The sequence below is a fragment of the Vidua macroura genome, chromosome 1 (genome assembly GCF_024509145.1).
Source record: "Vidua macroura isolate BioBank_ID:100142 chromosome 1, ASM2450914v1, whole genome shotgun sequence".
Classification (NCBI taxonomy): domain Eukaryota; kingdom Metazoa; phylum Chordata; class Aves; order Passeriformes; family Viduidae; genus Vidua; species Vidua macroura.
Genome location: NC_071571.1, coordinates 84,631,980 through 84,776,158, shown reverse-complemented (window position 1 = coordinate 84,776,158; position 144,179 = coordinate 84,631,980). Strand labels below are relative to the sequence as shown.

The window sequence follows — 144,179 nt, the reverse complement described above, 5'->3', positions numbered from 1 at the left end:
AGTAGGCCCTCCATACAGGTATTTAGAGCTATTTGAGATGCCTTAAGCTATCTGAGATAATTCCCTATGACACAGGACTCACAGGGGACACATAATGTTCAGAAGCAGCAGCTGGAAGTGATGGTCTAGAGTGCCTCCAGGGTATTGCATGCCCAGATTTGCCATGTAAATTCCACATTATCTGTTTGTATGGGAGTAAAATCTAAATTTCCCTCAAATAATCTGTAATTATTGAAAATCTTGAATCTAGCACTTCAGCTTGAACAATGGTGGTATCCAAGCTCTTTGTGCAAAAATTCCGTCTAGTGAGATACCCGGTAGATTCTTACCTTAACACTTACAAGCAAGAGTTCCTAACATCTTACTCTTTCTTATAAACACTCCTGTATAAATGCAATAGAACTAAATCACAATATGAAGTCATTATACCTCTTTTGGTTATTGCTATAATAAAATAGGCCTCTCAGATCTCACTCACAGTATTTAAAGCTCGCAACTGGTGTCCACCTCAAATTCTCTTCCAAATGTAACACATTTGTGCCCTTCTACATCCTTTTTGCCTTTGTGATCCTATTTGCCAATATGAACAAGCTATGGTAAAAATGTCTCAGGCACAATCCTGTGTCAGTAAAGTCATACACTCCCTTGAGTTGTGAAAGAATAAACCTAAGATTACTTGTGAAGACAAAACAAAGTGCTTTAATGCAGCACGACAGCATTCTGCGTTTCATTTCACACCCATCTCCCTTAGCCTTCAAAGCAGGATAGGGAACAACCATTAAAAATGGGTTTAGGGTTCCTGAAAAGATAAAAACATCAAATGGCAGCTCCCCCAAATATTTTGAATCATGTTGAACTGGAAAACTTTCTTTCTACAATTTCAAACAATTCTATTCTTCTTTCAAAAATTTTAGTCCTCCTTTGTAGTACGGGGTAATATTTTTCAGATGCAATAAAGCATTTAAAGACAGCAATAAAATCTCATTGGGAAAATGCCAAAGTAGGATATTTCAACACACAGTTGCCTCCACAACCCGCTGAATGAGTCAAACTGGTGAACCACTAAACAGGTATGTATGGTAGACAAGCTGTCAGCTTCTGAAGAAAGAATACTTTGTGAGAAAGCTCTACAGCCGCTCTTGGAAATGACTGTGCAAGGTGCAAGACAGCAGAGGGTCCTGTTCCCAGCCAATTGTGGCCTGTGAGGTTTCTGATAACTTGAATTTCCAAGGGATGCATGCACATAGACAGTTAGGAAATGACTACACTGAAGAAATATGCGAAGTCACTACAGATATATTGATGTGATAGTAACATTTTGCTCAATGTGCTTGAGAAACCATGAATAAAGGGTAATTTCAGAGAATATCTTTGTACAAGAACTGCAGGACTTGAAACACTTAGGACTTTGTCTTCCTAGCAATTGCATGTTTGCCATTTCAATCAAGTGCTTTTGATCAGATCCTGTTGTCTTCCTCACACACACAACTACTCTGGCACTGGACAGGTCACTTCAGCCTTGTCAGTCTGTACCTGTCAAAAACCAGTATTGTAACCTGTTTTACCAGTGTTCTGGCAATGCATTAGTTGATGTTTCAAAAGTGCTACTATGCAACTATCACTTCGTGAGAATGCACATGCATTGTGTAAGCACTGCCCTCTACTGTGGATTAGGAGTGCTGAGGAATGAGTAGAAAGTTTTGAAAAGCTGATGACTGGAATATTTTTTACTTGATTGAGGAGGCAGAAGCTTTTACTGTGGAACAAGAAAACATAATCACTGTCCTAACTGCTTTTGTCAAATGTCAAGGGGCAGATTTCAATAGGCACTGCAGTTAATCATGAAGTTGTTATGTTATAACACCAAAGACACACTAAAGAGAAAAGCACATGTCAGATATAGGAAATAAACCTGGATTGATGTGAACTGTTGCTGCATATGCTGGAATGCACTAAATGTGCTACACTATTACTACATTAAGTTCTATCAGCTCACTGAAGGTGTAAGGGAGCTCCAACAATACCAGGGAGAAGAGTTATTTGTGCCTGTCAGACCAGAGCCCAACCCCTGAATGCTACAGAGGAAATCCCCATCACCAAAGCGTGGGAGGCTTTTTTCCACTGACCCTTAAAACACCTGCAGAATCTAAAATACCACATAGAGCATAACCTTGTTTCAGTAGCTGATTGGGGATGAAGTCAACAGAGGAAAAAAGCTGGTGGCTAGAAGTGGAGTTATACAAAATAAAATATGCATATAAATATTTTAAGAAGAAAAGAACAGCGGATGATTATGTTGGAAACCCATATGATCCAATAAAAGCAGTTTCTCTACAGTTTTCAAAATTGTTGAATTCAAAATGCACTTCTAAATAAGAAAGACAGTATTTCAAAGTAGTTGTTAATAACAAGAAACAATTATTTGGGTCATTACTTATTTTCACTTTTTATAACATGACACCTCTCAAAAATGCTCAGAGAATTTATCAGTCTGAGCCTTCCTGGAAGTCACTGTAGCTCTGCTGCAAAATTTCCTCTGAAAGCACAATGTTTTTCCAGTATTTGGACTGTCCTCCTCGTCCTTGGTACGTATGTGGGTTGGAGCAGCAGTTAGACACAGGAGATCAGATTGTGGTGTTTGTGGCCAGATTTTCGCAGGAGCTTAGCGATCAACGTGCACCCAGAATGTGAGCTCTTTCAGAATTCTGGTTTTCATGTGTGGTTGCTGAGCTATTTTTGAAAGCCTGGTTAGCTGCACAGAACATACTCATTTAGCACTCAGTTGCTTATTTAACTAATATATGGATAGTTATGTGACATATGTAGCCAAATGCTGTATTAATCTTCCACAAAAAAATGAAAATTATAAGGAAATTATGAACAATCAAACTACTAAGAAACAAAGCAAAACATAACCAAGGAAAACAGACACAATCAATTCAGAGTTTAAAGTCTTGTAAAAGAAATCCTAGAGGTCTCAGTTCTACAAAATATGTGAACAGAATTTCAATCCTATCCCTGTTCAGGATATCTTGCTAAGCAGATACCTTTAACCCACTGATTCCAATGGAATTTACACTTAAGGGTTATGAAAAAACAAGAATGCAAATACAAGAGAGTTTAGAGTTGACAAACAAGTAGAGAAGGTAGGGAAAAAAAATGAAGGAAAAAAAAAGTATGCACAAAAAAATGGTGCACTTCAATATACCACAAAAGCCACTTGAGCCACAGGGCAACTGTTATCCAATATACCTAAGAAATCACACAAGCAACATACATTGAAAATACAAAAAAGTATCAGTGTATTCAACTTAGAACCTTGTTCATTAGTGGGATAAAAAGATAAGTTTCAAGCCTACACCACATGTGTTCTGACAATGTAGCCCACTCAGTGAAGCACTGAGCTGTAAAATGGAATTATAAGTTTTATAAAAAGTTTTATGAGCTCTCTTGGTGAAAGAGGACTGCATCAGAGAGAGATTTTCAGAATGCTCTTCCACAACAGCTTCCTAATTTTTTGACTGTTACTTAAAAAAAAAAAAAAATATTTCTTGTTACCCTTGGCAAAGAAATGGTAGAAGATTCCAGCTTTTAGGCATACATTGCAGCATATCTGGGGATGAAAAAGAGCAACAAGTTCATTCTAAAGCAAATTCAGGACTGCATATACAAACCATAGATATTAAGAATGATGCTACATTCCTGGGCTGGAACAGACCTCAAGAGACTATGCCAGTCATGATTTTCCCCAAAGACAGGTTTTAATGAAAGCCTGGAAGAGAAGGAGAAAAACTGAATTATGATCCAGGATTTTTGGTCACATGCAAAGATGAAGAGTCTGACTCAAATAGCACATCCATAGCTCTCTTTGGGCAATTTTCTCTGATCATTCTAGACTGCCACCAGATTACCCACACAGTTATTAATAAGTTCATACTCATAAATTTAGCACTTCAAGATGAATCGCCATGTTTATGACATGGCTTTTTACATGTGCTGAAAGCTCCCACAGTTATTCCATATCTGAACCACTGAGAAAAGCTGGATTACACATGATTGTGATTCCTAAATTTTCATTTTTACTTCAGCTTAATTTTTAAGAAGTATGACCATCACTTTTTCCTAATTAATATTATATGAGACCAAGTTTGAGCAAAAAAACTATTTTAAAAGCCTAAATATGAGAGTTCAGTTAAAAAAATAGCACATGCTTGGGCTCAGGATATGTGAAGTTTCATTCCTAACTGTGCTACAGAATCCCAATGGGAATTTGGTGAATGACCTTATCACGTTGCACCTGGATTTACACCTGCAAGACTTCCAAGTTGTATGGTAAGGACTTCAGAATATTATCTAAAGTACTGCATATATGCACAGCAGCTCTTCACAGCACTGATCTTGTATTAGGGGCTTTTAGGCTCAACTACAGCACAGGTCAAGACTTTTATCTTTCTTCTAATTCCTTAAGAAAAAAGAAGAAAAACAGAAGATGGTTTCCTGTTCTGCCAAAAGGAAGAGAGGGTGGGTGCAAGGCTAACATAAAAAAACATGCCCAGGTTCACCACTCTTCCTGTTTGTCTCTGCAGCTACATGACAGATGACTCTTAGTTACTTTCAGCTCTGCTAATAATTTGAATGGCAACCACTTTCTTGCATGGTTTGGGGAAGAACAGTGTCTCACTCTGGAGTAATGCCCAGGCACTGATGCTGTTGCCCAAGTGCTGCAAGCAGGAAGTGCTGCTGCTACTCTGTGAGAGTGAAAGTGACTATTTACTAAGAGAGCTTTATACTTTATACTTACAAATCATATTTAGACTTCTCAATCCAAAGTATATATCTGACTTTTCAAGGATTTTGGTTGAGTTTAACGGCCTTTACACAACTTTCCAAAACTACTGGTGAACACACAAAATGAGAAAAACAAATTATAAGCAAAGTTTTATGCCTTCTGACTTCTTTCTTCTGCTCAAAATCATAGCAATCTTGATGTCTGACAGTCATGGATGGACAATAAGTGTGAAAAATTAATAAAATTTTACACATGGAATTGAGTTTTTCAGAACTTAGTTTTTGTGAACTTTGAGATGTCAGAATCTTTTAAATCTCAGAGATCTTGGTCTCCCTGTTGCCAGAAATCAATGAAATCCATATCCTCACTCACTAAAGAAACAGAAAAATGAGATGCAGCATTCCAGCGAAGGCAAAACAGAATCACTTGCTCACACTTACAAACCTTCCATGATACCATGTGATGCAAATAGTCCCAGATAGGATGTCTGCCTGCAGCAGAGTGCACACATCTGCTTCTCTTCTTCAAAGTTCGACCATAACAGCAGTACAACCTAGCAGAACTAAGGGTTAACGACTCTGTAACTTCACTGCAACCCAGACATCTCTGTTTAGTGCTACATTGTATTCTTTTTGTGCTGTATTTTGAAAGCACAGTCATTTCTCAATAATCATTTTAAACTCTTTTTGTCATAATTCAAGCAGAATTGTTAGATGCAGGCTCTGAGAAACCAGATGACTTGTGCAGAAGGTGAGATAAAATAACCAGAAGGGTGCATTATGTCATAAAAGCTTGGTATTAATAGTTTGCAGTAATATGGATGAAATATGATGACCTTACAATAATTAGCATCTCACTTTAACTGTGAACCTGCTGCTGTGTGAAGAATGATGTGCTGTTCTCCACACAGGTAACAGCATCTGATGCACTGCAAAAGGATATATATTCACCCCGAAATAGATGTAAGAAACATAAATGAACAGATCTAAGTTGTAGCTCAAAAATTCCAGCTACACACGAGGCAGTTCCCAACAACCAGGAGTGTTTAGCACATGATCTGACCGTGAGTAATACCTGGCATCAAGTCTTTTCTTGAGGGAGGGGAGGGCAATACTTCTACAGCTTCTGACCCTCTGCTTTACCCAGGGAAGTATCCTTTCTGCACTTTTCTCACTAATGTGAACTGGGGAAGACCATTTCAAGGACATACAGGAAAGGCTGATGCAAACAGAAATTCTGTTTAAATAAAAAAAAAACCAGTCTAGTTCCTCTTTTGTTTTACTATTTTAATTCTTATCATTAAGCTATTACTTTTACCATTTTCCTTTCTCAAAAGTTTGCAAATAAGCACTTAATATCAGCTCAAGCTACCAAAGACAGGTTTAGGAATGGCTTAAAGTGAAAATCTTCAAAGTTAATGATCTAGCTAAAAGTGTAGTTTTCTAATAGCATTCAGGGAGCTTTTGCACACTCAAAGGCCATCTAGTGACTAAAGTGAACAATCACACACTTTTGACATGGCAATATTCAAATCATATTACTCATCAAACATGTAACAGACCATTAATATTAAAGAACGGGAAACATTTGAAGTATGAAAGTTTGGTATAATTTGAAAATAAACGTTTCCATTCTTTTCATCCAAGATCAGATTTTTAACAGTTTTTTCCCTTTTCCCAAGTAACAAGAATGCAAGAGGCAGTGTCAAAATCATGCTAAGAAGTGAAACATAGTGTGTAGTGCTTGTGCAGTGAGGTTTGGAAATCTGAACATGGTTAAATGGGACTAAGTCTACACCAGCACTATCTTCAAAATTTACTGCACCAACACAGCAGATAAAAAGTAAATCAAAGACATGTACATTATTCATAAGACAGCTGGTGGAGGCAGCTGAACCATACACTGCATGCTCCAAAATTCTAGTTATTTATTAAAATGGTCCACAAGAAAAAAACAGAGAGATGAACAGCCCTGTGTGCTTGGCATATCCCAAGATGAAAACAATCATCTGCTGAACTTGCAGCACATAACAAATGACAGCTCTAATACATATGTTCAGAGAGGCCTGGGGAAAAATGGAAATGAGATAGAAATGTTTCACCTCTCGTCCTTTTGGCTATTCTTGTGATCAGACTGGGATACTCTTACAAAGTGGACATAACAGATTCTGAGTTCTAGTTTACAGGTAAAAATTTGGAGATACTCACAAGCAAAGGAGACTCAGCATACATTCTCCTCTAGCACCAGAAAATGCCTTAAGATTAAATAACAAAGTCCAGCTACAATTCTTGTTTCAGAAAATGAGAGAGAGACTGCTTGGGCTTAATCAAAAATGAAAAAAGTTGAAACAACCCAGGGACGCTGTACTTACATATACAAAGGGATATGACAGGTTTGAGAGCTTTGGCTTACACTTTTAAATACAAAATGGATAATTTTTTTTTTTTTTCACCAGACAGAATATTCTGATAGAATGTTTATGAGGTCCCAAAAGACAGGTGGTGACAAGCCAAAGTTTTGCTCTTGGAATAATGCAGTGCTCATTTGAATTTGGTAAAAGACTGTGGCAAATTATTAGTTTGGCATATATGCTAAATGAACCAGCTCAGCAGGCAGAATCTTATCTTTTAACCTCTTCTGATACTAGGACTTCAGTAAATTTCATAGGACAGTACAAGCAAGTTTTCTTTAAAATTTAACTACTTCCCTTCAAACAACACTTATTTCATTGAGTTCTTGAGAACACAGGAAAATTTAACATCAGGTCTGAATTTCTCTCTTGGTCTGTTCCTGCAAGCAGCTCTCACTGTCCACAACTATATTGATTTGAAAAATCGTCATTCAAGAAACCATTATAGCATTATCTATCTATCTATCTATCTATCTATCTATCTATCTATCTATCTATCTATCTACCTATGCTTTTCTTCCACCTTGTTGAGGTACCTGTCTCCCCCACTGCATGCCTGACTCTGCCCAGAAACTCACCTATCCATTGAGTTTGCCTGAGCAAACCTTGTGGCTCATAGTCTGGAAGGGAGACATATTCTTATTTTTCTATCATACTTTGACCAACTTTTTTTCTTTGTCTCGACTTAGCTCCTATTTGACCCCTTTTAAGACTTCTGTGACCTTTTCCTGGACTCATCTAAAATGATTCACTCTGAGATAGATTTGAATAGGTGAAATACAGAGTAAATAAAAGATGCCAATGCAGAAGTGATAGTTTTGGACAGACAGCAAAAACCCCCTTGAGTTTATGCGTGGGTATGATTACCATGGTGTTTTCATAGATGTCATGTCTTAATGCAAACATCAGATGTATGAAATCATGACAATCATTCCCTTTACATGTTTCTTCTGTTCTGCTTTTTATATTTAACTCTCTCACAGGAGAAACACGCAGAAAATATTTTTGATATGGTTATTAACGGAATATATGAACTTCTCTAGTTACAGAATGATGCTGAATTTATTATTCTGAGATAATTAACTGTCCACAGACTTCGTACAAGGACTGTTCAGACAATTCCAATATTCATAAAACCTGAAATTTACAAATCACCAGATCTCTGCAGAGAGGTAAAAGATCTTGTTTGAAATCTGTTCCAGAAGCCTCCGACAACCTAAAATCATAATTACATGCTTCTTGTGTACAACATTAGCTAATTAATCTGACTTAATAGATTTTTCAGGCAGCAATCAAAACCTGAATTTTAGTTTATTAAAGATAAGAATTGTTACAGTTAAAAATCATAAGTAAACTAACAATGTGAGATTTGTTAAGGTAGAGCATCATTCTTATGAACCAATTTTTCATCAATATCCTTGTACTCTGTTTTGACATTCTGCATGCATGTTGCATGTCTTCTGTATCAATTTACAAGGAGGGCCAGGGAAAAAATATGAAATGTGAAATGATATGAGGCAGTTACTGGCATGTGGTGGTAGCCTTTAATGCGCACTTGAAACTATTTTTACTTGAAAATATTTTTGTGCGTTTATGTGTATGACCTACACAAAATTTAGGCTCCCTTTCATTAGCAAACCTAAAAACGATTAGAAAGAAATTGTTCACTGACTTGGTGAACATTGGTGACTTAATATCAGCTCAAGCTACCAAAGACAGGTTTAGGAATGGCTTAAAGTGAAAATTTGCAAAGTTAATGATCTAGCTAAAAGTGTAGTTTTCTAATAGCATTCAGGGAGCTTTTGCACACTCAAAGGCCATCTAGTGACTAAAGTGAACAATCACACACTTTTGACATGGCAATATTCAAATCATATTACTCATCAAACATGTAACAGACCATTAATATTAAAGAACGGGAAACATTTGAAGTATGAAAGTTTGGTATAATTTGAAAATAAACGTTTCCATTCTTTTCATCCAAGATCAGAATTATTTTAGGTTTGGGATTGTATCTTCTTTTTGTGAAATAGTGGGAAACAGGATCATCCAACATCTCCCTGTTGATTTTGGAGGCTGTATTTTGGAAGAAAACATATTATCCCAAGGAACTCCTTTGTAAGCTCTAGATCAACAAGTTTTAAAAAAAGTAGAGAAAAAGTTCCCATATAATCATTAATGAATTACACTGGTAGATACATAATAAGGACTATGTGATGTAGATGTAGAAAGTAACAAAAGTAGACTTCTTTTTTTTAATGGGAAATGAAAAGCCTGGGATTATATGCTGCTTGCTGGGAAACAAGTAGTTATTGCACAGTTTCACAGGATTATCTTCTTTTAAATGGTCTCACTCACTAAGTGAAAGATGTAGCTTCTCCTCCAATAAGCTTACAGTGGTGAAGGGATTTATTTTGTCTGAACTTGAATAATTAGTTAAGTGAGAGGAGACATAAGTAGAGACTGGACACCAGGCACATCATGCCCCTGACAGGTGCTGAAGACAGATGTACATCATGCCCTTTTGGAAACTACAGTTTCTCTTCACTGTCTACAGGGGAAGTGGAGATGAAAGGCACAAATTGGATACAACCTTCTAGATAACTAAATTAATGAGATTAATCCTATGCTAAATACCATTAAACAGCAGAAATTCTGATTGCTAGAAAATTTTTTGTAGTCTTATATGTTCTGCTACCTAAAGGTAGTAGAAGCATTTTTGCTTCTTTAGTAGCAAAAAGAAGATAAAAAAATGAAGTAAAACAAAAGCAAAAACTGTTTTAAAACTAAATGATAGCTCACTGTTAGTATTTGACTTGTAGGCACTGTGCATTGTTTTCGACCCCTTATATTTTAAAATTAGGAGTACTAACTTTAGTGGGCCTAGCAACAGTTAATGACAAATAAAATATTTTCAAATAACTCTTCCAGATTCCTTCATTTAATTCTTTGGTTAATTACTCTATTTCTCTTTATATACAGAAGATAAAGATAACCTATTAACATGATTTCTTGCCTCTCTTTTAGTATTTTGAAAGAAAAGGCTACAAATTACTCCCTGAATACTACTTGTAACTAAGCATAAACCCTACCAGTTTATATTGGAGAGGACATGCATGGGGAAAAAAAGTAACAGAAAAAAACCCTAGAGTTGTTGAATTAACAATGAAATCATTCTGCTATTGGGCAAGGAAAAGCAAATGCAAAGTGAAATACTTAACTGTAGCCATGATAAATAATCTAACCCTTAGGGAAAACACAGTTGTTTTATTCAATGGCAATCGGCTTTAAAGATATTGTTTCAAGTTTTTTACATTATTTCCAGATGGCCTATTAGCTTATTAGGCAGTATGCTATTACACAATTCATTGTTTTATGGGTATTTAATAGCACAGATATTTTTGAATATGCTGTAGACCATTTTTCACAGAATCACAAAATAATCTGACTTGGAAGGATCCTCAGGGATCATCGAGTCCAATTCCTGGCCGTGTACAGGACCATAACCAAGAGTCACACCATACACCTGAGAACATTGTCCAAATACTTCTTGAACTCTCTCAGGCTTGGTGCTGTGACCACTTCCCTGGGGAGCCTGTTCCACTGCCCAGCCATGCTCTGGGTGAAGAACCTTTGTCTAATATCCAACCTAAACCTCCCCTGACACACCTTCAGGCCATTCCCTCAGGTCCTGTCACTGGTCACCACAGAGAAGAGATCAGTGCCTGCCCCTTGCCTTCCTCTCATGAGGAAGTTGTAACTGCAGTGAGGTCTCCCTTCAGTCTGCTCTCCTTCAGGCTGAACAGACCAAGTGACCTCAGCTTCTCCTCATACAGCTTCCCCTCTAGACTCTTCACCATCCTTGTTGTCCTCCTTTGGACACTCTCTAATAGTTTAATGTCTTTTTTATATTGTTTTTTTATATTGTTGCTCCCAAAACTGCCCCCAGCACTCAAGGGGGGGTCACCTCTGTGCAGAGCAGAGCAGAGCAGAGCAGAGCAGAACAATCCTCTCCCTTGCTAGGCTGGCAATGCTGTGCCTGATGCAGCCCAGGACACTCCTGACCCTCCTGGCTGCCAGGGCACTGCTGACTCATGGTCAACTTGCCATCAAACAGGACCCCCAGTTTCCTTTCCATGGCACAGCTTTCCAGCATCTCATTCCCCAGTCTGTTCATACAACCAGAGTGCAGATTCCATCACTTTCCCTTGTTGAACTTAATTTGGCTGGTCATTGTTCAGACATCTAATTTGTCAAGGTCTGAATGTCTGCAAATAGTTCATTTGTTGTTTTTCAAGTTGCACATTTCTTTACACTTTACTTTTTTTTTGCTTCTGATTAAACTTTCTTCTTTCTATTTCTACAGGCAGTCAAAACTTTTAACTTATTAAGTACCTAAGTACTGTTGAAGGTAATTTTCTATCAATATTTGAAATGGAAAAGAGGCTGGAATCCTATCTTGAGATACCTCTCAGTCAATGTGATGATTACTTCTCCAGAGTAATGATTACTGTGGAGAAAATGCTTACTGCTTCAGCAGAGGAACCACTGGGAAAGGAACTCTTCCTATATAAAGGCCACAGGGAAATTAATATAATGTGACCACAACTATTTCAGGAAGTTCTGCATGAAATTCTCCAACCGAGCCTCTTAAAGATACAGTAGAAGGAAGATAAGATCTTCTCATGGATAAATAATTGGTTAGAAGATCACAGATAGAAGGAAGGGATAAATAAGCAGTTTTCCAGGTGGGTAGAGACCACTGGTAGAGAGACCTCCAGACAGCCATTTTGGGCCTAGGACATTTTTGCCTAACATATTCACAAATTAGCTGTAAGTAGGGAGCTGGAATGTTAAGTGATGTGCTCAAAAAGCAAATGTATATATTCATGAAGAGAAATCTGTGAATCCATGACTATTAAAACACACAGTGTCCTCGTTATGAATCCCTGATCAACAAATCATCACATGATTGGAAAATATTTGGAGGAAGGATGATGACTTTACTAACTATCCAGAGTCTTGGCTGAAATGCTGGACTACACTGGCTTTTGGAGAAATTCAAATATCTAGTAGCAGCACAAGTAAACTATTTATTACCTTAAAAAAAGATTACTACCAAGTCTATAAGTTAACTCTATAGTTTTTCCATTTCTCATTTCCCAACTTTGGAGAAAACTGTCTTCAGATGTGTTAGCTTCCAGAAGGGGCAAGAAATCATCTCTGCTCTTCATCAGATTTGTCAGATAACCTGGTTCATTCTGCAATCCCCAAAACCTCTGTCTTAAGACCTACAAAATAGAATAATATTTACAAACTGGGCAGGGGGACTTCATCACCAGGTCCCCAGTACAACACCTGTATGGTCAAATTCTGAGCTCGTCCTCCTCCTAATCACTGCAAAGAAAACTTGAGACCACAGAGACAAAGGGTAGAAAATTCTGTTGTCATATGAGTGAGAGGAGGGGACTCCACAGGCAAACACTCTTGAGGTCTGGTCTTCTAGCACGGAGCACCTCCCCTGTATGGACTGAGAATATATGGAGAATAGTTTCTCAGCTGTTGTCCTTTCTCTGATTCTTCAGTCTTAGAACAACCTTCTTCATCAGCTTCTCACATTTGCATTGCTATTACAGAGCTTCAGAGTTTGCTTTGCTCAGTAGTTGCAAAAGACTGCTAGAAAAGTTCAAAGTTGTGGACTGCCAAAGCCACAGTGCTACATCTTCTCACAATAACTCCTGTCTGCTGCAGACGTTTTATATACCACAGCTCATCTGTCTCAAAGGCTGCTTCTCTCTCTTTTTTTATGTTCATCCCAGACACAGTGGAGAAAGTGACTGTAGAATTTGCTTACAAAATGCCTGACTGATTTATCTTTCAGCACAACTTCCCCAAATGACTTAGCTGTGGAATGTCTTGGGACCGGTATCTAGAAAGGTTAGCAACTTAGATCACATGCCTGGGGACTGGTAGTTGGGCTCTGAATCATACAGCTAAAATCTGCAATTTGTTTATGCAGTCTCATTAAAAATAGTACCTAAAAACTCATCTACTTTTTATATCAATATTTACACATTTGAAGTTAATACCTCAGCATCACAGAAAAACTTGTAAATGCATACTAGGTTTGGAAGATCACTTAGACCACTTCCTTAAGAAATTTATGCTGCAATATATCTGTTTCAAGGTTTATCCCTGAGTTCAGTTTGACTTTTCCTGACAACTTCAGCAGGGTCAGCATTTTAGTCTAATAGTGAACTTTCCTGAACAAAGTAACATCAGAAAGCCACCAGACAGTTTCTATCAGCTTCCTAGAACTTCTGGCCATTTCAGAGCACTTTCTTGACTGTAACCCAGATTACTGACTTGATGTCGTTCAGTTTCAGATTTTGTCTGTGTTCATTTCAGGTGTGTCTTTATGTGTCAGAGTATGTCTCTCTCTACCTGCTTTTCTTTGCACTGGAAAAATTACTGGGCAGATAAAATTGCTTATCTCAAATCTTCTTTCCCCTTGACTTTTCCAGAGGCTTGCAGAAAAAAAACCCCAGCTGAACCTTTCTGACTGATGTCTGCGGTCTAATTTTCATATGTAAATGAAGAAAACAGTAAATGAAAAATAAGAGTGAAAATGACATGGTATGGGCAAGAAAAAAAAAAAGAAAATTATGTAGTTTATTTTTTATCCCTTGTGGTTTCCTTACAGTTCTTTTATATGGCTGCAGTAAGCAAGAAGTGATTTAAAATGCAAAGCTTGAAGACAGAAACCGGGAACCAAAACCACTGCCAGAATTTATGGTACTTAGAGACTTTTTGATGACAATAACATACATAAAGTATTGTTAACTGTGCAGTAACTGCACTCTTTCATAGCAAAATGGAACTAGGAGTTTATTTACATTTTGCTACCATGTTCTAAGAAATGCCTCCCCTCATCTATGAGCATGTAGCATGAGATACCACAAAATTTTGTTCTAGCTATAATGAGCATTTCTTGATGAAAGTCCCTGAAATTAACTTTAAATATATTGCTTATTGTTAATTATGTCCATCCTTATAAGTCCTGGGCAAGTATTTTTGCTTTCCACAATTTTTATCAGAAAATTCTGAAACCATCAAGCCAATTTTACTTTATGTTATAAGGAATGAATTTCCATTTTTGTGCTACAATCACTACAAAATAATCAGACTCAAATTTATCTGTAAGACACTGATATAAAATAAGAGGGTAATGTGGTACTTTGACCAATATGTGATAGCAATCTTCAAAAACTTCTGTTCTCTGATCAGCCAGACACTGGAACAGGTCTCTAAATGTGCTGCACTGCAACTTGTCAGGAAATACTAAAGTACACAGAAATATTCAGGGGGTTTCCTAACTTTGGAGTGATTTGGTTTTCTTAGCTTGCATTAAAGTAGGTGTTCATTAGAACTATGGAAATAACTTCACATTTTACATAAACAGATTTTTTAAAAAAACCAATAATTACCTTCGGAGTTGTTTGGGGTTTTTTTAGCAATAGAATTCTCATTAGAATTTGCTGACTGGTACCTCTTTGCTACAGCAGGAACAATGAATCATATAAACACTCTACTGCAGTTGTTATATTTACTTCAAATGTCCAGGACAAATGTATTTTACAAGATTGTTCCTTTAGGATATGGGGGAATGGAGTTCAGAAACTCTATTTATTTGTTAAGCACCACCAGTTTCTTCAATGATTAATAAAATAGTTTACTTTACCTCTGAGTCATACCCTGGACTTCCCCCTTCTGTCCTGGCTGGTTTCCTCCAGGAGGTCTCCCATGGTCAGGCTGGGCTCTCTCACCTGTGGTGGGAATGCTGCTGAGGTTTCCTATCGCTGCAGTCTGCCAGGGATTCAATAGCTCTTCCAACACTGGGCAGCTGTTCAGCATCTGCTGCTGGACTCACAAAACCTGAGCAGGGATCATCTATTAAAGGCACAACATCCTGGTGTGGAAATAAAGGCTAATTTACCCCTACTGGAGGGGCAATAGATAGAATTTAAGGAAATAATTACTGTTCTCTCTTCAAAGCTGGCAAAACTGTGATTGCTTTCAAGACCCCTCATAACAGACATACACATCTTTTTCAACAGACTTGGATACCATTGATGATCATCTTGTAAATTGGTTCAACTGGCAAAGCAGTTGAGGACTTTCCAAAGGCACTTTCTTGCCTTTCAGATCCGTCAGAAAAGAGTAATTCTCTTCTATTTTCCTTGTGTGCAGAAAACTTAAAAGATGCAACTTGATCCTGTTTCTCCAAGATTCTGAAGTCCCAGCCAATAAATCACAGTAAAAGCAGAGACCGTTCTCCAGAAAAAAATAGTGAATAGAAGAGCATGGCAGTGTTCAAATACTGAATTCTTTCCTGAAAAGAGTTTTATCAAGTATGGCACAGAAAGGATATGGCCATTGCATGCTCAGTTTTTTTCTGTTGTTTGGTAATGATGGAAAACACCTCTTAATGAAACTTCTCCTGGTGTTAAACTTAGTTCATGCCTACCACTGTAATGTAGTCCTTCAAGAGGACACACACAACAAATTGTAGTGACATCTGAGAATGTTTTATATGCAGTGTGGGCACTGTAAGGCTAAGCCAACACACTGAAAACACTGAACTTTGATACATAGTGTGTTCAGTTTCTATCATAACTCTACAGTTATCTGAGTGAAAAAAAAAACTTCCAAAATTTGACTTCTACCAGTAACAAGCCTTTAAAATGCCATACTGGGGTCTGCATTTACTGACTCTCAGTAATTTCCATATTAAATACAATCAGTTTCACGCTAGAAATTACATTCAGTGGTGCAGATTGACTTTTTCCTCCCTACCTTCTTACCTCCTCCTGGAAAGCTTTAGAAAGAGATGACAGGAGAGGTAAAGACATGGGACCTAGGTAAGGCACAGGATGGAATACATCACAAGGATGACTCTTGTTTTGTTGCATGCATCTTGTAGAATGAAAAGCCATTTAACCTGTCTTGGATTTTATTGACAGGGATTCTATCCTGTTTATCCCAGTAAGTGAATTTGCCAAGGAAGGCTGAATTATTTCTGTTGTCAACATTGTGAAGTGATCCATGCCTAAAGAAGCACATGGATGAATTGGTTTTGTGTCTAAGCTAGTCCTCTCTGCTATGTCTGCATTTTACTTTTCTTCAGGATTCCTGTGGATCATTCTTGATTCTTTGACATAAACAACTGTTTTCATTCTCTGGAAAAGTAACAATATACCAAATATTCCAATAAAATGATATTTTTTCCGTCAGACATTGTTTGCTCCCTACAGAATTCCTCGTGTCTCTCCCCTCTTTTTCTTCCCTCCGTCTTTCAGAAAACCCCTTCTCTACTGCAGCACAGACTGTAAATACTCGAATGCCTCAGGAGCATGCAAATGCCCACTTGAGTTGTCTTTTTGTAGTAGTGCAACGAAGATGGAGCAGCAGAACTATGGATGCCCACGACAGTGTCTGGTTTAGCACTTCAGTTCTTTGGCTCTGCAAACAGAACTTCCTTGGTTTCTACTTTTTTTAAGGAAGAGCTGCAGGGAGCACAGTTCCTTGCGCCTCTGGCCGGGCGCAGTCGGCGCTGCCGCAAGCCTGACTGCTTCAGATGAGCTGCCCCTGGAGCGGGCACGGGTTGGGATACGGTAACTAAACCCAGCGGCGGGACGGTTTTGGATGGCGCCCCGGCGGCAGCAGCAGCAGATGTTTCCCCGGGGTTTGAGGATGTGAAAGTCTCGCCTGCTCCCCTCCCCTGTTTTCGGCCAGAGGTGAAGCGCAGAGCTGGGCGCTGCGGCCGGGAAAGCCCCACGGACGCCTCCGCCCGGGCAGCTCCAGGGCAGGGAAGGACGATGTGCCCGCCCTGAGGTGCCTGGCGGGGCGCGGGGCCACCTCCCGGGCCACCTCCTGCTCCTTCACCTTCTCCTCCTCTTCCTCCTGCCCACCCTCTTTGCAGCATGGCAGCTGTAAGTTGGTGTTGCTGTCTGGGACATGCTGTTCCATAATACAGGAGCTTTCCCCTGTGGGTTTTGTTTTACACCTGCCGGCGCTTTACCCATCTATGCTCACCCAGCGGGATTGAACCTCCTTTCCATGTACGAATTTGCAGATGGATGCCGGAAAGCTAAAGGATTATCTGAGTTGATTCCTTTCCCACACAAAAATGAGCAGAGTGCTGCAGAGACGGGTGTTTCCCCTTCCCATGTGCCAAAGAAGTTGCATGCCAGGGTGGGGGTAATAGTCTCTGCTTCCTAGTGAGGTTTTGAAATTGGAACATAGTAAATTGCTTCAGCTTTCTGGTAGCATTAAACTAGGTTATTTAATTAATGTACATAGATGCTGGATCTTCTTATTCTACGGTCTGGTTGTGATCACAGATGAAATTCAAAGTTCTACTTTCTGACAAAAGGGGAGTATGCAGTATTTTAGTACATAGTCACTAAAACACCAGAGTATTTATTCTGCCTTTGGTTTGAGTAGGCATAAAAGACTTTGTCTGCTCCAGAAAAGACACTTCCATTTGATTGCACTGGAGTGTTATTTGTACAATCTGCGTCTCAGATTGATGTAAAGAACATGAGACTATTAATTTTGGTTTGTTTATTTGTTGGAGGTTTTTTTTTTTTTTTTTTTTTTTTTTTTTTTTTTGATTTTGTTTGTTTTGGGGTTCCCCCCCCTCCCTTTTTTTTTTTTTTTTTTTTTTTGATTTTGTTTGTTTTGGGGTTCCCCCCCCTCCCTTTTTTTTTTTTTTTTTAAACTTACTAATGTTGACAGTTTTGGCATTATATTTTACTCTAACTGATTAATTAAACTTTTTGAGGACAATGTGGAGCATGTTTCTTGAAGTGTCTTAATTACATTTGCATTTTCTGAGCCATCTAAAGGAAGTTTTGGTCTTACTGAACAGATACAGCATTTTTAACTATGGCATGTTATATGATAAAGAAGATTCTTTTTTGAACTTAGGAAACACATGAGTGGTGTAGCTGTCAGAAAGAAAATATAAAGATCCATTTGCAAAACATAATACAGTTTATAACTTGCAGACTTTTTGTCTAAAGGGTCATACTTAAATATTTGAGACAGATTGGAAACTCAAATTATTTCCCCTGTATGACTGTAAAACTACAAGTAATAGATATAGTAATATTTCTGCACAGCACTTACCATGAATAGGCAGTTTAGAAATGCCAGCTGTCATTAAAATACTTGTATCTAGAAAACCAATCTTCACTATTAGCATGCTTGAGAAAAATAATTTAAGTAAATATAATTGCTATTTATATAATCTTTTGGTACAGAAATCTCTTTACAAAAAATATCCCAAATAGAATTACTTCAAAAAAACTTTTAGCAGTCACCATGACTTAAATATTTTCCTATCACTTTGTAGAATTTTCATTTCTAAATAAATGAATTGAAACAGTGCCAACTTAACATGATAATATAATAATACAGCAATTTATTAATTAATAAATTGACTGTTTAATTATTTAAGGCTCATTCTAAATTGTTTCCTGCCAATGCAAGGTTCAGACTAAATTTAATTTTCTGAGAAATTATTGTGAAGATACTTGATTTTGCAGCTCTTATGCTGATTTTAAGGCTGAAAGATTCAGAAAAAAAAATTTATGAAATAATAGGATGTACTTGATGTGAAACTTTAAGGGGGTGAATGGCATTTCCTTTCAAATCAATGGGCATAGGAATAATGTTAATTTGGTCTGCTATATCCTGGTTCCTCCTTTGGACAAGAAGTGGAAAGAGACCCCTCTTTACCTGAGGCTGTTGTAACTTCCTCCCCAGGGTGGAGCAGGAAGGTTTGTTTTCCTGTGTGGGAACAATCCACCTGCTATTTCTCATCTTGAATTGAGACTCTTCTCCAATATGCAGAGCCCCTTAGAAATATAAGAGCTCAATTTCTCCATGTTTAAGTAGTGTCTGTACTGCTGCCCAAGTAGATTTACACTTGAATTTAACTCACTTCAGGCTCTTTTGGCCTGTTTCCATGTCATAAATTAGTAGCAAAGCTGTTGAATTAACTCAGTCTGACTTTAAAGTTGAGCAAGGAGTCCTCAAACAACTGATATTTTATAAGTCAAATGTTCCCTTTGAGGGCATGGTCATATAAAACTGGGAGGTTTGAATTACCCTGGGCTTGGGGGTGAATTGCCCCAAACTTCTATGTGTCTGATCACTATGTAAACTGTGTTTCTTCATTTGTGATCTTCTGCAAAAGGAACTGTTGTTTATACTTTGTATAATGCCTGCAGAAGTACAAGCCAATGAGGAATCAGACCCTATGCATTTCTAGTGTATTTGGCTGATTAAAAAAATTTAATTAGGGAGTTAATTCAGAAATGCATTTATTTTTTCTCAGAGAGTACTGAAACAAAGGATTTTCCTGCTGCTTCTTAAGGATGGGTTCAGACAGAAGAGATGGAATAATATATTTAATGACTTTAAAATGTGGTTAAAGCAGTTCCCTTGTACTTCATTTTCTGTGGCTCTCTCTGTGGGACTTACTGACTTCTTGATACTTTATTTTTTCCCATGAAATGGGAGTCTTTAACCTGGTCACATGTACTCTTTAAACAGAGAGAAGGAATGGGAAAATCATTTCTACTAAACACTGCTGCAGCAAGTACCATTTCAATTCCAAAGGAATTCCAGTAAGAAATCTAAAAAAAACTTCTGAAAAATTTTTGAAATACTGTCTCAAATGTGAGGAAATGAGTGCTTGAGAGTTGAAATTCATCTGTGGACAGGAAGATTTGCAGAGTGAAATAGCTGCTATGCAAGTGAAATGTATACGCACATGAAAGAGCATTTATATTGACTTTCCCCCAGTATAGCCTACCATAAGTTCTACAGTATCTTCCTTTGTAACTGTATTGCTTTCACTTTTTCTGGTTCTTTTTAAATAAACAGTTCAAGAGCTCCATCTTTGGGTTTAAGGTGTTATTGTAAAAAAAAAAAAAAATTCTTTTTGCATTAAGTAGTTCCTAAACCTCCTACAAATTATGTAATGTACATCTTCTCATACCTTATCAGTTTGCAGTGCTTAACATTTCTAGATACATTTATACCATTGCATTTTGATAAACTTTGAATACTCTCTTTTTAATATCATTGTTTTCAGTTTTTCTTTTGTTAACTTACTTGGTTTTGGTGGATTATGTTTTTCCCTTTCAATTATGATACATGAATCAATTTGACAGTTCATATAATATTTATGGACCATGACAGAAAATAATGGCAGATGGATTTTTAAAACAGGCTGTTTTTCAGGTAGGCTTTATTACTTGTTAGAAATTAGTAGGCTTTTATTAAAATGAGAACATATGCTGATTTTTGTCAATGGGGAATCTGTTCAAGTTCTTTTGGGAGCAGAATTTTAATGAAACATTAATTTTGTTTCTGCCATTGCAGCAGAGTTCTAAAAGACATAAATATTACAGTGAAAAAAATTGAATCTATTTTATTTTTCAATAAAAAGCCTCTAATTATTCCATGAAGTCTTTGGGGAAAACAAAGTTATCTGAAAAAATTTTGCTCCTTAAAGTTGTGAAAGTAGTGAAAGTGGAACATAACAAAAAAAAAATATTGTGAAGTAAATTAAACTTAATCACAGAAATCCACCACCTATGAGATACTCTTATCAGTATCTTCTGTCTCTTTTTTTGTCTTTCCTTCTCAAGTTAAGTTTAATTTCTTCCTACTTTCTAGGTATCTTCAGTGGCATACTCTGCTGACATTCTGACATGACAAGTATAGGCAAGGCAGTCGTTTAACTTACCCTGATTGTCTTGTCCTTAGAGCCAGAGAATTTGCCTTGCTTCTGTTTTCCATAACAACACTGTAGAGAACTACAATTGCAATTTTTGTAATATAAGGGATGACTTAATGATTACCCATTATTACTTTAATTACTGTTTAAATAAAGATAAATCAAACTCAATTTGTGATTTGACCTCATATTTCTTCTTGTCCCCAGAAAATATCTCAATCTGTAACCAGTTCATGTGACTATTGTTGCTTTTAGTTTTTGACTACTGAATCTAAGTTAGCAACAAGCACTGATCTGGTGTCATTTAGCTATTTAGCCTGCCTTCTTAAAATAACTGCTACTGATGATATGTTCAGTATTTCATTGTTGCCTTTTGTATTTGAGAGATTCTCCTCCATTTTTATTTATTTTCTTTCCCAGATTTCTCCAAACGAATTAGAAATCACAATGCCTTAACTCCCTGTAACTAACATTCTTTCTAAGCAGAAGGTGGAGACAAAGAACACAAAATGCTGAGAGGCTGAAAGCTGTCCTTATCTTTCTGCTGGTTCCAGTTCTGCACCTCAGGAAACTGTCAGAGAACCCCAGATCTGGCTTGTACTAGAATGCCACCTGCACTAAATGAGAGATTTCTTCCAGAAGCCTTGAACATGTTGCAAATCTCTGCAATCTTTATGAAATGTTTTTAATTCCTATTTAAAATAAACACAAATTACAGCAGAAATAAAATACCTTATATTTCATCATATGAAAAAATTAAGAAGGTCACAGTCTTGACAGAACCCAAGATCATTGCTTCATTGAGGATTGATGTATTTATGGATTGACCTGCTGACTGGGGGCATTGTAACAAGGCAGCTGAATTTTATGCACATTTTGGACAGTGCTTATTCCCCTTTTCCTCATTATGGACAGCCTTAATTTAAAATGTGACAGGTCTTTTTCGAAACATGAATATATTTAAAACTAAATTTAAACTTAAGTGTTATTTAGAATAAGGGTGTTTTTCTGATATTAGGTCTTTGGCATTGTTTTTTGTTGCTGCAATGAGTCATGGTTGCAAAGATATTGAGCAGATATTAACTGGATATCCATTGAAGAAAACAACTATTAAAGAGTGTAGATTAACCTAAAGTATGATGATTGGTTTTTTCTTATAAATTAAGTAGTTGTATTAACATCATTGCTCTGTCTTCCAAGTTCAACTCTTAAAGAGTTTTTAAGTGTGGCACCAAGACAAAACAACTTAAAAATAGTGGGATATGTTTTATTTCCACTGTTTTTCTTTAAATATAAAGTCATAAGTTCAGTGAAAATATTTTTAAAAGAAAAGGCTCTTCATTATCAAATCCCCTGTTACTGAATGGTTTTAAATAATTTTAAGTGTTTTGATTGATTACAATTCTGGACTGACTGATGTATGCTTATTAGGTCATCCCCCAGAATTTTTAAATTTTTTAAATATTTCTTTGGATTCTTGCTCATAATTTTCATGAAACCAAGATAATTATTTTCTGTGATTGTTGTAATAATAACAACATTCTCTCTATTCTTCCACTTGTCTGTAGGACTGTTTACTTCAAAATATTACTTTCTTCTACTGTAGGTATTCCAACTTCACCTAATTTGTTATGTTCACAGAACTTGAAGCTTGAAGTTTATGTTATATTCTTAAAAAAAAAAATAGGAAGAGGTAAGAAAGTATTGCTTTCTAAGTTGCATGTTTCTAACTTCAGAATACAAAGTTACCACTTTATTTTCTCATTAAAAAATACAATTACTGGAAAATCTGAGAGTTAAATTTTTCTCTAAAGGTGAAACAATTCTGGAAAATAATTTAAAGATTTCTTTTATTAGTTTATAATATTATTTGATGTTCAATAATGGCTCTAAGTGGTATAAAAGTTCATATTATTAGTGTTTTTTTTTCTCTCTTCTGACTCTAATACCTGTAAACACAAATACTACTTGAATGGCTCAGTGAAATTCAAAAGATAAAAGGTAAGATTTAAATGTTTTATTTCAACTCTGTTTCCAAATAATTTAATTTCTTAAGAAAGAATATTTTCACTATATCTGGGAGAGGACATTGTGAGTATACTAAGCTTGGCTCCAGTGTTCTTTTGAGATGCAGGGCAACATCTTTATTTTAAGGTGTGTTTTAATTTTTTCCCCACACAAATTTGGTTAAATACAATCCTGCATTTTTTAAATCCTGCAGTTTTAAAATGCCTGATATTAATGTTCTTTTTTTGGAACATCATCTAATCTAAGATAATATTTTTATGATGGAGAAAATATGAACAAATAAGAACAATAGCAAAGAACTTCAGTTAAAGAGAAGGCCATTATTTTGAAAGGAAAAAGAAAAGATGCAGATATTTTTTCAGCCTTCATTTTCTATCAGATGCCCTTCTGTATTCTATGATACATGCTTACAAAACTTTCATGGAAATTTACAGTGATATGATAGAATTTACCACCTTGAAAGGCTATGATGATGATGGCATGATAATTTTGTTACTTATGGATGCATAGGGCTTTTTTCCCATTGCTCCAAGAGAGAACAAAGTGACTTTGAGGAAATAAAAAAAATGTGAAGAGAGAAACATGTGCAACATATAAAATTTTGCCCCAGTAAACTACTAATAAACCTGCTGGTTAGTAAACTTTGAGAAATAGTATTAAAGATTTACATTGGAAAATGACTAATCATATTGGCAAATGCATTAACATGTAGAATTCCTAGCAGTTTTCATGGTTCAAGTTTAAAAACGGAAACCTGTAAAAGGCATTTGTTTCCATTATATAGTATTGTGCAACTGGAAATGTATAGTATGCTGCTTTCTGCATTATACAGTACAGTAAAAAATCTGACTACTAGCTAGGATGGCCTACTGATCTTAAGAATATTAAAATTCCTTTTCAGAAAGATGCCTCTAATGATGTCATTGTCTGAACCATCTAGTATGGCACAAAAACTTCATATCATTGTTTCTACATGGAGTTATGTTGGGTTACTTGTATATTTGCTATTTTTCTCAAATAATAAGGATTGCTTAGTGATCATGACTGGCTCATCAACAATATCTTTTGAAGTCTGAGCAGGGAACCCAAGTTTTGCTTTTTTGTTTCCTTCTATGTATGTCTCAATTACCCTTTAGTGTAATTTCATTTTTTACAAAAAATAAGAAGAATATTATGATTAAATTATAAGCCTGTTAAATCTCTTATTAATTTTACAATTTAGACTGTGAACAATTAATCCTTTTACAAGGCAAATCCTATCCTATTTACTTTCCCCTTAGTCTGTACTAGCATCTATCAGAACTCTGTCCTTGGTCTGATATTTTCCTATTACACAATCTGAAATACTATTTATATCATAGTGGTTCTTCATTCTTAATCCTCTACATGCCAACCTTCATGGTAGAGCATCTCTCATTTATGTGATTTTTATCTAATACTGCCCTGTGTTCTTGCTCTCAATGTGATGATGGACTTTGCCCTCTGAATTTTTAGCATTCTTTGCCTCAAAATGGTTTTGTTTATATTTAAGGCTGTGGGCGATGTCCTTGTAGTTTAAGCTGCTAATCTCCCTTTGGATGTATATATTCAGGTTATCTGAGTGCCCTGCACTGTAACTGATATATTTTGATGCCCAGTCTGTGATGCATGACAGACACAGTCAGGAGTGTTGTCATGTATCTAAGTACTGAACCTAATCTGATCTGACAGAAGAAAACCTCTGATTCACAATTAACAAAAATTGCCCATTTCACTCCTCTGGCTTCTGTTTACTCGAACTGCAGTTTCATCTGTGTAGGACAGAAAACCATGGAGACCTCAGACTTCTTCCAGTTGACAGGGTTAAATCCCTTAGGGCAGATTGCTTGAGTATTATCCCAAGTTGCTATGCCGACCTTGGTTCAGTAGCAAAAAAAAACTATGGTGGCAGGGATTCTTGGCTCTGTGGCAACTTCAGGTGTACTGCAGTCAGCAGCAGGAGGGCAAAAACCATTTCAGTAAGAGAAGAAATTTTATGATTCCCTGATTTAACTTTGTATAGGGATAAGTTAGGTTTGGGAAAAAGTATTTTTGAAAAATGGTAATTAAAGGACTTCAGCCACCACAACTTGGTAAATACCATGGAGACACTTCTTATTTTAGAGCTGTGATACTTTTTTTTTATTATTCAAAGAAAATGTAAACAGACAAAAAGCTATTTAAACTTTCTAGCTCATTAAATATTTGCTGTGTAAAAAGAAGAATTTGATAATTTGGCCTTCTTTAACAATGGGTATAATCCTCTCTACACAGTAAAAAAATATCTGGGTTTTTGTGTGACTACTGAATCTTCTAATCCCTGTCATAGCAAGTCTCCATTACAGTGAGAAATTAGGATTCATAAACTTTGCTTGATACATCATTTCATTTTCAGTGTGGTAGTAGGAAAGAAAAACTGGAAATGATGAATTATGAATCAAGTTTTAGGAAAGACTAATAAAATTCCTCTTCTTGGGATGCTTTAAAATAAATAAATGCAATTGTTTAAGCATAACATCTGTAGGAAGAGAGCCTATCCTTCATTGCACTATCTGTCAGAGTTAGAACAACCAAATTCTCTTTCAGGCACATTAGCTCTTGACACATACACTCCCTAAGAAGGTGTTTTGCGCCCCAAAAGTCTTTCTAGGTACATGTATTCAAATATCATGACTACAGTAAAAGCCCAGAAAGTGCAATAAACACTTTCCTTTCTGTAGCATTAAAACCCAGTTGTTTTTTGAACAAGCAGCTTTGTTCACAGATTGTTCCAATCCATGTATAGAGTTATGAAAAATTAAATACTGCACGAAAGTTAATTTAAAGTCACTACAACTTTAAAATTAGCAAACCATTTTTCTTCAGCTGGCATAGTGGCTCTTTTGTTCTGAGATCTGGAAATTGTACTTTCAAGTTTTTGAGCAGCTGTTGGGCTGGCTGAGAATAAGAGGTTTTTAAAATATACTTTGAATGGAGGAAAAAACTCTTCAAAATAATTGTTTCTTAAGTTCAGGATCTTAGAGTTTTACTGCATTAACCAGAATTTTTGATGTTCTAAGCAGCCCAATAGAACAAAGAAAAAGATAATGTTTCAGTTTTTATTTCCAAATGCAAACATTGGAATAGGCCTGTACCAATTGAGAGAAAATGAACATAGGAATTTAGATTTACAGGAAACTAACTGCTTTTCATACACACCACCCCCTAATATATGCATAGAAGGAATATATGTGTGGTAAGATTGTGACTGTCTTTTCATACTGAAAAAAAAGAGCATCCTAAAATTTTGTAAAACAAAGCAACAGAATAACTGAGAAATTAAATACTTGCAGTCAGCCTCTCAAGTACAAGCTAAATCCCAGAAATTCTAAAACCTTCAATCGGTATATAAAACAGTTCTTATGTGGATAAGAAACAAAAGAGAATCAGAGAAAATATGAAACAGCTTATAGTAGATGGGTCTATCTGTATAATAATTTTATCCTTATAAATGGTACATGAGTTATTTCCTGATAAGTCTGTCAGAGTCCTACAAAACACAGTGTGTTTCATTCCTAAGAAGCTTTTCAGTTAACTCAAGTTTATTATATCTGTACATATATATGTACAGATATATATATATATATACACATGTAATATATATTAATTATTTAAATTTAAGCAGGCACAGTAGTTTAATCTCAATTTGCTTTGGATCGAGAGCTGTTTCTCAATGTCTGAAAATTCTAATTCTGAAAAGCCCATCAGCATGATTCTGTTGTCATTTAATTTTGTTCTTATTGTATAATTTCAAAATACAGAAGTTGATCTACTGTAAAACTGGTCTGAATAAGATATGGGGTGAAAGGATGGGGAGTAACTTCATTTTTACACTGAAAGAACTGGAAGAAGAATAAATCTGTTGGTTTTAAATTAAGTAAACAGAGAAACTAAAAAGAGGAACATTAGCTTTAAATAAAATTATACAAAGTTAAGGGATTCATAAACCTTGCTTGATACATCATTCATACTTTTTCAGTGGGATTTAGAATCCATAACATAGTTCTCACAGAAACAGCTCTGCTTTGCATCTTTCTAATTCCGGAGAGTCCTGGAAAATGGTCTAGCTCCCTCTCTTATCATTAATTTAAAAGGAATTTCAGTTTTAAAAAATGTCAATTTCCACCAGCTCCAGGGAATCTCTGAATTTGCTTTTGGTCCATGGTGCATGTGAAAAGCGTCCTGTGTAATAGAGACATATTCACAGAATCACAGAACAATCTGAGTTGGAAGGGACCCACAAGGACCATCAAGTCCAGCTGCTGGCCCTGCACAGGACCATCCACAAGAATCACACTGTGTGCCTGAGAGCATTGTCCAAATGTTAGTTGAGCTCTGTCATGCCCAGTGCTGTGACCACTTCTCTGGGGGGCCTGTTCCAGTGCCTGACCATTCTCCAGGTGAAGAACCTTTGCCTGACATCTACAGCAAATGAGAGGCTACATGTAACCCCAAAATTCACAAGACAAGTTTACCTAAGAGAACTGCCAGAGATCCATTTCTAGTTTTGTTTTTCTGTCTCTTACAGTAGCATATAAAGGATTGCTAAGGGGAAAATGTAACAACAGACCAAAAATGGAATAAAGTTTTCATGGTGCTGACTCTTGTTCTTGGCAGTCTGCAGTTTAGAGACACCTTGAACCAAAGTCTGTGACATTAGTCTCTGACATTACTTTTATAATTTTTAACTGTTTTTAAAAACAAAACTCCAACAAAAACAACAACAAAACAACAACAAAAAAGCCAACCAAACAAAAACCCAAACAAACCAAACTAACAAAACAAACCTCCCACCATTCAAGTATGTATAATACTAAACATCAGTGGGTTTGGTTTGCTTTAGACTTGTTTACTTTTCAATGGGTACCCCTCTTTTCTATAGCACAATAAGTGTTGAAAAATTGTTTCCTTAACTCCCTTCCTCATTTAGTTTTACAGTTAACAGCATCACAGAATCTCAGAATAAGCTCAGCTGGAACTGACCCTCAAGGATCATCAAGTCCAACTCCTGGTTCTGCACAGCACGATCCCCAAGAGTCATGCCATGTTCCTGAGAGCATTGTCCAAATGCTTCTTGAACTCTGTCAGGCTGGTGTGGCAGCCACTGCCCTGGGCAGCCTGTTCCAGTGCCCAACCACCCTCTGGGTGAAGAACTTTTCTCCAATATCCAGCCTAAAGCTCCCCAGTCTCAACTTCAGGCCATTCCCTCAGGTCCTGTCACTGGTCACCGCAGAGAAGAGATCAGTGTCTGCCCCTCCTCTTCCCCTCATGAGGAAGTTGTAACTGCAGTGAGGTCTCCTCTCAGTCTCCTCCAGGCTGAACAGAACAAATGACCTCAGCTGCTCCTCATACAGCTTTGCCTCAAGGCCTTTCACCACCTTTGCTCCTCTCCTTTGGACACTCTCTAATAGCTCAATGTCTTTCTTATATTGTGGCACCCAAAACTGCACACAGGACCTGAGGTGAGACTGCCCTCTTGCAGAGCAGGGCAGGACAATCCCCTCCCTTGCCCAGCTGTGATGCTGTGCCTGATGCACCCCAGGACACACCTGGTCCTCCTGGCTGCCAGGGCACTGCTGACTCATATTCAACTTTCCATCAAACATATTGATTAATATTTAATCAATATTCACATCACAAATCTGCTCACTTGTCTTACTGAACCTATTGCAGAGAAGTAACATGAAAAAAATGCCAGATTTCAGGGTAGGGTGGATACCTTGGTCGCTTAAAAAATTTTGCTTTAAGAATAACTGTCAGTATGTGAACCCAAATTCAGCTGAGTAAGTAGTATTCATTTAGATAATCCCATGGTGTAAGGCATTTTAGGTCTGGTTTCTTTTATAAAACTGGGGGAAAAAAACCCACATAAACCAACAATATAACTCATAGTTACATGATCCAAAACTCATAGTTACATGATCCAAAAGGCGATCCCTTAGACATACCATTAAAATAATGAATGGTTCCCGTGTAGAAATTCTGATCTTTTCTGGTATATGAAGCATGCACTTCTAGGTAGGATAAAAATTCTACGATAAAATCAGGGACTCAGTCCATCAGAAGAACACTTTACTTTTCCATTGCTGCTGATGTACTTTGAAAAAATATTTCTGATCCCTTCACTGAATTTCCAAGCTTTGTCTTTTACAGACTTCTTGCCATTTTTGCAGTTCAGTAACATAAGTATAGCAAAGCTGTCCTTGATACATCTCAAAGGTGTTCCAGCCATCAGTCATCTAACAGTGGTCTTGCTTTTGGCCCACACAGGACAGTTGCATATGTCAAAGATCAGAACTACATGTAGTTCTTAAATCTGTGCTGTTTTTCTGACAATGAGAATCTGTCTCTTAGCTGTTGCGCACAAGAGGAAACGACGTCTAGTTCACAGGCTAAAAATCAAACTATCATCCAAAAAATGAGGGACAGTGCACCATTATTGTAAGAGCCTAGGCAAATGTGGAATCCCAAACCATTCTTGCCAAAGAACTTACATTTTCTTTTTAATAGCGCTCCTTTTTACTAGCACTTCAATTTTTTTTAAACACAGTCATCTATATAACAAAATTAATTAAAATCTTAGTTTCTTGTGGAACAAAGTTGTCCTATATCCTCCTGCAAAGTATGTTAAGAGATGCACTTCAATTGTGGTATTTTTATTCCTCAATATCTTTCTTACAATCACAAACCAAGAAAACCAGCATGTGTCTACAGTAACACGTTGTTTTGAATAGGAGTGTGACTTTGAAGTGAATTGCTTGATTGTAGCCACTTACCACATTTTGTTTGGATCATTGTCTGGTTTCTTGAGTGCACAAACTGGAATCATTTTGGATGAAGCTTATTGGAGAGGTTTGCTTCAAAAAATATGTGCTTAGCCTGTAAAACCAGAATAGGACTGGTCTGAAGTAAAAGCCCTACAGATATTTCATTGATTAAATACACTGCTTTTGCACCACACTAACTGTCTGAGCTTGCATTGTCTACATAAAAGGTCAGAATTATTTAGATTGTTAAATGTCTTGGGGGGTTTTGGTCTGAAAATAGAAACAAAATATTTTTTCTTAAAATATTTTATGAAAGTGACAATTTTACCTTGAAATCTATTACAGTTGATTCAAAAATATAGACTAATACAAGCTTTTTTCAACAGCAAGATGGGCTGCATATCATTATTATGAAACCCTTTATTATTTACTGCCTGAAGACTTTTGAGGTAAGGGCCCATCAAATGTCATCAAGTGACACACATGCATGGTCAGTGTCAACCAGACCTTTAACAGTGCTTCTCTTTCAATTAAAAAACTTAGTTTAAGAGCCATGCTCATGATTTGTCCTTTGAAGTAGAGCCTACTTCTGCTCTGCCTTGAACTAAGGAGATGTACTAAGACTTTGGCCACCATGACAATGCAGAGCTTTCCCTTCAGAAGGATTATTTTACAATATTAAACACATTTCTTATTTTGGCATAGAAATGCAATTTTTTTAAGATTCATTGTGCAGTACTTGCTTAACATAAACTTCCTGTTTTGCTTACTTTGAGGTTTACTGCGCGTTAAACACCACCAGCAGCTAGCTCATAAAGCAGTTCTGAAGACTGAAAAGTTGCTAGTCTGTTTGACTATATGGAGGTATAAAGAGATTATTTGCATACTTTGTCCTTTTTTCCAGTAGTTTTTTTGAGTGGAGTCTGCATTTTTTTTCCATTTATAAACTAACAGCAGTGAAACTTGATACAACTCTCATAATAAATTACTTTACTGATATTGAATTATCAGTCCAGAAAGTGGGGTGGTTTTGCCTTGAAGAAGTTTTACTTTTTAAAACATCTTGCTAATTTAAAATAAATGGACTTATTTAGAACTTTATACACAGAGATAAGAACATTCTATTTCTCTGGGAAATACTTTTTAATATTAGTCATTTTCAGGCAGTTCATTTAATGCCATTTACAGAGCCTTAAGTGAAGCTCTGTGGCTGACTTAGAAACTTATGATACAGTCTTGACTAAAAAAAGAAAAATAAAAATTTAAATGTAACAAATTGAATAGGCGGTAATACTTAATAACATTACTATAATTTTAAACAGTTACTCTTTAGGAGATTAATTTTAGCACAGTCATATGAATTCATTTCAGACATGTTAATACCTTGATTATTATCTGATTGAGTTTCTAAAGAACATATAATTTAATGATGTAACACTTGTAGCTTATTTTTTCCTGCTCTGTTTACATTTTCTTCTGTCAGCAGGTAAAAAGTCTTTGATAAATTGAAAGACTGTAAAGGCAACATTATTTATTAATTACTAACTCTTATTTTCTTCTTTAACAGATATTTTGTTCTTGGGGAGATGTAGGCAAGAGCTCCTGTTGCCCTCAGGAGGAACTACATCTGTTCTTGAATTTATAATGCATACCAGTGCTCATTTAGAAACACAGTACAGCCCAATAACTTCAGTGAACCTTGGAGGAAGTTCAAAATTTGGTCATGTAGCCTTCATTCAGAATCATCATGATTTTAGCACCTGGCTTCCTTGACAGAACAGGATAGGAAAAGGTTTATTTGAAACAGTTTTGACAGAAAAGTTACAGTTTACCTATATACAAAAAAAAAAAAAAAAAAAAATCTGAAATATGTAGCAGCATATTTCAGAGGTTCTGATAAACTGCCTTAATTTGGTACTATATTTTTGGTGTTCTGTTTCTCCTTTTAGCTTATTTGGTTTCTATTCCTTCTTTCTTCCTCTTCTCATTTTTGTGACTGTACCCACACCATGATACCTCTTCTTCATTTCTTTATTCCTATTTTCTATTCAACATTGTGTTGGTCTTCAGCTTTGGATAAGTAGAGTGGTTATCATGAAATAATTAGAAAAATATACATGGTACATAGGATTATTTGAAAAAGATGCTCAGCTGTGCATTTAGCTTTGCAGTAGATGTGAAATAGTGTATTCATCCACAGAAGTAAATTTTTTAACTATACAGAAACTCTTTCAGCTACTCACAGAGAAGGAATTCCTGTTCATCTATTGGTTCATTTAGTAGCTCATCTTCTTGCTCTCTGGGGAAGAGGATTCAGTTTTTATGCCCTTGAATATACTTTGATAGTTGACTAAAAATATGTATTAAAACTGGCCAAAATATATGAGATGAAATATTGTGCCACATAGTAAAGTGTATTTTCTATGCTTCTTAACCTTAGAGTTCATATTCCTGATTCTCTTACTGTAATCTGTTTAAAAACTAAAAAAAAAAAAAAATTACAATAACAAAGAGTAAAACTTATGGATGTAAACAAGAATGTTCAATTTTAAAAATCTCTTTAGTGTTTCCAACTGTCCCAGCATATGCTATTTTATCATTTAAAATTCTGTATGGATGCAAAATAAATTTCATTTATACATTGAGGATTTAAACCGGAAATTTTATTTTCAAATATGCAAGTACTTTTCTTCTTTTGATTTTATATCTGTTCCTCATCATCTTCCCCTTTTTTCCTTCAATCTAAAAATTACCATGAGTTCATAGCTTGGTATCAAACAGCCCCCTGCAACAGTTCCCATAACACTTCTGAGGAAGTATTGCTTCTGGTACTAAGGGAAGTAGTTTCTCACCTTTGTGAGTGGCCATTAACTAAGTCAACTTGCTAGCATGTAAAAATGCAGAGAGGAGGTCAACAGAATCTTACATCTTCAGGTAAAAATGTGCCTTTAAAAGCAGGATTAGAATTTGTATTTTTAACAGTATTTACTGCTTACATGCAGAAAATATTGTAAAGATTTAGTAATAAAGTTTTACTGCTTACATGCAGAAAATATTATGAAGATTTAATAATAAAGTTTCTCGATTGCAAAAGTACTTACAAGTATTGAATGTGAAATTCATGTCAATAGCAAAAAGATAGCTGATCTACTTAAAAGTGCATATTTGACATTATTTCAAATAGCTTTAGAACTTCTTACAGCTGTGAATAGATCAAGATTTTTTTAATTTTATAACATAAACCATTATAATGTCCTTTGTTGCACAGTAACACAGGAAGGAAAGTGATACGGTCAGTGCATTCTTTAACTGCCCCGATAACCTTTATCCAGCCATGCACAGCAGGTGTATAAATCACTCCATGGATGTGCCTTGGTCTTTACAAGCAGCTTCCCAATGACAGACTAAGGCTGGATGTCCGATTTTCAAGAACTAAAGTCGAATGAGATGAACCTAAATACTTTTCCTTCTTTAAGTGGCACCAGTCAAAGAGACAGATGTTAAAATTTTACATTTCTTTAAAACAGAAGGAGCCTAAAGGAGACTTGGGTAAAGCTGAGTTGCCAGAAATATTGAGTTGGCTTGATTTATGGCAAGTGATTAGGTGTCTTGGGAATATGTCACCAAATTACAGGACACTTCAGGATTCTTAATGAGTGTGATTGCGTATTGTAATAATTATAAAACTTTATATTTGATATCCAGGTATTTAGATATGTATTTGAATATGAATGAGATTATACATAAATGAAGACCCTTCGGTGTCTTAGTTATTCATTCTCCTTTGATAAAGTTGTAAGAACACATTTTTCCTTCAACATGAATTTGCTTTCATAAAATATTTTCATTACCAGATTTTCATTAAAGGCATTAAGTGTGGAAGTCAGAAATCTCAGTGCCATGTCAATCCAAAAAAGTTTTTCTCCCTGAGATTTGTTCTTAAACCCTTCACTCTAAACACTGAAATCACATGAAAAAAAGTTTCATTTATACTGTAATTTCTGAAGGAACTTATAACAGAGTTCCAATATACAATCAGTTCATTGAAGTGTTGTTATTAAAAGATATATCTAAAGAGATATCTAAACCCCAAGGAGGTGCTATTTATAATTGTTGAGCTGAATGTACATTAGAATATCTGCAGTATTTTCTTGGACTCAGTGTTTCTAATTATTTTGGTTCTAAAAAGGCCATTGTTTCCCTATGTTGTAGTAGATTAGTTACTATGTATCAAGACATACAATTTGAAAAGATCTCTTTCTGAACAAAGTGCTCCAATTATGCTTCATTTTTTTTTCATTAAAGCAAAGAAATCTTTAGTCTGTCGCGTTTCTCTGAAAATTGTATTTGTAGTGATGCACCTGAAAAATCTGCTTCCTCTCATTAACTAGTTAGTTAAGATTAATTCTAAGGTTTTTGAGACTATATAAATGAGGTTTGGCCAATGTGCAGGCTTTATAGAATATTGGAATGTTAGTAGGAGAAATTCTTCAGTGAGAGATTTTGATTAATGTAAACTTTGATATGAGCCAGTCGTAAACTATATGGTCTTAAGTAACTCCAAGTCTTAGAAAGTACTTTTTGATTTCTACATAGCATTTGGTATGCCAGAATAACTTCCGTGAAAGAAGTAGGTAAAGCTTGCAATATAAAGAGTTAAATTCAAATGCTAACAGTTTATTTCATTCTTAATATGGCAGCTTACTCTAATGTCAGTCCTGGAGAGCAGTCCAGCAGCTTAATTAATAATTAATTCCCGAGGTCTTGACCACAACATGATGGTACTAGCCAGCTGATAAGGAGTGTAGAGCCATGCAAATGGATTACTAAAATGTAATTATGCTTCTTCTTCGGTCCATACTTGAAATCTCCCTTTGTTCCTATGTGTCAGAGACATTCCAGGGAGAATATAAAGGGTTGAGTGCAGAAGGCTCAAGAACTGATATATTTGTGTAGGGGGCTGGAGCAGTGAAAGTCTTTAAAAGCACTAGATATTAACCTGATTGATTGCTCTTGAGGGAAAACTCGAGTCCGTAACAGAAACAGCCAGGAGCTGGAACTGTTATGGTTCCTGTATGACTGTTACATAAAGCTGAATCTTCATAAAACCAAAATAGCAGGGAAGTTGAGAGGCAGTAGTTTATTTTTTTAAGCAATTCTGATTATATAAATCTAGGGAGAGTCCAGAATTATACAGTTCCTTGCCCTTAGAATTTGCAAATAAATGGCAGTTCCCAAGAAATCTTTAAGTATACTGAAAATTAGGCGTAGATGTGTGATATTTATTAGAGGGATAGATTTCCTAAATAGTTGTATCAAAGCTGACTAGAATCTTAAACTAGCAAATAAAAAAAAATATTTCATTGACTTTGTTCTTCTATAATCAGATGATGTTTAGTTACAGTTGTTTCCTTAGATAGAGAAAAAAATCAGCCTTTGTCAGCAGAGTGCTTGTGATGCACCTCAGAGACTAGGCAAGGTACTGTAGATGGAAGCAAAAAACAGCACCTAACATAATAAGCTACTCTCACAATAAAGAATAACAGCACTAAAAAAAAGAAACTGCCTTTGTTTAGAAAATGAATAAATCAATAGAAAAGTCCTAGTGGATACAGAATTTTATCAATTACAATAGCTAATATTCTACTGCCATTATGGGTAAGGCAGATCACACTATCAATCTATATCAAGAGTATGAAAAGTGGCAAGCCAACCAGGAAACTTTGAACATGTGCTATCTTATAAATAACCAACATGCTGTTCTGCAGTGGGAGTGCCTTTCCATCACTTCAAAGTGATTTTATTATTGATTGGGCAGAATTTTAGCTGCTCGAGGGCATTTGGCTGTTACACTGAAGAACTAGAAGCCAGAGTCCTGCTTACCAAGTAATAATTCAAAGATTCTTAGAGTGAAAGTACAAAGGGGAAGGGAAGTCTGGGGGAATAGCAAGAAAGAAGTATACTTTTGTATACCTATTGTGCTTTGGGATTCCAACAGAGAGGTGAGAGAGTCTAAAATGACATTGTAGTCATTAAGCAGCTTCTATCTCATCCACTGAAAAAAGTCTAAATTTGTTGGGAAAGCTCATGACCAAAGTGAAACTTTTTGATACAAAGGGATGAAGTTAAGAGAGCATGAATAAATTTGGTTTTGCCAGTTTGTGTGTGTACTGAACCTTGTAAGCATTATAAAGCTTTTTTTTTTTTGCTTTTTCCTCTTAGCTTTCTCTCTATATAACTAGACACTTTATACAAATAAAGCATTGTGTGGATATGAAGCACTGACAACTTTTAATGTTACTTTTTGTCAGATTGCTAATTATTTTTTTGTTCTCTATTCCATGTATTTTAACCACTTAGAAGTCACAACTCCAAATTTAACTGCTATGACTTAAAACCTTTAATATTCAAATGGAAAATAGTGTATAAAAATAGTCCAAAATTCATAAGAAAATAAAGCATTTTTAAAAAAAACATTGTCTTTGGCTAAGGAGATGGAATAGGTGTGATGGAATAGATGGAATAGGTTACATCCTAACATTTTTGTGATTCTGTGCTGCAGATCCTACTCTGATTTAAATTATTGTTTTCCCTATCTAGGATTGTATTTGTACAAATATTTTTTAGCAAGGGCATTAGTCTTTCTTGATTATATTTGATCGATTAATCATTATCATCATCATCATCAACATTATCACCATCACCATCATCTTCATTTAACTTGGCTTCAAGAGACTTCTGGAATTTTTCTTTATTAAACAGAAATAGTTAACAAAGACAGAAAGTATTTCTGAAATATAAGTGGACATAAACTATAGTATTTATGCAGATGGAAAGCTCCAAGTCTACTGAGGTTGGGTTCTAACTCTTGCCATAGATTAGCTTTGGAAGTTCTATTGTATAATCCTGAACACTTTCAAAGACATTGAACTAATTGATCAAGGTTTATCTAAACTAAACCAAACATATCCAAGAATATTACTTGTCCTGTTTCCATTTAGCCACAGTCCAAAGATTCAGTGGTACATGCTTTACATCTTAATCCTAACTCATACCTAGATGGTTTTGTCTTTTCTTGTATTCTGACCTTTTTAAATCAAAGATTTTGAAAAAAAATGTTTGCTTCAATTTAGGCAAAACACTGTATGGAGATATTTTCATTATGGAACTGTCTGAAGTCAGAAGGGAAAGTCTCTAATACACCACACTGAAGATACTCTGCAAATGGCAGGAGTTGATTGCTACTGTCCCAGGAGTATCCAGTGGATATCCATGGAATGAATGCTCTAACACATCCATACTGTTGTCTTAAGTGCAAATTAATTTAGCATGTGAAGTACTAAATACTGTAATGCTTTTTTCTCTGATTGGACTCTGTATTTGATATTTAACTTCATAAGATTATTTTAGCAGACTGTTTTGGGACAAGCCTGTCAAGATAGCAAGCACTAGATCAGGTTAGTACGTAGCTAGAATTTTAATAAGACCTTGTTGATTTAGATTTCATGCCAGACCCTAAATTTCTATGGCCTGATTCAAATTAAAAGCAATCAGATTGAGTTCAAATGTCTAAGTAGCAATGGTGGTTTTTTTGTAATTAGGATATAAAATCTGTAATCTGACAAGGTATACTTCAAGGGCTCTTTTACAGTGAGACAAACAAGATAACTATTATTGTTCTTAAATTTATAAAGGGGGTCATGATAATGCAATGCTTTCATCTAATTACAAACTCAAATGTCCCATTTCAAATCTAAATAGAGTAAGGATAATAGGTACAATAATTGCTCTGTATAAATTTACAAAATAAATCTAAATTTGAAAATCAATTTTAGAAAAATAGTGTTTTTCTAGGATCACTTGCTTTGCATGGATTGCAGTTTTGGGCTTTCCCTCAAAATATTATACTTATGACTAAGTTAATTTGCATTTCTTTTTTCTTCAAAACACAATTTTATATTAGCTCTGGTGGCTGTTTAACAGAAGTAGCAAAAAAGAACACTGTTTTCTTAGCTTCCATGCTCCATTACCTCCTGCACTAGACTGAAACATTACACAGCCCTACCCCAGAGTCAACCCAAGGAGCTGATCCCTGTTCAGCAGGGATTGCAACAGACACATCTTTGGCAGAAGCTTTGGCAAGCTTTCACATCTGAAGAACCCATGAATCTGAAACTGCCAGTCCTGAAACCTGACTGCTACTATTTCCCATGGTTGAGGATGTCTCATAGTTTGAGTGTCAGCTTGCTCAAAAATACACCAGTTTCCCTAGTTGATGTCTTGGTAAAATCAGGAATTTCCCTCCCCAGAATCCAAATCACATTGCTTATCATACTCTGCTTATCATTCTACCTCAGGGCAAGATATGAGCTTCATTTACAAATGAGAGATCCTCCATAAGCTTTAATAACCCCAAAAGGCTAAACAGACTCCCAAGGAAATAAAACTCTATACTGCACATCCTCACCACTGGAAAGCAAACCTGTTTCCTACATGTCATGTTTGATTTTAATATCCTTACACAGGGGTCACTAGATTATAACATGGTATTTCATATGAGCTCTTACAAGTGCCTTTTACATTATTAGTTCTTTTCCCTTGGTCCACAAAACCTCTTTCACTAAAGATGTCACAGCACACACTTCCCCTTTCCATTGTGACTGTTTGTGCCCACAGTCCTCTTTAATCAAACAAATATAGAGGCCACTCTCATTCTTCTGTTTCTTGCTGCCTATGTACACACAATCTTTATTCATGGCTTCTCACACTTTTATTGTTAGCATTGTCCATTGGGACTTTTTCTGATAATCTTGTTAGTAGAAATATTTAGTAGGTCTGTCTAAATGCAAGTTCCTGAGTAACACCTTTAGCAATTTCTCTCCAACTCTCATTTTCCTTTTAGGAATATTCAGTAATATTTTCTTAAATTTCATTCTGAACATCATCTTTTTTTAGTTAATTGCCTTTGTATGTGCTGCCATATCAGGTGCCTTCAAATTAATTACATGTCTATCTTAATTAAAAAAAAATCAGACTGTATTGCTTTACACTTACCTGCATGGTTTTCAGCATTCATTCACGAAGCCTTTACATATTACATAAGTCTGATCAGCTGGTCTTTGATTTCTTATTTTCTGGTTTTTGCCTTTTCTGAAGAGTTTATAGTACATTTCTTACCAGTCATAAGCTATCACCACAGACACACTGAAAACCTCATATCATCTGTGGGTCAGTCCTACTTTGGAACATGCAAACAGACATCACTCAGACTTTCTAAAGTACATTAAACTTTGAATAGTGCATCTGTTTCTAGTCTCCGTGTCTTGATAAGGATCTGGCAGAATGAAAGAGGTTATGGAGTAGGCCCAAGAGCATGGAAAAATTAAAAAACCTATGCATAGTCTCTCCAGGTTTCATAACCAAGGCTGCTCTATTTTTACTTCTTAATACAGCAAAATAGCTTGATGTTCAGTTACACCTGTTCTCTTTCCTCTATTATTTTTAGAATATCTCTTTCCACGTGGTGTTTCAGTAGTTCTGCTCCTGCATACTGGTGTGCAATGCATTATTTATTTCACACTGCCATCACACAATCTGTGCACTAAGCATAAACCACTTTTACTTACTGCATCATCTGCCAATCCAAATCTTTGTATCAGAACTTGCATTCATCTTCTTCTCCATGCATCAGCCTCATGCTCTTCAGTATCAAACAATATCCTGATTTGTTTTTCCACCTCTACTTTTCTACTAACATGGCAGGAAACATTGAGCTATTGTCTCAACTTCTACTCCTGTTTTCTAGTCTAAATCTCTTTCTGAATCACTTAAATGTGTTATCTCAGTTAGTCATTGTGGGCTGTACCTATCTACTGAGAAATCTTTTAGGCAGAAAACACAGGTGATAAAACATATCAAAGTTTTGTTCATCCAGTACTAGATAAGCCTCAGGCTAACCCTTTACTGAGCAGTTTTGTAGAAGCAATGTCTTAAAGACATAGAGTTAATGACGATTAGTAATTCCATTTAGAGTTCTGCTTCTGTAAAGCAATCTTGAATAAACAGAATTGATAAGCACAAACATCTGAGAAATTACTTAATATAATTTTGTATTAATTTTAATGTTTTTCTATATTTAAAATCCTGTTTTATGTTAAATAAAGAATGGTATTTCAGAATGAGTTAATTAAACATTTTGGTAACGTGTTTGATCCACCATTAAATTTTACTTAACATAAGCAGTGGAGTCACTTTCATGTCATCAAAACTTTCAAATATAATTTGTATGCTTTATAAATATATATATATATATAAATAATATGCAGCTGTGGGATTAATACAGTACAAAATGTCATATGTTTCTTAGGTCTTCTCTGGAGAGTCAATTTGATATGAGATGCTGTAGTAACTTAATGAAATATTTTTATTCTGCAGAGCTTGATTTCCGTGTTATTTTTAGTAGACTGGATACTGAATAGTTAGTTCTAATTTGGTTTTCTTCAGCTCTTTCTCACAGTATGGTGATTATTTATTGCACAAATATAGTAACTTGAAAGTTCAAAAGGAAAAGCATTATTCAAAGAACACTGACAGTCCTAAAAATCAGAAGAAAGTGCATAAAACTATTTAGTTTATAGGATACAAAACCAGATTGGAACATGTACATTTTGGTTGGTGATGTGGCAAGTATGTAAAATACACTGTAAAGAGTATTTTTTTTACGATTTTTATGCTTTCAAAGCAAATATAGAGAAATATGGGTTTCCCATTAGTGAAAAGATTGAAACAACTTAACAGTTAAGAGAAAGTTTCCAGCAGCTGGCTAAGTATTCTACTGGTCCTTAATTCAGATTCCTTTCTGTTTTTCATGCTTTCTCATAGATAACAAGCAGATGACACTTCTGAGAAATAAAGTTTTTATTTCATTGTAAGAGAAGTCCACCTTCCTACAATTAAATAAACTGAAAATTCTGAAGGCTTTGCTAGTTATATCCCTATAACCCTCAATAAAAATAGAAGAATTATCCCTCTGGTGCACAAGATGATGGATTTTCCAGACAGCAAGGTTTGAAAATACCTTTAGGTACCTGTAAAGCTTTCTCTTTCCAATGAAGCTATCTTGGTCTGCCTGTACTAATGTACAGTAAAAGACAAGGTTCTGGTATCACCTGGAGAGGAATCCTTCTCTGTTACATTTCATAACTTCTAAAACTCCTTCCATCAACAGCAGTGGCAAAAAAAATGCTTGGTGAGTTGATAACAGCCACTGGGGATCCAGGGAATCCTGCCAGCCTCAAACAAAGATAAACCAAACCAAATACTGAAAATCCTGCTGGAGGTTTGTGCAGCAGTGACTGTGATGTCAACATTGAGACAGGCAGAACCCGTAACAAGGGAAATGCCAACTCTGCAAAAGGGAAAAAGGCCTTAATTATCATTGCATACTGAATGCTAATGCTGTTAATTAAAGGTCTATCCCAAAGAAAGGCTACCATTGCCAAAACAAGATGTGATTCAGGACAGTCATAAACAAGTAGCTCAAATCCTTCTTTTTTCCGCCAAGAGCACAATGCTGAGCTAGTCTTCTGCAGTGAAGTCATTCTGCAGGTGACTGTGCAGACTTTATAACATAACATGAGCCAACAGGAGAAAAAGATTTCATTCAGAACACTTGTTCTGCATCATACATCAATTTCTAATTTGATGAATTATTTTTGCACTACTTCTTAATAATCGCCAGAGTGTAAATTTCAGCTTTATTTTGTCTTGTAGTCCTTATACAAGGAGTGATAGAAGTATATTTAAAATATTACTGCATATAGGCCATGTTAAAATGCAATTGATGGACATATCCCCCATATGTAAATGGAGTAAAAAGTGAAGAAAAGTATGGTTTAAGAAATTGATGATGTATAAAATATATACAATCTTTTCATCATCAATTCAGAATGCTTAAGAAACCTATTTCAAATAAAGATGGGCTGATGTAAGGACTCTGTACTGTAGTTTTCAGCTCCCTGCCTGTTCAGTCACTGGTTTAGAGGATTAGAGTCAGAAGTTCATTGCATATGTGAAAAGTCATGAAGGATGCCATGTAGCTTCCTGTGCAAAAACATCCCGAAGTCTTTCTTTCAGGGTTAATTATACTATCACTACTGACCCATTGGTAACTTCTTCCCAAAGGATGCAATATATCCACTTGGGTCAGTCATCTGCGCAGCTTTAAGAGACCATGTTGAGCACAAGACTTTTGCTCTTACCCAAAGAAAACAAACAGCTACATGAAGTACTATGATACTTGACACTCATCTTCTTTACTTTTGGAAGGCTGCTCAGAATTATGAAGTGGTTGACTCAATGCATTCCTTGTCATCATCATACACCAAGTGCCTTGTTTAAGTTGGTATTCACTAGTGGACTCCTGTTTAAAATCCTATTTGTTTTGTATTTGCAAATTGCTTTGTTTTTAGTAAGTATTACAGAGTTTATAATCTTCTTCCACTTCTTTTCCATCTAATTCATGTATAACAATTAGCTAGATGTGAAAGTAATTTGTCCTGGTTTTGGCTGGGGTAGAATTTATTCTCTTCACAGTGGCTGTTATGGGCCTATGTTTTAGATTTGTGCTGAAGGGTTGATAATGAAGAGATGTTTTTGTTATTGCTGAGCAGGGCTTACACAGAGCCAAGGCCTTTTCTGCTTCTCACACTGCCATGCTGGCGAGAAAGTTGGGGATGCTTGGGAGGTTGGGAGGAGACACAGGCAAGACAGGTGACAGGTGATCCCAGCTGACCAAAGGGATATTCCAGATCACCCAGATCATCTGACATCATGCTCAGTATATAAAGATGGGGGAAAGAAGGAAGAAGTGGGAACATCTGGAGTGACAGTGTTTGTGTTCCCAAGTAACCTTTTTGTGTGAAGGGGCCCTGCTCTCCTGGACGTGGTTGAACACTTGCCTGCCCATGGGAAGCAGTGAATTAATTCCTTGTTTCGGTTTGCTTGTACATATGGCTTTTGCTTTCCCTATTAAACTGTCTTAATCTCAACCCACGTGTTTTCCAGCTTTTACACTTATGATTCTCTTCCTAATCCTGCTGGTGGGGCAGTGAGCAAATGGATGCAGAGACCTTGGTAGCTGGCTGCGGTGAAACCATGACACCATTTTCACCTCTTTGTCATATCTGGAAAATGAGGTTTGCAGGTATTTGTTTTTTCAAGCACAAATATGGACCACAGAGGTAAATATGTGTCTTCAGAAACTCTAATCTGAAAAAAAGCACTAAAAAGAAATACTGTTCTACATCTAAGAAATAATTTCTCAATATGATGTATTATCTTAAGATACTATACTATGATTCCCACTAATATCTTGATAATGTGACAGAGCCTGAAGCTCTAAATATATTATATTTTGATTTGAAGGACACCAAACTGAAAACAGCACATTTGAAAGTAACTACTAAGATTGTATTACTTGCCTTTCTGGTTTGAATTAAATATATATGAAGTATTTTGTATAAAACATAGGCAGCTAAGACACTTGGAAGAAAATGGAAAGAACACATTTTTAGCATTCTACAGAGTTACACTGTTAACTGCTCAAACATTAGTATAAATGGCATAACTAACAGGATATATAAAATAGCTCTTTTTATTAAATGCCATTTGAAAATAAATAGCTGGGAAAGAACATTACAAAATGTTTGGCAGTTAAGAAATTGAACTCTTTTTTACTGTAACCTTTGGAATGACTAAAGGCCACGTATTCCTTATTTTCTTGTGGTAACCACAACTGAGCAGACCACTGGGTTGTTACATTCAGCAGAAGCACTGCATGTCTGTGTTATCTCCATGATTTCTCACTCACAACAGCACCTGTGTGCTAAATTAGTTAGCATTCTTTTGAATTAGCAGTGGCTAAGAAGACAGCATCATATACAGTATTGCTTTTGTGAAAATACAGATTTTGGTTTTGTTAAACAGAACTGTAACAAGTAATACAGCACATGGACCTTACTGAGGTATGGAGAGCAAACTAATTTGAGAATTTAGGTTAAGCAGCACTTTGACATTTTTATAATTTGCCTTCCTTTTTATCAGAAATGGAAAGCTCTGGTTGGCAGATGCGTTCATCAATTAAAGGCATTCATAGATTTGCACCTATACTTTGAGAGAGAATAATAAAGCTGATGTATTTTTCACTGAGGTATTATACACACTGGAATATTGAATTTCTTCCCCATGCACACATTTACGGATCTTAGCAGAGTATAGAAATAGTGGGAATTGGTCCTCCTGATAGGTGAAATTCACCTTCTTTCACAAGGTTTGCACAACCTTTAGGACTTACTGGAAAAAGCAAAGCAAATTATTATAAATAAAGGTTTGTCTTTAATTCTACCTACTATGAACAAAGGGACTTTACACCAGGATTTGTGAATGTTCCCTCTCATCCACTGACTGTAGTCGAATACAAAGACTTTATTATTTCTACCTGTGGAAGAAATACTTATCTCAGTTTTAACAGTGTTAACCTGGGCTTCTGAAAAACTCTTGTTTTATGCTGATTAAGCCGAGAAACGAATTTTTTCCTATTACTGATAATTTAATATTCCGTATCATTATTTCCATTTCTCTGTAACTACTGAGTGACACACTAGTTTGGAGTTTTCCTGTATTTCTCTTACAGGCATATTAAATAAATAAATAACATCCAAGATTGTGTTTATTTTTTGCCTGCTATGGAAGTTATTTAATGTGACATTTCAAGAGACTACAAATTTTCATTTTCAGTGTGGTTGAGCCTCAATATATTTTCAAAGGAAAGAGAAATCTGGGAAGGAGTGGCTGTCAAAACTAAACAAGATATGTACTTTCTCAAGTAGTACTTACCTTAACCAAAAAGTGATGAAAATTTTGAATTCTTGGATAGTCAGGAAAATAGTCTGTGATATTCAGTGCTGTCACACCAGTTTGAGTTTGGTTTTTAATGCAGCAGGGAGCTGTATTTTTGCAGAGAGAAAACCCATGTTAACACAGGCTCTGAAGAAAACTCATTGCCTGATAAGGGGAATAAATGGAGTATTTAATTGGATTACATTAGATTCTTAAATAATGTCTGCCTTTAAAAGCCTTCTATGTACCATGGAGCTGGGTACATAGGTATTAAAGTTACTGTCAAAAGTAACATCAAATACTTTATAAGCATGACAGTACAGTTCCACATATGGAAACAGAACAGCTGTTTTTCAAAGTGAGGGAATCTGTCATTGCATCTTTTTCTTTCTTGTATGTATTAAAGACTTTAATTCAATATCATTAGAACCTGTTTTTTAATTTTGCACCTCTGGAGATCATCCCATCCAATACCTTGCTGAATGCAAGTTCAGCTACAGCAGGCTGCTCAGGGCCGTGCCCAGTTGGAATTTGGCCATCCTCAAAAATGGAGACCCCAAAACATCTCTGGGCAGCATCCTCCAGTATTCATTCACCTTTACTGTGTGATTTTTTTTTTCATTGCCAACTAGAATTTTTTGTATTTCAATTTGTGCCCAAATACTTTTCTCATTTACTCTTCTTATAATATTCTTTGAAAATATATGTTTTTTTTTTTTTTTTTTTTGTTGGACATTCCTTTTGTAATGCCCAGCTCCTCTGTCTCTCATACATTCTCTTTTTCCCCTTTTGCCTTTTAAATCTCACATAATATTTTAGTATGAGCTCTTCCATTTTTGTGGCTTAGATGAGTAGTACAGAGAATCCTACTACACACAGTGCAATTTTATAATTACCTGAAACCATCTAGCATGTAATCTCTTCAGGCACCTGCTTATACAGGTTGGAAGACAAATTCATGTATAATGCACTCCTACAGAAATGGATTGTCTTGATTTCAACTGGGAAATAAGCAGAAGCCAGTGAAGCAGAAGCAGAAATCTCATATTCATGCCAATGCAGCTACATGAGAACATCTGAGAAGAATATTCATTATCCAAGCAACAGACCTTCAAATACAAAATTATTTATGAGTTATTAGTGTGTCTGGAAATACAGCTTTAATAGGCACAACCCACCTGCAAAGCTGAAGAACTCCTCATGTGCAGGATGCATAAACCTGATCCTGTTTGCAGTGAAGCAAAAACCAGCTGAGTATCTAGGCTTCAGTAGGGAAGACAATATTCTCTGGAGTTTAGTTCACTGGAAATGATGCAGATGACTTTTCTCTTATTTTTTAAGGTTACACATGAACAGGTATATTACATAACCAAAGCATAACGTTTAGATTAGTACACGTGGCCACCACAGCAGTTCTGGGGTTGTTATTTTATTGCCTTGAGATTAAATTAGTTTAAATGCAAATGGTTCCCAAATGCATTCCATAATGGCTAACTTTAAATATTTTACTTTTCCTATTTTCATTATCCAATAACAAGAAAATGTTAAACCTGTCTGTGTGAAGTGACATTATATATCAGGCTGCAAATCTCAGCTCCCCAGCTCTGCTGCCAAAGGCCCACATGCTGCTTGGTGCAGTCACTGGGTTTTGGGATCCTTTAGTGTGTTTGCCTTTGTGCCTGTGTGGGGTTGCTGGTGGAATCACCAGATGCTGGGATGGAGTTACTCTCCATAATAGGCAGTAGGGTGCTGTGGTTTAGGCTGCTGAAACAGTTTAGCAATGCTGAAACACACAAGTGTTTTGGTTATGGCTGAACAGGGCGTGCAGCGCCAAGGTCTTCTCTTCTTCTCACTCGTCCCCTGCAAGTAGAATGGGGTGTGCAAGAGCTTGGGAGGGCTCACAACCAGCAGGTGACCTGAACTAAGTAACCAAAGAGATGTTCTATGCCATGTAGTGCTCTGCTCAGCAGTAAAACAAAGGAGAGTGAGGTTGAGGTAAAGTTGGCTATCTTTTGCTCAGGCCACTGGCCTGCCCATGGGAGGTGGCGAGTAACTGCAATTGCCATGCCTTTTTCTGTTGCTTCTTTCTTCTCTCCTTTCTCTTTTTATTGAGTTATTTTCACCTTGATCCATGAGTTCTTCTGCTTTTACTCTTCCTTTATTTTCCACCATTCCACCTGGGTGGGCAGGTAGGGTGTGAGTGGCTATGTGGTGCTTAGCTCCCTATTGAGGTTATCCCACAACACACTGTATGGCAGCTGGGCAAGACTGGTGAGATCTGCCTAGACAGAGTCGCTCAGCCCATTTCCCCATCTCAGGGATAACCAAAGAGCTCTCACGTGGTAATACTACAGGCTAAAAGCTGGATGTGGCCAGTGATCTAAGCATAAAGAAGGTCAGAAACTCAGTACAACTTTTACATCACTCCATAAAAAGAAAAAAAAATCTAAAAATATCTGAAATTTGCTTCTCAAAAAACAAAAAAAAGTCATTATATAACTCAAAATATAATCTCTTCAAGAAACCACTCACAGTGCTGGATGTCAAGATGAACACGCCTGGGAAGTTTCACATGCAACTGAAAGGACCATCCTATTACTGCAGTTAAAATGACATTAATAGGTTGGTACCAGTACTGAAAGACAGAAAAATATTTTTGAAAAAATGTGCAATAGAAAATATTGCACACTAGAAACTAACTCTTTAACTTTGTACTCACCACTTCAACAAACAGAACTGCCTAAAAGAACAGAAATGTGCCTCAGAAATGATATAAGGCTTAATGAGAACCTTCAGTGAAGAAGCAAAGCATGACTAGTCTGAGGTTTGAATTCCAAAAACTTACTCATTATGGCCATACATTGAAAGACACAAACTGTGGGTTTCTCACAGTTCACTGAAAAAACATACATCTCTTAGCGTCACCAAGCAGCTTTGCAAGTTCACCTTCTCTGCTCAAATTTCATGGCTGTTTCCTACATGGGTACTTCCACTTGAGAAGTCATGCATTGAAGACCACTGGCACTCATGGCACTCTCTCAGAGCTGTGCTAACACTTGATTTCAGTCAGCAGAAGCCCAATAGCCATGAGGCTTGGGTCTGACTGGCTTAGGAGTTAGCTCTCTGTCATATGACTACTGATTCTTATGAAATGGATCAGTATACTTTATCACAAGTTTTAGACAAACCATACATCCTTTACTCCCAAATAACTCACAGTGATAGAAATCAAAATAAGGACATGAGGTGATAACTGGGATCCACTGAAGTCACTGGCAAAAGTTCTTTAGTGTTCAGAAGTAGCAGAAAGTCATACTTTGTATGAATGCAAAGGTGGTAACCAGGTTACACGACAGGAGAAATTAGCAAAGAGTAAGTGGGAATTTAAGCAATAATCTTCTGGTTTCAGACGTTCATTCATCAAATCTTCCCTCCAGCAAAAGCTTAAAAATAAATCCATATTTCTTGAGTCACTGCTTTAACAGGTATCCAAAGCAGACATATTGTTGCATTTGGTGATAAACTAAACTAAAACTGAAATGAATTTAAGCAAAGGCTGTTGGTGGCTGAAGCAGGGAGATGTAATTCACCTCCCATGCAAGTCAGGGTCAGATTATGTGCTAGAAATCCTCTGGTGGATTCAACAACAGAGTTTTAAACCTTTCACTTCAATACAGAGTGTCTACAGATTCTGTACACTCAGCCAAATAAAATGTTGAACCAGGTTCCAAAAAGGTGGCAAAAGCAGGGCTAGGGAATGGTGTAGCTACTAACCAGCTCTCCTGCCCACAACTTAGCAATGTGGAGCCACATCAGTGAAGGCATGTTTGGCTGTTGTAGCCCTTCCAAGCTGCACTTCTCCATATCCATTATGCATCAATGATGCTCTGTGGTTACTTACCATTACTTCCACCAGCTTGGTGATGCCGTATTATGTCACAGCGATATCTGTCCTGCTGATAAATTTTATGTCTGAAATGAATATTATGAACTGAATTAATCTGAATAAATGTTTAGCAGCAGCTATGAGAGACCAGTTTCACATTACCCACTGCTCCAAGTTATCTTGGCAGTGGATCAGGAGACAGGAGCACAAGTAAAACTAAGATATGGAGCTGACTCACGTCTACATTACAGCCCATTTATATTCATAAATGAACACATGTTCTCTGAAAGCCTATTCTTCTCCTCTTTTTTTCCAAAACTGAGAATATCAAAGTTTTTTCATGTGCTATCTCTTGCCTACCCCAATAAACTCAAAATAAGCAACAGCAAAAAAACCTCCAAACCCAAAAAAAACCCAAAAAAACACACAAGAAAATCTTCATATAGTGAAACTGGAACAGAAAAATATAGTTTTAGCCATGGCGCATGTATACAAGACGAGAGGCAATGCTACAGTACTTCAATCTGTATTGTCTATATAAAACATTTATTTTTAAGCTCTATAATGGTATTATAGAAATACATAGAATATTTTATAGTGTATTTAAGTGTACTCACTGTGAAAATAACACATTTAAGACAGGTATTCTTATGTCCAAATGTTTTAAATATATGCACTTCTTTGCCTTGCAGTATTATGTTACTTCAAAAAACAAAATATCAGTATTTTATTCCTTGCTCCTCACCAGAATCCTCTCATTTGGATTTCCCTGGGTCATCTCGGGTGTTCACTGCTGTGGGATATTTTATAAAAACCACGAAAAGTCTGTAGGTTGGTAGATCTCCTATATTTGCTTGCATTCGTGTCTAGTGCACATCGCTTGCCGTTCAATCCTCCAAGTGCCTTCTTCGTAAGTACAGTGACATATAGTGCATTCATCAGTTTTCACCTCCCGGCCTGCTGGAATGACAAGGGTTTCTGCAAAGCAGTTTGGGCCTGAAAGAAGGAGAGAGTTCATTATGTGACACCAACAGCAAACTGCAATCCAGCCTAGCACGGTCCTAGACCTGGGCACAGAAAACCTACTGCAAAGTGAGTAACACTGGGCACATTAAACAAACGTGGGCATCACGCACAAGGCATAAAAGCAGCTAAGAACACAAGGAGCCTGCCCGCCAAAGTGGCTGGATGTTTCTGGTACAGACTGTCCCTGCTCTCCGTGCAGGAAGGTGCAACAAAACCTTCCTGTGCAACATGCAGCTGTGACAGAGACCTGGGCACACCCTGATGGTACAGACTGAAGCTAGAGAAAATGCCAGCTGCTGAGAATTCAACAGTGCTACTGTAAGCTAACTAGAGAGCCGCTTATACATTTTGTTACTTTTTTCCCACGGGAAGCAAGCATTTGAGTTTCTGTAGTAATCATAGTATCACATTAGTTTATCTTCCCTTTCATGAGAAAATAGTCTATTTCCAGCAGAGTGGAATAGCTTCGGCCTCTTCTGAATGAGGACACTTTTCATGTATAAAATGAAATATTCCATTTTATGTAAGTCAGTAAGTCTCCAAAAACCTCTTTTCATAGTACACTGAAATAACTTCATTTCCAAGGATGAGGCAGGAGAAAAAACCACCAACACAAGATTCAGAAGACCAATCTGGTTCTTTCAGAAAGCAGAAGGCTGTGAGAGCTGTATTATCTGTATTTCTGTCAAAAAAGAAGTCTATTTCTGCCTTGACAATCCACATGCATTTGCAGAGCAGCATTAAACCCTCCAACCCCCAGTGGAACCCAGGCCTTTGATTCAATGAGCACACACGGCAGCTGCTCAGGCACAGCCTGGCCATTTCACAGCACTTTGGCATCAGTGACATCAGGGAAGGATTTACAGAAGGGGCCAGGATACACTGGTCTGATACTGCTAAAATTCTTGAAGGCTATGGATGTACAAAGCACTTGTTGACTACCAGCCTGTTTACCATACCAGTAAATATATCCCAGATGGGCTCAGTCTTCCATTTCTGAGGGTTTACTCCAAGAACTGCACCAAAGAGGTTTCTTCTTCTTCTACAGAAATGTAGCCCACCTCCTGGGCTGTACATTTCAAAGCACAAACCAAATAATTCACAAATCAATTTTAACAGTTACCTCATTGAAACAGGTTATGTCTTTGTGTGCACACAACAGCCTGAGAACTAGATGCCAAACTGGTCTCTTTCCTCATGTAAGAGTTACTTCTAGAAGAGAACTGCAAGACCTGCAGAAATTTGCTTCCCCAAGTTGTACTCCTTTTTAATACTCTGAATATTTAAGCCTATACTTTGTTTTCATAGAATCACAGACTGTAGAATCATTAAAGTTGGAAAAGTCCTCTACGGTCACCAAGTCCAGCTGTTAAGCCAGCACCACTGTGTTCCCCACTAAACCATGTCCCCAGGTGCCACATCCACATACTTTTTGAACACCTCCATGGGTAGTGACCCCACCACCACTTCCCCGGGCAGCCTATTCTAGTTTTGGAACTAACTGTTGACAATTATCTCCAACATGTGACTTCAGTTTAGGGGTAACTTCTTGCCCATTTGGATACAGAAAGTGCAACAAAATACAGCATATCTCACCTAAAATCACCTGCTTTACTATCGTAATGTTACTGTGATACTCCTGTTTTCAGGAAGCAATGCTCCTGGGTCCCCACTGCACACTGGGAGGTGTCCTGGGTTTCAACCAAGGTAAAGCAGAGTTAACCATGCTGTTCTTGTTGGAACTTTGTTTAAAATATTTGAATGTTGATCTGTATAATTCTGTTTCTCTAAAATACAGTATTCTTCTTGCAACTAATAAAGTTTCATCCCAAAAATGAATTCACCTGCACATTACATAAAGATACCTGAATGTTTTGCATGCTGGACTGTAACAGCCCCATGATTTACAAAGCTATATGATATAAAGAGTTAAAATATTAAAAGCAGAATCTACTTTCCATGGAGAATCTGTATGAAACCTACAAGACCACTTGAAATTTAAACACTGCTTAAAAGGCACCATAGGAAAAAAAGTGATGTCAATCCCCTGTACAGGATTTATTTTATTCTGGAAAAGCAAATGTTATAGGTTATACTTAGTTATAAAAACAACTGGGGAATGAAGTAAAAATGGTGCAACACACCTAATATAATTCACTTGGATTCAGAATGTAAATGCTTCCAGTTACAATTAGCAACACTTTAATGTCATGTGTGATGAGTCCTTTTTAGACCAGAAAGTTATTTAATATAAAGATTGAATCAGTTAGACCTCAACTGGTACACCATTTTATATGGGGCTAAGTCATTGCTTTGGTAAATCTACAGAAAAGCAATAATCATCTACCTGAGAAAGGGACTTGAAAAAAATAAATGGCAGCAACAAATGCTGTTTTAGTACCATGGAACTTTTCCTTAGAAAAATGCCCATTTTCTGGTTCTGCATTTGCACCCATCATTACTTTAAGTGCAAATCTGATATCGTACTTAAGCTGACAACAGTCAGCTGGCATCCTTGCCCTCACCTTTTTCTCTGCAATATCACACACAACACTGTGGGTAATGTTACAGAAAAGGTCATGACTGAACAGGCTGAACTGACTGGATTACTGCAATGTCATGCACATAAATGTCAGTGCAATATAGTGTCCAAACAAGGGAAAATAATTCCACAACTCTTCTTTTATTATTTCTCCAAAGTCTCAGACTTCTACGGAAAATAACTCTGAGCTTCACCCCAAACCCTCATTCAATTTTGAAGCTGTATGAGCTCGTCCTGGCTCTTGGTGTCCTGTGGCTCCCTTCCCACCAAGCAGGGAGTGCTCATCCCTTTCCTCTTCCTCTGAGGAGCAGACACAGAACACAGACTTACACGGCTGGACTGATGAGACCAGCCTGCAGTGATGGGGTATACATGGGACAGCACTGGTAGGACCCTTGGTGAAGGGTTGCTCTGGCTACTCCTGTGCCTCCAGCAGCCCTTCCCTGGCCCCTGCCTGTCACACAATCACAGAATATTCCAAGCTGGAAGAGACCCACAATGATCGTCAAGTCCAGTTGAAGGGATAGCAGTGATGAAGCCACTATGGATTCTCTGCCTGTCTAAAAGGACAGTAGGGAAACTGAGGAATTGAAGATTTTGAACAGACAGCAGGAGGCACAGCAGGCACACAAAGGCTGGTTTTAAAAGCTTGAGAATGCCTTTTCCTCAGTTTCCCTTTGAAGAGGGAGGTCCTTCACATTCAGAGTGGACGAGCTGCCCCAATGGCAAGGCGCTTGCTAAAACTACTGCTTTACTTAAAACTGGGCAGTTTACGTTGATTTAGCAAGATTTTCAAAAGGTAAGCAAGTTTTGAGTTTATGTTTGCAAAATTACCTGACTAAGCACATGAAAAGCATTTCCAAGTAAATTTGGGCTGTTCCAACCCCACAGTAGCGGCGGTCTTTCTCGCTAGATGCTGCTGCTGCGGGAGCAGTGAATTTGTTCTCCTTGGTGTACAAAGGAGGTTTCCTGCTTTCTGAGCTCCTTTTTGGCTACACCACTACTCTGCACAACCTCAGCACCTGGTACTTGCTCAGTGCAGCGCTGGCTCGTTTGATCTGCAGTATAAACCTCCTGGCCCCACCCCCAGCTGTGTGCACTTATATAGCACTAAGGCAGTCAGTGGTGCTGCACTTCTTCACAGCAGATGAAGATCTGGCAGAAAATTCATTATGACATATTGTATCAATTCTGAGCGCAGCTTGAAATCTACCACAACTGTTTGTTTTCCTAAAGTGTACAACTGGTGCTGTCAGACTCCACTCGAGCCATACCATGCTGGTATCAGCACAGATTTCTTTCCCAGGGCTAAGGCACAGTTGCTGCCATTGCAGTGATGTCTCAAAGCAGCAAGTTCAGTGCAAATCCTCAGCTCTCACACTGAGCACCAGACTGGCATGCAGCTCTTGGCTTCCTTGCATCTGAAACAGTGAATCCTAGCTTCCAAAAGCAACATTTTTACTGGGATCTAAAGAACTAAGAAGGCAGATCTGGGTGGTTAATTCATTGAGTGATTTGATTATAATGAGATTCTCATCTCGGAAACACTTAAAAACTAATAAGGTTTCAAAATATTATTGGGGTAAATGCTGCTATTGCAATTTTTGTTTTTTTAAAATAATTTCACTGGTCTTGCGGAAAGTTTCCAATGATTTATATGCTATGCTTCAGTGTTGACAAAGGCAACAATCTAATTAAAATGCAATTTTTTTGAATCTCAGATGGAAACAGATGATGCCAGTTCTCAGCAGAAAATGCCCAAGCCACTCACCTACAGAAGTACCTGTAACCTTGACAACCTCAGAAGTGCCTCTCTGAAACTACTCCTCCCCTCTGTCCACAAAACCACAGCTGCATGTCACAGAGCTGTTCCTGTTTCCTCTTCCTCCTGTCCTTGCTTTTGTATGGGCACATGTTCCGATCAGTTACAAAACACGAAATACAGCAATTTGGTAAATCATGATTTAATCAACTGTTTTCATCATGTCTTAAACCAAATAATGGACAAAGAAATCTGTTCAACTGCAAGTTAATGTGCTTGCCTGGAGAATAAGTCACAGCGGATTTTTGCCAATTAAAACTACAGTGACAACCTCTCTGTAATACAACACTTTGATGTAGGACTGCTTTGGGCTCTGGTTTGTACTAAACTTCCTCACAGCTGCCTAATAGCTCCTTGCAGCAGTCAAACAGGCCACTTCCAAGGCACTTGACAGCAGTCCCATCTACTCTGACAGTTTTCTGGCATTCATCACCAGCATCATTCATTCTGGCATCATTCATGTGGTATTAGAGCACTTTGTAAATTACATAACATCAGTATTTAGCTTAACCCCTTGGTTTTATTTACTTTTTTTCATTTTTCATGGAGACAGTTCCAACAGTTACAACGTGGAAAGAGCAGTCCCACACTTTGCCCTGGAAGAGTTGAGAACCATGACAATATACAAGAACGAGCAGAACTGGGTGAGATCAGAGGTCCACCTGCATCAGCAGGAGGAGATGCATGGGAAGATACACAGGGACAGAGCAAGCACACATATCTAGCTTCCAGCACTGTCTGCATTGGATATTTGGTCAATGGCTCCACCTCGCTGAGTTAGTGGAGTTAATGGATGGAGTTAAAAGGTTACTTTATGATTAACCTCTCCAACATCCTGCTGAACCACAGAATTTGGTCGCAAGGAGGTCCACAGCTATTGTGCACAGGGTAGAACTGTTTTCTTTTGTTGTCTACCCACTACCTCAACTTGCTATTTCAAACTCCTCATAGTGGAAGAGGTGGTAACAACCATCCCCACTTCTGTCATGCTGTTCATGATCTTATTGACCTGTATCATGCTTCCCTTCCATCCCATTACTTTACCTGCAGGTTGAAGAGGCCAGCTCTGCACCATCACTGTCCCTGCTGACCTCCCCCACTTCTGCTACCTCTTTTTGGGGCTGTGAGGATCAGACCTGTGTACCACACACAAATTGTACAAACACCATGGACCTGTACAGTAGCACAGTTATATTCACTGTTTTGTTTCCTATTTTCCTCCTACTTCCTGACATTTGCCTTTCTGTTGTGACCACTGATGAAAAAGTTGAGCTGACGTTTTCATTACACTCACGAATTTTACAACAGATAGAAATCTTACAGAAACAAACGTATCATTGCACTCAAGTAAAATCTGCCACTGCCCATGTTACATAAAAGTTTCGCTGTCCAGAAATGCTACTTGACAGTCTGTACAGAAGAAGTGTTTTTGTTGCTCAGTAGTTTCAGGAACATGCTGGAAAAAGCAAAGCCTTCCCTCCCATCTCTCAGATCTTTCTTTCTGATGTTTTGTGATTTTCTCCATTGCAAATACCAGGGAGACTAATGGAACACTGAGCAGGAAAATGTAGACAACCACCTGCCCGCATTTCAAGCTGTGTACTGCTGTAGATGACCTGCGATGCCACAATACAAAGCCGAGGATGTTTTGGAAGTTACACTGAGGAGCTAGGACAACTGAGGACCAAACCACAGGCAGATGCTGGCTGTGCCTGCCTCACAGTGCACAGGAACACAAAGTCCCTTCTCACCTGCTTAGCTATTTGAGATGGGTTTTGAAATGTGTTAATGCAGCATGGTGAGACATTAAAATAAGGCTTCTGTGCCACGTAGCTCCGCAACAGAAAGATTTCTGACACATGGGCATTGTTTCCCTCATCCCTCTCAAATCTAATCACTTTCCCCAGAGATGGTATCGGTACCTACTTTGTGTCCTTCCAATCTCTAATCTCTTCTAAGGGGTCTGTATCTTCCTGGCTTGATTTTGTTTCCCTCTCACGTGGATGTGTGCGTATATATATAATACATCTGTCTCCTGTGAAATGTCAGCTCAGAAGATAAAGCACAAAAAGCAGCTGGCAAAAGGAGTCTGTGACCAGGATTACAGCAGACTCTCATTCTCTCACAAAAATAAGTTCATCACCCCTGCTACTGTCATGATTCTGACTTTGCCCAATCCATCGAATTCTTTTACTTGCCTCAGTACCTCTGGACACAACTGAACCAAGCCCAAAAGAGAGTTTTCAACAGAAGGATTCAGGTAAATCCAATTTTAAAAGCAATTTGAGACTCTGAAAAATCATGTACTATTTCCATTGTTTATCAATGCTTTAAGATACTGGCAGCCAGAGAACTATGGCAGATATACTAACAGACTTCCTGTAAATGTGTGTATATACATGTATGACAAGGAAAAGCAAAATAAAAGTATATACATTTTGTGATATTTCCTACCTGCTATGGGAAGTAACAAAAGAGCAGTGGGTGCAATATGCAACTCTCCATGAAAGCATAATTTTTTTCCATGCTAGAGAGAGCTTTGGTGATTTTAAGAGTAATAAAACCCCTCCTTCTGTTAGGGCCATATTTTATTAGATGCATAGGGAAATGACAGATCAGAAGGAACAATTTAAAATAACATTTTGCCAACTGATTTAGAAGGATGTGTAGAGAAGTGTCTGCTGTGAGTGGACAGATAGAAGAGAGCCCAAAGAAGCTTTTCTATAACTAAACAGGAGGACCATGTTATCAGTGGCACTGCTGTGACAAAGTGGGTACCAAAGCTCTGGCACTACGCTGTAGCCTACGTGTGCCTCTGTGGGTGTATGTGCTTTAATCCAGAAGATAAACCAGCTATAATCTACTTAAGAGTTGGGTTTTAATGCTCTGCTGATGAAACTCACAAGCTCTGTTTATGACCATGTTCCATTGTTTTATTTTTTCATTTATCACGTGACAGCACTATTGATGAACATTTTATTCTGCTCCAGTTCTAGAAATTACAGTAGTGTTGAAAAAGACCCACAGAACATGAAACAATGCCACCACAGCCACTGGACTGATCCTTTTCATCACTGCTTCTTCCCAGCTCTGATTCTCCATCACCTTGAACTTGGTGGTGATGTTAGCATCCCTGGAATGACAATGCCAAATACTACCAAAACCACTGACAATGCCAATAGTACCACTACCAAAAAGGGCTGCACAGTTTTGCACAGATAGAAATGGCTTGCAGGAAGGGAATAGTCTGCAACCTGCCACTGCCACTGTCTCCTTAGATTTTCAGGTGTATCCAGTGAGCAGCACTTCAGCTTTTTGTGTACTGAATACAAAGAAGCAAAGGAGCATCGAACTCCACACAATCCAATACCACGAAAACCTTGAAGCATAAAAGGGCCAAATTAAACATGAGGCTTGACTGCCGTAAAAATATACTGCATCAAACAACTTCCTTTATCAGAGAAAATACAGAAAGACCCAATCAGGCTACTTAAAATTATTTCTTTACTTGTAAAAGGACATTGTATTCCACCCAGGAACAGCACCAATTAGACATGAGCTGAACATTTCGGGTATCTCACAGAAAATTACATAAACACTTAGAAGCCAGCAAGCTGCATATCGATTTTAGGCTCAGCTTTCTTGCAGGTCTGTCACAACCCAGATGATTGGGAAATTAAAAACATTGGGCTTGAATGTATGGAGAAAAATCATGTCAGATACCTGAGATAACAAAGAATCACAGAAAGGTTTATGTTGGAAAAGATCTCTAAGCTCATTGGGTCCGTATGTTAACCAAGCACTTTCAGGTCTACCACTAAACCATGTCCCCAAGTGCCACATCCACATGCCTAATGAATGCTTTCAGGCATGGTCACTCCACTGTTTCCCTGGGCAGCCTGACCACCCTTTCTAAAAATAATTTTTTTTTTTAATACGCAGTCTAAATCTCCCTTGACACAACTTGAGGCCACTTTGTCTCATCCTGTCACTTGTCACTTGGGAGAAGTGACCTGCACCTGGCTGCAAGCTCCTTCCAGGTAGTTTTAGAGAGCAATAAGGTCTCCCCTTAGCCTCCTTTTGCCCAGGCTAAACAACCCCAGCTCCCTTAGCTAGTCTTCATGGGACATGCACTCCCTACATCAGCTCCACTGCCCCTCTCTGATGCTCTAGCACATCAATGTCCTTCTAGTGAGGGACCCAGAACTGGACACAGGATTCAAGGTGTGGCCCCAGTGCTGAGCTCTGGGAACAGCAGCAGTGACCAGCGGCCAGCTGGTTGTAGCTCCATTCACCACTACTCACTGGTCTGGTCATCCAGCTGGTTTTTGATTAAGTGAACAGTGAACCAGTCCAAGCCATGAGCAGCTAATTTCTCCAGGAGAATGCTGTGGGAGAAACAGGAACTCTTGGGGGCTGGTGCTCTTTATCCTGCTTACCATTGTCCCTGCCTGCTGGGCTCAGGCACGCCTGCAGAAAGCTGCCAGCCTGCACTTCCCTTAGCCCTCTCTCTGCTTCCCCCTGCACCACCCAGACTGGACTGTGAACCAGCCTGGGCTAAAGCCAGCCTGGAAGAGAGGAGGGTGGTTTGGTCTGGGACACAAGCTGTGGTGCAGCATTCTGCAGAGATGCTTGCAATGGAGTGGAACCCAGGGAGTGCATGGGAGTAGCACTGGCTACTTGGAAATGACTTCTGAAGCCCAGAGATGACACTCATGTCTAAGAAAACAAATTGAATCATTGCTAATTTTTCCCACTGTTACAGAAACTGCAGAAGCATTGCCAGGCACTGCAAGGACTGGCAGTGGAGATGGGGCAGTCTGCAGGCTGCAGTGGAGTAAAATGCCTGCCTGCCCCAGCACTTGTAGCTTGGGAGTTTCAACTTGCTGTTGAGGTTAACAGGGCTAATCCTTCCCTTTCTTAAGCTGTTGATTCATCCCAGTGACCCTGCTGGGCTTGGCAGGATAACTGAGGGCCTGGTGAAAGATCTGCTCAGCACTAAGACATCTTCTTTGCACTGGGAAACATCAGCTTACTCTTCAGATTAAGCAAGCCATGTGAAATGCCTTTGTTGAAAGATCCTCAACGAGTTGTCCTAAGAACTGTTATGCAAGTTTAAAAAGATTCTGGTCTTCCAAAAGCGTATGATACAGGCCTCAGAGATTTGCTGCAAACACTGTAACTAAAAGCACATTTTAATTACCCAAAACACTGCAGCACTGGTGGGCTGTGGTGTCGATCAGTTAGGCTAGTTAGGTCACTGAGAAGTGATCAGTAACTTAGGCAAAAATGCACATGCAGTCAGGATTTTATATGCCTGAAACACAGGCTAAATGCAGGATACTAATGAAGAGTAAGATTCAGAGAATTATTTTGGGAAAACCCCTAAAGATTTCAACTAAATCAAAAGCTAAAGTGGTATCAAAATACAGTATAATTCTGCTTTAGCAATGAAGCAGAATCTAAATCAGTGTATTTTTCCAGTCACTATAAATCACTGAGTATTGAGAATACAATATGTGAGGATGGCCAGTGGCTACCTACTAGTACAAGGAATTATTAAATTGAACCAACGAAACATCATCAGTCAAGCATCAGCCATTTCCCCCCACATTTTAGAATAAAGACACTGAATACAGTTAAACCAGAGGTTATCCTTCTTCCTGAGAATGATTTATACCAAAATCCTAAATGTAGTATCATTCAAGTCCTGATAGACTATCACAGCAGACAGTGACAACTCTCCCAATTACACAGTCCCCTTGCAAGTTTAGGTATTTTATAAAGACTTGGTTTGACTTTTTGTTGTTATTTCATGTTTTGTGCCATCATTACTGATCCTTTGGGTTTTTATTTTTTGTTTAAGTTATGATCTTAGGGGCTTGCATACACAGATTTCTAGCCACTCTTCACTAGAGCTGATTTGTTCTGGTTGTAGGTGTACAGATGTCCCTAACATGCCTCTCTCTAGGTAATCTGCTGCTGAAGTGATACACACCAACGAAAAACAAGTGTCACCACTGAAGGAGCTGCAGTTTGGGATCTCAAACACCTGTGTAACCCTCTCATACAGACAAGCTGTGAGCAAAGCTGACAGCTGCAGAAAAAGGAAACAGAGGTTAAGACTCCTAAAGGCAATAAAGTTTCTGCAGTAACAGAAATAAATGGTCTGTCACATCTGAACTGCTCAGCTTTGTAGTCAAATACTTTGGCCCTGTGGCATTTTCTTGATTGTATCTGTGATTTTGTGCTTATTTTATCCATTTCGTTTGATTTACAAAAGACAAGTACCTAGCCAAGACCAGTACCAGCACAACTGTTATTTAAAATATTAAAAAAATCCAAACAGTTCCGCAAAGGATATTCTTCAATATATACTGAAGACTGACCACCTTTTTTCCCTCTTCTACCTTCCTTATTTAGAATGTTTCCAATAATCTTCCTCCTAAAACCAGAAAAACAGAACCCTTTCTTACTGGAATAGAAGTGCCAGGGATCTGTGCCAAAGAATGAACTACAACTGTCAGCATGTCATGCATCGTTCTAAAATACAATGAATTCTAACAACGTCCTTTGCTGTGCATTGTTAGCTTCAATGACTGACATAAAAAGCTGTCCTTGTGAAAAACAGGTTTAATGCATGGGAACCAGAACAGGAAAATGAAGAATATGTTTAGTCACAGATGAAACATATTAATTCTTCAGGTGTGAAAATGTATAAAATATACAGTTATAATTGTTAATTGTTTTAATGTCATACTATTACTATGTGACTATACCAGTAAAAAAATGAGTTGCTAAGTTTTCCTAAGGAAAAACTAGCTTTAAGATGCACCTAAGTTACTCCACAACTGAGAAAAATCACTGTATTTTTAGGAGCAAAAGAGAGGTTATGCTTTGTGCTCTATGCTACTCAATCAATAATTCCAGCTTTTTATCCCCTTTAACGATTTTCCCCTGGTGGTTATGAAACACAGCCCTGACACAGCTTGCTTTGGAAAGACTGCATTTTGCACCCATGGAGGAAGCTGAATTTAAAATCACAGGAAAATGTCTCTGTGAAAGCATGCTCTTCCTTCCCCTGGTAGCCCAAGCAGGGTTCCCTGAGCAGCCCTGTTCCCACAGCTGGCCAGGATGCAGTCTGGGAAAAGTTTGGCATCACTCCCTACTCCAGCACACTGCTTCTGGCCAGACACAGTTCTGGGGATAGGCACCCAGCTTTGTCACCTAAAAACGAGGGATCTGGTCTAAGCCAGCCACCCACAGACTCCATAGACAGAGGGAAAGGAAGAGGCACCTCTGGTGACAAGTCCTTGTACATCCTGCAGATAGGTGCTGCCCCAGCTGCTCACTCGTCTGGTTTGCAGGTTGAGCCCTGCACCAGCACACAGGCATCCTCCTTACATTTCAACCCCATTTTTCACAGGGCCTCCTTGGATCACTCCCTTATCTCATCAAAGTCTTGTACAGAATACTGAGTGAGATGCTAAAACAACACCATTTGGGTGAAAGAAATACCCAGGATAGGAAGGGGTGTGTCCAATATTAGTTATTCTGTTGGTCAGAAACTGTCAACAAGTCAGAGCGGAAAATTTGAGATGCCATTCCTGAGGAGAATTCACATACTCCTCTTAGGTCCATGTCTGAAGCCAACTTTTAAGAAATACAACCAGGTATTATGTAAATCTAACTATATTAAGTTGTAAAATGAAAATCCATCAGTACCTGAAGTTAATTTCCTCTGATTTCCATTTGCATCACTCTCCTACAACTCAGGAATCAAAAACTACCTAACAGGGATGCTTTGGAGTAGGAAGAGTGGAAAACCAGAAGATGGAAGGGTGATTCATTGCAAAAGCAAGAAATTAGAAAGCCACTGGTATTGGAAGAAACCAAATCAGTGTGATTTCAAGCAGGAAGGAAAAAGGAAGAAAGCAGGCAGGGTGACTGGCAAAATTATTTTAAGGAATCCCCTTTTTGTTGAGATGGAAAGACAGATGGTTTGAAGTGAGAGACATGAATCATGAAAGATATGAGAACCATCTTTGTTAAATGTAAGGATTGCCTCTGTGAGTTATACAAATCCTTTCATCCAAGAAAAGTGCAGCAGCACAGAAATTTTATGTCACTCACAGGGGCATACATAAAAGGACACACATTACCCCCCCCAAAAAAAAAATTTCCACATAAAATCACCCAACTTCTTCACTTTTAGAGTCTGAAACAGCATTTATTTTCCCACGTGCTGCAAAGCCAAGAGCACCATTTGGTAGTGCAGTGTTCTTTTCCCATGATGTTGTTAGTGCAGGCTCTTTCTTTCTATTACACAGGTGTGAAAAATTGGGCAGAGCCCAGCAGAGAGCAAAATCCCCTTGGAGCAGACAGATCTCTGGCTTCCTGGACATATGCCAGCTGGGCCAGGGGCTAGTGAAAGAAACACAGAGTGAGGATGATAAGCTCAATGCTCCCTTCAGCATTCCCATGGACTTGTTAAGGGGTATCAATGGATCGAGTCTGCATATTCAGCCACCAACACTAACATCACAGGGTGGGCTATTTTGGCTAGGCAGATTCAAGAGCTGATCCCCGTCACACAGCAGGATACAGACACCTTCAAATAACACCAGGGCTCATGTAGAGCCCTCTGGTTTTAGCCAATGCAAACTCACAATCTAAGAAGTCAAAATTCATATAATGCAGATTGCAAAGATGTCTGCTCTTCTAAGGAGAGACAAGATATTCCCAGTGAGGGGCTGAACTATTTAAATGCCCAACCACCAAGTTGAGGCACTAAGCCCAAGAGGAGGCAAGCACTACCAGTATTACTGGGGTTCCTGTTCACAGAAGTAGCCATCAAGCTCCTGCAAAGATGCTCAGGGAAAAATAAGAAATCAGATCAGGACTTTCAATAAATTAATAGCCCAGAAAACTCTGAAAAAAATAAAATTGGATCCCAGAAATGGCCCCCAAGATGGCCAAGTTGGCAGTAGGAAGCTGGGCTGCTTCCTAGAACTTTCTTTTCCTTTTTTTTCCCTAACATGTAAGACCTCTGGAGCAGTCACCAGGGCATGAAAACCAGTCTTTGTATTTACAGTAATAGAATTATTGTAAACCTATTCTTAAATATTTCCACATATTATATGCTTCTTCTTGTAAAATTACCTCCAAAGGCAATTATTATGGAAATAAAAGTTCTAGAGGAAAACAGCTGGTGCTTTTATGTTTATCTGAAAGCTATGTTTGTTTTTTCCTAGGCAAAACCAAAGCATTATGAAACTGTAAATGATTCCCAAGGCATTTTGAACTGATTTTTTTTGAAACTCAGATTAGTGCACTAGAAAAAGAGTAATAAAATAATACAAAAGTGGTAAAACTAAAAATTAGATTTTACTTTTCTAATGAAGTTATTACTCATGAATGTCCTACAACCAACAATTAAACATTTGGTGCATGATTACAGTGATAGCTACTCAATCTGTCTTGGGGATATTATTCTACTCTCTGGTGATAAAAGTGATCACTGCTCACCTGCAGCATACACATTATAAGTGTAAAGAAGACTTGAGAAGTTTGTGTTGAGTAGAAGTTATGATTTTCAAGAACCTCCCTAGAAGACAAAACTAAATTAAAATGAGAAGCTCTTAATTACAGAGTAGATGGGAATGCTGTAAAATGTGAGATTCAGAGATGTGGAAAGGAGATGCTTCCTGCAGAAGAACTGATGTCCTGGCAAAGGGAGGATATCAGCCCAAGTGGAAGAAACCAGCAGATCTTCTAATTTGCTCCCTTTTGCTCATTCCTGTCTTGCTCTAGGGTTTAATTTGCAATTACTCCCTTTGCAGTTGATACCATAACCATTAATAGCACGAAATGTACTTGTAAAGTCTACAACCATTACCAGATTAGTAATTTATTTTCTGATTCTTTATTCCAAGTCTATAAGTAATTTATGCATGTGCAATTGAAATCCATGTATTAACATGTATAAAAATGAATTCTGTAAGGACTCTTTGCAGAACAAAAGCTGTGGATGGGTTTTCAAGAGAGGAGAGAAAATTGGTCAGAACAGGAGGAAAGTCACCAGAAAACTCCAAATCAAAAACAAAAACCAAAACTCCACAAGTTTTTAAGGGAAATCTTGAACACAACACTGTGAATAAGACCATGTAAATGCTTCAAAATAGACTAAAACACTTGGGAATGGAAACTTTCATACAGAATACGTATCATTCCAGGCATATTACAACAAGGAATAGAGTCTCTTTCCTCAAGCATGATTGTCAGATGGTTTCTACTGTATTAGGAACACTGCTCCAGGTAAAAACATCTAGCAGCAAGGCAAAATAATACAGTTGTAAACACGAGATTCCATGAGGAAATCACACAAACAGATCTCCTTCAAACATCTCTACAAAATGCCAGCAATAAAAACCATGGTTAAATACATCTTCATCTTTGGCTAGTGCTGCAAACACCAGAACTGTCAAAGGATACTGAAACTACGTCAAAATATCCTTAAAATGGTTAAATAATAAGATTGATAAATTCAGATTTCAGATTTTAAGCCTTCTTGGCACATTATGTAATGTTTTTCCTCTGGGCACAAAGTCTTATCAAATAAAACACCTCTATACCTGTAATTATGAGACTGATATTTCAGCTAATTATGGCATATTTATTCTTAATAAAAATAAAATAATCATGGTGTCAAGTAAAGACTGAATACAGATGCTGACAATCCAGAAAGGGGAAAACTCTTAAAATAGGATAAAATGTCAGCTATAATGGAAGGCAGGAAGAAAAACTTTGCTTTTTGGTACTTCCCCTCGTTAGTTTTCACTTCTGTTCGAAGTGGAACTCCTAAAAGCTGCACTCAGTCACTTATTTTTCCCCAATAACTAATCTGTTGTGGGTTCTTCCTGCAGATGACATTGATTTTAAAAGATCATTTCTAACACAGGTTTCTAGTTAAAAGACAGACTCCACTTCCAGGCTGCTAAAAAGTGAGAAAAAATGTCTAAAGGAGAGGGCCAGCCTAAGTAGCCATATTTGACCACATTTGACTCCATCACAGACAGAACATCTATGGCTTTGTTTCTTATTAATTTGCTTAGTGTTTAGAGAAAGATTTTAAGAAAAGCTTCAACCCTCACCACATTTATTTTTCCCCCTTAAGGTACGGTCCTGCCCTGTGTTCAGTTTTTATATCTGAGCTGTGTGAAAGGATTGTAGGAAGACTGTACAGGGCATTTAAGCATATAGACTTAGGAGAAGAGAGCACCTTGGCCATACTGCAGTAGAGAGTAATAGGGAATGATAAAAAAAAAATAGTGGAAAAATAAGAAAGTAAGGAAATGAAAGAATCTGCAAGGTTCCCATGCAGAAATGTGCAAGACTGCATGTTAAGGAAACCAGGCCCAAGGCACTAAAAAGATTTCAAAAGAGGTCATGCAATATAAATGAAACTTAAAAGCACCTTCTCTTCCTCCAGCTATCATGGCATGAGCACGTCACATCTAAACAAGTTTTCTCAAATGTACTCCACTGCCAAATCTTTATGTGCTGCAGCTATAACACTAACACTACTTTTCTTACTACCTAAGTCCCTCACCTGCCATGTGCCTACAGGTACAATCTCTAAGCAATTTTCTTACGTTTTAATAAAGTTTAAAGTTGATAAAATAAAATTATGGTAAGCAAAGATCTCCAAGTTCTCATTCCATTTACCTTTTTGTCTTCACCTCTAGTCTATCTCCTTCTGCTCCAATCAGATTTACCTTGCTTCCTTTCTTGCCCTGAACTCCTCCTGATTTCTGAGATAGCTGCAGGACCCCACCTGCTGTGCACCACTTCATGCTACCTGTTCAAGCAGAGGCAGCAGACCTGACCAGAAAGGTGCACAGCATCACATTCTCTCAGAGAGGCACCACAAGTATTCCCAGCTGCACATTCACTTCAGGAATTCCACACCCTGGTGAGGGATTTGCTTTCTCCTCATGAATACTACAGCCTTCATTATAGAAGTGCATGTTGCATGAGTTCACCCATGTATCTCCTGAACTCCTGCAGAACATGGATAAAAAAGCTGGTCCTGACATCTTGGCTGTCCCTAACATTCTGAGGTATATTCAAGGCAGAGGCAGATCAAAAACACTGCAACCACTTTGGTGCTTTTCAACAGCTGCTTTAAGTTTGCATCTCTCATAGGGGCATTTTTTTTTCCCAGCAGAAATCATTAAGATCCCAGCAGAAATCTGGAAAAGTATTTGCCTCTTGTTTTTGGTTTTTTTTTTTTTTTTTTTAATGACAGATTTAAGTTCTTGAAAATTTCCATGTTTCTAATACAGGCTAGTCACTGACTTAAACTGATAGCACTGGGGTAATACAGAACTTCTTCATATAATTTCTTTTCAATCAGTAACATTTTCTTTTAAAGATTTACCCAAAATGTAGCATACTGAATATCTTAATAAAGTTTAAATTCTTTCTTTTTCTCCATCCAATATGCTGTGTCACTTCACAGTTGTGGGGGTCCCTTGCTGTATGACTTTTTGCCCTATAGTTATTACACAGACTGAGTTGCTAATTTAGGCATGGAATGCTGCTGACCATCCACATGTTTGCTCATTTTTTTCCTCTGCATTTGATAGAATTTTCTAAACCATCCAAAACCTAAAGATTCTCTACAGGTTTTAAGAAAAAAAAAAGTTACATATGCAATTCCAATCCAAAACTCTGACGTCATATTGCTGGAAACTGCTGTCTTCATGCACCTGTGCACACACTCATATAAGCTATTAACTCCAAAGTAGTTCAGTGAATTGAGGAGGAATCAAATCCCCTTTCCCAAAAAGAATGAAACTGTGGGACACACTGAATAATTATGGACACTTGGGCACTTATAACCTATGCTTTTAGTATATTATAGATATATTTATTTGGATGTTCCTTAATTCATGCTTTTAGAAGAATGGTACTTGCAGAAATCACAGGCCAAGCAGACTCCAAAGCACCTTTCAGAGCATTAATAGCACCCTGTGAACTTTCAAGGAGGGGACAAACAGACATCTGTCATCTTCTAATAGAGATACTTCAAGGTTATTTTGATATAGATTTGATGCACATAAGAAATCAAAATATTTGATCAGTCAGAACCCCAGGACCACGTGGCTAAAGCAGCCTGTCCTCCTGCTGACCTCTGGTGCAGCATGGGCAGTGCTGATCATTCCAAAGACCAAACAAGATGCCACAATTAGAACAAATCTACACATTCAGCCAAATAAGACCCAGGACAAATGGAGGGAAGGTGTTTCTTTTAAAGAGCTTGGGAAGAAGGGGAGAATAGATAAAACCGGCTTCCCGAACTCATGCCATGAAAATTTCTTCACTAAAATGTTATACATAGCAAAGATAATTCAAAACCTGATCAATCTCAAATAGGAACACACACTGGTGCTTGTTATGATAATTTCCATATGCATTTGAAACTTTCATTTGCCAAGATCATACCAAGTCAATAAAATTCTACCAATTTACCATTCTTTGTAAATTAAGAATATATTGGAGTCACAATTAAAAGTGCCACTTTGAAGAAAGACCACTCTCCTCCCTCCCAACATCTGTTCAATTAATAGATTAGTCTTAGATAATACACATCTGTTGTTGATTCTGTGTTTGAGTGGCACACACACAGACACACACACTCAAATTTCTATGAAATTCAGTATTAGCCATCTCTGCAATATGAAACGAAGCAGCTATACATACGAAGCACATATAAACAGAGGAGCAGCATGGAAGGCAACTGAAGAGCAAGAACAACTGCCAAAATAAAAATTATGTAGAATAGTAATATTTAATGCTCCAGCTGAGACCTTAACCATGATACAATGCACTACTGTATAATAAAACTTGTTCTGCTGTAATTCACATTCCAGCAAGAAAAAAACATGGCAAGAGAGGCAAGAGAGATTTTCATTCTCATGATTTTAAACCTAAGAAAGTTCTAAAATCTCCTTTTCAGGGTCATGAGGAAACTCTATGGCAAAGCAAAGGTTTCTATGAATATGTTGAGTGGTGGTCACAGCATGTGAAAAATGAGCCAGATCCATGGCTGTTACACACCAGATTAGCTCCATGGGTTTGGAAGTATAAGCTTGAATGACTTGTATTGATAGGGCCCTGCTGACAATGCAGACCAGTGCTACTTTGCTGTAAAGTGGTTAAATATATGATCATCAATGAGGGGCAAGAATTTAAGTATTTTCTTTTGAAGGCAAGACTAATGTTTCAGCACATAGCCAACACCTTTGCAAATGGAAATGAAGCAAAGCTGTGTCCAGCCTGAGGGAGATAAACCTACTGGGTGCAGTGACACCTAACTAGTACAGGGAGTGTGGCACAGACACACAGCCTGGCACAGCTGTGGAAATGTCTCACACAGGGAAATGTCTCATGCAGAGAGACTTTTTTGTATTAGAACTTGGGGAGAACAATTGGATGAGCCTTTGAAATGGATCAGGGTAAGACACGTGGTGGCCAAGTCTGTGGTTAAAAGCATTTCTGGAACATCTTCTGAAACTGACTCAAACATGAGTCAGACCCAGACCCAGCTTGCAAGCTCTTCAGAGACCCCTGTGTGCCAAGAATGTCCTCCAGTCCTTCCCAGTGACCAGCACTCCCAAAAGGGAAGAGCCAGAGTGGAACTTATGGTAGGCAAACAGCTAGAGGAAGCACTAAAGCACCAAACAGCTAGAGGAAGCTGAACTAAAGCAGGAAAACATGTAGGGGTCTCAGAGAGCTTCCCCAGGGCAAAGGGGTGGTTGATGACACAGAGACTAAACAACAGACCAGCTTCTGCACCCTACCATCTTTCTGCACAGCCCAGAAGAACAGGGCAGGATAAGCACCGAGCCTTCCAAACCATCCTAGTGTTGGGAAAGCATTTGGACAATTTGGAACACCCACAGAAACAAGCACGGCTTGCAGGCTGACTAACCTCAGCCCTGTCCTCAGCAGCTGCAGACAGGATTTTCACGTAATTCTTCTACCATCTACAGCTGACAATTCTCATCTGAGATTTTTGTCTCACTAGTATGTATGTGTCGAAATAGTAAACCCCTGAGGCCCTGGTTTTATTATTAGAATAATTTTCTGCAAACCCCCCCAAACATGTACCATTTGATTTTTTAAGAAACTTCCCCAAAAATTACTCCCCTCTCCCCATCAGAACTTTACACTGCCTGCAGAAATTACATTAATTCTACAAAGACAAGAGTTTAATGGAAAAGAAGTCATCATTCAGAACTCATCACTGGACATTTGTTTCTCAGCTCCTGCTCCCTCAATAGCTGATGCAAGAAGGCACAGATGCCAAATCACTTTAGCAGCTGACTATAAACAAAAAAAAAAAAAAAGGCTTTTGAAAATATGTTTGTTTGAAGGATTAAAAGAGAAAGATTATTTTAAGGATTGGAAGACAAATGGTAGGAAGTCTGAAACAGTGTCATATACCTTAAGCTGCATGAGTCCAGGTACAGGCCAGGGACTTTTAAAACTTGTGGGAAATTTTACCCAGCTAGAGGTGTAATTAAACACAGCTGGAGAGCACACTTAAAAAGTGTCTCAAGGACTGCTCTTGGATGTATGAGTTTTGTCCATCTTGCTCTCAACATTGAACTTGTCCAACCACTTTCAGGAAAACACAACCAGGGATCACTCTGCTCCTCAGGCTGGTACTCTTTGGTCTCCACAATGTGCCAGCTTGTAACTCCTCAAATTGCTGCTCTGTGCTGATCAACAACAGACAAAATGAAGTTCCTTGCAATGGAAAAAAATTGTACTGAGAGCCAGTGTCCTTCAGCCTCATGCTCTTCTACTGACAGCTAGGGACTTGGCTAAAAAAGAAAGATTTTGTGCCATAAAGTAAAAAAAAAAAAACCAAAAAAAAGCTGCTTGAAGTATGTCACATATTATTGCATGGCTACACTCTCAACAAAGTTTTCCAAACATGTGGGACACCACGTAGTCACACTACAGAAGATCCAAGTTTCAACTCATCACAGGACATAAGTTCATGGAATATTCTTAATTAAGTTGCACAGATCTGTATCCAAAGTGCAATTTCAGCTTCTGACAATATTTTTAATTAAGGTGAGATACTACTGAATAATAATGCTGATATCACTTTGGGAATTTACACAGATATACCACAGATTTTTGGCTGTCAAAGAACATGTCGAACGCTGCTGTGGGACATGTTGTACTGAACAATCCCAGAGCACACATGTATGTTGGCCCTACATTTAATATCTGAAAAGATCTGAGATATTGATTTTCATTACTATTATCATTTCTTCTTATTATTTTACTTTATTTCAGTTATTAAACTCTTTTAATCTCAACCTATAGGTTTTACCTTTTTTTTCTGATTCTCCTCCCCATCCCACTGGGGGCAGGGAAGGAAGGAAGTCAGTGAGCAGCTGCATGGTACTTACTCACTACCAGCTGGGGTTAAAACACAACAGAAGCAAACAGCTGCAGCTTACAGTAATAAAAGTCAAAAACTATCAGCAGCATTTGAAGGCTCATGATCCTGTGGGTCAAGGAAAGTTAGCTCAATTTATCTAATAACACAAAGGAGCTGCAAAACAAATTTCTCCACATCTCTTCTTCCAGCTAACCAATGACAAAAAAGTCCTTCTCAAAATCCCTGTATACCACAAATTACTTTGCTTGTGGTTCATCCTACCTAGCAGACCCAGTTCAGTCCACATATTAGCACACACAGTGCTTGGGCTTTTGGTGATCTAACATGTCCAGAACACCAGTAATTTGGAACATGCAACACAAATTAACCATAAATTAATCACGTTGTTAATACACGGGCTCAAAATCCTCGCAGCACTAACAGATCAAGGTACCTTTTTGGTGTGATAATCAATTAGTGCACTTGCAGGCAAAGAAAACAGGGAAATTTACACAGCTGGACAAATATTTATTGGGGAAATTACTCCTTTCTGTATTTGTGAGAAGTTCCTATTCATGAACAGCGCTTCCACTGTTCTCTTGAAGAAACCTGCAATCCATGTGCCACCTCCACATCCCTAAGAGCACCATGACTGTTACCAATTAACACCACTGCAAACTCCCCTGCCAAAAGAAAACCTGATTCACTATCTACTGGACCAGCAAATAGGAGAACAGAGTAGCAGCTGGAGACAGCTCCTGCAAGGCAAAAACCTCCTGACAGGACCAACAAAGTATATGGACAGAGCCCAGGGTTTTTGGAATTAATTTCCATCCTTTCTTACCAAATCAGTCACAGGAATCATTCTGTTCTCCTGTGGTATTTCAATGTTATCAGCAGATACTTGTATTAAACTTTTTCTTTATAATTAATTTAAGTAAGGTTGTCTCTAGCAAGCATATATGTGCTCTCTCTATATATATACATATATATATGCACATATACATAAGCCATCAATAAGAATGTATTTATTACTTCCAGGCTACCACTGAGAGGTGGTCATCAGAGCCAAATCAGAATCCACAAACAAGCACAATTCAAAAGAAAACCCCGAAATTTATCACCCTAGGCTGTAACAAGCTGAAAGTTCTCAGCGAAACTCAATGACTAAAACAGACTGGGGGAGACACCTGCTCTATTAGAAGCATGGACTGAATTATATTTTCCATGTATTATGGCAGCCTTTCAGTGGCATTTTCTGCTCAGGGGAGCTAGGAGAGAGACCAATTAAAGCAATTACAGAATATGTACCAAGGGACATTTACTAATGGAACTAAGCTTTGATCCTGCCATTAACTTATAATAAGTAGATGATTTTATACACAAGTTACACTCTCTCCTGGTCAATGAGATATTGTAATTACACCTAAACCCACTACCCCTGCAGGAGTTGGGTTTTCAAAATAAAGAATATGGATGTGCACACATACACCTGTGTACACACACACACACACATATAGCTAACTTTATACTGTGTGTATTAAATAGTACCTTATTGTAGAATGTATTGTACATACAATTATTATGTACTACACCATCTGTATGCATTGTATAAGGTGTAAAAGGAAAGATAGTATTCTACTTAGCAGTATAAATGAGAGGAAAAAACCCACATGTATTTGGTTAAAATATTCAAATATAGCAGCAAACACAAGCCTGTCAGTGACAATATTTTCTTCTTTTGTAAGATCTGGATTTCCTGTACCATGATGCTTTGGAAACAACGAAATTATTTTTCTAACACTAAAGCAGCATACAGCTTGCAGGGATAAACACATACTCTAGCTGCCTGCTAACCAGCTCCAGAAGAGGAACACCAGACCCTGTGGGAAGTGTGTTGAGGCCACTGGCTCAGCATGATTCATTTAAAGCTGTTACTGAAGAGAGCTCAGCTCTGCCACTGTTCACCTGCCCACAGTGCAAGATGAATACTTGATCCTGGAAGTAAACAGCTTTGGTTCACCTGGCATGAAAACTCAGAGCAAAGGAAAGCACAAAAAGACTGATAAAGTCTTTGTTCTGCAAGATGAAATTTGAAACTATAGGCTTAATTGTGAATCATTGTTAGTTTTTTAAAATCAAGATAATGCTATCCAGAAAACACGAAAACAGAGCTTAGCCTCCCTTACCAAATAAAATAAATGAGTGCACAAGCACATATTTCTTTCTCCACACAGCTAGCAGACTCCTCTCTCATCCACATTCTGTGAGGTACATCTGTTTTGACAGTGCTGTGCTGGAACAAAAAACAACAGCACACACAAGAAACAGGAGGAAAATTCAGATGAACTCTTTTAAGTAATTAGCCACTTCTCTTGAATCTTTGCCTAAAGGAGAAACCACAACTGTTTTGAGGAGCTGGTTCAAGAGAATAACTTGAAGGTCTGATCAAGGCTCAGAACTTGGGATATTGTGCCAGGAAGCCAAGGGCAGCAGTGGAGTCTGATCCCCACAATGCATACAGCTGGATTCTCCACAAAGCTCAAAAACAGGGATAAACTACTTCAGAGTATTTTTACTATTAGGCAATCAATTATGGGCAATTACTATAGAGGCAATAACCGTAATATCACCTGTCCAGAATCACTATCATCCCCAAAAGATAATTAGAAGAGTCTGTGTTCATCATCCACTCATTGTATTATTAATTTTAATTCTCTCCTCCACTTTTAAAGGAAGTATTTAAAAAACTTTAATAATAAAATCAAGGAAAACAAAGAATTGTGCAAGTGTGACAGCATACTGTATAGGAAAACACCAGTTTGTGGATCCTCACCTCTGAAAGACTCAAACTATTTACTGCTGTTGACAACACCTCAGCCACGACCTCCATCTGGGGTTTGAACATAATAATGCTGTTCCAAGAAAACAGCAAGTAAAGAAATAATTACTCACAGGCTTCTAATTTTGATTTATGTTTTGTAATGTACCAGGAATAGGGTATGATTTAAGAGTGCCTGGCCAATGGAGTTTCATATGGCATGACTATTTCTTACAATACTTTTTACCAAGTTGTAAAACTGGAATCATTATTTTAAACCCTTAAAATATCGACATGATGTATTTATAACCAAGTCTTAAAAATAATTAGATCATTATCATTAAAAGCTCCTTAACTGTCTGCAACTTGAAAGTACTGGCAATGGTAGAGATATGGTGTATAAAATGAGCATGTTTTTAATCTTGTTTTTAATCTCATTTTTAATGCTATGTGATCTAAATAACCAAGACATCAAAGACTAGCATTTTCTAACAGTTTGGTGGTTTTTTTTCTGGTTAAATGACATCCAGTTTTTCTCTGCACTTTCCTCTTTGTCTCACGCCTTTCAATTTTCCCATTTATTTAAAATCACATTAAACCTACAGCAAAGAACTGATGTGCAATGCCTGAGTACATGATTCTCACAGTAGCAACCCCCAGTTGAGAGCAGCCAGCACCACCTCTCTCAGAGGTCACTTTATTTCCTTTTCAAATAAATGTCAGCTTCACAGCACAGGCAAGTGAGTCAATATATCCTCTAATTATCAGTAATCCAAAGATGACTTGAAGAGATAATGAATGACAACTCTGATGCTCCAACTCCGCGGCTGCTTTTGTCCTGATTTCCACTGCTTACCAGAGTTTCCCTGACCTTGTCAGGGCACACCTGACTATAACACTGCCACATACTAATGTATATCCTTTAAACCACAAGGTGGTTTAGAGATGATTTGCTTCTACCCTGCTCTGCAGCTTCCTGGTGCCACAGAGGCCCCTTGGCAAGCACTGCTGGCTGGCTCGGCTTCCCGAGGTACTGCAGCACTCATTCCTCCAGCTCCAGCCATACGTGCAAACTCCCTGTGCAGTCACATCAGATAATCTCTTGGTTTCTCCACTGCCAGTTGTTTAATGCTACATGAGCTCCTGAGACTAAGGTTTAACCCTGTTTTGCTTGCTGGGACACGTGGAAGCCAGAAGAGGAAGTAGCAGCAATCCACACACGAAGAGCTGAGGGGGGAGGGGTTCCTGCCCCTTTGTGGGTGAGCAGGAACTTGAAAAGTGCAGAAAACTGCTGGCCAAAGATACGAAAAGCAGAGAGGCCTAAGTATCTTGGAGAAGACTAAGTAGTACTGCAGGAAACATGAAACCTTGATCAAAGGAAGAGTGGAGACACCTCTCCTCAGTCAAACCTTTCCAAGCCATCCACACAACAGCTTGGAGACACAGGAATGCTGTGGACAATTTCCTATGCTCGGACATAGTCCAAGTCATCTGTTGACACAGAGGTCAACAGCTCAGTAGAGAGTTAAACTCACAGGCTGCAGAGGGGAAAAGAGATCAACACCTTGAACACTTTCAGCACTGAGAAGTACTGCATTACAGAGCATCTTCACACACATGACCATGTGTGCACAAACTCACCCACTTCTTTCTCCCATTCTCCTCATGCTTGCACAATTATTTGAGATGTAAGTTGCTCAGAGGAAGGACCATTTTTTTTCTCACCTCACAGCTGCTTTTCTGTTATCAAAAAACGCAAAATAACCAAACTCTGTCTTTACTGTAAAGCACATGCAATATGGATATGTGGGTCACTTAATGTTTTTTTTTTTCCTGTGGTGAAATTCAACTGTTGGTGTTTATTACAGGTAGCAACAAAAGACCTTGTCCTAGATCAGGATCCTGCTGAAGTGCTGTTATCTGTTATTTTCTTCTTTGGTTTTTCTGTTTTGTTTATTTGCTTGTTTCCTTTTCTCCAGAAGTAAGGTTAGAGTATCCTAGTTTCAGTCTGGTAGGATCACAGCTGTGCAACACTGTCAAATCAGACTGGGTAACCCAAAGAGCTCAGCTGCTGTATCTAAATGTCTACATCCAGGACTAGGCACACCTTCCTTGCAGTTTTACTAAACAAAATCAGTAAAATTGTTGCAATGGCAATTTGAATTCTCCTGCAAACAGCAGAAGCCCATAGGAAACATTTTATAAGAGTGCACATAAATCAACACCTGCACTGTCTATTCTGAAAACACTATAAATAGGCAATGACCCAAATGTAACCTGGCTATGGTCCAAACCAGTCAGTTTGAAAGTTGGCAATTAAAATTATACCAACCCACGAAAACTACCTGAGAAACACTACATCTTCATTCAGATGTAAGTCCTTATCCAAGAATGAGGATATCTCATACTTTTTTTTTTTTTTTTTTCCCAAAGGAACCGGGCAACATGGCAGTATTGATGGCACTAATAAACGCCTGAGTACACATATTCTTAATAAATGGTTTGAACGTGGAAGTGGAAAGTTCCCCATTTACTTAGGCATGTACACCTTCTTTGTGGTTTAATAAAAGCAATTAAAGAAACTGAAGTCAGGGTTAAACAAACAAGCTTATTAAACTGGAACAAGCATGTTTATGAATAATAATTACTTTTAAAGGAGTTCTGAAGGTTTCTTGCTTCCTTCACTGGCCAAGCTTCAAGATCAGTGATTGACACCATTCTCTATTTTTTCAATACTTTCAAACTTTACTCTGGCACAGGATTATCGGTGTAATGTACTGAATTGTTTCAGCCACGAGTAATAAAAACTACTGGATTTTTTTCCCTCCATACTTGATACACATCCTTCAGTGCTATCCAAATCTCCTATGTTTTGTGGCTATAAAAGATGACATGTCAGACTGAGAAAACAACCCTGTGCATAGGATAGGCAATCGATAGTTTATGTAATGATAGTGTGGGGACTATGACATTAAGAACCGTATTAATGAAAATAACAACATAGTAATATTAATAATAATATTAATGAAAATAACTCCGTATAAGAAATGTGCATTTAGACTGTATATTGGTTAAAGCAAGGATTTACTTTTTATTTTCCATACAAATGATCATGGATTTAGAAACTGTAGTGCTATTGCCAATACAAACCAATTGCAAATGTAGTGAAAGTCTCCCCAAGACTAGAAGCCTTTTGAAGCAAGAGACTTTTCTGACAATGTGGTGTGAGGAAAGAGGCATTGAGATGCTGAAATACATTGCTTGATCTGGTCAAGAAATCTGTGCTAGAAATCCTTTCTGAGTTATGCAAGTAAACATAAAACCAGCCAAAAGCAGCTAAGAGGGAGTAATTTAATTCAGGTAAGGAATTAATTACCATTGCCAAAAAAGTCACATGAGCTACAGGTGCCACCAGACATCAGAAATGCTCATTTCAGAACTTCTTGTTTGAAATGGATGGCATGTCCTTAAAAGGAAAGAGCAAATAATAAAAAGAATAATAAAAAAGAAAAGCAAATAATTCCCCAAACTTGAAATATTTTTTTCCAGCTAATGCCAGCTTTGATGGCTACAAGCAGAATTGGGCATCATGGGCTTCCCTCAAACAACATAGCACAGGGATATCATGGAATCATACTGGATGAGATGCCCTTGGGTCCCTATTCTGAGTTTTTCATGTTCAGGATGCTTGCCCTAGACACTGAAAATCTGGGAGTCCCTAAAGTACCTAACATAGAATTTGGATATGATATTGACCTTAGAACAAAGGGAGTCTTCCTCCTCTTTGCTACACTCTCTTAAAAAAACCAAAACAATTTCCTTGTGATTTTTGTACTTGCAAAAGATGAAATGGCATCTTACAACATGCATCATGGAAAACTTTAGCCAACCAGGAAAAGCATCATGTCTGTTCACCCAGAAAAAAGCAACTCAGAAGTGAAATCATTCAATCTTTCCTTAAGTTCCTGTGTTGTTCACAATTAGTTTTAAGGTCATGATAAATCTATTATGACCAAAGGCAATAACTAATTAAAAAAATCAAATCACCAACAAAAAAACCCAATCAATTTTATTGAATACCCCAGTGCCTCTACTGACTATAGATTTCTACCACCACATTCCCTTTTTAAAGCAAAATTCAGCTGTGCAAAAGTCCTACTGTGTTTCATACATAAAAAAAATAATAATCAAAGAATCTCCTACCAAAGCAATAGATCTGTGGTTTGATGAAAGCCACACTGTCAGACACATACAAAATCCCAATAATCTCATCAGTATAATGGCTGTTTAGCTCCTATGATGCTTGGAGGAAAGTTTTAAGATGGTGATGAATTACTTTGCTGAAGATGATTAAGACAATGAAATACATCTGGAGCTGGTGCAGGACAGATTCAGGGAAGACAGAGACACATGCACCACACAGTTTGTGCCCATCTGCCTTGCAGAGTTGTGGCCAGCCAAGCAGATGCAGTTTGGGTCTGTGTAGGATATATGGCCACCATAGCTCTACTTTCCATGCCTCCCACTCTGTAATTCTGCACTGGACAAACATTTTGATTTGACCCTATGGCTGGGTATGTTCTTCTCCTCCAAACACAGATAACAAGATAAATCAGATTACAATGAAAGCACTTCTTGCCTACCTCACTATGGGGATACAATCTTTTTCTTAAGTGTGTGTCTCTAATTCATCCTCTCCCATCTTCTTTGACTCCTTCTCTCCTTCTTCCTCTTCATCCTTCTCTCTCATTTTTTCCTCATTCTCATACCTTCCATCTCCTTTCCTTAAATCACTTAAGTGATATTTGAACTGAGATGTTGGCAGAATTAAAGACCAGCTTAGATGACCAAGAAATACCCACATCAGACAGGTGCATCAGAACAAATTTATCAGGAAAGGAAAAAATACCACTTTGTTCCATATCCCAGACTTTTTCTGAGCTATATTCCAAACAAATGAACAAAATGGTTTTTGTTTAAATATTTCACGTTTCGATGATGGTAACAGAAAAAGTGCCCACATTTTCACTGCAACACCAAAGACAGGCATTTACTCTCTTTACAAGTCTGCATGTGTACAGGGACAAAGCAAGGGCTAGCACACTCTTGTTTGAAGTTGTTCTAGGCAGAGGTGGAGAAAAGAAAAAAATTGCAAGCTTTCCCTTCCTTATTACATATTTTCAAATCTCCTTATATCAGTGTGTTCTCCTCATATCAGTGTGGTTTTTTTTACCCTTTTCTCATTCCCGTGCACATAATCTTTATCACAGTTTGGCACGGCTTTGCTCTGTGCCTCTGCAAATAGGTATAGCTCATGCCAGTGGGAAAACAGCCAGTGACAGAATTGAAGCTTCAAAACTCATAGCTACTGACCTATCTCAATCCCACCAGCAGTCTCTGAGCTGACAGAGAAAATACACAGACTGCACACCGGTTTCTGGTTAAACAAAGAAAATTGGATTTTTATTAGTTTCACTGTCACCTTCTACATAGCACTGTTTTGTCAAGAGCCACTAATGAAAGAGATTAGCAGTAGATGAAGAACATAAAGTTTTGACTGAATTCATAGATTTATCTAAAACATTTTCCAGCCAGAATTATATTACTTTTTTTTTCAGAGCTGAAATAGGATTAAAAAGCATGGAAATTAATGTCTTAAAATATATATCTGTATCATTGCCTATGACTGAGAAGCTTCATTAATAAAGATGTCTCTAAAGACTTTGGGTTTGTGCATAGTCTTGGTGAAGGTTTAAATATAGTGACAGTACATGTCAGTAATCTATATTCCTTTCAGCTGGCATTTTGAATGGATGCCCTAGGAAAGAACAGAGGGATTTAGTAGTTCATAGGCTAAGACATAACCCAAGAGTTAACAAGCAATTTCCTTTTCCGTCCATGTCTCATGTGCACATGACCCGTGGTGTGATACTTGGCCCATCAAGATTCTTCTCCAACACTAGTTCTGTGTGTTACAGAGGCACTGGGTGGCTGAACTGCACTGGAGATGGTTGGGTTGACTACATAGTGTGCTTGTGGAAGTCTGTAAAAACATTTAGAATAGAAAATGCTAGCTGTAAGATGATGCAGCTGGAAGACCTGGAGGTCTTTCTGAAACGCCCACCTAATTGCTCAGTGGTGCAATAAGAACGGAAGAAACTTCTGAAAAACTGAAGAGAAATTCTGAACCAACACACAGCTTTTAACTGAGATCAATAAAAAATGTGTTAAAAAAATAAATTACAGGACGAAAATGCAAATCCCAATAGCACAGCAGTAGAGCAAGCTCTCCCCATAAAACTGAAGAGGCCAACTCTTTTCCAGAGTCACATATAAGGCTACCCCAGGCAAGGCAGTTCCCAGCAGATACTTTCCTGTGCAGCCAAGGAGTCAGAGCTGACTAAATAATGTGGTAACCATGTAATTTCTTTGTGCAAGCAAACTGCAGGAGACTTGTGTGCCTCAAGCGTACTCACCAGATGGGATAATTAGGCTCAGACAGATCACTGACCTTCCTAATAAAAATAACCCAGAAATAGAGGTTGACTGAAGAAATCTGTGTCATGTTACCAAACTCCTAAACAGTCAGTAGAGATGGAAAGCCATCTATACTGATTCACCCAGTAGCTTGGTGTTCCTACAGCTGCATCTTGTAAGAGCACAGATCACTTGGTTTGGGGCATTCTTCAGTATTTCTAGAATTTTCTTTATGGAAAACAGGCATTGAGATTTCACCGCTGGGAACTACTCAGTTGTCTTTCTATGAAAATGATGAAAGCACATATATATGCATTTATGCTAAGCTATTCTTTCTATAATTATCACTGAAGCTGGTTTCTCACACGAAAACAATTTTGGAGAACTCAAGTCTTTCAAACATCACAAAATGCAAATGCCATTTAACCTTCCATAAATGGAAGGCTGGCACCCATTTAAATAACATCATTTTATCTGGAATTAGAAACGTAAATATTATCAAATAATCTGATGCTTGAAAATAAATTCATTATTTTAGAGTTTAGAAGGCCATATGAGACACCATGATCTCCCTGAAATCAGGGAGGTTTCCACCCTTTCCCCATCAATTCTGTTCTTCCTTCCTTGATGCATACCACAATGTCTAAACCCGTGTTGACAAATAACCACATTCACACAAGGCTCACTCTGCTATTTTCCAGGCATTGTCATGTCATGTAATTCTCTTCCATGTCCTAAACCAGAAAGGATTAGACACAGTGCCAATTATTGCTAAGCACAATCTGCTACGAACAAAGCACACACCGCAATCCCAAAGACAAGCAATTTTGCAAGTTCACAGGCAGAAGATAACTGCAACTCCTCAAGAGGCTCATCACTCCCATGGAGATTAGGCCTGGCTCAGTGAGCTGCAGCAACTGGCAGCATCTTTTCTTGTACACCCATGGCCTGACATTCTCAGGCAGCCAAAAATTTAATGTATCCAGAAGCTTTCTATGAACACAGCCTACGAACATGTCCCCATCACAGACAGGCAGCTCTGCTTGGCCATGCACGGATGCCCTGGCACAGATGGATCCATCTTGCTATTTGAGACTTAGATCTATATAATTTCCACAAGGAAAAACTAGGCATCAAGGGATAGTCTTCATTTTATTACAACACATATTCCAAAAATCAAACTAACTAAATATTCTAATTCAACTCAGAGCAATACCTGCCTTTCACAAACAGGGCTTCTTTAGCTGGAGTATTCAGAGGAGATTGAAGGGACCTACACTAAAGTTTAGAGGCAGGGCTTTGGTGAGAAGGTTTTAGGTCTCTGATTCCACGCAAGATGCACTCATACACATGGACACCACTTCCTATACATCCAACTGCTGTCCTGCAAAAAACAGTGAATCACAACAAAATTGTACGAGTATCTGTACATTTAACTTCTGTTCCTAATCCCTGACTGAAAATTATGTTAACAGCTATTCAATTCAAACTCTGCTAAAAAACTCTCCCACAAATTTGAAAAGGAACACAGATTTTTAATTTTAAAGTAGGCAAGTAAGTGTGGAAGGGAAAGGAGAAGATAATAAGTCAAATAATCTTGTTACTTACTTCGAAAGCAGCAGTCACTCCATCAAAACAAGACATAACAAGAATGCATGAAACGACTCAACCCAACTATTTAAGCTCCCTATTTTATTCACTTTATGCAAGTCCCACCTGTGTCACAACCACCCACAGCTCAAATCTACAGACAATTCACTACATTGTAAGAAGAGATTTGATCTTAAAATTAATGCTGACCTCTAGTGACAACTCATGGGAATTTACCTTTTTATGGGCCAGCCCATTGGGAATACATCTCTGAGCTTCTCTGTAATTACAGAGCTTGCTCCAACTCACAGCTACCCCTACTGCAAGGAATGTGCAGCCAAGGTGATTCACCACAGTCTGTAGAAATGTTATGATTAAATCCATTTTAAATGGATTTAAATTTCACTTTTTAAAAAGAGGAAATGGCAACAAAATACAAACACTAAATTTTGAGCCTCGCAACTGTAACAAATGCATTACAGAATCAGCTACGCACAACTAATGACAGACAGCTGCCCACATCTTCAGGCAGACAACCAAAATGTCATCTTTCATCTCAGGGATCGTAATAACAAGGCAACCTCTTGTCCTCTAGAGCTCTACAGCAAAAGCAGCCCTGCAGCTTAAGCAATACTCCTGCAGCTTTCTCTGCAAAACAAGTGTGATAGGCCCTTGGGGGCAAGCATTTCCCCCACACACCCACTGCAACATAGTCCAGATGGAAGGATACACAGGTTACAGCAAGTCACCAACCACCTCATCTCATGAAAGTAGGGAGGAAATGACAGCAGCCACTCTAGAATGCAGCCTGGAATGCTTCCAGTGATGGAGCATCAACAACATCTGCATCATAAAAGATTTCTTCCTTGTATCAAGTCTGAATCTATCTCCTTTTAGTTGAAAACCATTAATTACCCCTTGTCCTAGTACAAGAGACCCAACCAAAAAGTTTGCCCCAGTGGCTGGGAGGTAAAATAAAAGGGTGATGGCTATGGACCACTGCAGACAACGCTTTCAAGAGGGTTTCCAAAGTGGGAAATGTTTTCATCAAGTATGGTGATTGATCACCCTTATACCATGTGTTTGTGTGTATATATATAGCTGTGTACAGACACACACTTTGAAAGAACGTACTTAGCCAGGAGGCTGGAAATCTGCCAGCTGGACCTCAGAGGGTGAGAACCACCTTTGGAGGTGATTCTAGCTTAGGGTAAATTTAAGTGGGTTTTGTGTTATCTGAATCTCTAATGTTCCCTTTTGCACTGTCCAGAAGTTGTAACCTGTGTATATCATTTACATGGACATGACTGGCATCAGGGGATTGTCACATTCAGTCAAGTGTCCACCCCAGATATTTGTCTCTGGTAGAGTCTTCAAAATCAGAGTCAAAAAAACTTCTGCCTTCCTAAAAGCTTGCTTAAAGGACTAAAAGTTTCCAGACTGTGCCTGCACTTAGCTGATAACACAGGGATTTTTATGGAAGCATCTTCTGGTGCACAGCTATGGCCAGGTGACAGCACAGACAGCAGCACAGTCAGGGAGAGAGCCCCAGGGCCCTGCGGAAGCGTGCACCACAACAGAGCGTGGAGCCAAAGACTAATCAGTCATACCTAGGTACAAACCCATGTATATCAAGATAATTGACTTGACTCCTCAGTCACTTTGACTGGAAAGAATCAGCTGTCACAACAAACTTAACTTCAGGAAGACTGGAGATTAAACACTCAGCTGATGTGAAATTAAAAAGTCCACTCATACTGACAAATACATCACCCTCTCATAATGAAGACCGCACAATGGTTAAAACATCTCTGCTGAACAAGCTGCGGGCAAGAAAATCCAAGGAAGTGTTTATTTTTCAGTACCACAGGTATATAAACTGTACACTTGACAAACACCTGCTTGCCAGCAGGCCAGGCAGCCTTTGGCAGCAAACCTGGATCTTCCTTCCCGCAATACTTGGACTTGATGATTCTTCCAGTGTCTTAGCAGCTTATCTAATCACAGCAAAACACAACAGACATGTGGGAAGGAAAGCACACCTTATTTAAACACACTGAAATCAAACTCCAACTTGCAGATCTAATGTCTAGGATGCAAACTAGGTAAATGAAGCTTCCTCATGTATGCCAGCCACATGTAGGAGTGCTCAAAGATGTACATATATAATTTGACTTAATTATCTAAGAGGGCTGGCAGGGAAGAGTGGAGGGGAGAGAGAAAGAGGGGGCAGGGGCTTAATAATGGATAGAAAATTGCCTCTAAATTGTCATAATCGTCACCTAGCTTGGACATCAGCACAAAGTGGTTTTAAAAACAATCACTCACTCATGTTAGTGGCTGTCAAAGCTCCATCTAATCCATTCATTAACAAAATATCAGGTTAGCAAGCTGCTGTGGCCAGAAGATAATTAGTTTTCATTGTGGTGTAGCACATTCTGGATCACATTGATATAATAACTCCATAAACTGCTATAATTTATTTGCTTCTGAGCCTTTTTTTTCCCCATTAGTTCTTCAGCAGATTGTATTAAACACGCACAAACTATAAATACAGAGTCCTTTGACTCATCTCAGAAGTCTTAGACAGCCTGGATAGCTATTACACAAGCAGTTCATGGATGACTTGCCTTTAGGTCATTTAAAGAAATTTTGACAGAATAGCTGAGAGCAGACCATGCCAAAAAGGCATCCTCATTAAGTCTCATCTCCATCATCTACAAGTACTGAGTAAGGTGCTATTGTGGCCCAGCACACAACACAAGGACTGTGCAATGGTTGTGCAGGAAAAGGATTGCTTCTGTTTTAACATCTCTTCCTTCATAAGGTCTGTCTTCTTGCCTTCACAAGAAAGTACACATCCAGGATGGGTTTGGCTGGGCTAAAGTCAAGATAGCCCAACCCTTTTTCTGCAAAGTAATTAAAAAGAAAAACAGTTCAAAAAGGAAATTGTAAGATGAGGACAGTAGAAAACAATGTTATATTTCTGTTCATGTGAAAATAAGCAGGTTTCTAGGAGGCTGTACAGCATGCCACCCCAGCCAGTTTTATGGTAGCTAAGTTAAGGTGTTTTATTTCTTCTGTCAAAGACATGATCTTTATTCTAATCCTAGGAAACTGCATTTCAGCACTATCTTCTGCAGTGAGTTCATGGGTTCCTTTAAAGACCTCATGTATGATGTCTTTTTATTTTCTTGCTCCTCCCTTGACTTGTGAGCACAGGAAAGATTTTCATTGGTACTGTCCTTCTCCCCTGGTACCACACTTTATCACATGATTTTTAATTCATGCACTATCACTGCTAGAGGCCTCATCTGTTCTCACAGGGGAATATTCAGGGCAATTTCTTGCTGCTCTTCTCTGTACTTCTGCAACCTCTTCTAGCTAAGTGCTCAGCAAACATGAAAGATTATACAAACCAGGTGGGAGGAACCAGTCTTCAAATAATAATGTACTTCTAATAAATGCAAGCCTTTCTTAATGAAGCCTGACAGATGTTTGCATACAATATTTCACACTATTTTCACTATATTTTATGCAAAAAAAATCACTTGACATAAATCTTAACAAAAGGTCATCAAAATACTCAAGCAATTTCTTTCACTACTTAACATATGGTTTTGCTGAATTTCATTTACCACTGTGCTGCCTTGTTGTTTGCCTTCATGAGATACTATTAATGGTCACTACTTCTTCCTCTTCTGTCTTTAACAGGACTTGTTATTTGTGTATCTCTCCCAAAATTGTCCAGCTTAACCAGTGATCTCCCTTTTGAATTCAAAATGTTCGAGAAGGTTTGTCATTGTATCAGCAGAATGGAATAGAAACCATTTTGGAGCATAACAAGTTATTTTTTCTGGAAAAAGCAATTAACATCACACTCCACTGAAACTACCTCTGAGAAAGGAGATAACACTGCAAGTATTTGAAACACAGGAGGCCCAAATACAATTGTTTGGATAGGGATCTTCTTTATTCAATGCTATTCACCAAATAGTATTTTGAATCTTGTTACAATGCATTGCTTGTTTTCTTCTTCTTGCTACTGTTCCATCTGATCAATTCCACTTGAAAAGAAAAGAAAAAAAAAAAAAAACATGTTGGGTGAGCACATAGTCAAGATATAGTTATCTTTTCCATGGGTAATAAAGAGTGTGTGACTTGCTGCTCGCAAGTACTTCAAAGAAAGGTGGTCAGTAACCAGTGTGCAATAACAAGAAGAAATAATGCAGGAGAAAAAGCACTCATCACCTACAACACTGTAAGGTAAGTAGAATTTATGCATGCAGTTCTTTAATGGGCCCCTATCCAAGGGCTAGCAGCACAGAAATAACCAAACAGAGCTGAAGACTCAGCAAAAGAACAGGGCATGTAGAAGAAAGTGATGTTTACCAGTAGGAAGTCATTCCTCTAATGAAAATTTAACAAGCACTAGTGTAGGCAGCAAAAAAAAAAAAAAAAAACCTAAATGAAAATAGCAATCAAAGTTTTTGATTGCCTATCAGCTTTGAAATGCTAATCATTATGGTAACTGTGTTGGTAAAGGTAAGGAATTACTTAAAGTGTGTTATTTTCTTTTTTTAGGTTTTTTTTTTTTTTTTTTTTTTTTTAATCACTGCTGCTCTACAGCTGCACATGCTCAGGGAAACAAAACTGTATGGATAATTACCCCTATGGAAACAATCCAAAGGTTCACGAAGTAAAAGCTCCTTCCATCTTAAAGATCAAAGTTTTAAATTAGGAAAGTACTTAAGTCTCCAGCTGATAAAGATGTTTGACCTTCTGGGCAAAGGTAATCGCCAGGGACTTAATTCAGTATTCTCACAGCACACAACATGGTGCAGTACTCTGAAGCAGTAAGATGCTACTTAAAGCAACAAGAAAAACAAGCACTGCAATTTTACAAATATTAATAAAAAATAAGAGAAGCTTTTAGCTTTTTCCTTAAGAACTCATCATTCCTTTTTCTTCAGAACCCTTTTCCAAACACTGGCAGAGGTGTCCCAGTCAGCCCCTGGTCAAGCTCATGTCAGGAAAGGAAACAGGTTTTCCTGTTGTTGATCAAATTTTGACTTCATTTACAAATACAGTTCCAGCAGGACTAAAAGAAAACTTCTGAGACTGCTGTCATGCCCATGGTAAGACCTTCAACAAACTCAAAGGAAGAGGAGTTATGCCAAGACAAACCTGGCATTAGCAATCCTGCACTGCGTGGAAAGGCCATCGCGATTGCAAAGCTCAGCCACAGAAAAGCAGAGAGGTAAGGAAATGAAATCTAATGAAATCAGCTAATTCCCTGTTTCCATCAACCAGTAAGTCACTTGGATCAATTCACATCTTTCTTAATGCCTAAATCTCAACTTCCTATGAAAAAAGAAGCAGAGAAAATTACACTGCACTTAGAACTATAGGAGACTTTGATTATATCATCAATCATCAGAGGGCAAGTGTTCTTATATGAGAGACATACCAACAGACCACAGCACTTTAATATAAGCCTCCATTTCCCCTCAAAGTCAAGCAAACTCTTGGATGCCTCATTGAACATAATGAAAGAGTAATGAAAAAAATGCAAACATAAAGCAAAATGCACAAGGTGTGTATCTTTCTTCATTGCTCCTTTTGATCACACCACAAAATACTAATCAGCCACGTAGACCTATTACTGTAGCACGTAGCTAGTAAACAGCTTCTATTTACAAACAGGATTATCTGCAAAGAACACAACTAAGAGCTCACATGGACAGTGACATTGGATAGCTCAGCTGACACTGGATTATGAATTAACCTATGGTAACTCAGTCTGGACTAAGACAGGGTTTCAGAACCTAAGAGCTCACAATTTAATCAAATAGTGTAGTGTTCTATTCATAGGGAATATTACTCCAAGAATGTAGCATACAGCAAGATGCACACAAGTGTTTCAGACCTTGGAAGCCTACATGCCCCCCAAATGTTTGCCACAATTTCAGCTAGTGACACATACAAAATAAAAATAGTTGTCCAATAGCAGAATGGGGGAGCAAAATTAACGTGGGAATATTTTCTCTAATGAAAAGCATACAAAGAAATACTGGGTGTAGGAGGCAAGGCAACTCCCTTAATGTTTGTTTTCTTTGAACAGCAAAGAACTAACACTGGGTGAAGTGTACGGAGCAGGGGGAGCCCATAATGTGAGATCTGGGATCTATTTTTCTCTTTTTACATCTTACCTATCTCCACGTGTGTGGAAATAAAACGGCAATATAAACTCAGGAAATTCTTATATGAAGAACTTAAAAATACAAAACAAACAAGCAAACAAAACCCCAAAGCAATTGATGACTTCATTTTGGGGAGCATGGGCTAGCTGCTCTGCTAGAAACTAAGAAAATGCCCAAACATGGCTCTATGTAACAGAGAAAGTATCAGGAAAGAAAAACCAAACAAGAGCACACTGCTTACTCCAATATTCTGATGGGTACTGGCACAAAGGCAGTTTCCCCTCTGAACCCTAACCAGCATCCATCCTACACAGGATGGCAGATATGTGAAACTGCCATGACAAGCACTGTAAGCTACATCAGCTACATGAAAGTTGCTAGAAAATTGTCTCCTCCCATCCCAGGATTTCAGCATCTGCTCTTTTTCTATCAGCACAGTAAGCATGTTTGTTTTTCTGCTCCTGAGGCTGACACAAAATGCACTTTAAGAAGTCAGGTAGCTGCGACACATGGAAGTTCTGACCATCATGGTGAACTGGCAGGTTGTTACCCCACACTCACCTGGGACTACCACCACTAAATAACAGTTGGGGGCACATCATCATTGGCTTTTGCTTCAACTTACAGTAAAATGACAATCCCTGCAAGAAGCTACCATGAAAGTGGACTGATACAGCAGAATTTGATATATGATTTAAACCTGCAGTATCAAGTAAGAGACAAAAAACTGAATGCTTTTCAGGTTCACTGTAACAGCCTGTAATGAAAAAATACTGCAAAGTAAGTTCTGAAAACTTTATAGGATACACTGCTTTTATAGTTTAATAGGCTCTTCTACATCCTTCTACTTAGGTATAAAGTGCCACATTAAATACCAAGGTTAGCATAATTTCTGATCGCCCTCATGTGTCTTAGCAAAATGATGGGACATTATATACTCAGGGGAGTTACAGCTGCCTCTTGACAGCAGAAGTCCCAACTGAGAGTATTCTGGCTCTTGGAAAGAAAAAAAAATGCACACAATATTTATTTGCAATAAATGCATACACACTATATAAACTGATTTATCCTTGAAACTGATCTAGGCTCAGTATAACTGCATACTTTTGCCATACCTTCAGACAGATCCTTTTCATGGGCTGATGGGTTTCTACACTTAGGAAAACATGGATATCCTGGAAGTCAACATAACTTGTACACTAAATAAACCCTTGGAGGAAACAACACATCTACCACTACTTATCCAGCTGAACACTGAGCGATGCCAACAGCGGATTGTATATCCATGCGCACGCATGCACATGGATGTGAGCTGGAAACAACAAGGTCTGTGTGGTTTTGGCATAAGGTTTTGCTCAGCCCACTTTGCAGTGCTGATCCATGTGCATTCAAACAGCTTTGGATCAAAAAAATGGCACAAGAATAAAATTCTATGATTTCTGCACAGGAAGCACACATGGCCTATGCAGCCACCAACTTTCCCACAGGAGAGAGAAAAGTGAGGGGAGGGATGAAACGAGTTTAAAGTAATTCCTTGAATTAAGACAATACAGACCAAACCTCCTCTCAACTTCATGAACAGCAGAAACCAAGAATAAAAACTACTGCAACTAGTTTACCAACTTCCCCTATCAGATTTGGAAGCCACTTTAAACACCCAATGCAGACTAAAAGAAGCAAGACTGTTGTTTTCAATACATGGCTGCCAAAATATCTTCTACAGTTTTTCAACCTACCTGCATAATCTCTAGGCAATTTTAATCAGACACAGCTGTTCATGCAACTTAAACAGTGTTTTTTCCCTGACACATTCATTCCCCCTAGAACATTAATATTTCTTGGTTAGAAGTCCCATATTATAAATAATTTTGTGAAATACACTCTATTAAAGTGGAGAGTCCATGCAGAAGTTTTTGCTAAGCGACTCATGCACCCAGAAACATGGAGCAAATGTTACCCTGCATACACAAGCATTCAAATGCCTCAAGTAAGCACATTAGAAGGGAACAAATCACATTGGTGCATACTGTGTGGGTGGAACTGCGATTTCTTGTTCATTAGGTTATTACTTTTTAATACACATTCCATAAAAAAAAAATACTGTTTCAATCTTATAATCTAGAATTTACAATCATTTTATGGTACCTATATTTTACATCTAGAAGAGGTCTCCATAACCACCTGATTTAATCCCCTCCTTGTAATGTAGACTAAAGAAACCACCCTCAGGCTTTAAAACTTCTGGATCTCATTTGCTATATATAAATTAGCTGCCAAAGCATGACTGAAAAAAGTATTTAAAGTGACAATAGAAAAAGGAAGGGAGGACAATCAAAAGCACTGATTACTTAAACTTTACAGCATTTACATTTCTGATGTTTGCAATAGTCCTGCCTTGACCTCTATTTGGACACCAGCATGATGATACTTTCTTCATTGTGGAGATAAAGGCATTTATGGTCATATCATATTTTATTTAAACACACTGCAGAAGGACATTAAATTTTACAGGTCAGATTCACCATGGTACTTGAGCAAAGCTGGGGCTGCAGGGTAGAGCAAACAGCCAGCTCACATGAGAGCTGCCAAGGTGCAACTTCCCTTCATGGGTCCAGAATAAACATCTTTCTTATGGCCAGACAGGTCTCTCAGCCCAACGTAGCCTCTCCCCACCTGAATTTTAGAGGGATGATAGGGGCAACAGTACTGATCAACCACCACCATTGTTTAACAGACTTGAGTCCTGAGGTGAGACAAAGTCCTATTTTACCAACAGTAGCAAAAGGGGACAGCAGCTCTGGCAGCTGTTACCAGGGTTTTGCTCCCTTGAGAGCTCCTTCTCTCAGATGGAGGTCCCCACTTGCCATTCAGAAACACTTTTAAGTCACCTTGGGCCTAAACACTGCAATTGTATGGAAAAGTACTAAAGTAAGTTTCAGTGAGTCAACCTCAGCACAGGAATACAAAACCACCACCACAGGCCCTCCCTGGCACATTCCACTTGCACCTCACTAGCAGCAATCATTTCAACCAAACGATGCATGTATTTCAACCGTAACTATGAACACAAATATCAAATAAAGTCCTGAAATGACCTAAGGCACCTGAAAGGACTGCAATCAGTGAAGTCTCCCTATTGCACAGCCAGTAAGAATAAACACCTCCTGCAAATGTTACAGCCCTGAGAACACACTTGATCGTCCAGGCATCAGTGTTTTTATTTTTGACTGTACAGCTGTGAGCCTTTGCCAAAAGGAGAAGCTCAGCTCTCCCTACTGTAGACAGAGAATCAACACTGACACACAGATAGATGAATGCTAGGAGAGCAACAGGATCCACTTCATTTTATCTAGGGCAATCTTTCAGCCATATAATGAAATAAAAATCTCTTGGGGACCTTAGATCAAAATGTTTTTTGGTCTAGCAACCACGACTCGCCCTCAGGCTCCACGTGAGATACGGGTTTAATCTCATCTTCCAACAAGCACACCAGCAGGAGTAGGGCCACCCTTGACTCCATCAGCTGCTCCACAGCTGCAGGCTTAGGCGAAGCAGAGTTTAGCTGTGTATGCCTACTAGGGCTCTAATACTGGGAATAGAAGTGGAACACACAACCAAGGTAACTTAATCTAGAGAAAGATAATTCACTACCAGTATTACCCTCCACCCCAAATGCATCAGTGACAAGTACCCAGACTTCTCCCAATGAAAGGGTGACTGTATGCCCATTATCTTTACCCTTAATTCTGCACAAACTGTAGAAATGTCTGTACCTGAATCTAAGGTTATTGATATTGCTGTGAACAGGGATGTCTTCCACAAAAGTAACCACAATGCTAATATTGTGTAGCAGGATGGAGATCTGAACTGGGCAACTGTTACTTAATACAACTTTCTGAAGTCAGATTTAACTTTCTGGATTTTGGTTTTTTTTTTTTTTTTTTTTGTGGCTGGTGGTTACCAAAAGCATGGTTACCAAAAGCATGAAGCTTAACATGTCAATCCACAGGAGAATGAAGCCTCTCCTCCATCCTATTCTGTCCTCACCCTGTTTCCTTTCAGGCCATTTATGTAAGATAAACACAAAACAGCTCCCTCAGTTGCAGTGACTTGAGATATAGAAAGCAGGAGGATTCCCCTAATCCCAAGATCTTCTCAGTGAGGTGTTTTGTCTCATCTATATACTCCTTTTCAGAGCAAATGTTCTTTTAAAGCACTCCCTGCCCACAAAGGAGAAAATAATATCGTCAGCTATGGAAGTATCCAGGCTTCTTTTTGAAACCCAGGATGTGATATAGAAGATTATTAAATACTACACATACACTTTAATTCCACAAGTCTTCCATTCACCACTTCTTACATCCAAAGCAAGTCTGTACCTCCACACATGCACAGTCATCTAAGTCCAATGTGCAGTTACACATCTGCCCCTCCTCGTAAGGATTGCCAGCAAATTTGTGAAAATAGAGAAGTCAACTACATATTTGCCTTCCTACAACAGATAAGGCACAGGGTCTCACACTTGTCGAGATACTGAATTCATTAGTTTCTAATAATCCCAAGCTTTCACTAGATCTCCTCCATACTTCTGAATCAGGCATTTGTGTATGTTCTTACCAGTGACAGAGGTGGTCACTCGGCTCTCACTGTTGGGTCACTGGCAGCAATCTGCCACCAGGCAAGCTGGGAAGGTGTTGTACGTTAAGAAGTGGCAGGAAAGGGAAGGAAATCAGTTTGATTGTGTGCATTTTCAACACACAAATGCTAGTAAATGTAGAGAACCCAAACTTCACCTCCCACCCCTTCTTGCTCTACTGTAGATCATGATGGCAGTTACCTCACTTGGATGTTTTCTATGACTCTCCACCTTTCCCACCATTCAGGTAAAATTGCTGAGCTCCCTGTACATCACCCAAAGCTCTTTAGTGTCACTTACATGATGTCATTGATGTCATTGCTGTAACAATCAACCCTGAAGCACAATGCAATGATTGTTTCTCCAGCTCACATTCACAGCACATTTGTTCCAGCAGGCTTGAAAATGAGAGGATGAGGCAGGCTAGGTTTTCCTGCTCAGTAGGTTTTTGCTCCAATCTAATTAAAAACATTTAGCAATTCACTGAACTTCCTAGAGAACTGCACGTGTACCACACTTTAAAATAGGCTCTAAAAGCAAAAAGTCCTTTTTTTTTTTTAAATGCACTCCCCAGATGGAGAGGTTTCCTAAGAAGTTTCTTTGTGACATTATACTGAAATTGCTGAACCAGAAAAGCTGAGCTGCTTCTGAGCTATCTTGGTCTTGTTGTTATTGCTAATGGTTTTCTTCTTCATCTAAAAGCTAACAAGGAAAGCCACTGCTGGTTCTCTGAGATGCAGAGAAGTGACAGTACAGCTCACTAGAAACAGGCAGCTGTGGTCACCTTGGTCTGAAACTGGGTCAGAGATGCCAGCTCACAGTTATATGGGAGAAATACACAAGCAATATTGGGGATTCAGAGGCTGAGGGCAGGATCATCTTTTTCTTGCTAGTAGAACTCAGGTAATACAGCTTTAACAGCTCTGAAAAGGCAGCTTCCTTACAACAAAACGTATGTTTCATGTACAGTTTTTGGTAACTTTTCCTCACTTCTGGGAAACGTGTGAGGGAATCTGTGTGAACAATCAAGCCAAGCCCTGCACTGCTACCTTAACACAAAAGAGAGCCATCAGTGGGGGATTGCCACTACTGTGCATTATGTTGCTGCTTGTGGGAGAATGCGTGCTGATGGAAGGTCAACGCAGCTCCAAACACTGTTACAATCACCGGACAAATTCAGCGAGAAAGACTACAGAGTCTTAACTATTCTGCTTGAAACTCCATCCCTGACACTGAAAACAGACCTTTTGCCAGCTTAAAGTCACTTTCACCTGGGGAACTGCAACAGAGCATGGCACAAACAATGTCAGCGACGTTCTTGCCATCAAACTAGTGCTAAAGGAACCTTCGGAGTAGCAAGCTATGACACCACCAGCTTCCAAACTCTGACTTTCTCAGGAACTGTCCCTAAATGCCTTGAAAAATGCCTATCCTCATCTCCAGAAACAAGAGTGCCCTTAAGCTGTACAGCTGAGAATAAATTCCTTCAGGGTTGTAACAACCAATTAAGGGATGTGAAGCAATTACTTTTATATCCATACAAACGAAACTCCTCCAATGCAATTAACAATCCCTTATCATCTACTGTTGAATTTGTGGAAACCATATGCTGAACACTCTCTCCTCCCCGAACTTTCCCACAGTTTTAAGCAGTTTGTTTTAGCTAATGCAATGAAACCTACCTATTCAAGAGAAATAATAGATGTGTGCACATTATCTGATTATTTTAAAATGTCTTTTTCAATTTTAAATATAATTTCATTTGATATTTTGCAGCTTTCATTTCTATTAATAAATTATAATTTCTTCTTTATAAGTGATGAGCTAGTATGTCATGTAATTTCTTTCGTCTAAATAGACTAAGATTTTGATCTAATGCAAGCCTTTGCTGGGAGTAGAGAGAGTTTCTGTCTAATTTAGTTACAAAAAATATTCAATTAAATTCGGGAGTTTAATTCATTTAGTTATGAAAATTAGATGAGCTCAATAAGGTACATTTGATTTGCCTTAAGGAAAAAAAAAAAAAACAGACCAAAAAAAGGAGAAGAATATCTGAAAGGGAAACAAATATGAATGGAGAACAAAAGTAGCTTTTCCTGCTCATCTTGAAAGGTGGATAATATGAGTTCTGAGTTCCAGAACTCAGATAAAACACAGCCACAATGAGTTCGTGTGAATTATATATCCAAGAGATACACGAACAGCTGGTATTAACATCCTAATTGTCTCCTGGGTAACAAAAATCCACGTAGGTCATAATTGAGTCCACCCCAACCAAGGGAGATCTGATTCCTCACAACAGGATTACACCACCCATACACAACTCCATGTCCATTCGAGGAAAAAGACAAATATCTGAATCCTTTTTCAAAAGCAGGACAGAGCACCATGGATCTCTCCAAGAGAGGCCTCCTCCTAGTTCTGCAGCCATCACTCACCATTTTTGCAGATGGGACAGCACTGGTCAGGCTCATACACAGGATCCACACACTCGGTCTGCGGACAGGCTGAGACCGTGCACAGCACTTCGCCATTGGCTTCACAGCGACACCTCTCACACGGAGAAACCTGAAACACAAACCCAGTCACCCTTTAACTCCTCCACTTAATGCACTCCTGGAGTGTGCAGTGCCCCCTTCTCATCTGAAATGTTCTTTTCTTCACGTCTTTCTCCTCCCCACTCTAAAACAAATGGGTTTTGTGGCCTAAATAATGCAGAGAGCAAGACTGGACTCCTGCAAAATTATAGAACCACAGTAGGAAAAGAAAACCAAAACAAAACAGGCTCTTCTCTGAACCTACACACCAAATAGGAAAGTCAGAGGGATGTTGAAAACAACAACAGTGAAGACTTTTAATACAAATAAACCAAAAATTACCTTACTGAATTTCCAACGAACTTCCTAAAAGTTAAGTTCATAATCTAGTTTAGTTCTACTAGAGGTTCAAAAATAATTTAGAGAAAACAAATGTATTTTAAGAAGAAAAGTTTTGCTAAATGAAGCTTGAAACTTCTTTTAATGGAAATAGTTACTGGGATTTTTTTCAGGTTTGAAAGTATTTTGGTAGCAGGAAGTTACATTTTATTGAAAATTATATTTTTTAAAGAGAAGTCAGGATAAAAACCCACCCTTTTGAATTCAGGTATTTCCCATAGGTTGATTGTTTTTGGACAATTCTTCTAATACCTGTAACTTTCTGAAAGGAAGTTGAAATTCAAAGAAAGGGGTGAAGGAAAATATAGGTAATCCTTTATACCTAGTGAAATTTTACTGGGTTTGAAGAACTCTTACAGAATAGGAATACCATGAGATAGTTAGTTGAAAGACCTACTTCATAGAAATTAATTCCCAACAAAAGAGTAGCAAGACTCTCTTTAGTAAAGAATGGATTTTGAAATGTCTGCACTTGCCACATGTACAAGTCCAGCTGTCCTCCTCAGCATTCCTCATCAGGCACATCACACTTGCATTGCTGACATCCTCATACCACACAAGCTAGAGGGAAGCAAGGATCTGAAGAGCAATAAATGTTACACTGTAAATGTCATTGCTGCACTCCAAAACACCACATGGCTGCCCATGCTCAGAACACAGGATGAAAATGCAGCTGAACGTTGTCATTAGTGAGCCTCTAAATCTATAATCTGTGCAGATTACTGATTTACTAAATGAGGAGGTTGTTCTTATTAAGGACCATTTTTCATTCCAGATTCCAGCTGATGCAGACAATCCCCCATTTCACTTCTCCAATAAGAGCACAAAAAAGTAAAATCTAAAAAAGAAAATAATTATTCACTTTGAAGAATCACCCAGATGTCTAACTTGCAGATCATTTGCTTCTTCTCCCTATTTTTCAGGCAGCCTATCACATTTTTTCCTCAAATCCATTCTCTGCTTGCTTGCCTCTCACATCCTTCTCACTTCCAAAGTTCAAACATGCTGATGCTTGCAAAGCATCATCTCCAACTAAATGCTCATTCATGCTTTGCTACTTCCCTTCCCACCTGCCAAAGCTTTTTTTCACTTATGCACTCAGATATCTTTCACGCCCTTCCCTCTGCTTAGAAAGCCTAAATAGGGTCTCCTGCTGTGTTGCTTTCTGCTTTTATTACTATTATTTATTTCAGGTTTCCTTTCTTAGCTACTCACTTTACATTTTCTCTTTGCTTTTCCACTCTACCAAGGATAACACCACGCATATGTTTAGGAAATCCCACATGGAGGCTGACAGTCCAGTGCAGAAGATTTTTATTGCAGGCTTTGGGACAACTTTGTCTGTAATTGTTTTTAAACTGTCACGTTCACTTCCAGAGCTGGAGTGTCAGCAGATGAGGAGGGTTCTGATCCAGTGCTCAGAGTTGAAAGGCTCAGGTATTTCAAGTAATCACTTGAACCACACATGAAGTTTTGAGTGTCAGCAAACCTGAGCTCCTAAGTATTAAGTCAATAGCAACACTCCTTTCTTCTAGAGTTATATCTAGAAACAATACTTACTAAATTATAAAAACATGGTTTTTAAGGAAGACTGATTTTTAATATTATTTTAATATAAAAATATTATACAATATATAATCCCACTTAAAAAAAAATACCAGCACTCAGTTCTAAGGATCAGAATCAAGAAGGCAAACCTACAGCTTTCAATCAAATTTAATACTTTTTGCCATGACTTGGAAAAGATGCAAATTTGCCAACCATCAAAGTTGAATGAGATCAGTAGTTACCACAACAGAGACATTCCTTAGTCCAGGACACTGCTTAGTAGCTATGTCAATATTGGAAGTGGTGTAAAAACTAGAGTATCTGATAACAATCAGGAAACAAGGCAACACAGAGATGTTATTCCTAAAATCTCTCCTCTGTAAAATTTAAGCATATTCTCATTATATAGGTTTACTAGATTTCCAAATTTGACAAAGGCTGAAATTCTCAGACAAATAAGCCATTTACTATTGATTGAGAAAAAAAAATTGGTCTAATTCTTATCTAATAATGATGATTCATGATAGACATTTCTGTTCTATACAGCACAAGCACCTGAAGACTGCATCTTTCATGAACAGAGTGCACTGTTAATGTGATACTGCAGTTCTAGTGTAATACATCATGGGATTTCAGGGGAATACTTACAGTACACCCTTGGTGAGTACTGTCATCTGTACAACCCACCAACCTGAGCAATGGCAGCAGCAAGGAGGGTCTCCATGAGCTTATTTCTACAAAGCTCTTTTCAGGCATGCAAGTAAACCACAGTGGCTGCTAAAATGGTATCAGTGTCAGCCACTATCTGTTCATGCTTGGACTAAACAATAGCACATTGCTTTTTACTGATCATCAGGATACAGCAGGAACTGTACAAAACCCCCCACTTTCTGCACCTTAATGGAGCTTAATACTTGGAGACATAATTATCACTAGAGAGAGAGACAATAAGACAGTGCCTGTATGTAACAGCAGCTAAATAAATCAGAATGAAAAGACACATTTGGTCCTTCATTTCCCCTCTCTACTCATGCAATGCAAGCGCATTCCCTGCAGTGCAGTTCCCAGTGGCAGTCATTGCAAGGAGCATCCATCCCACTTGTTCCTGGGGGAATGACCAGCCCAGCAGCGCTCACACTCAGCACTTCTGACATAACCAGGCTGGACTGAAAATAATAGCAATCTCTGACAACTATTGGTACCATGTCTCCATGGTCTACAGATGAAGCTGTTAACTCTGTAGTAGCAGCAGTTCTGCCTATGAAAAAAACTGCAGGAAGACAACAAGAGGCAACAGAAGTCTTGTGTATTCACCAGGCAGCCATAAAACCTGTAGAAATAGACTACAGATGGCAAAAAAAACCCTAGTTCTTTAGAACTGCTTAAAGGGAAGTTTATGAGCAGAGGTATAGGAGTTGCAGGCACTGTAAAAGAGTAAACGCACTACTGTGTAAACTGCTAAGTTTTCCACTAGGGCGGTGTGAAGAAAGCTGTAGCTTAGTAAGGGCAGTAGGTCTATCCAGCAGGTTAATGTAAATTGTCATAATTAAGAAGTGACGAATCATTCGTAGTCCAAAGCAATTTGAGCTTTCCCCACCCACATGTCCAACTTTAATTACAAACCAAAAAGACATCAAAACAAAACCAACAAAAAGCCGGATTAATAATAGGTATACAATCTACATTTTGTTCCTTGAGCCTTGAAAACACCTAAATTAAAAAAAAAATCAATCATAATCCAAAATTTATTTTATTTTGTGCTGGAATTTTTACCAATATTTTCTTGCCACTGACAGATATCAGGGGAACATGAATGGGGTTACACTGACAATAATAAATGTACAGCTGTGCTTTTACTCCTCTGTGCCTTCAGAGGAGTAGTACTCCTCTGTGCCTTCCAATTACCACTGATCTTTCAAAACTCATTTGGGTTTGCTGACTCCAGATTTCCAAGTAACTTACTCACAGAACAAATACCATTTGTGGTAGCAAGGACATTCTAAAAGACACAAAGCAACAGGTTTCAAAATTATAGGTCTTTTCCAAAACATCACACTTCTGAAGATAATTCCTGATTCTTGTAAGACTTCATACATCAGCCTTCATTTTCAAATTTTACTTGGAAGATTTGGACCATGTGCTTTAGAAATCTCCAGCTTCTGTACAGAACTTTAATACCCATTGCATTTCACCAAATAAAGATTTTGGTACCAGTTCCACTAATATGGATGTTGTGATCACACTGCTATTCTGCCTCACAAGATCCACAGGTGACCAGAGTGGTGCTGATGGAAACAGCTTTATGAGACTTTCCCTATACCCAAGCTGTGTTTTGTGCTGACATCCATGTCCTTTTTGAAAACACAAAAATGCACGCATACATGCACATGCAAGCAAAGCCTGAAGGATGGTCTGCAATTCAAAGAAGAAACACATCAAGCCTCAAATTCCCTGGCACACTCAGCTTCTGGCTCCAGTCAGGGCAATTCTTTGCATGCCAAGCCATATAGGAATTTTATATAAGCAGACTCACAAACTTGCATGCATAATTACACATCTATACATAAATGTTTGTACAAAAATGTCACTTAAATGTTAGGAGGTCACCTTTTTCTTCCTTCAGTGATGTCTGGTACTCTTTGCCACAAATAGTAGGAGCAGATGCAGAGAAAAATCACATCACTATCCATTTATAACTCCTTCCCTGACCTTAATCAAGAGATAGAATGTTAGTAACCTAAGACCATCAAGTTTAAACTCAAAAAATTACCTTTGAAACTGTGCAGTTGCTTTCATTTTGCAATTGCTTCCACTAAGCAGCAGCAACCTGACTACATCTGCACTTTGTGTTGCCAGACAACTCCACTGATTGCAGTGGCCTGGGTGAACAGCTGCATTTATAGCTTGTGCTCACAATATTGGAACCAACACTGAATCTCAACTAAAAACCAAGATTCTCACATAGGAAAATAATCAGGTTGCAGTTCCACTGCCTAATTGCATCAATAACTTTCCTTGCTGTTCTGAGAAGACATCCCTTCTCACTTGTGTTTCTAAAGCTGGGTAAAACAAAGCAGTAATGTTTCATTAGAGGAAGATATGAAGACAAAGGCTAAAAGCTGAATGGACTTAAAAAGAAAGCTGAAACCCAAAATCTTTTCAGGACATTTCTATAAATGGATTCAACACTGTATTTTTACCAAGGTTGTCAGCCATATTCAAATGTACCAGGGAACATTAAGGTTCCACATTTACCACACATTTAACACAATAGTTTAGGCTTGCTTTACAGCCATTAATACAACACCACTACAGAAAAAGGCTAAGAAATGGAACTCTGTAGAGGAGTGTGAATGAAAAGCAGGGAGAAGCCTTTAAAACACTGACCTATGGAGAAAGTGTGGAGAAGCTTCATCTTTTGGCCACCCCTCAAGAATTAAGTTTGCTGGGAAAGAAAGGATCTCACAAGCCATCTCGGAAAAGGTCACACCAACTAGCTGTTGTTAAGGTAGCTGCTTCCTCTTAAGTAGAAAATTGCCACCCTGAAGTTAAATGCAACCCCTGAGGGTGACATGGAAAAAGGGAGGATGGATGATACAATGTTTTCTGCCATACCTTGCAATTCACCAGTGCTCTCTGCACATTACAGCCTGAGAAGAGCAAAGGACAACGCTCTTACTTATATGGAGAAAGTAGCTCTGCTCTGTTATTTATTTTCCCCTAAATTGAAGATCACGGAAAGACATTATGAACCAAAGCTAAGTTTTCAGGAACATGCAAGTACCAGAGTGCAAAGGTGAGAAGTTATTTCAGCCTTCAAAAACACACTTTCTATTTCTCCACCCTGAGAGGGGCTCAGCTTCCAGAACCTTGAATTATATTTCATACTCCCCTCAATATATTCAGCATGAAATTCTCCAGTGTATTCAGAAATGGGTTTTGGAACAGCCCTGTATCTAACAGTCACTCACAGGAAATCTCACAAGCCATTCTTAGAGCCTGCTCACGGGTCTCAACCACAATAAAATACTAAATGGAAAAAGACAAGGTAAACAGCCAGAAAACTGGCCCCAACTCCAAAACTTTTGAGTGCACTGTAACATCTTGCATTTTCAATGATAACAACCTTGCACAGTAATGCTAAAAAGACCCCAGCCTGAAAGGATTTCCCTGAACATGAAGCTTTTCAAGTCCTTTCTTTAGGTATCACTGCAATCGAGACTGCTAATTATGCTATTATTAAAAAGAAGGCCTATAGTCATTCACAGAAAGCAAACATTATGCAACCTTGGCAGCACTACTTAAATAGTTAATAAGGAAAAAGAAATTACTGTTAAAAAAGAAGGGATCATCACAAACTGATTACTAGGAATAGAAGTCAGCCCACAAAACCCTGCTTGATCCCTGCAAGGCAGAAGTTTAACAGTTAATAAAGAAAAAATGTATTGCTGAAAATTTTCACGAAATCCATAACACCACTGAGTAGCATCCTTCCAAGTAGCATTTTTTACTGTAAATACCAAAGGAATTAATAAAGATCAGCACCCTCTCTTAAAAATGTTAGAGTACCATAGAGGAAGAAAGGTCATGTTTAATGGGAATATTTTACAGGACTGCAGAAGTAATAATAACACAAAATTGTGAAGAGGAGGGGGAGACACAGAACACCCTCTGAGAAAACAGTTAAAGATCATAATACCACTTTCAACAAGAGAATAACCCACAAAAAGACTTTTGGCTTCATTCCTTACCATGAACTCCTCTAGGGTCTGGTAGGTTTTCCCCCGGAACTCGCAGTAGTTCTTCCTCTCCTTGCACTGCGGGCAGCACTGCGTGGTGTCCACATGGATGCAGCGAGGGTGGAGCCTGGGGCACTCGGGCTGGATACATAGCGGGCCCTCCTCGGTGCAGAGGCAGGGGCAGGCAGAGGGGCCCGGCGCAAACTTCTCCCCGATGGCATAGACGAAGCCGCTCTCGTCCACGCAGCCTTTCCCACGGTAGTCCGGATAGGCGTACTCCTCCGGAGGCTCGGGAGTGACGCTCGCAACCGATGCTGGGAGAGATGAATCTTCTGCCACCTGAGGTTCCTCAGGAGCAGCATCCCTTTGCTCTTGCACTTGGATGCTCACAGATTTACTGCTTGTCCCCTGGCTGCTCCAAGCCTGCTTTTGCTTAGTCCAAGACTCCTTGTTCGAGTAGTTCCTGCTTCCTTTGCTCTTCCAGTCTCTGCTACCCTCCTCCCTCCCGCTCCTGCCGATTTCATTCATTTTCCCTGGATCTGTCTGACTGTCCCTTGCAGACGTGTGATCCCTCTTTTCCTGGCTCGCCTTTATCTCCTGTTTGTCTTGAGCCTTGGACAGTTTTTGTACGGGAACGGTGGAGCTACAGAGGGCAACCATGAGGCAGCAGGTTACGAGAAGAGAACTAGAGAAAGCTCCAATTGCCATTGCAGTACAGCTGGGCATCACCTACTGCATCCCACAGGGGACACTGCATTCACATCGGAGGGAAGCGCTTCATAAAGCCACAGTCCCTAGGAAAAGAAGGATTAGGAATACTTCAGCTTCTGCACTTCTTCCCCCCCGCACCCCGCCTCGCCTCCACCGATGCAACATCTCAAACAATATGCAACCTGCCTCGGTAGTTTATGCAAAAGGCAAACAGCCTGCTGCTGCATCCCTCCTCCTCCTCCCCCGCTCTGCCAAGTCTTATAAATAGCAGGGCTCTGGACACGGACCGGGCGTCGTCGGCTCCAAGAGAGCACCACGCAGAACTCCGGGGAGTCAGCGTTTGCAAAGGCAGGTGCAGGCAAAACTCAGAGCGCTTGGGGGGTTATTTTTAACTTTCAAATGACAACAAGTGAAGAGGACGGACGCCCGATGAATTAAATGGAGCTCCCCAAAATCCAGCAGGGTCCGGAATAGAAATTATCCAGTCGAGTGCTATTCACTGTCTGTACACACGATGATTTTCATTAACCTCTTACTCAGTCTGAAGTACGTTGGTTTGGGTTCTGTTTAAATACCTACCAGCGAGCACGTTTCTGTAACAGACAAGTAAAACCAAGCACACTAAAGAGAGCAAAGACAAACTACCTCCCTTCCGAACTACCCAAACCAGCACACAACACCACCTCTTCCTCGCCCGTGTTCGAAAGACAAGGTAGAGCCGCTCCGAGTTTCCGCAGCCGAGGTTCATTTAACCCACATCCTCCAGGAGTTCGGCAGAGCTCCCGGCTCCTCTCCCTGAAACATTGCACGCCAAATCGGGAAAAAAAAAAAAAACCAAACAAACAAACCAAACCCAAACCAAAATACGTACATTACTCCGGCCACGACAAGAAATGCCGCTGCAGCCTCCCGGCACGACCCCACCTCCGCGGTACCGCTCCCCAAAGCCATCTAAAAGCCACTCTCTATACCCGCCCGCTTCCCCGGCCCTCGGCGATGGCACCGCGGGGCACCGCGCTCCGCCCGCCCGGCAGCGCTGCCCGGCCCGGCCGCCGCGGGCAAGCCGGGGCTCCGCGCCGCCCGCCCAAACTTTCCGAAGGGCCGGGCAGCGCCGCCCGATCCCCTCCCGGTGGAGCTGTGAGGGAGGCGGGCCGGCCCCTTCCCCAGCCCGGCCGGCTCCCCCGTGGCACGGCGCGATGCCTCCGTGCCTCCCTCCGCCGTACCTGCGCTGGCGCCGCGCTCAGCCCCGGCGGCGGCTCGGCGCGGCGAGCGTCGCCCCGCGTCCGGCTCCCATGGCGGGGCCGCGGGCGGGCGGCCGGCGGCGGCTTGTTGCTGCCCGCTCGCCTCCGCAGATGTGCCGAGCCCGCAGCGCGGCGCGGCGGCCGCAGCGGTGCGGCCCCGCCGCCCCGGGGACGGGCTCCGCCACGGGCCCCGCTGCTCTCACATGGCGGCCGGGCGCCCCCGTCCCCGGGGGCGGCGGGGCAGGACGGGGCGCTCCCTGCCTGGCTCCCTGCCTCTCTCCGCGCCGCGGCTGCGGGCCGGGCAGGGCGCGGCGTGGGGAGGGACTCGGTGCCCGCCGGGGGGCGGCAGTGCAGCGGCCCTGCCCGCCCCTGCCGCCGCCGGAGGGTGTGCGGGGCGGGGGCAGCCCGCTCCTGCCGCAGGGCCCCGCCGCGGCCGCGCTCCGGGAACGGCCCGCGGTTGTCAGGAGGGAAAGCGGGGCCAGGTGGGCGCGTTGGGGGCCGGCCCCGCCCGCCGGCGGCTGAAACTTTTGGCGGTGTTAGGGGCGTCGGTTCGGGACGCGAGCTGCGCGCTGCGGCCCGGTGCGGCGAATCGGGCTCTCTCTGCGGTGCGGGACGCGCCCCTGCTGCCGGGGCCGGGCGAGCACCGCCGCACAAAACTGCGGACACGGTGGCGGAGCCGCCCCGGGCGCGGGCAGGGGCGGCTGAGCAGCGTTTATTCGGGACGGGCGGGCTGTGCCCGTGTGATGCTGCCCGCGCCGCAGCATCACGCAGTACTGTGCGTTAGCGCTCCCCTGCCAGCCTGCTCTAGCAGCGAAGTGGTACGTGGTTTACTAGTTGAAATACCTACTTATGCTTTTGCATAGCTGATGGACAGTTCTGAAGTTAAATATAGTTGCGTTTTTCTCCTTTGTACTTTTTTGATACAAAAAGGAAAAAAGGACAGGGTGGTCTGTTATGAAATGACTGCTGAAGGAGTATTGGGACAGTAACGCACAAGAAAAGCTAAAGCTACTTTTGTTCAGGATCTAAGCAAAGGCTTGGAGCCCAAAAGGTTATTTATTTATGTAGTTATTTATTTTTAAGCTGCATTAGATGACATATCAGTATAATCTTATTTTCTGAATTTTGCTTTACAGATGTTCCAGAACAGTCCCAGCTGCACTAACCCTCTGCCACTGTAGCCCTTTAACATCTGCTGTGCCCTACTTGTGACTAGGGCTGGATTTCCCAATGTATTTAGCACTGTATCTGAAATTTTTAGGCTAGGTATAATTTTCAGTTTTGTTTTGGTTTGTGTTTTTTTCCCCATTGAAATGGTAGCACTGCAATATCAGTACTCAAGAGAGCAATGAAAATCTGCTGGATGCTAATGTTTCATAGTTAAGTACCTTCATGAACGCCTGTTAATTGTGAGAACCCAGATATTTAAATTGCTCCCCAGGAGGATGCAGGTGCTAAACTCTTGGCTGCTGGGTTGTTGCTATTAAAAAGTATTGACTCCTATCTAATTTAAAAAAAAATATTTCTCTTGAAATCACCTCATATCTTCCAGTCAGATAGATGTTCACTAGCTAAATAATGCTCTGAAACTTTAAAATACAAGACTCAAGTTTTGGAGGATATGAAGAAGTCAAGTTTTTCCATAGGTTGCACTAATAAAGTGAAATTCCATATTGCATGGGGAATTCTAGACAAATTCCTAAGGAGTTAAGATAGATTTTTCTCATTATCTGACTACTAATAATTAAGTACTTCCTTTCAAACTACCATCTCATTACCTCTGAGTAAAGAATTTAATCTTTGCCGTGTCTAAACCTACAACATTTTATGCCTTATGTAGTTTAAACCCTGACTTGGTGTGAGCAACCAGTATACCCCATTGCTGATTGCAGAAGAGCAACTTGAATGATGGACCTATCTTTGAGTTCGGAAGCCTGTGAGCATTGCTGTTCAGCAGCAGCTGCTTGTGGCTAGAGCGAGGCAGAAGAAAATAAGGGCCTTGGGAAGGCAATGTTATGTCTGTGATAAAGAGCAGAGAGAAGCCAATTTATGCTTCTGACATTTTCATGTGTTCCCAGGTGAAACTTTGGAACAATATCTGAGCTCTTTAGAATCCAGGGCTCTCTTTGTTGGAGCACTGCCTCTCCCACCCCTGTTTACATAGAACACGGATCATCAGCTGGAGCTGATGGTTCAAGACACTGCTCTGTAGCAAGAAGGGCAAAGCCTCCGAGCACTTTTGTAACAACAAACTGCAGCTCATCCTAGCCTACTGGGCTAAGTAAGAGGTAAACATCCTCCTTTATTTTTCTTAAGGATTTCTCAATGGACTTCAGTCTCTGTTTATTCAGATTTGTAGTTATATTAAGTGATTAATTGTATGTGACATTAGGACCCTTGCAGAACTGACACCTGACCACTTAATTAATGTCATAGAATCAAATCGCAATATGTTATAGTCCAAATGGTTAAATAGCAGATATGTAAGAAATGTTTTGTGTTTTCTTCAGTGAAGTGAAGTCTAAACAAGGAGAGAGAATAATGAAAATCTGTCATCTGAAGGCAGCTTCTAACAATATTTTAAATGAGAAATTGTATACTTATGCTGTACCATGTAAGGTCCTGGAGACTGAAATCCTGTTTATTTGCAGAACAAACTCAGCATAAAAATACAACTCCAAGTTTCCCTACTCTGATCTCCCCAAGTCAACAGTAGCAACTCTGTATTGGATGAGGATCAAATTCTGTATCCCATTCAAGACTTTCCTTTTCTTTGGGTCTTGTCTGCATGATGAGAGCTTTGTATTAGTTTATTATTTAAATAAGAGCTGTCATGTGCGCAAAACATTTCTCTCTGTTTTAGCCTAGTTTTACTAAGGATTAGCCTAATTTTATAGGATGCAGTTGAATGGGAAGCAAAAGGGAACTCAGTAGTTGAAATAAAAATTGTTCTGGAAAGGAGTAACTTAAGCTGATCATCTCCATTAGATCAGAGTCAAGACAGTGAGAGACATCCATGCTGAAGATAGCTGGCTATTACTCAAAAATACTTAATTAAATATCTACTCCTGTAGGTTAGGAGGACTGAAATTTTCATGAATATTTTTTAAGAGTGACTTTTGTATGAGCAACAAGAATTGAAATGTAGGATCTTTTGCCAAGTTAAAATTGGTTCTCTGACTGGGTAATTACAACATAAACTCAAAACCTCAGAGCTAGGCAGACATGATCTGGACATCTGAGAGTACTGAAGACAACCTCTTATAGTCTAACATATGGATAAAATCTGGGATTATGCACATACCCCAGTGTAGACATGCAACCCTGCACTCCAGGGAATCACCTGAAAGATCACCTGACACCTGGAGGAAGTGTCACCTGCCTCCTGTGAGGAGATGGGGAGAGAAAAGAGGAGGAAGCTCCATGGGACCCTGGAAAGCTGGACAGGGGAAGCAGAAAAGGAGCCCCAGTGCAAGTGGGGAGTGGGTGTTGGAAAACCCCAGACGACAGCAAGGTTGGCTTTGGTGACAGCTGTCTGCAGAGGCCAGGGGGGAGGACAGGGTGTGCCCGGGGGGAGCAGTGCCGCAGCAGCCGTGTGCTGCAGTGCCCGTGCCGGTGCAGCAGCTCTGAAACTCTGGAAGGTGAGAGGGGAGGAGGTGTCCCCAAAGCATGACTCCTCTGGGAAAAGGGATGGTTGTGCCTTTTTATTTTGCTTTGTTTCATTATTCTTCCTAAAAGGAAGAGACTTGTTATATGAAAGGTGTTTTTTATTGTGGTGCTAAAGTGGCAGTTGTTCAGGCAGGTTGAAATCACAGCCTTGAAAAGGTGGCAATTTGTGCAATAGCATTAGTCCAGCCATATAAAATAAGGCCTTCAAATAGCAGTCAATCTGAAGACAGAAAGTGAGAGACAAAGCTGAAGTACATATTACTCTAACAAATCATGTGTATTTGAAAGGCTCAATTATAAATAAGCAGTTTAAACAACTCTTAAAAAATAAATAAAGAAAAGCAAGCTTTCATAACTATTTTTAAAGTAGGTTAGCTTTCATCTTTCCATTTTTATTTTTTGTTTTCTTTATGCCACTTGTCAAAGATCTCAAGACACATTCCTGTTCATTCTTTTTTCACTTTTCTGATGCCTCTTTAGTTCTGATAAGTAATTATTGAAGAAGTATTACACAGTATTGCACTTAAAATTGTCTTAATTAGTTTTTCACAAATATTGATATAATATTTTTCTGCTTTGTGTTCATGAAAACTTAAAACCTCCCTCTGTCATTTAGAGTTTAGGATCTTCACTACTGTTCTACACTTCTGTAAGTCACAGTTTTCATGCTGGGAAATAAATAATACTGAATTTTTGGTTTATGTTTTGCTTATTACCTGTAATACAAAAAAAAAAAAAAAAAAAGCTCTGTAGAACAAGGGGAGGTTTGAACTTTAGAAGTCATAGGTTTAGAAAACATCTTTTAAACAAGATTTTTGCTGCTACTGGTTTATGTTCTAGTAACTCCCTTTTAGCTTATGATTTGTCTCTTTATTAGGAAAAATCTAATGCTGTGCTGGTTTTGACTGGGGTGCAAATTTGCTTCACAGTAGGAGGTTTTGATTTGTACTGAAAACTGTTGATAATTCAGGGAAGTTTTCATTGTAGCTGAGCAGTGCTTGCACAGAGCCAAGACCTTTTCTGGCTCACACCCCACCCCAGCAGCAAGGAGGCCGGGGGTTCACAAGAGGCTGGGAGGGGACACAGCCAGATCAGCTGATCCCAACTGACCCCATACCATCTATATAGCATCATGGCTAGGCTGTAAAGCTGGGGGAAGAATAATGAAGAGTGATGAAGAATAAGTCCAGAGTGATGGTGTTTGTCTTCCCAAGTCAGCATTATGTGTGATGGAGCCATGCTTCCATTTGGAAGGCTGAGCACCTGCCTGCTCATGGGAAGGGGTGAATTCCTTGTTTTGCTTTACATATGTGCTGCTTTTGCTTCACCTATTAAACTGTTTTTGTCTCAAGCCATGAATTTTATCACTTTTACTCTTCCAATTCTCCTCACCACCCCACCAGTGAATGAAGAAAGAACTGCGCGGGGCTGAGATTACATCTGGAGTTAAACCATAAAAATAGAAATAAAATACTTAATTTAATGTAAGTATCCTAATGAAATGTATCTATAATGGAAGCTTGTTTCAAAATGTTGGAAAGAAGACTGTTTTGTTTAAAAAAAATCTCTCTTTGAAAATATCACTTTCTTTGCCCTACAAGCTCTGCAGAGATCTGGATGCACATATTTCACCTTAGAGGGAACTAGCAGCTGCCTTTTTGTAAATGAGATGTCTACAAGTTCCACTACTTTTAATTTTTCTATTTTTACATTACTGTTGCATCTCTAATAGAGATTTTGGCAACATAAACTTCAGAAAAGTGTTATTACCATGTTAATCAGAATAGTTACATGATGTTTCAAATTGCACAGTGAAACGTTTGGAGAGCAAGGAGGATTCAATTCAGGACCTGTGCATATGGGCTAATTCTGAGGAAAAAAATAGTTTTCTATTCAAAGTGCAGTGTTTTGTGCTTGTAATTACAGGACATAAGAAACATTGTTAAATATATTTTGATGCCCGTATTTTGACCATAATTTCAGTAGCCTAGGCTAAATGTATGTTAATAATGACTCAGAAGATTTTTTTTATATTTGTGTCATTTTGCTCAAAGAGAGATAAAATATTTTTGCATGTAGGTACACATGGACATGCAGAAAATAATATGAAACATTTTATTACACAATCTTTTGTATAAAGAATTCCTAATACTTTACCTTGTTCTTCTATTTTGCAAAGCCAAAGAATGCACTACCAATGTTTTTAGTTTTTACATTGTCATTGTTTTGGAAAAGTGAACAAAATGTTTCCTAGGCTTGTGTTTAGGTTTCTTCACAGATAATCTAAAATTTAGCTAAAATTACAGATCATTATTACTTTTCCCTTTATTATTTATGATTAAATTATTGGTTTATTTATTTATAATATTTAAATTTCTCTAAATACATTTTTGTTCACAGTAAAGTTCTTCAATAAAAGCAATATCAGCAATCAAAAGGTTTATAAGAAAATTGGTTCCTATATTGTTCCACATTTTGAGTTAATACATCTAATCCTTCCCTTACTCTTTAGTATTATTGGAGAAAAAACAACCCCCTAAAATCAAAAACCCAGCTTTGTTCTCTCTCCAGTTCTCTCAGGATTTCTTGACTTTTTATTGTATTAAACATTGACCTAAATTTAGTGAACAAATGGAATTGGAAAAAAAAAAAAAAAAAATTTATGTACCTTACAGGAAGACAGGGAAAAACAGGAATTATTATTGGCAAAATTGATTTAGTATTGTAATTCACACCAATATTTATTTCCATTCTCTAACTTTCTTTGTAACTTCAGTAACATGAATTTTACTGTTTACTATTTGTTTTCTGTTGAACTATTTTAATAACAACATAAGTTTTCTTGAATATGTATGTATGTAAAATAAAAATATGTTTAAAAACATTGCTCTTATTTAAATACTCTGTTAATATTGATAGTGTAGGGTAAAACCATTTATTATAGTGTTGTTAGTTATAAACTCTTGTCTCCTACCAAGACAAAGCCTTAAAAATAATGAAATTTTTTCCTATATCAAGAATTGGAAAGATAAGGAATTCACAATATCTTGCAAAAACCTCCCTTTTCCCCATAGTTTATAGGATTACCTACAGGCACTTGATCCTGTAGTATAAAAAAAAAAAATCCAAAATCTTAACAGTCTGCACACTCAGAGAACCATCATGGAGCTTAAGTGATATTCTCCAAAATTTACTGAGCATAAACCCCTAGACACAAAGGCCTCAGTGATATGCTTTCCAGAAGACACTGTCAAACTTTTCCTATTCTTTACCCTCTTCTTTTTTCTCATTATTACTCTCCAGTTTGTAAAAGTTGAAGCTTTCGCAATGACACTTCATGCATAATGCATACACACCCTACTTCCCTCCTTTTTTTTTGAACCTGCTTGTAAGCTCAATCGAACTTGAAGAAGGAGTAGCTTTCTCAAAGTTTCACAAAAAGAGGTGAATTGATAGCAAAGAACAACATTACACTGATTGTCCCCAAAGATGTGCCTTGTTATATCCACCAGTGATTTCACAAGAGACAGTACCCATGGAAGTGCCCAGGCCACATTAGGCATGCTGAGTTTGCACCTTGGATGCCAGAGTTAATGGATTTAAAGTTACCAATCTATAACAAAATTCTGCTAATTACTATGTTCAAATGCTTTTGCTTTCCTGTCATTATCCTTCCCTACATTACTGTAGAAGTCCCTGTGTCCCTTAGCAAGTTACTGTGATATGGCACCAGGTGAGCAATGGATTATTTTGTTGCTCTTGTTAAATTACAGTCCCAATGAGGCCTTTAAATTAATACATATACATTTGATAATGTCATCATTTTAGAAGCTGGGTAAATTATGATTTGTAACATATTGAAAGTTTCATGAATTGCAGATTCCCAAGTGTTCTGTCCTTAGATCTAATTACTGGAGATTATTACATTCAGGACCTTCTGAAATCACAGGGGCTGGTGATACAGTTTTCTCTCTAATGAGAGAAGTTACATGGCTCAAAATTCATGATTTAGGCTTCAAGCTGACAGAGCAGAGCAAAAAAAGTCAGAGTAGACAATCTTTGGGCTAGAACTTGAATTAGGAAACAGAAAAACAGAAGGCATATTAATTGCTGTGTTTGCACTAAGAACTGGGACATTCCAGATGCAAACTAGGTGTCCATATCTAGGCACTGCACAAATGCTAAAAAATTGGTTGGGATCCCTAGAATTATACATCCTTCAGTGACCAAGAAAGAAGGAAAAGGACAGAAATGAATGGCCTGAAGTCATACAGCAGGTGTGGGCTGAGAAGTTTATATAAAACTCCTGCTTCTCTCTCATCTTCTCTTTCCATTTCATCTTTACCAGTCCATGTTGCCTCTCTTCCCTAGTAAAATACTGACTGCACTGCTGCATAGTTGGTGTACTACATCCTTTATATATGTACAAAAATTTAGCTAATTTGTGCAAAAATCTTGGTGCTTTGTTTGATGGTACCACCAGGCCTTGGTGTACTGATGTCCTCAGGTCAAGTGTAGTGAGGAAGGTAATCTAGCACCATGGTACAAAGTTTAATATGAAATAAATGGAGGTATTCTGTAATTGCAATAATGAATGCAAACTTGTTGTGCTGGTTGAGTTTACTATTTGTTGGGGGAAGATAACAGGGAAAAACACAATGTCCCTTGTTACTCACAGTACTGCTTGAGAGTTATTACAGACAGGACTTGGTAAATAACTGACTTTTCAGATTAAGTCCTTGCCAAATCAGTGAAGAAACTGACAGCCTAGATGCCCACAAAAACTTCCCCATGTGTCGTGGTTTGACATGGAAGTGAATTTTTTCCAGGAAGCTGGGTCAAACCAATCAGTGGTCAGGTTTGGATATTGGCACCTGGAGTGACCACTGAAAGTATGGACACGCCCCTGAGAACACAGGGGGTTAAAAGCAAGAACTCCCAGGAGAACTGTCTCTTTGGTCCCCGTCGTCAGAGAGTGCAGACTCTCCCCTGCCCAGCCATGGGCTGGGTGGGGGAGGGGAAGCCACGCGGCCTTGTCCAGGTAGGCCGAGGGGGCTGAGGGTCTGAAACCCAGCCAGCTCCTGTGGACGGAAGGGTAGAGAGAAGCGGAGATGCCTTTGTTCCCCCCCCCGCCGAGGGAAAGTGACAGAGAGCCTGGCGGCACCTGGAAATTTGCCGACAGAGGAGAAGGAGAAAGGGGGGGGGATGATGTCCAGCGTGGGAGATGGGATGCTGGACTGAGATACCAGCCGTCCAGGGAGTCTGAACTTTTAACCCTTTCCAGGAAATGAGGGCTTTGTAAAATATTAGTCCTCCTTGATTTGTAGTGGAAGAGAGACAGTCCAGGACCTGACATGTTAGAAGAAGAAATATTTAGGTGGGAGGAGTTGATGAAGTAGCTTTTGGCTGGACTTTTCTTGTTAGCCATGGACTGAACTAAAATCTCCTGCAATAGAGACTGCATTTTAGGGGGATGCAGTGGTGACCCAAGGAGACCTGCTTCAGCTTCTAAAAGCACAGGAATGGCAAGAACAGAAGAAAGCTGAGGAGGGAATGGTGATGCCCTCTGTCTTCGGGAAGAAGATGATTTCTGTTCTTGGACCCTTGGCCCCAGGGGAAAATGGGGGCGACTGTAGTCCCAAGATGAGAAACTGAACTGTTGTATCTTTGGGTCTGTGGCAAAGCATCCTTAAAGGAGCCCTATGAGCAGTCTGTCCATGCACGGTAGTGAGAGCACTGTGACATGGAAAGGAGAGTGTCACACTGGCAGATTTTCTCCGGGCGGTTGCCATGTGTGACAGGGAAACACAGGAGGTGGCAACTGTGTTTCCTGGGGGGTCTGTGGTGCAAGAGAGACTTCTCTCTCCCTTGATAGCTTGAGTATTGATTATCTGAAGGGTGGTAATTTGATCAGGAATCCCGGGTGATGTTTCATGGTGGGTGTTTTAGGAATTGGGAGGAGGAGGGGTGTTTTAAAAGGTCTTCATCCTGGATTTAGTTTATGTGTTTTCAGTAGTAGTAGTAGTTTAATAAAGTTTTTTTCCCCTTTGTTATTAAGCTTGGGCCTGCTCTGCTCTGTTCCTGATAACATCTCACAGCATTTATTTGGGGAAGGTGCATTTTCATGGGGGTGCTGGCATTGCGCCAGTGTCAAACCATGACACCATGACACTAATGACAGTGAATCAGGGACCAAAACCAGATAGAACCACAAGTTTCTTCCATCCCTCACCTGAGGCTATCTAACACCACAGTCCTACCTTCCCTAACTACCAGGCTACTGGCAATTAATTACTCACTTAATACTGCTCTGCTTTAAATAGTTTCCTGGAGAAAGACTGACCAAGACTCAGTCATCCCCACCATCAAGGCAACCAACTTCAGCATGAAAAGATGAGCAAACCTTATTTAATGCCCATCTGCAGCTCTGCTCAGAGTTTAGAGACAGATGGATTCAACATGTGATCCTAGAGGTCTTTTCCAAACTTAATAATTCTGTGATTCTATGTGTTTTTATTTATGTATTTCTTCTAATAATTCTAACCCTAATCAGAAAATATTCTGTAAGCATGACCCAAATAAATTTTCACGTGAACAGGCCTTGTGCTTTAATTTGTCAGTCCCTATGTTGACATTGCCTGTTCTTCAACTTGGTTTTAGAGCAGAAGCCATAGACCAAAAACTGACAAAAAAAACCTGGCTAAAAAAAAAAAAAAAAAGTATGTTGAATCTTGCTCTAGGGGTAAAATGGTTGTTGGAGAAATATAAGGATATTAAATCAGCCATGAATTGGTTTGCCTGAATCAACCATCCCTAACTTGGTAATCCTCACAGTGTTAAACTCTTGCCTTTAAAGGCTTTTAAAATGCATCCTTCCTTCTCCCATTATTAAAATTATTGCAGATTTAACACAATTACTGATTTCTGAAGCAGATTCAGGCTGCTGACTCAATGCAGTAATTCCATACAAAGCTATACCTTAGCTTCTGCCTAAGATCAGCAGCAGCAGTACCAGAAGAAGAAAAGGAGGATCAATGCATCTGGTACCTTCAAGACTCAGGAAGGATTTGCCTGGCTAGAACTTTTGACAGGCCAAGCAAATAGCTACAAAATCAAGGAGCCTGATTGCCAAAGGTCCTCAGCCCACTGGGCAGCAGCGTGCTCTGAAGAATCATGGAATCAGAGAACAGCCTCACCTTGGACCGGACCTTAAAGATCATTTAGTTCCAACACCCCTTCTGTGAGCAGGGACATCTGTCCCAGAGAAAAGAAAACAATAAAATATCAGAGTTTTATTTCACTGTAAGCTAAAAATATTTTTGCCATTCCTGTATTTAAAAACAATCTCAAAAGTCCATGTAAAAATACTTCCAAAACATTTTTGCTTAACAGTAGTTTAACTGGTATTTTATGTTAATTTTGCAAGTAGTCAAGATGCATAACTTGGCACATGACAGAAAAAACACTCAAGATATAAATAGTGTAAAACAATATGTCCATACCCTCTTGAGAAATCAGTAGTGTGGCAATTAGTTTTACAGTAGAAACAAATGAATGTCCAGGACTTCTGAAAATCTAGTCTTTAGCATGCCCTATAAGCACTGCCTTGTTTTTTTAACTCGGTTTCTAACCACCATTGAGCCCTCATCATTGTTGTCCCCAAAATAGCTATCTGCTGAGAAAGTAATCTAGGTGTTGACATTGAAATGAACTTCATTTTGCTAGCTGTTTGATTTCTGAAACTTAGGTTCATTTTGTTTCATGTTATCTTTTGCCTTTCTTTTATTCCACTTAAGTTCCTTTTCCCTTATAGATTCAAGAACAGGTATTTATGTGCACATATACAATTTTCTTTTACTATTGTAATGAATTCTATATATTTCATTCAAAAAAGTAATTTTTGTTTTACACCAGTAATTACTACATAAAGATCATTCAAGAAACTAGGAGCCTAGGTTGTTCCTGAGTGCTAAAGCTGTCATACTATTTGTATTATGCCGGACAGTCCATTGGAGTTTTCATTTTCCTCCTGTATCTTTTGGAATCAATTACTTCCAGGTGTGAGGGTGTTTTGTTTTGGGGTTTATTTGGTTGGTTGTTTGTTTTTTTAAATTAAGGAGAGCAACAATCGATATGAGTTGAAGCCACAAAAGGAGATACCCTTGCCATTACTCCATCAAACTCTAGCTCGGGCCTTCAGAGAGATCCTTACATAGCAGCTTGCAACTACCCCAAGCAGTCATATTTCTCTCTGTAAATTAAATTTCTTTAAAAAGCCTCATTTTATCCTGAGGCTGAAATTCTGTTCCAGTAAATTCTGATCTACAGAGACATCTACTTCCCATTGAAGTTGATGAGAGCTGCAGGTGACCGGTGCCTCTATAGCTCAGACCCTTAGGCTGGATTTCTCCCGGAGTACGAATATGTTATTAATAAGAGCTAGCTAACTTTGGCTGAAAGCCTGGTGAAAAACACTTCTGTGCTTTAAAGAGAAGTGAGATGGTTGATTATGGCACAAACTCTCAACTCTCCTCAAAAGTTTTTGCCTGAGTTTATTTTAAAACAATTTTTTTTCAAGCCAAGCCTTAAGTAAGAAGTAAACATAAGAGCAGGCTCCCAGAACTTTTCTAGTTTTTTGATTAAACAGAATGGAATGAGATAAACGGGAAAAAAGCAACATTCTTCTATCTCCAATGCTTTTTTTTTTTCACTTGGGATTAATTTTTCTTTAAAAAGATAGAGGTTATAACTGATTTTGGAAAAAGAAAATACCAAGTACACCTGAGGTTTTAAACAAACAGTTCCTGCTGTTAAACAAATCCACAGTGATTTGTAGATGGAAGAAAAATCCGTGAAGCAGAGGCAAAAAATCCAGTAGTAGTTCACTGGATCTGTATCTAGGCTCTTGCTTTGGTACTAATGGGATTTCTTTGACATGTTGACTCAGGATTTTGATAGAGGCAAGATTTAGTGCAAAAATTTTCACAACTTCCTTTGCTGCCTTAGTTCATATATTTGGTTTCCAAGTTTAGTGTTTACATTGCTTTTTAGAGTCTGCATTGCACAGATCACATTTGTAATTTAATTTCTCTGGTTTTTTTTTTGTGCTGCAGTGTCCAGAGAAAAAGAGAAAAGAGAAAATTACTCTGTTTTGATATGTATCTGACAGAGATTAATTTGCCAGTTAGTCAGGTTCAAATTAAAGAATAACTTTTTGCCCTTATTCTTAGCAACTCAAGATTGCCGAACACACCACACGATAAAAGAAAATGTGTGGATAGCTGTTAGTCTTTTCACTTGCTATCTGGCATCTGGACAGTCAAGGGCTCTTAAAATTGTTAGAAATGTTTTGTTATTTGTTTGTTGATCTATGGCACATGGGTCCCCCAGTCCTTCTTCATCTTAAACAGAGTTTTCAGTAGGTGATTTGGGAAGAAACCTGCTTCAGATTATGCATTATGTTCTTGCCTAGCGGGGAGAAATTGAGTGTTGTGCTGGTGTGGGGAACCCTCAGTCCCCAGGGTTAATTGATACAATTGCTGGAAAGGTTTGCCAAAGCCAAACAGTCTATTACATCAAGCCTTCAGGAACCTGGTGACAAGCCTCAGGTCAAATCTCTCAGCACAGATATATGCCATATTTTGTCAATTGCATTGACGCTACATCATGGTGGGAAAGAAGCAGTAATAAAGGCAAAGCTGGAGTATCACAACTTGGATTTTTTGTACTCAGAATAGAACTAGCATAAAGAAATGATTAATTATTTTACCTCTAGTCATCTAAGAGGAATTTGGAAAGTAGACATGGAAATTTCATCCCAGAATTGTATATTTTAAATGTTAAAACTAAATCAAGTCCCACAAGCCTCAGAAAAGCCAAAACAAAAAATCTTCTGCCTTCCTCTGATCTTTTCTCTCCCTGCACAGTAAAGCCTCACTGGACAGGAAAATAAAAGATGTCTCAACCCAGCCTGTAGAATTGCTCTGGGAATGCAGTAAGTCGCCTGCCTGAGAGGAAGACAGGGAAGTAGAAGACAGCAGAGGACCAGAGGGCAGGTTTAACTGGAAGGGTTGGGCTGGAATATCATCACACTCTGTTTGAAAAATCTTTTGATTTTTGACAGGTATGTGAATTCAGATAAAAGTATGGTTAGAAAGATTAATGAACTAGCCCAATCTTCTTGTTTACTGTCTCTATTTAAAGTTTTCTTTGAGAACACCACACCATGACAGGCAGAGTATGGAAGCATGTGTTCAGGAGGGAGAATACATCTGAGAAAAAAAATCTGTGGTGTTTCTGGATCGCTGATGTATAAAAAGCAAAGTGATTTTCAATTCTTTTTAAGAAGTAGAAACTTGGATTGTGATCAAATTAAATAATTCATATTAAATTTTGTTTGATGGTGAAGAGCTACATAGCACTCCAGAATATCTGGTTTTCATTCTCAAAAGCCACAAATCAGTAACACTCTCAGTGTTGCATTTTCATATTGTCCAAACCCACATCTCTGATTTATAGATATCAACATTTTCTCTCCCTAGCAAGGATTATTTACTTAAGTGTGGAAAGAGAAATTAATGAATAAAAGTTAACCTAATGAGACTGACTCACTTGCAGCTTGTATGGATCGTAAAGAATAAACATGAAGATTTCCTGCATCCTGTGCAATTGCCACAACCCTTGAGTGAAAGTTATTTTAGTGCCACTCAAATACCTTCTGATGAAAATCCCAGTGAAGCAGCTACAATTCCATGGCTGTATTCAGCCTGACTCAATCAATCAGAACCGTTTGACAAAACATCTCGTTAAAAGTCTTCATCTGTCAGAGTGCAGAACTCTATTGCAAGGCTCTCATTTGTGGCAGAAAAGAATTTCCTCAGTTTCTTGCTCAAGATAGACTTTTTCTCCTTCATTGGGTGTTTTTCTCTGAGTGTCTGGATTTAGCTGTAATACTGATTTTATTCGACTGCTTGACCAGATTTACTCCTGTGTGTGTATAAAGTAAGAATAGAAGGAAACTTCCCATCTTTCCCATTTTATGCCATATAGCCTTCTCTTGCAGTGTCCCAAATGTAGGTGCAACCCAAGAGTGCATGTATGTTCTTGGTACTGACCATAACAGGGTAACCCCCCAGTATATTCTATTCCTTGATTCCCCTCACTCAAAAATAATATATTTTAGTTTTGCAGTGGAAATAGAAGCCTTGGCATCTTTTTGAAACAAACTACATCAGAAGCTCTTGGAGGAAATAAGGCCATATCAGAGAAGCTAATTTATTTTTTTTTTGTGTCTGTTCACTGTGAAAGAAACTTTTTTTACAGGGGCACATCAGAGGTTGTATCTCAAACATATCCTTGTTTCAGAACAAAGTTGATAAGAAGTACAGCAACCATTTTTCATTCAGCCATGGGTTTTAGCCTAATACTGAACTTTAACAGCAATGTGCAGTTTCTCACATCAGCCTTCATATCAGAAGATTGTAATTCTAACTCTAAGGGTTGCATGGAGTCCCAGAGATATCACTTACCAGAAAAGCCTGACATGATGTGAAAATCTGTAGAAGAAAACCTGAATAATGTACTGGCTAAACCAATACTGAGGAACAAAAATAGTAGGCATATAAGGAAAATAATACACTATGGGAGAGTCAAGCAAGATATTTATGCCCCACAAATCTGTTGGCATTGTTGGAGGAAACTGAGAAGGGTGTAAATGAATATGATGCACCTAATGACACTAATCTACAGGGGTGAAGGCTTTAAAAGTATTTTCCAAAAAACTTGAATTGACATGGGTAAAAAGGAAGGCATTCTCATGAACTAATAATGGACTAAAGCATAGAACAAAAAAAAAAAAAAAAAAAAAAAAAAAAAAAAAAGGCATGAATAAAGCATTAGTTCTCAAAATGGAAAGAAGTAGATATTTATGCTGGGGTATCTTCACTCTAGTGGATTCAAAAGTGATCTAGAAAGTGATTGGATACAAAGAAAGTGGTGTGAAGGGTAAAAAGAGAAGTTGATTGAAAACCATTGCAGAGGATTTCTTGTAATAAAAAAGATTACCAATAAAAAAGCAGAATAAATTCTGCTTTAGTAAAGGAAAGTAATGAGGACAAAAAAAATCCAGGAGGTCCCTAATGATGAGCTGTAAAGCAGCTGCTACTACTCAGGAAAGAGATTTTGGAGTTATAATCAATAGATCTAAGGCAATATCAGGTTGATGTTAATCAAACAGGGACTAGGATGTTAGGCATCCTCTTCAAAAGTATTAAAGACCTGCCATACACACAGTTTGGATTCCCATCATCTCCTAATGAATGTGGTTCACTGAGAAAAGGAACAGAACAAGCAGGAACCATCTGCTCAACCAACAAGGAGATGCTCTACATACTAAGACTCTGCAATTTATAAAAGACATGACTATGAAAACATGATAGTCAGGAGCGATATAGAGACATAAAGAAGTTGAATATAGAATGATGATTCAATTTTGTCATAATATCAGAACTAGAAGGAAGCAGATGAACACATATTTTGACCATACCTTCCATAATGAACAGTGAAATTCATTGTAAAAAGATCTTGCTGATGGAAATGGGTTCAGGAAACAAACTCAGACAGATGCACAACTATAGAGTGTGTTGGCTCTACTGTCCCCTTGTTGCTAACTGCTGTCCCCTTTCAGAGGGAAAATGCCCAACTTTGGAATTTTAATCTAGCACACAACAGCTGGTTTTGCAAGTTTTTAATGCACTGTTCAGGAGTTGTGCATCCTCATCTCCCTCAGAAGATCAATGAAGTGGCCCGAGAATCATTCTACATATTTTGAACTTTTTTCTCCAAAAGTATCTAGTTCCTCTGAAGTTAATCTTATGTTCAGAGTGGTGGGCAACTTCTGGTTTCAATGCTATTTCTGGCAAAATGCAGTACTTCACCTCCAATTTTCTTCAATATACGGTCTTGTCATATTTCCATGATCAATGATTTTAGGATTGTCTCAGACAGGCTTACAGTGTTCAGCCATGTAGTAATGCCTGTCATTGTGCTGGGACAAAAGGGTGAAAACTGAAAGATTTGTCAAGGAGCAGAGAATAGTTTAATTCAAAGTGACTTTGCAGCTGGGAATGCTAAAAATGTCAGTATGGGAAAACTCCATTTATTATGCCTTGTGTTGCCTGTTTTTAGAAGAATTCCTATGGAGAGATAAGACATAACACACTCATAACACATAACACACAGCACTCTCAGACATGCCAAAAGCCTTTTGTTCCAGTGAGGCAGGCAGTGAACCCCCTGCCTCTGTAGGATGAGCTAAGCCAAATAGAGCCCGTGTCCCTGTGTGTCTGTGCTGCCCAGCGCTGTTAGCGAGGTCACCAGATAAATCTACTCTTTACATTTCAGCTGGGCTTTGGTGGTCACCCTTGGTTACCTGGATGTGTCCATTCACACATTTTGCAATTTTTCAAACCATTTTTGAAAGCTAGGCTACTGCTTCTGACCAACTTTGGCCTAGGTAAATCTGGAGAGAGATTATGATAGATCTCCAAGAAGAATTATGTGCCTTTTAGGACTGGTTTTCCTAAATATAGGAAAGGAAAAAATCCCAAAGTGCAATTGAACAAAAGAATACGGTTAAAACATTAAAAAGTCAGGGGACTTTGATGATACAGAATTATTGCATATTAAAATTCCACACCTAGATGCAATCAATATATATATTAAATGTGTTACATAAGGTTTAATTGACCACTCAACCAGGACAATGATAAAGACTGTGTAGTGCTGAGAACAATTACATACATTGTAAACATAGAATATATAATAGTAGTAGAACTCACTTATTCTCAGTGGCAATTATTTGGATATATTTTAAAAGAAAAAGTGATGAAGATATTTAAATTTTTTGACATTACAATGGCATTATGTTTGACGTTATTGCTGGAACAATAAGAATTTACAAAGGCAAAATTTAATCCCAAGCAACAAAGAATCTGGTAAATGTGATCCACCCTGTTGCCATAGTTAGAAGACCAAAATATTCCCTACATATAATTTAGGTTCAAAAAAAGGAATTACATAAAAAGCTATGAGACAGGAAAGGGTAAAATACTGTTTGCTGTCAGGATAACTGTTTAGAGACCCTTTTTTGATAGGCCAGACTAAGTCAAGATTACATCTTGAGAAGAAATTGCTAGAAGGACAAGAAAAAGAGGGCATACTTTTAATAGCACAGTACAGGAGGTTAACAGCAGATTCTTCAATGTCTGAAAATGTGCTCAAATGGAGGGAATATGAAAATGATGGTATAAATATAGAACTTCAATAAAATCTAAAATAAATTCTATGCAATACAGAATGTTTTATAGGGATATATTAACACAATATATTTATATAATATACATACACAGAGGTGTTATGAAATATGAAAATACAAAGCCATCGTGTTAAATGCAAACCTAGAACAGGACAGACTAAAAAAAGGATTTTTGAGGAACACTTGAGAAAACAATTCAAATCTTGAAGGATGTTTTTCAAAACATTAGGAAAAAGAAAACTATTAAAATACCAAACAGAAAATGAGATGCAATGGCAGTAGTTAGGGGGCAAATGACCTTAGGTAGATTCCTGTGCCAGAATCCTTCTTTACAGGATGCTAATTTGTGACACTATGGCCCAAACTGAAACATCAGCAAAACAGCTTTGGAAATGAATATATAAAATTCTTAAAAAAATTAATTCAGAACAGAGTTCTAAGATTTCCAATGGAATTCCATGAATTCTAAGAGAATTTGAATGTGAAGTTGCTAGAAGTACTGTGTTCAGTATACCACTTATGTTGATCTTGCTGGCAGAGAAATAAAAGATATTTTAGAATGCCAGTTACATTATTTTTAAAAGGTATCCAAAAGTACTTATGGATAGTCACTTTTGTTATTTCCAGTGTTTAAATCATGTATGGTCTTAATGCATATATGGATGTACAAGCAGATATGTTCTAATGAGGAATAAATCATGCCTCACAAATTTCTTAAAATTAAAAAAAAAAAAAAAGTCCATTAAAATATTGTAAAGAATAATCTAGCTGGTGAAGTAGACTAAATTGCAGTTTTCCATAAAAACTTAGGCAAAGTTCTTTATCAGAAGGTGCTAAAAATAAAGTGTGGTACAGGAGAAAGATCTGCTTGTGTACAGGAAATTAGCTAAAAGGCAGGGAGCAACATAGACAGACAGGAGTGGAAGCATTCCCTAGGGCCAACTAATTTCTCTTTTTCACCATAATATGAGAGATTTGGAGAAGAGGTGAAAAAAGAAGTGACAAAATTTCATATAATGTGACAAGCAACATTAAAAAAAAGGGCAAACAACTGATGGACTCATCTTGGGGTATTTTATCACTTAGGAAAGACTCCTGAGGCACTGTTGGTAGGTAGTCAAAATCTACTCTACAAATCTCACTGGAAGTAAAAAGGAAAAGAGAAATATTAGGAACTGTTAGGAAGAAAGAGAAAACAAAGAGAGACCATCATTATGACATGGCATAAATTCATACCCCAAATGTCATTATGGTACAAAAACCACCTATGATGATAATCATGAGAGCACAATTTTTTTAGAGTTATTGAATTATTTATATTTCAGATAAAATAAATATCAAAGGCCGCAACAGTTTAACAGAGAAATTGCTTTTGGGCACAGGGAGCAAGAGGAAACAGAAATCTGTTGGATAACCTAGACAAATCAGAGAGCTGGGCAATCAGCAACCCTATTTAATAAGGGCAAGTGTGAATTCTGCACCTGGCATGGAACAACCCTGGATGAATGTACAGACTGGGGAATGAGATGTTGAAAAGCAGTGCCAGGGAAAGGGACAAGGGGGTCTGGTGGATGTCAAGTTGACCATGAGCCAGCAGTGCCCTGGCAGTCAGGAGGGCCAGGTGTGTCCAGGGTGCATCAGGCACAGCATCACAGCTGGGCAAGGGAGGGGATTGTCCTGCTCTGCTCTGAGCTGGGGAGGCCTCACCTCGAATGCTGGGAGCAGTTTTAAGTGCCACAATATAAAAAAGGCATTAAACTTTTGGAGAATATCCAAAGGAGGGCTATGAAGATGATGAAGGGCCTGGAGAGGAAGCTGTATGAGGAGTGGCTGAGGTCACTTGGTCTGTTTAGCCTGGAGGAGAGGAGACTGAAGGAGAGACCTCACTGCAGTCTACCTTGTGAGGGAAGAGGAGGGGAAGGCACTGATCTCTTCTCTGTGGTGACCCGTGACAGGACCTGAGGGAATGGCACAAAGTTGTGCCAGGGGAGGTTAAGCTTGGATATTAAACAAAGGTTCTTCACCCGGAGAACGGCTGGGCACTGGAACAGGCTCCCCAGGGAAGTGGTCACAGCACCAGCCTGACAGAGTTCAAGAACTGTTTGAACAACACACTCAGGCACATGGAGGGATTATTGGGGTGTCCTGTGCAGGGCCAGGAGTTGGACTTCAATGATCCTTGTGAGTCCCTTTCAACTCAGCTTATTCTGTAATTCTGTGATTCTGTGTATCTGTGAACTGCAAAAATAACTGAGGAAGGAGTTAGGGGAACAATTTTTCAGCATTTGTTGCGCTCTAGGAAGTAGGGATACCCAATGGAAAGTAAACAAATTTAAAGCAAAACAAACCCACAGATTTTTAATATTATGCATACTTAAATGGTGGTGTTCTGTTTTACTTTTTTTTTTTAATCAGAGTATTATCTTTAAAGAACAGTTAAAAATTATAAAAGTAATGTCAGAGACTATTAAATAGGATGATCCTGGTGCAACCTCTGGTTCAGGGTGTCTCTAAACTGAAGACTGCCAAGAGCAAGAGTCAACACCATGAAAACTTTATTCCATTTTTGGTCTGTTGTTACATTTTCCCTCTAGCAGTCCTTTATATGCTACTGTAAGAGACAGAAAAACAAAACTAGAAATGGATCTCTGGCAGTTCTCTTAGGTAAACTTGTCTTGTGGATTTTGGGATTACATGATTTGCTGCACAGATTTGTTTTTAAATTTTATTTATAAGACATTTTCTTCAGTTTTCGTAGATTCAATGTATCTGGCTGCCAGTTTATTTTAAAACAAAAAAAAAAGAACAACAGAAGTATATTCTCGATATTTCTTCATTTTCACAATTCTGAACTTCTGGATTTTACTCATGTTTTTGTTACAAAATGATAGCTCTAGATCATTGTTCTCAAAAAGGACATTGGCAACTTGTATTAAACAGTTTTAATTCCCTCTAACTACTCCCCATAGCCCAAAACATTTTCTGAAATCCTAGGAAACACCATTTCTTTCCTCATTGATTTTTTTCTTTACTATAAAACAAAGCATTGATTTTCTTCCTTCTGTCTTGTGTTTCTAATGGTACGTAAATTAACAGGGTTCATTTGTATGCCACCTTACCAGGACTCCTTGTCAGACCAGCATCACCAATAATAGAATGTAGGACCCTCCACTTAATCAGCAACCTGATAAATGCTGCACCAGTTGTCAAGAACAATGGTTGGATTTGGTCTTCCTCTATGCCCTTGAGCAAGACTCTTAATCTAGCCTGCCTTTTAGTTCTATGTGTACAGCATAGGGAAACTGTTTATTTATGCCATACATGTTTGAAGATGATTCAGACCCATTAAAGAATGTTACATGGGCTCAAATACCTCTCACAGAGGCAGAACACACAATCCCATTATTTGGATTCAGAAGAATGAACATATCACAGTTTCACCGGTACAACCTCTCTCGTCGCTGCAGTAATCAATACATTCTTGAAGCTGTACTATTCATCCTCTCTTGCTGAAAAGTCTTCTACTTTACAGGTACTATTCAGCATCACTAAATAAAATTTAATTTTACAGAATAAGCAGGATTCTTAAACTCAAAAATAATTTGGTACCACTTTGATTCTTACGAATTTCTTGCAGCTTCCCTGCTGTGTAACGGCTGCTAAATAGACCAACATTGCCATTATGCCTTATTAGATGTACTCATGTTTTCTTATATAATCATGGCCTCTTTGCTTAACATTTCTGTGACTCCCCCATACCAAGCAATGCTTAACTAGGATTTATGCAATTGCTTTATTATCTTTACCTGGAGCATGTTGGGGTTTTTTGAAGAGCTTTTTGTTTGTTTTGGTTTGGTGCTTTTTCCCCCCCTTCCTTAATTTACAGTGACACTGATGTATCCAGATGCACAGCAAGCCAAAACGACACAAATGTGAAGGGTTTTGAAACAGTTGTGAAGACTACCCATGGATTGGGCATTTGGCAATAAAATAAGGATGTTTTATATCTCAGGACAGTGTTCCTCAAACAAACAAGTTAGAACTGAGAGGTGGAAGAAACATTTCCAATAAACAAAGTTCTGTTCCTGCCAATACGCACCCTGCCAAAAGAAAACATCTGCAGAGCTGGATTTGCCCCCAGACAGTGCTTAGAATCTGAATGAAGACCTAGTGTTACAGTATTCATTCATTCAGCACAACTTAAAGTGACATGGGAAGTGCATGAAGAAATGAAATCTGTTGACCGTGGCATTGGAGCTCTCCCCTTTAAAAAGACTAGTTTCTGTGCTGAGGGAAGACAGGTGTAGAACTACACGGTCTAGTTACAACAGCACTTCGAAATACATTGGCAAACAGGACTTCTGTCAAGCACCACTGGCCTGAAAATGTTCCTAAATAAAATGCCAAGATCAGATTTTACAGACAAGTCTCCAGTAAATAACTTAAAGTTATCTGTTCTTAAATGTTTCTAGAGCTGCATTTTCCTTATGCTTATGTTGAGCAATACTGCTATGGCTGATGTTCCTAAGTGTAAGAGTGAGAAGAGACTCCTATCCCAACAGATGAGATTTGAAGACAATTAAATGCTCTATGTGATAGAAGAAAGCTCGTTATTATTTTTTCTGTCAATAAATTATGTATCAATTTAAAAAGTAAAATGTTAAAGTGAGTATAACGAAGTAAACCACACAGAAAAACTCAATGCTAAAAGTAGATTGATCCATTCAAGCAAATTTGCAACACAATGACTGGCTTGTCTCAAAGACAACTTTGCCAGCAAAATTGAGCATTAGGAGAAATGAGTACCACACAGTAGAAAAATAGAGTGTAACTGAATCATTCATACTTGACAGAATTTGCTGATTCTCAGAATGTCTTCTGAGCCTGAAATGTGTTCTTAAAGAAATGGAGTCTTCAAAGCTGCACTCTGATTGACAGACAGCACATTATCTTTTTTTTCCAAGCAATAAACAAAACACTTAGAGCTCACTATCCACAAATACTTACTAAACAGCTAATGAAAAAAGGCAGGCCTAAAAGTGAAAGAATCTCACTTACACGCAAGTGTTCCAAGAGATGTGTGATCTTCAGCAGTACCTGCCAAAGGAGGTAGGCAGCATGGAGTGAAATTCTTTTCAGGATGAGAACCATTCCATTGGAAAACTATTTATTTATTCAATTGCTTATGCTTGATACTGAACAGGGAAACTTTTACAGACCTCTTAATTTTTCAAGAGTTGATTCAAACAGATGAAAAAACCCTATTGATAAACTATTGTGAAAGAGGTTGGAGATTTCCCTCATAGTAATTAAAATTAAATAAACCACCATTCACATAAACCATCACTGACATTAACTGGGATCCCTAATTATATTGCTAGTAAAGCCAGTAGGAACCCAAATGGCACTAAAAGCTGAAAAATGTTCACATTTTGTGTACCTCAGCCAGTAGAACGGGAGGAGAGCCATGTAGACATGTTGATCTGTTATGCAGTTTAAAAGGATTTTTCTTTTTAGTCTGAAATATTGTACAAAGTCTAAATTCCTAGCAATATTTAACTAAAGGGAAGCCAGATATGACAGCTGTGTTAATGGGTCATGAAGCACCTCTTACAAGTGACTCTGACTGCTGTGTGTAAGTCTTAGGTTTCTGAATGTTTGTAGCTACATAGAAAGCAGCTGTGTTGATGAAAATCTCTCAGCTACAAATAGTGAAAATATTTGAAAACATACCACCTTGTGCCCACAATGAACAAAGAAACAGATCTTTACCCGTTCACAGCAGCAAATTAAACACATCTCAGGGTAGCAGTATACAACTTAGATAGATAGTTGGGGATGTAATATTAAAATGATAGAGGAAAAAAAGCAGATGAGTAAAGAAAGGTATATTCCACAGGTCAGCAAGCTTACCTAAGGAAGTCTCAGTCCTGGGAGTGGAGACAGTTCAGGCTAAATAATCTCCTCTGATCTCTCCCCAGCAAGAAGAGTTTTCCCCTATTCATTCTATGGATAAAACAACACACAATCACAACTTCAGTCTGGTTAAAATTGAAAACAGTCAATTCATTTGAAATGAATGAGATCCACTTGCATCAAACTTCCTGGGCTAAAGTGAGAGAATGATGTAACAGAGAGAAAGGATCAGATTATCCTGGTAGAACTTTGTAATAAAAGCAAGGAAGCTAGCAGCTGGGAAGCCAGGCTGTGAAAAAGGGAAGGATCAACACTTTCTCATCTGAAGAAAAAAAAAAAGGAAAAAAAAAAAAAAAAAAGTTATATAACACACTGCAGCAGCTTTGATTTTTTCCTCTTCCTGGCCAGAAAATCCCTATGGGGTGGAAAAAAAAATCATAGTGAGCTTCATCCTGCTGTCCACAGGTAGACATAACAACAGGGCTCTGAAACTGAGATCAGGTCATTAAAATAGGGCATGAATACTTGTGCATTTCTCTCTGCCTTGGAGGCTGCACAACTCGGAGACCGCTAGGAATGTTTAAACTCCAGTTGTCTCCCTGAGGTTGTCCCATGTAAAACAGATTCATTCTAAAATTCTGTAATCTTTGATACCTGTCTCTCAGGTTCTACAATTATAATTTCCAAATTTAAGTTTGCATGAAATACTCAAACAACAACTCCATGACTGCTGTCTGCTGGGCATGGTCAGAATTGTTCTTCTGTTGTTAATGAGAGGGACATTTGAACATCTTCATACCTTTTTTTCACTTTGATTTTGTGTAAAGGGGTCAAAGCAGAGCTGTGGATTAGCATAGGAGCTCTAACAGAATGGTGTCTCCTTGAATTAGGTAGAGTGCATGTATTTGCATTAATGTTCAGTATAAAAGGCACATGTCTTGCTATGTGAATGTGTTTGCAAAATCAAATAATTTCCATCTGACTGACAAACTCTATCCCAAAGAAAGTGCTCTGAATAATCCATTACATAAAAGGAAACAAAAGTGCAGCATATAAAAACTGATGTATTTAAAGCTTGTTCATTTAAGAGACATTGGAACAAGAGCAGACGTCTAATACTCTAGCTTTATACCTAGTCAAAGGCATTGTGCTTTACTGGCAGTAAACAATTTCAGGATGCTTTTGCAATGTCATTGATCTTGGTTTGTACTCCTCAGAACTGCAGCTGTCTTTTACTGCCTAGCTGGTGCTGGGTTCTTCTCTTCATTCACTTACATTTTCATTTCAGGTGCCCACCTTGTGAGGTCACTGGATAGAAATTATGATGATACATGCATGGAACAACAAGTTGTAGCCATTCACCAGCAAGTCTTGAAGCAGACTCACAAAATACTATTTTCCTCCAATACTCAGACTAAAAATTTGTATAATAGTGGGATGTATCCTTTACTGAGCTTTAGTTTAGCAACAGTGGATTTTACAATATAGTGCTTCCTGCTTCTGATAGCCTTAGAAGTCTCTGGGGAAATGCTTTTTTTCCCTGATATTTGTGATGAGACCTCAGTCAGGAAGTTCAGAAGAAAAGAAGAAATTAAACAATTACCAAAGTTAACCCAACTAGACAATAATTTTATTCTTTATAATTATTTGCAGGCTTCTGCTCACTTAATAAAGTATGCAACAGCAAGGCTAGGGATTTTTAATTGATGGCCTGATCTGTACTTATCACAGCAAACAGCAAACAGCAAAGCTGCCCTTCATTCACTTTTTCAGTGCATAGAGACACTAAATAATAACCTTTTCTTTACTTGCTAAAATTTCCAGCTAACAAGTAGAAAATCCCTAGAGTTTCAATAATTTATCTATACTTCTTGTATTCTCAAGTCCAAAAATTCACAGTTTCAGCAACTGTTGGGCAAAAGGTGGAAGAGAAAGTATTTTCTTTTGGTTAAAAAAAAAAGAAAGGCTTCTTTTTCAGCAGCATCACAGACAAATCATAACCCTCATAAAGGTGAACGTTTTTATTTCTGCAGAAGACAAATTTTTGACTTGAGAATTAGGATTTCTTGAGAATTGCTTGCTAATGGTGCACAACAGATCAATACAGCCTCTTCTGTAGCATGTTTGGAAAGCATATGGCTTCCAAAAAGATGATGACAGTGTTTAGTACCCAAGTCCAAGTGCTGTCTTCCCCAATGAAATATCCAACTCCTTCAGCTTTCTATGAAGGTACCCTTCCTGTGCTAGACACATATGTGTGACTTGCCTGAGTTTTGTGCTGCTCCTCTCCTCTTTACAGCTGACACAGCCCAAGACTCAGAGATGGATGTTCCAAAGCCATATGCTCATTTCCTGAAAACTCAGTGAAATGCAAAGGCTTGGGAATTGTGTGTGTGAACCAAAACATTGTTGTTCTTCTCCCCATGCCCCTAAAAAACCCCAAACAGCCCAGCATTTCAGGCCATATGCAGCATATGAGTTGGCACCAAAGTTGTGTTTGGCAAGATTTCTATGGATGCTACTTAAAATAAAACTGGAAAAAAAGCACAACCTCAGCAGGCAAAGTTTTACACACAGCCTGGTTGCACAATCTGCCGTAGAGGAACATATACCCTGGAAAAATTTTTATCTTTTTATTCACTTTCAAATAATCTTCCTTTCTGAAATAGGTATTACCCCTGCGTAATCTTGTTCTCTACAGAGAAGTGAATCTAGATTTCTTTTACATCAATACCCCCCAAATTTGCCACACAAATCCTGCAGAAAGAGGGCAAGGGAGGCCTTGCTTTGTGGAAAAAATTGCTCTCCTAATGCCTAGCCAAAGGTTTGTTAAATGGAAGCACTGACACATTATTTTCCTTGTCACCAGGGCTCGGAAGTCACTAAGGGAGAAACGGTTTCTACCTTTTCTTTCTCTGCTGGGCAGAGGGCAGACAGCAAGCTGTTCTTCCTTCATCAGCACTGCTCTGTGGTGTAGTTCACACAGCTTTTGCTACAGACTGCATCTCCCTCTCCCCATGCTTGCAGGACAGCCTGGCTGCAGTGTGTGCCAGAGGCATAAATCTCTCCTCTGGTGCCATCACAACAAGGTTATCAGATTTGCTCTTCCAGGAATCCCGGTTCGTCTCTATATTTTTAGTTTATCTATAGTAGGCTACAAAACCAAGCAGACTGGCCAGCATGTCCTCGATATGAGGAGCAGGAGGGTGCCAAGGATGTCCTTGTGTGGCTTGGGGACTTGAGTAGAGGACCAGAAAAAAGCACTGCTTAGCTCCTGGTTCCCAGCACAGCAAAGAGTGTGCACAAGGAAATCTATTTCTGTACATGCAAAAATCCCTGTGTTCAGTAAACAAAAAGCAGAGTCTTGACTTTTTGATATAAGGAAAGGAGAAATAATAATTAATCTTTAAAATTGTGTGTATATATACATGTATGTCTCTAATTAATGTATTATTTTTGTATTTTGACCTCTCTATTATATGTGCAGATTTTAATGGAAATATTAAAAACCTGCACATATAACAGAGATTTCTACATACATAAATATTATGATTGCATTCATTCAAGATATATATATATATATATATATATATATACACACAATTTTAAAGATTAATTATTAAGATGTTTCATTTCATATGAAACCTTCTTTCTCTAATGAGTACTTCTGTGCAGGGGAAAGTTTTAAATAATGCAAATGAATAAATATGTCCCAATTCCAAGCAAACACAAGACTTGGGAATTATTCTATTCAAAACTAGCCATTTTGTGGCTGCATTTATGTAGACTGGCATCTGTGTATTCTGTTTTAGAAAAAATTGACTGTGATTGTACCTATATTCCATCATCTATTACAAGAACAGTGAGATAGATGACATTTTAGGTGGTGAAAGAAAGCACAGTACAGTCACATTTATCCCCTGATAAAATGTATGTTCGCAAATGTCTTTCAGGACTTTCCAGTCATGATTTCACTAAAATCAAGAAGTTTATTTTAAATTTCCTAGAGATGACTGAGCTCCTCTGGTTCTTCAGCATGTGCTCTCGGACTTTGCAAGGAGTTAGAAGAAAGGATTTCTGTCTCAGCAGCTGCAAGCTCAGAGCAGACATGTATATTTCCCGACTCTGTTCAGCAATGTTCAATGCATGAATCACAGAATCACAGAACCATTGAGGCTGGGAAAGGATCTAGGATCACTAAGTCCAGCTATTAACCCAGTACCCCTGTGTTCACCACTAAACCCTGTTGCCAAGTGTCACGTCCACAAGTGTTTTGAACACTATTCCAGACCACCCTTTCAGGGACAAATTTTTCCTACTATCTAATAAAAATCTCCCTGGTGTAACTTGAGGCCATGTCCTATACCTTGAGCACAGTGTTCCTTTAGCTGTCCCTGCTTTACCTCTCCCCTTCCACAGATTCTCACAGCTGCTCTAGTGATCCCCAGTCAATAAGGAATCTTAGCTCTGCATCCATGGCAGAAAGTTTTCCCTCATGGGGCTTTCTACCTAGGAAACACAGCTACCTGATATTTCTAGAAATGGCTTCACATGAGACATCCCACAGCACAGAATACGTCGCTGCAGAGGTGTGTACCATGGGACTAAGGGATGTCTAAGTTGAGACTTTAAAATGCTGATCATTTAGCTGTTCCTGCCTGGCGACATCAGGGCAGCAATTTTACAAGTGTTCAAAAAATGAAAATTTAGGGATGTTTGGTCCATAACTGTCTCTGGGGTGATCTGGCAAGGAACACAGAGCTATCAATTATATTTATCTTGCTTCATTTTGTGATTGAAATTTTATGAACAAGTGGTTGATTCTGATTAGTAATTGTGTGTAATGAAAAAGAAAAAAAAAAAAAAGCCAGTGCTAATTGGGGCCACTAATCTGCTAGATCACCTGGAAGAACCTGCTTAGAGCTCATCATACTTCTATACCTATGGCAATAATCAGTAGTCATTAGATAGCTTCTAATGACTATTGACAGAAGCAATACAAAGAGAAAAAAATTGAAACACAATAACCTATTAATTTTCAAGGTCTGTAGTATTATCAAAACCTTTAAGTGAATGACAAAAAATAAGCCTAACTGGTAACTCCAAATATATATCACACTTTTTTTTTTATGTAAAGGTTGAGGTGTTTTATATATGCACACTCCAAGGGAAACTCAGCACTACAGAGCAAAATGAAGGTGATGAGTTGCTGCAGGATTCAGTGCCTAAGGCTAGCAGGGCTGGGTATTTCTGATCTTTGTGCACAAGCCTCAGCTCTTGGGCTGTGCAGCTTGGATTCTCTGAGCTGCATGAGCTCTTGCTCTACCATCCCCATCCTTCTTCAAATAACCCCACCTTGTCTCTTCTCTTTTCACTCCTTCTAAACTGGAAATGAGCTGCAGAGCACTGCACCAATACCACAACAGAGAACAAGCCCTTCACTTGGGCCTAGCCTGCAAGGAATGAGGGAAGGAAGGAGATTTTATCCTGATGATGCTGTGAACCAGGGAAGCAAGCCAAGGTTTAAAGCAACAGCTGTCATGGCTGACCTGCCAGCCCAGAGCAGCCATCTGTGACTGACCAGCTGCCACATACCCTGAGAACATGAACACAAAACCATGCTTCCCTACTTTTTCTATGCTGTATCTTTTGCTATTGTGTCTGTTTTGTCAAATGTGAGAAAATTATCTCTGTTCTCACATCACTCAACTTGAAAAGTCAATAACATAGCCTTCTTTATTTTACAGCCTAGGAGACTGTCTGTCAGCCTCTTTGGGCCAAAGGGGCTTGCATAAGCTTCAGTAGCTGGTCTTGCATTACTTCTCAGCTCCAGTTTCAGAATTAATTGTGACTTGATTTTGGTTTTGCCTTTCTTGTGTGTTGTGCTTTAAATAGTTCCAAAAGGGAATGTGTGTTTTATAGCCTCTTCTGGTAGACAAAGTAAATTGAAAAATTATACTCAAAGGCTGAACCTTGTTGATTAATATTTTAGGAAAAAATAAGATTTCACAATTTTAGCTCTCTACATCTTGTTTTTTATTTGAAATTAATTCCTTATTAATTTCTACAGTATCAAGGAAATGTCTGTTATGGAAGATGAAGCTTCTACTTGCAGAAACACAGAAACTAGTTATATGAAAAATAAACAACACCACTTACTAGAAAAACTTTTGCAGCCATTAATGCCTTCTTCCTTCTTTGCAGTTTGGGTTTCAGGAGGTAAACGTCTACTTGCCATATCATTTCCCTTTTGCCTTGTCTGATGATGTCTGCTATCAGGAAAGGAGATTTGCTCTATAAAGCTCATTGCACTAGAATAAAGCAGATGCAAAACCATGGTATGTCCTGTGTGTGGGTAGGAAAGGTATGAAATCAAGCACATAAAGAGAGGTCCATAGAGAGTTACTGCTGAAAGGCAGAGAGCTTTTCTTTCTTACCTTTAAGCAACTAATCAGTGCATTCATCTGGCCTCTATGTGTTCTCCAGGACCACAATAGCCTGCCCTCCAGATGTCAGGTCCCTTCAGGCCAAACTGCCTCCAGTCCCTAGGCTAGTCCAGAACTAATCATTTATTCATTCTTTAGCAGCCTGGTAGGGAAGAGCATCCTTGAATATTGGGATAAAAAGACAGTGGTGTTGCGTGGTGTCACACGTTATCGCACAGAGGCGTCAGCTTCATGTGAATTCTCATTCAGGGATAGAAGAACGAGTGCAGGAGGTACTGGGAGTGTATTTCCTGCCAAAAGTGGGATCCTTGTTTTGCACATCTTGTATATACACAACTGTCATGAGAGGAATTGTGGGTAGAAACCTCAGGCAAATGAAAGTTTGTATTTTTTTTAAGCTCAGCATTTCCCTTTCCAGTATCAGAGAATGCTGTAATTGCTTTCTCTTTGGAGACTACGGTTTTCTGGAGTTTTAGGTGAATATTTTGAGTACTTAAAGCAGCTCTGTTGTTGCTCTTTCCTTGCTGGCTAACATCACAGAGCAACTAGCTTTATACAGAGGGATTTGCTGAAGCTCAATAGCACATCACTTTATTTCATGGCTTTTCTTTCCTTCCCTTCCCCCCCCTTTTTTTTTTTTTAATAAGCAAAGATAGCTTATAAAATGTATGAAGAACTGATATTAATGTAAGCTATGGGGCTTAATATAACTACAGTTCATGAAAACTCCTTTAAATTTTCTTTGTTAATGGGTGCATATTTAATGCTTGTGTACTTCCATGGAGAAGACATACTATGCAATCAAAAGAAAATGGAAGGGATTTCCTAGATGCCCTGCTCTTCTCCAAATGGTGCCAGCCCCTCTCCTGCTGCCAGTCTGAGTGGGTCATGTTCACAAGGCAGTGCCATGGTGCACAGAGAGGGTGGCAGATATGGCAGATTTGAGCATCATTCCCCACCCTCAGAGGTGCTGCTCTGTACAGTCTCATCCTCATTTGTCCTCCACTGAGCTCCTTTACCATCAAACAATGCTAGATGTTTAAGTTAAAGGCCTGCAGTACTATTAATATGGAAAAGCCCATAGCACTTTCAAAAGAGTTCTTCTTGCCTGGGGAAATATTTTATGGCTAGCAGAGACCAGAGATTGGATTCCCTAGAAATGTAGTCCTCTTGCAGTAACGCTGCTGCTGCCTTTATGTTTTGCAATCATGGTTAAATGGAAATAGACATCCAGAAAGAATCTATATCTGAAACTTTTATTTTGTTCTGGTTAATTACAGCCTCTTTTTTTCCCCCAGTATTTTCATTTGCCTGTAGCAAACCGATGAAATAGTTATAAAATGACAATATTTTACCATATGCTATGGTATGTTAGTCAGATAGGAGACCAAACCCATCCTAATCTGGTTTTAAGATCTGTTTTTTAGATCTTTTGAACGAGAGTTGCCCAAGAAGAGTGTTTCCCATACTGACTTCTACAACAGCTCTACTAACAGGAATTCATCTTTCAGTTATGTCACATCAATTTTGATCCAAGCAGATTTGGCTGATCCCGACTAGCTTTTATTATAGATTCATTAGTTATTTGATAATAATTTGTACAACTAGGAAAAAAGTTAGCGTATTAATTCCATTATTAATGAAGTTTTTGACGCAGGCTTTAGGTGAATTTGTTAGTCATTACTTATGTTGCATATCTTTTCCTGTTCATTGCAAATAAAGTATTTCTAGAGGAGCATGGTGAGTCAGAAAGATCCTGCTTCTGGTTTATCTTAATTTTCATTCTTTCATAATCCCATGTGTTTTCTCTGATAAACCTTAAACAAGACAGTTTGCACTTTGTACCACAGACTCACCAGATAGTCTAGTCAGGCTATTTTTCAAACTCCAATGTTTATGCATTTGAAAAGAGAGTGAATTAAAATAAAAAAGAAAAACAAAAATAATTCTTTTGATAAAGTCTTAATAGAAAGTTAAGAAAATGCAAAACAAATGAGAGCTGTTAGAAATGAATTATTAAACCTCTCAAGCTGAAAAGTTAGTCAGCTAGGATGTGGGGGACATGGTTTCAAATAACTGCTTATTTCATTTTCCTAGTGACTGTTCATATTAAAAGAGTAATAGAAATGGCACTGGAGGTTGATTAATAAGACATCTGAGAGGGTGAAATCTCACATTCAAGTTCCTATTTTTAAAGTATAAATTTGCTTTTTTTTTTTTTTGTTCCACAGATTGAATTAAAATAAAACTATTTCCTATAAGTTGGAATTGTTACTCCAAATTAAGTGAAAATATTGAAATAAGTAGCCTATATCTCCGTCTTTCTTAAAATGTGTCTGAGCATTTGCATTGTTTATTGTACATATTTTTAATATTTATAACCATCTTTATGCCCAATATCAGTGCTGGCTCCACCAATGTAGGATGGCCATAATCAATTTGTTTTCTTTTGCAGTTTTGATACAAACTTAAAATTTTAAAGTTCTGTGAAAATTGAGGATAAGAGATGCTGTATTATATTTACAGCAACTGCATTGCAAGCATTTGCTGAAAATCTGAGAATTCAGCATATCATCAAGGTAGAATGTATAAGGGAAAAATATGGCCATAATCATCTAGATAATAAAATAAATGTGTTCTGACAAGAGGAATGGCCCATGGCACTATACTTGTTAGAAATAGCAGCTAAAGGATGACCCAGCTAAAGCCATTTGCAAACCCTCTGTATATAAGCAATCCAATTGTTGTAAAGTGAAAATAGAAATATGCCTGGAAGCATGCTTAGCATTTTTATAGTATTTAATCAAGGTATAAACATTTAACAGAGAAGGTTTCTTCATAAATACTGCATAATACTCTCATACAAATATTATGATATTTTCTCAGATATCATGTTCTACATATTTTATCTTCATGGCCTTCAGTAGCTACTGTTATTCCAAATCATACTGTTTTCCTCTGTGGGAATGCACTAATAGGATTTTCTTTTTCTTGCCTGAGAGTCATGATTGTAACATTGGTAATCTCAGGAAACTGTGAATACACTTTATGCACTAAAATTAGATGTGTGTTTATGTAAGTGCTTGGCATGTACAAATAACCAAGACATACTATTTTATCACTGCACAGAATCACAGTCTTTGCTCAATATTACTGTCTGAGGACTCCAGCAAACTGAATGTATATGCATTTCTGTAATTTTCTTTTGATGGAATTTCAGGCCTGTACTCTTCTGACAACAATCTCCAAAAGCATATAACTTTTAGAAGTTCATAGCTATAGAAGAATATGAGAACCCTAAGGAAGACCTAGATATGTATTAAAATGAGATGAACATGTTCCAGCACATATACTATTTATTAGGCAGCTGTATAGCAAAGGCTTTAATTGATCTGTTCAGAAGAACATTTATAGAATGTGAGAGTGAGCTGGGACACTTGTCTCTCTGGCTCAGGTGCAAGGCTTCATTTAAATTTTATTTAATGCAGAGGCATTCTCTTGTAGCTTCATAAATAACCTGTATTACACATATTCTTTCCCTCCCTTGTTAATTATTACAGTTTTGAGGCTGCCTTCTGTGCCTGAAGTTTTTTTGTTTTGGAGTTCATGGCTCCCATATTCCCTTGTGCTGGGATTATGCTGTTTCACTGTGCAGCCGTGATGAGCAGAACTATTAATAGCTTGCTCCCTCATGCTGCACTTACTGGGACTTGTGAACAGCCAGAAGAAATGCAGCGGCGCAGCGCTACGTGTCCTTCTGCTACGGCCTTTTATCCTCTGTACTCAACAGACTTGATAACACAGTGCAAAGCACATTTACTCTGCTCTTCCACATACCTGGTGGGCCCTCACAAGAAGAGGCATGCCACTCAGAAGAGCACCTGTGAGAATTCAAAGCTCTGGTCGCACGTTTAGTTGCTATGCCTAGGGTATAAAACTGCTTAGTTTACGGAAGAATTATTTACTTTTTCTTGCCTGCAACCAGGGCTGCTTCCAAGCATATTCAGAACTGGCAGCAAGCTCTCAGGAGCAGCTAAACATGCAGGACCTTCTTCTCCACAATGCTCATGCACCCTACAAAGCCAGAGTGACTGCTGCTTTTCTCAGACAAGGGACAGAAGCAGGATGGGGAATAAGATGGCAGCCTCACTCCAGTGCTTCCCAGCAGCAATCACAACCTGTCTCCTATCCTCATGCGTCAGGAAACACAGAGGTTTCATCTGCTCTGGAGTTACCCCAAATCTGATTGTCCTGAGCAGTCTTGGCCTGCTGCCACAGGAACCACCTAACCTTGGCCATCCCACCCAGCCCACCCTCTTCCTGCTCAGGTGATGGCTGAATCTGTTCTGCAGCTAGAACCCCATGTTGCCTACCTGCCTGAGACGTATCTGCTGCCAACCCAGGTTCCTCTGCATCTTCCCTCTTTGCTGCGCCAGCTCTGACTTCACAGGCCAATGTACACACATAGAGAAACTTGCTGAAATCCACATTTTTTTTCAGCTGTCTTGTTCAAGGAATAAGGATGTGGTTAAGCTCTTGCTAATTAACCTACTGGGAGTATCAGAATTCAGTTAACTATCCATTCCTCTCAAGATCTTTTTGCTGCAAAGCTGAAATTCAACTATAGGTCACCTGATAAGAGAACAGGTGATTTTTGAACATGGGTGCTGAGCAATAGGTGCCCTTTAGCTCACTCTCGGTAGGAGAGATACCTCCCTTCTGCAGTCTTCTTGCCTCACATGTAGCCAGATAACAAAGAAATGGATTCACCAATTTGGCTCTAAAAGTGGGGAAATTACATGGAAAAAAGTTCTAAAGGCTGTATAATCTTGCAGGCAGGACAGCAGGAGCAGAATGTGGAGACTGCCCTTCCTTAATGGGATATAACAGGCCTAAACTGAAGAGCGGGAAAACCTCTGGTTTTCTCAATATGCTGAGCTGATGCATTGAAAGATTACAAGAAATAACTTTGCAAGACTATTTTGACAAGTATCTGCAGAACAAAACCCCCTTTAAAATAGAAGAAAGAATAAATCCATGATGGCATAGAGGCTGAAGAACTGGGATTTAGAGAGAAGAGTTTCTCTTCAGCCATTTTAAGTCCTTCCCATGGTTATCTGTCAGCTGTGATTCCCTTGTTTTTCATGTGTCCTCATCATTCATTTTACTATTTATTTATTTATTTATTTGGTTGGTTGGTTTGTGTGCAGAGAGGTAGGGAGCATCCTGAAACTCAGGAAACGCTTAGCTCAGGAATGCACCAAGACATGGGCAGAAATTGCTAATGCCAGGTCTCAATGCAGGCAGTAAATTATTCCTTGTTTTTGATTCACAAATATGAGAAATGAGGCACTAGTGAATCTAACCAAACCAGGCACCTGTTATAATAACTTATTTTGAATTAATATCTTTCTCTTCTTCCCCTTCTCCTCAAGTTAGGTTCTTACTGCAGTTCATTTACAATTTTCAGTGTATGAAAAATGTGATTAGCTTCAGAAAAAGAGCTGATGCTGCTCAATGAAAGAAGAATATTCTTTACTTTGGGGAGAGAAAGGGAGTTTATTTGTGGGACTGTGGTGGAATATTCAGGGGGAGGTTTCAAGACTGTTAATAATTTTTTCTTATTATTATTCAAAGCTTTTCTTTTCACAGAGGTAGTATTCAATTAGGAAACTCCTATGGAGCAGAGGGGAAAACCAGCAGGCAAGGAGTCAAAATCTTTGCAATCAGCACTGATAAAGGGCTGTTATTTTGACAAATGGGATAAAAATAAAAAGCATAAAAGGCTGCAGCAGGAGGCCTGAAACGGACACTGAGCACTCTCCTTACTCAGCAAGGATGTGTTTGCCATGGTAAGTCATGCATGCTTGTTGGAGGCGATATTCTTTGATTTGTTACTGCCTTTTATCTTATTAGCAGTTACTGTAGTTTGAAATGTGTTAAGCAGAGCAATGCTCTGTGCATGTAATGCTTTCAAGGGTTTGACTGCAACATTTTGAATAATTTCACAGGCCTTCTGTGTTGAAAGAGTGACAAATGGCTCAGTGGTTTTGATGTCTGCTCTGGTCTAAAAGAGCATAAAAACCAGATACAGAAGATGTAGGCTCAGTCAGCACACACTGACCGATGTTTCATAGGCCGTCTCTTTATTTGTTTGATGCATCAGGGATCTACAGGACATCATGTCTGACATTTGGCTCTCTACTCTTTACCACATTTCAGAGCCTCTAGGACGGCCAACAGGTTGCCCAAAGCAGTTTCCTGTGGCTCATTGAAGCACGGCGACTGGGAAGCACACCTCTGGAATGTTACAAGTCTAGCACAATCACTTTGCAGCACTTAGCATGCAAACATGCAAACCTAGCATCATTTGCCACAGAAGAGGAATTGTACGTGCCCTCGGAACTTTTATAAGGTAGCCCAAACTAACACTGCATACACACAGAGAGCAGTGGAGAAAAGCCAGGAGGGTGGATGTAGTGAGCTACATCCGAGACACTTGCCACTATTAGCGTGCTGAAATAAATTGGATTAATTTTGCAGCTACAAGTTCTCAGAAGTTGAGTCTGGACAACTAGATAAAATGCAGATGCATCCTTATCCAGATTTTCTAGGGAAGCTGTATACTTCTAATGGTTAGGACATCAGAGTGTCCTATAGCTTCATTTCTTGCTTCACTTGTCCTGTGCTGCAATGTCTGATAAACCTGTTCAGCTCTCATTGTTGAGACTTTTTATCTGTAAAGCAGGATTAAAATACTTACTACCATCCCCTGAAGCACATGATGGATGCCTGCACCTCAGGATAGAGACAATGATGAATTGTCTTTGCAGGCCAATTTAGAACTGAAACAGCTTTCCATGGACTTACTATGTCCAGTAATATCACATACAATCAAAGACTGGCCTAATCTACAGAATCAAATTGTTTGGAAAACACTGAATTTTTCCACTCAAAGTGAATGCCTTTTTAAACTTCTCACATACATTTAATCCTAAAGAAGTAGTAGCATGTTGATACTAGTCTACTTAGCACACTGTGATACAATATTCATCACAAAGTGATCAAAACCAATCATACAGATATAATTTACTGAGGAGACAAAAGCCCTGAAAAACAGTAAGAGATTAGCAGTTCTGCTATATATGGAGTATGATGATGACAAATTTTTATGGTTATGCCTCAAAAATTTATAAAGTCAGCCATTTCCCCAAAAGATCTGTAGGTCTCTTTTGACTCCTCAAGGAAAGAATAAACGTATCACAAATAAAAGTCTAGGTTTTTCACAAAGGGGTTAGAATGCATGGTTAATGCTGATTTGCTGTCCTTCGAGAGAGTAAAATTTACTGAAAATTTACATGGCTCTTTGAATGAACATCCTGAATTTTGGGCTATGCCTTCAGTCTCCAAAAAGGCTGACCATGGAAAACAGAAAGTTTTGTGTCCCAGAATAGTTTTCTACAACCCACTTGTAACCTGCAAACAAAAATGATAATATGCTAGTATTATACCCATAAAAATATGTCCTGAATTTTTCAGAACTGTTTAGTGTTTAAATATCCAGATATCAAGGTTTAACATTTCAGAAGGCCCTAACCCTTTGCTCGTGAAAAACTTCTGTCCTTATCTGGTATCTCCAGTTATTCATATAAAATTATAAAATTATTACTAACTTTTTTTTTTTTTTTTTAGTTAAAGGAAATAACAGCCTAATTTGAAGGGTAATGTAAAGGTAAGTCAGTCTATGAAGTCTTGAGGTTTAATATGGGTGCACAATTTCATTTCATACTAATCAGTCATCTTTGCTATCTTGGAAAGCAGGTAAGAGAGTTCTCTGAGCAGTTACCTGCTTCAGCTTTTAGGAGAATATTGAAACAATTAAAATCATATACTAGTGAAATGTGTGTGCAGACATTCAGGTGAATGCGGTTTAGGAAATTAAAGTGTTATAAAACCCCAAGAGACAAAGGCATTAGTTTTCAACAGTATTTATAACAGAGTTGATTCCAGGCTCCACCTGGTGCCAGATTAGGCCTTTTGTGTCTCATGCAACTTGTGTGCCGTGTGCTGACATCTGTGTGGTGCTCCAAAGAGGCATCAGAAATGCAAAGAATGAGAATTTAGATAATTTTCTGTGTGCAGGTAAGGCTGCCTTGCAGCAGTGTGTGGTTTGTCGTGATGCTTCCTTCCTCTTTCCCATCACTGCACTTCAGTGTGATAAGGAAAGGCCTCTCTTGCCAGTTTACACTTCTCTTCACCCTAGAGGGATCACAGGTTCATGTTGGAAAAGACATTCAAGATCTTTGTGTCTAACTGTTAATCCAGGATTTCCAAGGCCAACCCTAAACCACGTACCCCACTGCTACATCTGCATGTCTGACACTACCACTTCCTTGGGCAGCCTGTTCCAATTTTTACACAGCTCTTTCAGTGAAGAAATTTTTCCTAATGTCCAATCTAAACCTCATCATTACAGCCTATCCACCACTGGAAAGGGATTTATTAGGTTTGGATGAAGACACTTTCTTCAAATACAAGGCTGAAATTTTCACTGAATTTATTGAAAAAAACCCACCACTTTGGAGCCAAATAATTGTGGAACCCTATCAGTTTCAAATTGCCCTTTCCCAGATAAAATTTCCCTTATGAGATGATGTTGTGGTTTGGGAATTGTACTTCCTAAAATAGCATCGTGACTGAAACTACTGCAAACCACAGGCCACTCCCTGCCTCCTCCTCCCCCACACCTGCGGTGGGCTAGAGAGGAGGACTAGGGACACAAAAGGTGAAGATCATGGATTGATGTAAGAACAATTTACTGGAAACAGCAATGAGATAGGAAAAGAAACAGTGACAACCAATATGAATGGCAGAGGGTACAAGAAAAAAAATTACGATTACTCACCACAGAAACCCCTGACAACAAACACCCATTCACAGCCACACTATCCCTCTGGTTTGGGACCAGCACCATGCAAGCAACCACCCCCTTCCCAGAAGACAATCCTTTCCTCCCCTCCTCCCACTCCTCTCCCCACTTCCCCTCCCAGCAGTGATGTGAAGTTGTACACAACAAACTCTGGGCCCCTGTCAGGGCCCCCTCCAGCTACTGCAAAAATTAACCCTGCCCTGGCCAGAACCTCTCATGGAAGCCTACTCTTCTTTTTTGACAGCAGGGAGTAAGAATTCAATTTCTTTCAATGGTTGCAGCTAAGAAGTTACAAGAAAGTATCCTGTTTTATTCTGTATTCAAGGAATACTATATTTGCATGAGAGAAAATAAGATTTATAATTGTAGGTCTAGTTTCATACAATCTCTAAGAGTATGTACATTATTGTTTGCTCAAAGAATTCAAGTTACAAAAAAATTTGTCATGATGGCTATGAGGTAGAATACAAACTAATAAAATATGTGTGATGGGTGGCAAAATATAGACATGAAGGCAGACAGCCTGAAAATTCAAAATTCTTAGGAAATGCAGCAATACATCCTATTAGTAACAGAACTCACTAGGAGAAGGACTTCAGATTATGGAAAGCACCCTCAGGTGAAAAGAGCATCCACAGATTTCCCTTTTTTCACCTCTGCTACAGCTCTCCTTTGATAATTTATTCCCACCCAGTCTCCAGCACATTGTGCCCAGTCATCCATACAAACATAAAGCAAACAAAAACCTGTAATAAATTAATCACACCATTTCTCCTGTCTGCAAGGAAGTAAAAAAGGGACTAGCTGTTATCTCTATTTCAAAACACTTGGGTGACAGCCATGTAAGTGTTTTAAGATAAATAAGTTAAGAGCAGCTTCATTAAAGGAAGGAAGCTCTATTGAAATGCACGGGTGCAGTCCAAAGCTTGGACTGCACACTAGGAAGAGTTTTCTTCAAAGTTTGCGATCAGGAGCTTTTGCAGCAGCTAGCACAGGCATGCTTGCACATTACTTCTCTTCTGTCACATTTAGCTGTGTCCTTCCTACCAAGCACCATTAATCGCACTGATGTTCCACCAGTAAAAAAAAGAGGGTAAGTTGCTAGTCCCTAAGGATGCCGCACCATCCCATAACCTGAAAATCAGCCTGAAGCAATGCAGAAGAAAATGCAATCAACACAAAATAAATTAATTTATGTTTTTGGCTTTATTGTGCCGCAAAAAAAAAAAGCCCAAAAAACACCCCAAAACCCCCAAACAAACAAACCAACCCCCAAACCCCCCAAAAACCCACAAACAAACAAACAAAAAAAACCTCAAAAACATCCCCCCAAAAAAAAAGCAAAACAAAAAAAAAACCAAAAAAAAAACCAAAAAAAAACAAACAAAAAAAAACAGCAGGAAAGGGACATATAAAAGGCTCCAAATAATATTTGTCCCAAACTTTCAACTGAGCAAATTTTTCCTTGTGGCACTAATGAGAGGACAAGTATGG

At 38.7% G+C, this 144,179-nt stretch overlaps 2 protein-coding genes across 4 annotated transcripts in view; both read right to left on the bottom strand.

The window, feature by feature from the left end:
* The window catches only part of SPATA48 (spermatogenesis associated 48), a 21,743-nt gene extending 4,559 nt beyond the window's left edge, over positions 1-17,184 (bottom strand). The window contains 12 exon segments of the mRNA XM_053976256.1: positions 6,519-6,627; positions 7,164-7,202; positions 8,348-8,417; positions 9,189-9,260; positions 9,263-9,324; positions 10,649-10,725; positions 14,954-14,996; positions 14,998-15,039; positions 15,041-15,215; positions 15,218-15,241; positions 15,244-15,339; positions 16,791-17,184. Coding sequence (XP_053832231.1) covers positions 6,519-6,627; positions 7,164-7,202; positions 8,348-8,417; positions 9,189-9,260; positions 9,263-9,324; positions 10,649-10,725; positions 14,954-14,996; positions 14,998-15,039; positions 15,041-15,215; positions 15,218-15,241; positions 15,244-15,339; positions 16,791-17,184 — 1,203 coding nt within the window.
* A 31,994-nt stretch (positions 17,185-49,178) lies between these two features.
* Positions 49,179-127,324, bottom strand: VWC2 (von Willebrand factor C domain containing 2). 3 transcript variants are annotated; one of them, XM_053979047.1, is made up of 4 exons: positions 127,308-127,324; positions 101,472-102,253; positions 94,675-94,804; positions 49,179-49,647 (listed from the first exon to the last, which is right to left on the bottom strand). In XM_053979047.1, exons 2-4 carry the CDS (start codon positions 102,183-102,185, stop codon positions 49,496-49,498), a joined length of 996 nt encoding a protein of 331 aa, XP_053835022.1. In that variant the 5' UTR covers positions 102,186-102,253; positions 127,308-127,324; the 3' UTR covers positions 49,179-49,495. The 3 variants fall into 3 exon arrangements, with proteins under 3 accessions (XP_053835022.1, XP_053835004.1, XP_053835013.1); XM_053979029.1 differs by lacking the exon at positions 127,308-127,324 and adding an exon at positions 103,394-103,614; XM_053979038.1 differs by lacking the exon at positions 127,308-127,324 and adding an exon at positions 103,042-103,058.
* Positions 127,325-144,179: the final 16,855 nt, after the last annotated feature.

What these genes read in the sequence shown, in the direction of transcription:
- VWC2 (XM_053979047.1), bottom strand. Translation starts at nt 102,185, where the DNA reads ATGCCCAGCTGTACTGCAATGGCAATTGGAGCTTTCTCTAGTTCTCTT. An exon ending in AGACCCTAGAGGAGTTCATG is followed by an intron (nt 94,805 to 101,471) that starts GTAAGGAATGAA and finishes TTTGTGTTTCAG; the next exon opens with GTTTCTCCGTGTGAGAGGTG. An exon ending in CTGTCCCATCTGCAAAAATG is followed by an intron (nt 49,648 to 94,674) that starts GTGAGTGATGGC and finishes TCCTTCTTTCAG; the next exon opens with GCCCAAACTGCTTTGCAGAA.